General features: G+C 38.6%; 3 protein-coding genes and 1 long non-coding RNA gene across 6 annotated transcripts; 3 read left to right on the forward strand and 1 right to left on the reverse strand.

The window, feature by feature from the left end:
- The first annotated feature begins 18,812 nt into the window (after positions 1-18,812).
- LOC119779778 (ubiquitin-conjugating enzyme E2 E2) lies at positions 18,813-81,330 on the forward strand. The gene is made up of 6 exons (XM_038279556.1): positions 18,813-18,988; positions 21,882-22,065; positions 22,690-22,740; positions 64,470-64,602; positions 74,403-74,550; positions 80,505-81,330. Exons 2-6 carry the CDS (start codon positions 21,890-21,892, stop codon positions 80,600-80,602), a joined length of 606 nt encoding a protein of 201 aa, XP_038135484.1. The 5' UTR covers positions 18,813-18,988; positions 21,882-21,889; the 3' UTR covers positions 80,603-81,330.
- Positions 81,331-89,318: 7,988 nt separating this feature from the next.
- Positions 89,319-106,225, forward strand: LOC119779780 (ubiquitin-conjugating enzyme E2 E1). 2 transcript variants are annotated; one of them, XM_038279558.1, is made up of 7 exons: positions 89,397-89,469; positions 90,303-90,328; positions 90,556-90,739; positions 94,321-94,371; positions 96,691-96,823; positions 104,205-104,352; positions 105,919-106,225. In XM_038279558.1, exons 3-7 carry the CDS (start codon positions 90,585-90,587, stop codon positions 106,014-106,016), a joined length of 585 nt encoding a protein of 194 aa, XP_038135486.1. In that variant the 5' UTR covers positions 89,397-89,469; positions 90,303-90,328; positions 90,556-90,584; the 3' UTR covers positions 106,017-106,225. The 2 variants fall into 2 exon arrangements, with proteins under 2 accessions (XP_038135485.1, XP_038135486.1); XM_038279557.1 differs by lacking the exon at positions 90,303-90,328 and having other exon boundaries at positions 89,319-89,469.
- Positions 106,226-115,496: 9,271 nt separating this feature from the next.
- On the forward strand, positions 115,497-120,758 carry nr1d2a (nuclear receptor subfamily 1, group D, member 2a). 2 transcript variants are annotated; one of them, XM_038279560.1, is made up of 9 exons: positions 115,500-115,652; positions 115,750-115,782; positions 117,496-117,702; positions 117,784-117,872; positions 117,960-118,104; positions 118,262-118,917; positions 119,004-119,189; positions 119,323-119,533; positions 119,618-120,758. In XM_038279560.1, exons 2-9 carry the CDS (start codon positions 115,752-115,754, stop codon positions 119,815-119,817), a joined length of 1,725 nt encoding a protein of 574 aa, XP_038135488.1. In that variant the 5' UTR covers positions 115,500-115,652; positions 115,750-115,751; the 3' UTR covers positions 119,818-120,758. The 2 variants fall into 2 exon arrangements, with proteins under 2 accessions (XP_038135487.1, XP_038135488.1); XM_038279559.1 differs by having other exon boundaries at positions 115,497-115,782.
- An 18,679-nt stretch (positions 120,759-139,437) lies between these two features.
- On the reverse strand, positions 139,438-142,684 carry LOC119779776. The gene is made up of 3 exons (XR_005280285.1): positions 142,400-142,684; positions 140,450-140,513; positions 139,438-139,737 (listed from the first exon to the last, which is right to left on the reverse strand). It is a non-coding gene; the product is annotated as an uncharacterized LOC119779776 (long non-coding RNA).
- Between the last annotated feature and the right edge of the window lie 1,495 nt (positions 142,685-144,179).

Here is a 144,179-nt window from a genome sequence, read left to right on the forward strand (position 1 = left end):
GTAGTCCTGTAATTTATAGTCGTCAGAAGCATAGATAAAAATATGTTCTCAAATAGCCTGTTTGGTGATCTAAAAAAAGGCATCTGACACAATTGACCATAAAGCTTTATGGTGTATGGTGGGCGGGGGTGTTCTGGAGTGCATGAAAAGCTATTAAAGTAGCAAGCAATAATATAACATGGGTGATGGGAACAACACTATTTATTATCTACATAAATTACATGTAAAGTTTTAAATATTCAAGTTCTTTTTGTGTTGGCCGATGACACAAATTGTCACGGTCTTGGTTCTGTTATGTTTTCTTTTGAGTATTCAGTTTTACTTTGTTCCATGTTTTCTAGTTTTATTGGTTTGATTCCTATTTTGTTGTGTTTTCTGGATATATTTGAGTTCTTAGGTTTTTATTTGTTGCCCTCTGTTACCCTCTTGTGTTGGTCTCCTTTTCCCTAGCTCCTTTCTAGACTCCTCTCTTCACACCTGCTCCCAATCAGCTCGTTAGTCCTCTCTTTGTTCAGTCTCCCTCTCCTTGTGCAGTTCTTCAGTGCTGGTTCCTCATCTCTCCTTGCCTTTCCCTGGCTCCTCGTGCTTGGTTTCCCCTGATGTCTTCATGGTTCTGGTTTTCTTTAACATTTTAAGTTGGATTTTTGGATTCCTGCTACTGTTACCTTTGATCGCTACATTAACACAGCAAGAGCTCACTCCTGCCTCCCTGTCCCTGCATTTGGGTCCTCTAAAACCACAACCAAACCCTAACACAAATATTTGCTTTGTAGATGAGACCTTACAGCTGCTCCTGGATGAAATTACCCCTGAGATTAATAAACAAAAAAACTGGCTTGACACATATAAATTGTCCATAAACTGTTAATTGATTTTTCTATATCTAAACTAATGTGTAGAAGTCTGGCGTAACACATACAGGCCATCGCTAAAACTGCTATGCAAGCTGTGGAACAGGGGCATCTGGATAGTTATTTGCCTGCTTATTGGATTTTGGAGCCTATAATTAGATAAGTTTCACTTCTTTACACAGCTTTTCAGGTATAAGTTTAAAATTATGCATATAAATGCATATAAAAACAATATATGTCATTATAAATATATATTATATATATATATATATATATATATATATATATATATATATATATATATATATATATATATATATATATATATATATATATATATATATAGATATATATATAATTTTTTTTTTTTACTGGTTTACATGCATCATCTAATGTTGCTAGGATTTAAAACAAATAAGCAAGTATGCAGTTCATACACAGTAAACATGTCATGTGGTTTGTACATTTTGGTTCCAACTGCAACAGCAATCTACAAAAATAAAACAAATAAATATGCAAATCTTTGATAATTTAAAGCAATAAATCTGATTTTAACATTTCAAAACAGTAATTCATGCTTTTATTTCAACTCGCCTTGATAACTGCAATGCTCTTTACATAGACTTAGTCAGTGCTCTCTTAAGTGTCTGCTGTTGGTTATGGAAGCTGCTGCTCATCTTTTCAATGGAGTCGGGGAGAGAGAGCTCATCAATACTATCCTGATTCCCTCTACTGGGTCCTTGTGCATTTTAGAGTTCATTTTAAGGTTTCTTTATTTGTTGTTAAAAGTATACATGCTCCACCTTACCTCACTCAGCTCTGTCACCTTTAGTCTCCTCCTTGTTGCCTCGGGTCAACTGATCAGCTGCTCCTGAAGGTGCCGATATCTAAACTTAAGCTCAGAGGAGACAGAGCCCCGAGTTATGGAACAATTTGCTGTTGTAAACAATAAATGCTGTATTACTATCCACTTTTAAAACTTGCCTTAAGACATGTTTTTATGTCTGGCTTTTCACACGTTAGGACTCTCTTCTTATTCCCTTTTTTTTTTTTCTTATTGTAATCTTTTTTTCTTCAATATTTTGAATATTTACTCATTATTGTCTTGTACAGTGCTGTGTCACAGTTACTGTTGATTTTATAGTAGCCTACTTTATAAATAAAGTAGTAGACGGTTGTACAGAAACAGACACAATTGAATCAGATTAACAATAAAGTATCAAAAACGTACGAACAAGAATGAAGTCATGGCGTCTAACGCTCATTGAAAGTCAATGGGGATAAACACACCCAGCACTATTTTCTGCAAGAGGGCTTGCTTAGCTCTGACTGACATAGACCCCAGGTCTACTTTAGTCGGGCTATGCCGAAATTTAGTAGCAATTTCATGGGTCTGATAGGAATAGAGACATGTTTACAAAGTTAAACACATCCCCTTTGAGGGAAAATACAAAATAAAATAAGTCAATCATAAGGGATAACAGTCAGTTTTGGAGTAGCATAGCACATATAGAGCAGGCTGGTCAGACTGGGGCATAACATTCAATATAACATTTTAAAAAACGAATACTATACCCGTATTAGGAGTTCAGGAAGACAAAAAACTGATAATGCAGTTATCTTCTGAGAGGTGGCAAGAAAAAAAGAAAACTCGGATAACGCGGATATAGTAAAATACTGGTCCTTTTTGAGCTCCACAAATAAATAAAAAAACAATGAGGTGTTACAGAATATTGCAGAAGCTCACATGAAATTGTAAAAAAAAAAAAAAACTATAATACTAAAGTAGTACCCCACAGGCCGTATCTATACAGTTTATACTGTTTCTCTGCAAAGAAATACATTTTCTTTGGGTGAGTTAAACTTTTCTTCAAATTTAGGTCCCATTATATTTCTCATATAAGCCTAAATCCTCCATTTGTTCTTGTTTGAGGTGTTTGAACTGCACAGATTGGGATCTACTCTCCCTGGGTAGTCACAGCCTCTCAATATGCAATTAAAAAATCGTACGCAACCAGTGTGAGCAGGCCTTAAGCCTTGGGCTGACCCTAAGTGATACACCTAGAGACACACTCACAATTGTACATCAACTTTGGACAGCAACAGAATCAACACTGGTTTCCTTCAACACAAACATCTAACTTAAGGATGTCAAATGTGGTTGATCTAAAAGGAGAACAAAGCCAATGTAGGCTTTCACATAAAAGATGAGAACAACCAGAATGTTGTAGAAGAATGTGGGCAAAAAATGCAGAGGGCCTTCAAAGCAAACCTGTCATGATTGGTTCTCAAAATGTGACCCAATGATGCAGAACACCACCAGACGGAAACAGTTTCAAAGGTTTAACAGAGTTTATTGTTCACAAGCAAAATGAACGGGTTCTGGTTCTGGTCCTGGGAGACAGGTACACCGGAGTCTGTGTGGAGGACAGTTTAGTTAGCGGAGCACTTAGGAACTTGTCTTTAGTATTGTTTCTGGCTTGTACCTTGTGGGTCCTTGAATGAAGCTTGGAGAGGGAGGTTGTTGGAACTGGAGAAGGTTTGGTAGCAGAGTCCGCTAGCTGTTTCAGCGTCTTGCTTCTCAGGAGGTAGCCGACCTTGGTTAGTGTTTCCAGCTCTTGGTCCAGAGCTGCGTAGAAAACCAGAGGGAGTCTTCAGGTTTGGCTCAGAGGGCAGGCTCGGCAGGTTAAGCTCTTCCAGAGCTTCGCGGGAAAAAACTGGTTTCCTGGAAAGACAGAGATAACGTTAGAATCCAGCTTGGATTCAAAAGTCAACAAAAGGTTCTCAGAGGTTCTAGGCTTAGGTGCTAACCAACTGGATCAACACTGCGGCGTTGAGGCAAGGTCTGAAGACAGCTTAAGTAGTGGATCCTCTGATGATGGTAACGAGCAGCAGCTGTGCAGGAGGCTCTGCTCAGGAGGATCCACGGCGGACTCTGCTGGAGAAGGGTGGAACTTCTCCAGCCTCCAACAGTACCCCCCCCCTCAACGACCGCCCCTTGGCGGTCCGGAGGAAGTTGATGGGCAGGAATGCTCGTACTCCTCGATCAGGGAAGGATCGAGGATGTAAGAGCCAGGAACCCACTGACGATCTTCTGGTCCGTAGCCCTCCCAGTCGACGAGGTACTGCCAGCCGCGACCTCGCCGACGGGAGTCCACTATGCGACGGACGGTGAATGCAGGATGGCCATCGACTTCCAGGGCGGGTGGTGGGGAGTCGGATGGTGGGCACAGGGGGCTAGAAACCACGGGCTTAATCTGAGAAACGTGGAAGGTGGGGTGTATGCGTAGAGTAGGAGGTAACTGGAGACGAACTGCAGATGGGTTGATGACCTGGGAAACCTTAAACGGACCAATGAATCTTGGGGATAACTTTCGAGACATACCCTTGAGGGGGATGTCTCGGGTAGACAGCCATACCTCCTGTCCAATGGAGTACTCGGGAGCGGGACGTCTCCTGGAGTCAGCGAAGCGTTTTGTGGTTTCAGAGGATCTGTTGAGGGTGGTGATGGTTTCCTTCCAGATCTTCTGGCAGCGACGGATGTGCTGATTGATGGTTCTGACGGATATCTCCTTTTCATCTGCGGGAAAAAGTGGAGGTTGGTAACCATGACTGACCTGGAACGGGGACTGACCGGTGGATGCAGATCTCTGGGAGTTATGGGCGTATTCAATCCAAGGTAGATATTGGCACCAGTCGGAGGGGTTGTTGGAGGTTAGACAGCGGAGGGTGGATTCGAGATGCTGGTTCATACGTTCGGTTTGACCATTAGTTTGTGGGTGATAGCCAGAAGTCAGAGATGACCTGCAGCCCAGAGCCGCACAGAATGCTTTCCAGACTTGAGATATGAATTGAGGACCACGGTCAGACAGAATCTCCTGGGGAATTCCGTGTAACCGGAAGACGTGTTTCACAAGAAGCTGAGCCGTTTGGAATGCCGAGGGGAGCTTCCTGAGAGGAATGAGATGACATGACTTGGAAAAACGATCAACAATGGTGAATATAGTGGACATACCTCGAGAGACTGGGAGACCGGTGACAAAATCAATAGCAATGTGGGACCAAGGGCGAGAAGGGGTCGGAAGAGGCTGTAGCAGACCCGAGGGTGGCTGGTGCGAGGCCTTGTTTCTGGCACAAGTGGGACAGGCCAGCATGTATTCCTTTACGTCCCTGTGAAGCGAGGGCCACCAGAAACGTCTTGTAATGAGAGCGATGGTTCTACTGACTCCCGGATGGGCGGAAAATTTGGCAGCATGCATCCATTGTATCAATCGGGACCTGACGGAAGATGGAACATAGGTTCTGTTAGCCGGACCGTTACCTGGGTCGGGTTCCGAGGCCAGGGCGGAGTTAATGAGATCAGTGATCTCCCAGTTCACAACTCCAACAGTGCATGATGCCGGAAGGACAGGCTCAGGTGTCTCAGGTTGGTCGACGGAGTAAAGACGCGAGAGGGAGTCTGGTTTCACATTCTTAGATCCGGGTCTGTAGGAGATAATGAGATTAAATCTTGAGAAGAAAATGGACCACCTGGATTGACGAGGGTTGGCCTGTTTGGCTGACTGGATGCTAGCAAGGTTCTTGTGATCTGTCCAAACTAGAACCGGGTGCTCAGCTCCCTCTAGCCAGTGTCTCCACTCTTCCAATGCCAACTTAATGGCCAGTAACTCACGATCTCCGACGCCGTAGTTCTGTTCTGCTGAAGAGAGCCTACGAGAGAAAAAAGCACATGGATGGATCCTTTGGTCTGTGTCGAGTCTCTGGGACAGAACGGCTCCAACGCCAGAATCAGAAGCGTCAACCTCCAGGATGAACTGCTTAGAAGGGTCAGGCTGAATTAACACGGGTGCTCTGGAAAACAAGGATTTCAGCTTTTCAAAAGCAGTTTGAGCTTCGGGAGACCATTGGAAAGTTCTTTTAACAGACGTTAATGAGGTTAAGGGTAAAGCTGTTTGGCTATAGTTCCTGATGAACCGGCGGTAAAAATTGGCGAATCCCAAAAATCTCTGTAGCTGTTTGCGATTTTCAGGAACCGGCCACTCCAAAACCGCCTTTATCTTGTCTTCAGAAGGCTTAACCTGCCCGCCCTCGAGCACAAACCCCAAAAAGGTCACTGAAGGTTGATGGAACTCACATTTTTCAGCCTTGACAAACAACTTGTTCTCCAATAACCTCTGTAACACCAGGCGGACATGTCTCTTATGCTCAGATAGGTTTCTTGAATAAATGAGTATGTCGTCTATATAAACGAACACAAACACATTTAGAAAGTCTCTGAGGACGTCATTCACTAGAGCTTGGAAGCAGGCGGGGGCATTAGTTAATCCAAAGGGCATCACCAAATATTCGAACTGACCTAAGGGGGTTTTGAAGGCAGTCTTCCATTCGTCTCCCTCTCTGATTCTGAGGAGATGATATGCATTTCTCAAATCCAACTTGGTAAAGACTGTAGCCCCCTGGACAGGCTCAAAGGCAGAGGCTAGGAGAGGCAGAGGGTACTTGTTCTTACACTGTTAAAAAAGTAAATGGCAATTGTTGTTCTAACACACAATTGTATTGTAATCCGACTCAGAAATATAAATTTGACATCTAACAAATAAATACACGTTTGCCCAACTCAAATTCTCAGAAGTTGGTTTAACAAGGAGTTTTAAATCGCCTATACAAGATTTTTTGAGTTCCCTCAACTGTAAACTCATGGGCATGCGCACTGCTTATGTTCATGGACACGCCCACTACGGTACGGGGTTTCCTATCCCTTTCTTCAAGGGCACAGCCTTTTTCCCTCGTGTTTGAGAAGATTGGCGGACATTGTGATTTTATGCATCTGGAGAACCACGGAGGAACGACCCTGGGACCTTACCAGTTTTCCCGGTGAGTGCTGCAAAGTACAGACAGTTAGCGGTTAGCTCCGTGAGTTAGCATTCCCTTGTGGTGTATTGCCACCGAGTTGAAGCATGAGTTCACATGTTTTTCACGTTCTGATGAAAGGAAAAGCAGCGCACGTGCACGTGTATAATGCGCGTGTGCGCGTGCGTGTTTATGCCGCGCATGTGCGGGTGAGTGTTTATGCATAGAGAAAAGAGTGTGCCTGTTATTTTCATTGTACAAATGAAAAGAGACATTAAGTTGAGTGTAATAACTTATTAAATTTCTAAATTGTTTTATGTAGTGCAGTGTTGTTGCACTCAGGCACAGAATATTACAAGACTACATTATTTTACTTTCTTAATCCGATGTGGGTATTTACTGTTATTTACATTATTTACATGTGGATTTTTTGCTTTCATGATTTTATTTGCTTTACAAGAAAAACAGTGACATTAACATTTTATATGTTAACCCTGTAATGCAGCAGTTAATTCGTAATGAGTTAGAAAAGTTACATTACACACTGAAATTTATCATACAGGTGCTGGTCATAAAATTAGAATATCATGAAAAAGTAGATTGATTTCAGTAATTCCATTTAAAAAGTGAAACTTGTATATTATATTCATACATTACATAAAAACTCATATATTTCAGATGTTTATTTTGTTTAATTTTGATGATTACAAATTACAACAAATGAAAATCTCAAATTCATCATATCAGAAAATTAGAATATTACTGAAGACCAATAAAAACAAAGGATTTATAGAAATGTTGGCCAACTGAAAAGTATGAACATGAAAAGTATGAGCATGTACAGCACTCAGTATTTAGTTGGGCCTCCTTTGGCCTGTATTACTGCAGCAATGCGGCGTGGCATGGAGTCGATCAGTCTGTGGCACTCCTCAGGTGTTATGATAGCCCAGGTTGCTCTAATAGTGGCTTTTAGCTCTTCTGAATTGTTGGGTCTGGTGTATTGCATCTTCTTCTTCACAATACCCCATAGATTTTCTATGGGGTTAAGGTCAGGAGAGTTTGCTGGCCAATTAAGAACAGGGATACCATGGTCCTTCAACCAGGTACTGGTAGCTTTGGCACTGTGTGCAGGTGCCAAGTCCTGTTGGAAAATGAAATCTGCATCTCCAAAAAGTTGGTCAGCTGCAGGAAGCATGAAGTGCTCTAAAACTTCCTGGTATGTGGCTGCGTTGACCCTGGACCTCAGAAAACACAATGGACCAACACCAGCAGATGACATGGCACCCCAAACCATCACTGACTGTTGAAACTTTACACTGGACTTCAAGCAACGTGGATGAAGTGCCTCTCTTCTTTTCCTCCAGACTCTGGGACCTTGATTTCCAAAGGAAATGCAAAATTTACTTTCATCAGAGAACATGACTTTGGACCACTCACCAGCAGTCCAGTCCTGTTTCTCTTTAGCCCAGGCAAGACACTTCTGACGCTGTCTGTGGTTCAAGAGTGGCTTGACACAAGGAATGCGACAGCAGAAACCCATGTCTTTCATACGTCTGTGTGTGGTGGTTCTTGAAGCACTCACTCCAGCTGCAGTCCACTCTTTGTGAATCTCCCCCACATTTTTGAATGGGTTTTGTTTCACAATCCTCTCCAGGGTGCGGTTATCTCTCTTGCTTGTACACTTTTTTCGACCACATCTTTTCCTTCCCTTCGCCTCTCTATTAATGTGCTTGGACACTGAGCTCTGTGAACAGCCAGCCTGTTTAGCGATGACCTTTTGTGTCTTGCCCTCCTTGTGCAAGGTGTCGATGGTCGTCTTTTGGACAACTGTCAAGTCAGCAGTCTTCCCCATGATTGTGTAGCCTATAGAACTAGACTGAAAGACCATTTAAAGGCTTTTGCAGGTGGTTTGAGTTAATTAGCTGATTAGAGTGTGGCACCAGGGGCCATCAATTTTGAACCTTTTCACAATATTCTAATTTTCTGATATGATGAATTTGAGATTTTCATTTGTTGTCATTTGTAATCATCAAAATTAAACAAAATAAACATCTGAAATATATGAGTTTGTATGTAATGTATGAATATAATATACAAGTTTCACTTTTTAAATGGAATTACTGAAATCAATCTACTTTTTCATGATATTCTAATTTTATGACCAGCACCTGTACTTGGAGAGATATAAACTGTACAGTTAAGAACAAGAAGTGAATGGATTTAACTAAGCCCTGTTGTGCTATGCAGGCTGGGTTTTTTGGATACCCTGGATTCTGGATTCTCTCCTTAAATGGAGATGGCGAGCCAACCGTGTGAACATCTGGATTTGGATTGAAGAGAAGGATTTGGACTGAAGAGGACTTTCTTTTTTTGCATTCATCGTCCTGTCGGAGTGGTAGGACTAAAAAGAAAAACTCAGAGATAAAAAGGGAAAACCTTTTTCTTTTTCCGTTGGGAAACAAGACATTTTATTTCATTTTATTTTTTTTAAAAGGGTGCACCCAATTTAAAGAGACTACAATTGAAAAAAACAAACTGAAGGCCGTCCAAATTTGTAAAACTGTTATTTTTTCATATATGTTAATACACTTACTTCACAAAAAATTACCTGTGTGTTTTCCTCTTACTAAAATGGTGTCTTACTGTTTTTTCCCTCATCATCACTCTTACGAATCTAGAACATTCTGGTCCAGTGTCATGTTACTTTGATCTGTGCAGTTAAGATTATGTTGTTGAACATGGTTTTATACTGTATCTATGCAATGTTTGGCTTGAAGCAATAAAAATGTTGTATTAACATAATTTTTTGTGTGTTGAATGATTGGTAGTGAAGACGATTGGTAGGACTAAAAAAACTGAGTTGATAGAACTCAACTTGCAGATAACACTACAAAATCTGAGTTTGTAGAACTCAAAATCTATATGTCAAACTCATAAAACAAAGTTGATAGAACTCAGAACTTAAAGGTGAAACTCAAAAACCTAAGTTGGTAGAACTCAAAATTTCTATGTAACACTCCAAAAACCTAAGTTGGCAGAACTCAAAAATCTTTGTAAACTCAACCACAGTGAATTTAAGTAAGGAAAACTCAAAAAACCAAATGCATCACGTTGCCTAGAAAATGTAAGTTCTGTCAACCTCTATTTTTTTTTTCAGTGTAACTGTTATTTGGTTCAAACCTCTGTAATCAATGCAAGGTCTTAAAGAACCATCCTTCTTGCCAACAAAGAAGAACCCTGCACCCAGAGGAGAAGAAGATGGGCGAATAATTCCAGCAGCTAAAGACTCGTTAATATACTTCTCCATGGTTTCTCGTTCGGGCTTGGAGATGTTGTATAGACGGCTGCTGGGTAACGGTGCTCCAGGTAGTAATTCAATGGCACAGTCATATGGTCTGTGTGGTGGAAGGGACGTAGCACTGACCTTACTGAAGACCGGAGCCAAGTCATGGTACTCAGGGGGAACTGTAGAAAGGTCAGGAGAGTCCATCTCCCCCCCACCTCTAGGAGGCCCCACCATAGGGGCTGCCGCACGAAGGCATGTTTCATGACATAATGTAGACCAGGATTCCACGTGACGGTCGGACCAGTTAATACGTGGATTGTGCTTCTCCAACCATTCGAAGCCGAGCACCAGGGGCGAACATGCAGAGGGAAAAACAAAAAATGTGATGGTTTCACGATGGTTACCTGAGAGTAGTAGCTCGAGGGGTTGAGTTTGATGGGTAACCTGGTGGAGTTTTTTCCCATCAATTGCAGAGACACGAAGTGGTTGAGAAAGTGGAATAGTTTCAATTCCTAATTGTTGAACGAGGTTGGAATCAATGAGGTTCCGTTCACAGCCTGAATCAATAAATGCAGAGAAGGAGAGGTTCTGTCATCAAAAAACAAGGTGGCTGGGAGAAACAATCGAGGAGATTTCTTAGAATTAGTTCGGCCCGCCAAACTCCTCAGATCCTCTGGCGGGCCCAGGCTTTTAACTTAGCCGGACAGGAAGCGATGAAGTGTCCACTCTCACCACAATAAATGCAGAGTTTACCCAGAAAACGTCTTTGTCTTTCTTCAGGAGTGAGCCTAGTGTGTCCAACCTGCATAGGTACCTCTTCCATGTCACCAGAATGAGAAGACTGAACAGGCAGAGGGAGAGACTGGACCTTAGGTCTCAACTTAGGCAACTGTTCTGTGGGAGGAGAAATAACAGACACATTATTTGAAGCAGGAGCAGATGAATGAGATCCTAGATTTCCTGGCTTGGAACTCCTTCTAGCTCGGATTCGGTTGTCCAATCTTATTGTCAGCTTGATTAATTCTTCGAGGGAAGCTGGTTCGTCGAGAGTAGCAAGTTCGTCCTTAATATTTTCATTTAAGGCCATAAAATAAGCCCCCTTTAGAGCGATTTGGTTCCATCCGGAAGCGGCTGCCTTAACCCGGAAGTTGATTGAGAAATCAGCCACAGAAGAATTTCCCTGTTTTAAACTGAAAAGGGAACGAGAGTCAATTGTTTGGTCCGTCTCCTGGTTAAAAACCTGGGAAAATTCAGAAATAAAGTCAGCATATCGGCAGTTGAGACTTTGATCAGAGGGGAATCTGGCTTGAGCCCACTCCAAAGCTCTTCCTGTAAGTTGGGAAAGAATAAAGGTTACTCTTTTATAGTCCGTGGAAAAACTGTTGGGAGAATTTTGAAAAAGTAATCGGCACTGAAATAAAAAACCCTTGCAATCCTTCATATTACCGGAGAATCTCTCAGGGAGGCAAGGACGGAACTCAGGTGACGTCACGGCTGGTGACCTCGGAGGGGGAACCGGACCCGGAAATGGTTGCGCTGCTGGCGTGGCGTTAGCACTGTTTACATAGTTAGCATAGCCTTGGATTACCTGGTTTTGCATCTCAATGCGGGTGTTTAGTTCACGTAAGGCCAAGGCGTGTCCATTGAGTTGGGCCGCCTGTTCTTCCAGATGACGGGTGAGGTGAACCGCTGGGCCTTGTGTATGGCCGCAGTGTTCTGTCATGATTGGTTCTCAAAATGTGACCCAATGATGCAGAACACCACCAGACAGAAACAGTTTCAAAGGTTTAACAGAGTTTATTGTTCACAAGCAAAATGAACGGGTTCTGGTTCTGGTCCTGGGAGACAGGTACACCGGAGTCTGTGTGGAGGACAGTTTAGTTAGCGGAGCACTTAGGAACTTGTCTTTAGGATTGTTTCTGGCTTGTACCTTGTGGGTCCTTGAATAAGGCTTGGAGAGGGAGGATGTTGGAACTGGAGAAGGTTTGGTAGCAGAGTCCGCTGGCTGTTTCAGCGTCTTGCTTCTCAGGAGGTAGCCGACCTTGGTTAGTGTTTCCAGCTCTTGGTCCAGAGCTGCGTAGAAAACCAGAGGGAGTCTTCAGGTTTGGCTCAGAGGGCAGGCTCGGCAGGTTAAGCTCTTCCAGAGCTTCGCGGGAAAAAACTGGTTTCCTGGAAAGACAGAGATAACGTTAGAATCCAGCTTAGATTCAAAAGTCAACAAAAGGTTCTCAGAGGTTCTAGGCTTAGGTGCTAACCAACTGGATCAACACTGCGGCGTTGAGGCAAGGTCTGAAGACAGCTTAAGTAGTGGATCCTCTGATGATGGTAACGAGCAGCAGCTGTGCAGGAGGCTCTGCTCAGGAGGATCCACGGCGGACTCTGCTGGAGAAGGGTGGAACTTCTCCAGCCTCCAACAAAACCTTTGGAATGTTGTTGGCCTGCCAGAGTCCAGGTTCTGGAGCATTTAAACAAAGCAGCAACACTGTAAAAACAATCAAGATATACCAATGGAATTGGTATGTTTACTCTTAAAATAAGATAAGTAGATAAGATTAGATTTCATTTTTTGCAGTGAACAGAAGCTCAATGATATAACCTTTTCTTTTCTTTCTTATCAGAGTAATAGTGGAGCATGCGGCCAATGCATTATGTTGTTTGGCCCTTTCTAAAATGTTCTGTTTAAAGCGAACTGAACCAACTAAACGGGGGACATTTCTCACTGTCACCAATTCCTGGACCCCTGGACCGGCCCAACAGCGTGAATGCACCATTACAATTCTACCAGAGATGGTGGAATTGTAGATAGGATTTGCAATACCAATACCGATACCTGGCTGTGCAGTATTGGCAGATACATACCGATACAATCTGTTTGAAATTGATGTGTGTGTGTATATATATAAAGAACTGCATACTACTTGGATTTAAAATAATTGCCATCATGGCTTTGTCAAGCTGCTGCCTACCTTTGTAAAGCAGGAAAAAATCTAATACAAAGTGAATCCAGTAGAACTTTTTATTGCCTACCTGGAATGGGTGACAATAGTCGAATAAAGTTTTGGCTCTCAAAATGGTATTGGTGCCCTATTTGTTGGTACTCGCCGATACGGATATCACCTTTTTTTGCTGGATCAGGGCCCTGTCTGATGCTGGTATCGGTATCTGTGCAACACTAATTGTAGAGTTGGTCGTTTAAAGGATGCAGACTCTGAATTTATACACCTGAATTTCCACACGAAGGGAGACAAAAGATTTAAAACTTTATTTACCTTAATAAATCATACACCATTTTTGACTTCTCATCATCATCAATGAATCAAGCGTCTTTTATACTGATGGTCCAGAAATAAGCAGTTCAGGAAATGTTTCCCAAAATAGCATGTAAATGTACGTATGTATATTTTTTGTAGTGACAGCAAGACATGTACCTCTAAATAGGAGAATATGTTTTGCTTAACCCATGCCAGTTTTGTTTTTGTTGTTGTTGTTTTTTTAACAGAAGCAACCAACCAGCTGTATTTGCAGTCTCTCCATTCTACAGGCACTCAGCCACTGTTTATTGCTTGAGTGTATTAAATATTTTACAAAGCTGATATAGTAGCACATACATATTTGACCAAAGGAGAGACCATAAACACTGAGTTTTATTCATGCATTGACCTTTTTGCAGTTGAAACAACCCAAAGCAGATCCACTCTTTGTAGAGGAAGATATTAGACCTTTTTTGCTAAAAAGAAAAAAATTATTGATGAGAAAGGTCATTGAATAAAAAACAGAAATCAATCCTGGCCAAGAATAAAAAAGCAGACAGACAGCCAGCTATAAGTATTTGAATTTCATGTTGGTGAAAGTGTTATGTGAATGACACCCTGTGGCTGTCTGAGACTTCACACACCATCTATTTAATGGTACATTTTTTGCAGGAATTTCAGCCTTCTCATTACAGGAGAGGAGCTTGTAATTCTGTGAGAAAATTCAGTTATCCCTGCCTCATAAAAAGGTTCCAAAGAACCCTTTAGTGTTGTGCTGTGTCAGAACATCTTCAACGGACTTTTTTAAATCTACTGAATTGCACCTTGCTGTGGCCATCAATAGGCCACTGATTGATGTTGTCATATTTATTTGACTGCAGCGATGTTTTGTCTCTCTGCAGGCACATCATGTGCTGTGTACTGCTGACTGTGACTACAAGTTAGATACTCGCCCTAAATTTCAAGCATGAATGAATGGTTGATCTTGGTATTATGAAACAGTGCGTGTAAGAAGCTGAAATATCAACTTAATGGCTTTTCAGTTCTTACATTTCACAGTCCTCTTCACTAAATCATGTAGCTGAGAGCTCCACAGGAAAACCACTTAGCAGATGTGTGAGCTTTTGTTTGACTTCTTTACACTCTGAACTCAACTAGACTTTATTTGGCATTTTTTCTAACTGCTTTCAGAATAATCATTTTCTTCTGAAATAGGACTATTCATGGATGGGCTGTTATTGTATTTTCATCCTAAAAAGGCCTTATTGCCACTTACAGCTTGATATGAATACACTTGGGACGAATGTTTATTTAAAAATATAGTCTGTCTTTATTCTTATGATCATTTTATACTTGAAAGAGGAAAAATAAAACACATACAATATATATATATAAAACTATATCCGAAATCCCAGATATTAGCGTGCTGAAATAAACAATCCACTTCCTTCGTAACCTACAGATGAATAATAAATAGAACTTTTGCTCTCATACCCAAAATGAAGTAATGTCACTTGATCAAGTATATATATATATATATATATATATATATATATATATATATATATATATATATATATATATATATATATATATATATATATATATTTCTGTTTGCTGTTGTTTTGGTGTCATCAGGAAACAGTATTATCAGGTCTATTTTAACACTAAAATTAGCAAGTTATTTTTCTTTGTGTGCTTATGCAGCAATGATGTATGAAAACACCCTGAAGCCGTGCGCTGCAACAAGGTGAGGAAAGAAAATACCCATGAAGAGGGGATTTTTTTTCTGTGCTCATTCATCATAATTGCTCACTGTTTTTATTGTTTTAATGTTTTCTGTTAAGTTGGGTGTGACATTATTCTTGTATTGTACTTTGGATTACTTAACCCAGGTTTTCTGCAACCTATAAGGGATGAGGGATTGCCTTTGAGTCAATGAGTCGATGCAATCAACTGCTTTTCCTTAGATAGAAAACTTTGAACCAATCTGACTGTGTGATATCTTTTAATTGTTTCTGTAAAGTGTCTTGAGATTAAATGTATTGTGAATTGGAGCTATATAAATAAACTGAGTTGAATTAAATTTAAAATAAGAGCCCGGGATTGTTTCATCCTTAAAGAACCGACATGTTATTTCTATTTTTAAATTTACAATAAAAACAGATGAAAGTTTTGAAGACATTATGTTTTTTGTTTTTTCTTGTTTCTCATGCCAATTTAATATTTGAGAGAATTTCTAAGAAGCTATTACTGGTAGTGGTGTTAAAATGCAATGCAATTATTTTATGAGGAATCCAAAAAACTGTGAAAGTTCTTTTTTTATTATATCTACATTTTAAAATTCTCACTGGTTCTTTATAATTTTCAGTTATTAATATGTCATTGTATGCTTGTTGTTTTTATTTGTTGAATGTAGCATGGACTTAATATGAATTGTTATCTGCTAAGGGCACAGCAAATGCAAATTAGCCTTTGGCTAACTCTGGTATAATTAATCAAAAGGTAACATTTATGTTCTAATTGTACATGGTTTGCTTTTTAATAATTTAATATATATATAATAATAGCCTTTGTGGAATGTCCAAAGATCCGGTTGGAGCCAGGAGTTACTAACTCCTGCCCTAAGCTAATGCAATGCAAAATTGGGGCTGGTATGAATGAGAGATAACTGACTCCATGTAGAAACATAACCCCGCCCACACAGATACATTTTTAAAAATGCCACCGAAGTCGTTGGTGCCAAGAGACCTTAAGTTGCAGCCCTCTGCGGTTTTACTTATACCCAAAAACAGGGTTATGATGATGACAACAAATAGCAACATTTACAGCTGGAACCAAGAACAAAATACCATTTCAACTAATGGCCAGTGTTCAAAGTTAAGAGAGCAGCATCAATTAAAAAAAAAATATATATATTGTCATTACACTGTCACAAGTACAGAGCAACGAACTGAACTCTCTGTATTTAATCCAACCCCATGTGTTGTGTGGGGTCTTGCTCAGAGACCCAGAGTGGCAGTCTGTGAGAGTGGATCTCGATCAGAACCTCAGGATTCCAAGCTCTATGCCCTGACCGCTGGGCCGCCACTCCCCAGTTCTAGTGTTTCATTCATGTAAAGCACTTTGAAATATATTTGGCGTTTGAATATTATTTGGTTTTAAGAAATTGTAAAAATAATTGTAAAAAAAGGAGTATAATACCAAAGTAGTACCCCACAGGCTGAGTTTATACAGTTTATACTGTTTCACTGAAAAAAAATATTTATTTTTGGGAGAGTTAAACTCTAAATTGGTCTTAGACCTAGATTATCAGTTGCTTATTACCATTAGTAGACCTAGGGTTAGTCACAATTTACATAATCAATACTGCATAAAGTTTGTTTGTTTTAGCAGATGTTTACTGACAACTGTTTCAGTGTCACTGTGATTTCTACATACACTATATTGCCAAAAGTATTTGCTCACCTGCCTTGACTCACATATGAGCTTAAGTGACATCCCGTTCCTAATCCATAGGGTTCAATATGACGTCGGTCCACCCTTTGCAGCTAAAACAGCTTCAACTCTTCTGGGAAGGCTGTCCACAAGGTTTAGGAGTGTGTTTATGGGAATTTTTGACCATTCTTCCAGAAGCGCATTTGTGAGGTCGCACACTGATGTTGGACGAGAAGGCCTGGCTCTCAGTCTCCGCTCTAATTCATCCCAAAGGTGTTCTATCGGGTTGAGGTCAGGACTCTGTGCAGGCCAGTCAAGTTCATCCACACCAGACTCTGTCATCCATGTCTTTATGGACCTTGCTTTGTGCACTGGTGCACAGTCATGTTGGAAGAGGAAGGGGCCAGCTCCAAACTGTTCCCACAAAGTTGGGAGCATGGAATTGTCCAAAATGTCTTGGTATGCTGAAGCATTCAGAGTTCCTTTCACTGGAACTAAGGGGCCAAGCCCAGCTCCTGAAAAACAACCTCACACCATAATCCCCCCTCCACCAAACTTTACACTTGGCACAATGCAGTCAGACAAGTACCGTTCTCCTGGCAACCGCCAAACCCAGACCCGTCCATCAGATTGCCAGATGGAGAAGCGCGATTCGTCACTCCAGAGAACGCGTCTCCACTGCTCTAGAGTCCAGTGGCGGCGTGCTTTACACCACCGCATCCGACGCTTTGCATTGCACTTGGTGATGTATGGCTTGGATGCAGCTGCTCGACCATGGAAACCCATTCCATGAAGCTCTCTGCGCACTGTTCTTGAGCTAATCTGAAGGCCACATGAAGTTTGGAGGTCTGTAGTGATTGACTCTGCAGAAAGTTGGCGACCTCTTCGCACTATGCGCGTCAGCATCCGCTGACCCCGCTCCGTCAGTTTACGTGGCCTACCTCTTCGTGGCTGAGTTGCTGTCGTTCCCAAACACTTCCATTTTCTTATAATACAGCTGACAGTTGACTGTGGAATATTTAGGAGCGAGGAAATTTCACGACTGGATTTGTTGCACAGGTGGCATCCTATCACAGTTCCACACTGGAATTCACTGAGCTCCTGAGAGCGACCCATTCTTTCACAAATGTTTGTAAAAACAGTCTGCATGCCTAGGTGCTTGAATTTATACACCTGTGGCCATGGAAGTGATTGGAACACCTGATTCCAATAATTTGGATGGGTGAGCAAATACTTTTGGCAATATAGTGTATCTTATGAACCACAGACAGTCTGGGCAGATGGCTGCTCATCCTGATCCTGGTTCTGATCAAGGTTTGGTCTCATCAGAGCCCATATTTGCTGGTAATGAGAAAATGGATGATTTGAAAAAAAAAAAAAAAGATTTCATGCAACCTGAGGATTTTCTTAGAGCAGTTTAAGCTCGGGCTGCTCAGTGGTGCAGTGGGTAGCTGCCTTGCAGCAAGAAGGATTCCCGGCCCAGGGTCTTTCTGCATGGAGTTAGCATGTTCTCCCTGAGCATGCATGGGTTTTCTCCATGCACTCCAGCTTCCTCCCACAGTCCAAAAACATGACAGTTATGTTAATTGGCTCCTCTAAATTGTCCTTAGGTGTGAGTGTGTGCATGAATGGTTGTTTGTCCTGTTTGTCTCTGTGTTGCCCTGCAATGGATTGGCGACCTATCCAGGGTGGACCCTGGAGATACGCACCCCCTCATGACCCCACTTGGGATTAAGCCTTTTAGAAAATGGATGGATGGACAGTTTAAGCTGCATGCTATCTGAAAAGCCATTTTGTTCTTACTCCTAATAACAGGCATTTTTGAAAAACATTAAACCGTTTATACGAGATAAAAACAACTTCCCAATTGTGAAAGATTTATTTGCAGGAAGCATTTGCTACAACAAAGAACTGAAGACAAAGCTCCTTTATTTGTAAGTTTATTTCTAATTGATTTGATAGAAGTGAATAAACGGATTTGTATGAAAGGGGTAAAATGCGTTTTCATGAGGGCATCATTAGGGAGATAGATTTGTCCTATTTTGGAATAATTCATGAGGTCTTTATCATCTCACGCGGGCCACTTCTCTCACCATTGCAGCCCACGTGCGCACGGAGCACGCGCAGATCGGGAGCGCGCCTGGAGGCGGTCCGGGGCTGCCTCGCTTTGCTGTAATCGCTTTTCTGCCGCTGCTACCTCCAGTTAAATAGCAAGGACACGGGAGCGAGCAGACGGCCGTGTGAGGATATACTTTTCTCGGTACCTTGGGGATTAAGACGCCGAATTGCAGCATCGACGGCCAACAGCCGAGGTAAGGTCGACAGCCGCGTTTTTTGGTTTATCAAGGAGAAAGTCGGGTAGAAAATGTCCCGAGGAGGAGAAGTGTCGTTTTTTTCCAGTGAAGGAGGAGGAGGGAAAGAGGGAGGGAGAGAAGACGGGAGAGGTGGTGAGAAGAGTCTCCCTTTGTGCCGAGGCAGGGTCACCGCTCCTCAGTAAGGGCTCCCCCGGAGCTCCGCCGCCACTGACCGTCCTCCTGCCCCCTCCGACAGAAACGCCTCCATCTCTGCGTCGTTTTATCAATTAGTTATAAAACAAAGCAGGCCTGCTCATCATCTTCTCTCATTATTTACACAGCCCGCAGCAGCAGCCCTACTTTCCCCCCCGCCCCCCCGGCCTCGTTATGTTAGCTAGCTCCCAATAATGTTTACGGTCGCTTTTGTGGAGCCGTTGGGCTGCAGTCCCCCCCGGTAGACCCCCCATTGTGTGGGCTTCATCCCCATTAACGTTACGACGATGAAGTTAGCTTCCGATTAGAGACATTTCACTGCTTTTAGGAAATCTGGACCTCCTCTTTATCTGCCCTCACACGTTAACCAGCCAAACCAAACTAGATCATAGCACAGAAACGAGAGATCATTTAAATAAACCTTTTTATTCATAAAAGGATGTTTGTTCAAGCGGAGTAATTGATTTATAAATAACCACGTCTCAGAAAATGCATCTTCAAGTAAACATAAACACACAGTTTGTAAAAGATTGATTCATTTATTCAAATTTTTAACCAAAGGAAGTTATATTTTAGTTATTTTTAAGCCTTTTTTTAGATTCAAAACTACAGTATTTGTAAAGGATTGATTCATTTATTCAATTTTGAACCAAAGGAAGTCATTTATTTAATTTTTGAACCAAAGAAAATTATATTTTTGTTATTTTAAGCCTTTTTTTAGATTCAATACTACAGTATTTGTAAATAATTGTTTCATTTATTAAAGTTTTGAACTGAACAAAGTTATATTTGAGCTATTTTTAAGCCTTTTTTAGATTCAAAATTAAAGTATTTGTAAAAGATTGATTCCTTTATTAAATTTTTAAAGAGGAAGTTACATTTTAGTTTTTTTTTTAGCCTTTTTTAGATTCAACACTACAGTATTTGTAAAAGATTGATTCCTTTATTCAATTTTTAAAGAGGAAGTTACATTTTAGTTTTTTTTTAGCCTTTTTTAGATTCAACATTACAGTATTTGTAAAGGGTTGATTCATTTATTCAATTTTTGTACCAAAGGAAGTATTATTTTAGTTATTTTTAAGCCTTTAGATTCAAAACCACAGTGTTTATAGGTGACTCTACACTAAAGAAGGACAAATTCACTTTGTCCTTCTTTGTCCACTAGCTTTGATTTGGTTTGAAAATCAGTGTTTAGACTTGACCAAACCTGGTTTAAGTTATTCAACAATTCAGACCTATTTAAACACATTTTGTGAATTTAAAGCCACGTATCCTGTCATTTAGACCTGTTTCAAACTGGACTGGATTATTATACAGACAAAGGTTCTTTCTAAATGAGTTTGTGAGTTCTTTATACATGCTTTATTAAATTTGCAGAGACACAATATATATATATATATATATATATATGTGTGCCTTAATTGTGATTCTGCTTTAAAGTTATGATTCTAATCATGAAAAAACATGTTCTGTACTTTAACTTGAAATTTGTGAATTCTGATTCTCCTTCATACACTGTGTAGTAAATAAGCTATAATAAATGTACCATTTTAATAATGAATTTCAGTCTGTCCAGATTCCTTAAAAGCTGTGGAATAGCTCCACGTCGCCATCTAACATCAGTGCCATCAAAATGTCCACCTGTTCAGATTAACCAGAGCATTAAACTGGCTCCGATACTGCAGATTTATCCTGAATGTTGTGCAGAGCAGCTGGATCGTCCTTGTTCTGACTTCTGAAACCGTTATCGTAGCAGATACCTTTCCATGAATTGCTCTTCAGGGAACGGAAAAGGCAACCTGAAACCCCTCTGCAACGGATCGTTCTGCAGAACCTCTCTTCCATCTGAGACCGTCTTTTATTACGCTGCAAGTGCCACATGTTTATGTTCACCTCTTTTTGTTAAACGTGATTGAAGACATAAGGAGGCTTCTAAAAAAACTGAGGGCAGGGCTTTATTTCCCTAATTTTTTTGTTTTTGTTTTTGGGAAATCTTACTCTGGTCCACAAGTGAAGACATTGTGTTTATGTGAAAGATCTGAAGACAAATTGGACAGAGAGGCTTCAAGGACCTGAAGAGAATTCTCTGAAGCCATGGGTGCTCATGGAAACCTTTCTGCAAGAGTAGAAGGACACATTTACAGATGTTAGTGAGTCCTGGTGTGATGTTTGGTGCAACTAACTGGAAGACAGGAACTAACGCTGTAGGTGTCCAGATGAGAGGAAAAGCAGAGGCTGATTGGCTTCAAGACAAGGTTGGAGGTCTGGCTGAGATGGTTTGAATTAGTGCAGAGGAGGGATACTGGTTATGCTGGACAAAGGATGTGGAATAGGGAGCTGCTGGAGAGGAGGACTACAGTGGAAAATTCATAGATTAAATTTGCAGGGGCTGAAAGAGACATTTTATTTGCACATTTAAAGGTAACATTGAATAAGATCAATTTTACCACTTGGCCATTATCTGTAAGAAAACAAATTACTGCAGCTGTTAAAGCCAGGATATTAGATTCTTATTAATACAATCTCTGATTATAGAATAACTTGTTTATATTTACATGAAATCCAAGCCTTTGTGTCTGAAACACATTTCCTTTGAACCCAGATAAACACTTGTTTATATTTAAGCCTCCTTCAAATCTTTAACCCTTAATCAAAGCACCAGTTTATCACGGCGCTAATTTCTCTTTCCTTTTTTTAGGGCCCACAATGTCCAGCGAAGTGCAGAGACCGGACGACAGCCCCAGCACGAGCGGGGGCAGCTCGGATATCGAACAAAGGGAAACGGTACCGCCTGAGCAGGAGCGAGAGCAGGCACAGCCCAAAAAGAAGGAGACCAAGATCTCTAGTAAAACCGCTGCTAAACTTTCAACGAGTGCCAAGAGGTAAGCCGAGGAGACCTAAAAAAAAAGAACCCTGGCATCATCAAACACTCAGGAGCTGTTTGTTACACCAAAGCTCTGCCTCCTTGTGCCCCCGGGGGTGTGAGGTTGCATAAAAAGACTCAGGTCCCACAGGCGTTGTTGTTTCATATATCCAGCCTGACACCGCAGCTCTGAAGTGTCACTGCTGTCATCTGAGAGCGATATTCTCATCCCCGTCTGTTTGTTTTAATGGATACGCCTTATGCTCCAAAACACTTAACTCTAACTCTGCCAGTATGTGCAGGCATTCCCAAAAAGGGCCAGATGATGCCAGTTATGCAAGCAGCTGAGCGAGAAGTCTGCTGAGGACACACAGTCTTTTCTTATAGAAGTCACTGATGTTTTTCTGTGCATTTCCTGAAAGCTATGAGGGGGCCTAAGCACAAGAACCAAGAAAATGATATTGGATAAAACAAGCAGCATCTGATCTCAGTTCTTTTTTTTGTCTGCTGTAATGTATTTACAACACTGGGCTCATTGATACATATATTTCAGAACACCCTTTTTATGTTTTCTGTAAAAGATAAATAGGTGATTTTTCCATTTGAGGAACATAATATTAAAAAGGACATTTCTGCTTTCCAGGATCCAGAAAGAGCTGGCAGAAATAACATTAGACCCACCTCCAAACTGCAGGTAAGAATGATCTGCTGTTATTTGTTCAGAGCAGAGTAGTTGAACAGAGCAGCTGTAATGGGTGCAGGGTGCAGAAACATGCTCGTTTCATGGCTACGCTGTAATGCTCTTTTTTTGTCCATGTTCCTATTCTGCTGGTGTGTGTGGTTGAGAGGATAATCTCAGGTGAAAAAGTGCAATTGCAACCCATTCTTGCATTATTGTTGCTGGACAAAGCCAACACAGGAAAAAACAGGGTTCTTTTGTAATCTAGAATGTGTTTTCTAGGTCTGGAGTAGTATGGAAAATCATTTATATTCCCAGAATTTATTTCTTGTTTGTATTTTCTTTATTTTTTTGGCAGCTCTGTATTTAAACCTGGAGCACTATAGAAACATGCCACCAATTAAAAACAAACTTTAAAAAACAAAAGTCAGATAAAAATGCTCAGATTTGGAAATTCCAGCCTAGAAAGGGTTGTCTTCCTTTTAAGATGGAAAACAGGAACCCCGCAGCTACTGTGGGGAGGCTTTTTTTTTATTTTACACCAGTGCTTTGGATCAGCTGAAATGCTGGAAAACAAGTGGTAGTGTGACTTTAAAACCTTGTTTTGATTCTCGTGTGATTTCACCCCCCACCAACACCTCTCTTTGCGGGGGGATTTACCACAGACAATGGTTATTGTGTGAGAGCACTGCGGCTGTGAGCCCTTTGAGGAAGAGAGATGGTCGCAAGCGAGTGGCAGACCGCATGTGTGCATCACTCTGAAGGCGTATCTTTGGGCTGTTAGTCAGGAGCCGGCCCTTATTAACCTATATTACACAGAGTGACACACCGCCACTGATTGTAGCTCCGTTTAGCGCAGAACAATAACTCTGCGTCTGCGCTGTGCTGCAAATTAAGATGGAGAATTGAAGCTGATCTTTGTTAAGGGACACTTGTGGAAAATTAAGATTTTTTTTTTTTTGTTCCTGATCCATGTATTTCGTCTTGGGCACCTGCTTAAAATGATTAAGGAAAACGGTTTTGTATGACTCATCAGGCGGTTTGAAATGACTACACCCTAGACGGCGTTGTTTATTGCATGAATTAATCACCCCTGCCGGCTCTCGTCGGAACCCCGCCATCATTAACCATAAACATTGAGCTAACCTTTTCATTTGAGCTCACGGCCCAGTTTTGTTATTCTGCTGGAGGCTGGAGGAGATGTTGTTTTCCTCGAGGACTCTGTAATCTTTATCAGCCCCCCTCTTTCCACCTCCTTAAAGGAAAAAAAACCTAGGTAAGCTCACATGAAGGATTTAGCTGGAGGACATAAGTAAGTAATTTGAAAGTAAAATAATTGCCATCAGATATTTCACAGTCGTCGTCTTGGTGGGGGAGCTAGTTGCCTGGGAAACAATTAAGCTTCTCTGGGATTATCCTTTTTCTTTTCTTTTTTTTTTGCCAGCGTGTCCTCCTTTCTGCATCCTAAAATGATTCCAGGACCTAATGAGGTGTCTGCTGTGATGTTTCCTCAAATTGATTCATGATTACAGGTGTCCGGCGCATATAGAAATCACACAGACGTTTTCACAGCCCATTTTATATGCTCACATGAACGAGCGCAGACCGCAGAGGCCTGTACACCACATGTTCACAGTTAGGTTCGTCTGAAAGGTTATTCGTTTCATTTGCTGTGACAAGTGGAGACGCAGTATGTTTGCCCTGCACGCACATTTACCTGTAGTCAACAGATTTGAAGACTGAGATGCTTAGGGATGGAGATATTTACATAAAAATAGTGCTGTTTGACCTGTTTCCTGCCTTGTAGGTCTTAGCAAACACTAATGCTTCATAAAACCCATTTTATTTACTTAGATTAAATAAAGACCTCGTAGCTGCTTTCAGACATTTGCATTAACTGGTAATAGATCTTATAGATTACTGTGGAAGAATTTTGTTTTTTTTCTTGTCTGCAGATTTAAGCCCGGCATACACTGTACTATTTTTTTTATTTTTATTTTTTTCTAGTGATGCACAATATTGGGATTTTGGCCGATATCCGATATGCCGATATTTTAAAACTCATGTAGCCGATAACCGATATCGATACCGATGTTAAAGCTGGACAAAAATAAGTAGTCACTGAAAATAGCAGTTTTGTTATCCATTTCTGACACTTTGAAAAATAATATACTCAAATATATTTTCATATGCTGATATCAAATACACTATATTGCCAAAAGTATTTGCTCACCTGCCTTGACTCACATATGAGCTTAAGTGACATCCCGTTCCTAATCCATAGGGTTCAATATGACGTCGGTCCACCCTTTGCAGCTAGAACAGCTTCAACTCTTCTGGGAAGGCTGTCCACAAGGTTTAGGAGTGTGTTTATGGGAATTTTTGACCATTCTTCCAGAAGCGCATTTGTGAGGTCGCACACTGATGTTGGACGAGAAGGCCTGGCTCTCAGTCTCCGCTCTAATTCATCCCAAAGGTGTTCTATCGGGTTGAGGTCAGGACTCTGTGCAGGCCAGTCAAGTTCATCCACACCAGACTCTGTCATCCATGTCTTTATGGACCTTGCTTTGTGCACTGGTGCACAGTCATGTTGGAAGAGGAAGGGGCCAGCTCCAAACTGTTCCCACAAAGTTGGGAGCATGGAATTGTCCAAAATGTCTTGGTATGCTGAAGCATTCAGAGTTCCTTTCACTGGAACTAAGGGGCCAAGCCCAGCTCCTGAAAAACAACCCCACACCATAATCCCCCCTCCACCAAACTTTACACTTGGCACAATGCAGTCAGACAAGTACCGTTCTCCTGGCAACCGCCAAACCCAGACCCGTCCATCAGATTGCCAGATGGAGAAGCGCGATTCGTCACTCCAGAGAACGCGTCTCCACTGCTCTAGAGTCCAGTGGCGGCGTGCTTTACACCACCGCATCCGACGCTTTGCATTGCACTTGGTGATGTATGGCTTGGATGCAGCTGCTCGACCATGGAAACCCATTCCATGAAGCTCTCTGCGCACTGTTCTTGAGCTAATCTGAAGGCCACATGAAGTTTGGAGGTCTGTAGTGATTGACTCTGCAGAAAGTTGGCGACCTCTTCGCACTATGCGCGTCAGCATCCGCTGACCCCGCTCCGTCAGTTTACGTGGCCTACCACTTCGTGGCTGAGTTGCTGTCGTTCCCAAACACTTCCATTTTCTTATAATACAGCTGACAGTTGACTGTGGAATATTTAGGAGCGAGGAAATTTCACGACTGGATTTGTTGCACAGGTGGCATCCTATCACAGTTCCACGCTGGAATTCACTGAGCTCCTGAGAGCGACCCATTCTTTCACAAATGTTTGTAAAAACAGTCTGCATGCCTAGGTGCTTGAATTTATACACCTGCGGCCATGGAAGTGATTGGAACACCTGATTCCAATAATTTGGATGGGTGAGCAAATACTTTTGGCAATATAGTGTAGATTTTCAAAAACACGGTATCGATCTATTTTACTTTCAAAATCTCGTGAAATTTCATCGTTCTGTTACAAACTCTCGTGATATTTTGCAAATTCTTGTGAGATTTTGTTAGTAAAATAGATCGATACCACGTCAATATATCAACATATAAAAATATGGCAAAATTTCGTGAATTTTCGGGGGATTTCGTAGCATAACAATGACATATCGCAATATTTCATTAGTAAAAGAGATTGATATGGTGTTTTTAAATGGCAATATATCAGCATATGAAGATATTGTGATATTTTAATGTATTAATATTTTTTCCCTCGTCTTTAGAAGTTTTTAAGTCTGTAAAAAAGAAGTTTTTGAGGAAGAAGAAGAAGTAGTAGTTTTTTTTTTTTTTTAGACTTTAGAAACTCAGAAGCTGATCAAATATCGGGTTAAATATCGGTGGGGTGACCGATGTCCGATATTAAGTTTTAAGGCCGATACAGGCCGATACCGATAGGGGGCCGATTATATCGTGCATCTCTATTTTTTTTCCCCTTCCGGTGCAATTATCCATTCCTGCAATTAGGCCGACTCAGCCTGATCGTGCGTCGTGTAGTATACAGGAGGCAAGGAGGGGCGATCAGCCTCTCATGACCACCTCCCGATCAGGAGTCGTAAGGTCGGGAGGAAATCAAACTTTCTGAAATTCAGTCGACCGTGGCAAGCAAATCCTTCAGTGGGCGTGCGCAAACAAGGATTCTTCTTCTTCTTCCTCTCGGACGTACCCACGTTTGCTCAGCCATGTCTTAGTCCTTTTATTTTCAGGGATTTCAGCACACAAAACTACACAAATTGCCAAGGCAGCGCACTTCACTCTATTGAGCTTTTTATTTAACAGCAGGCATCAACACTTCTGGATAGAAGAGTGAGTAGTTCCATCTCACTGCGGAGCTGAGTCCGACGTGTGTTTTAGGCGTACAGTGTTAGCAGGTATATCGCATCAGAGCGTCCGGCCGCACAGTGTGAGAACATGCATCGTGAGCGGTGAACTTTTAAACCCTGTGGTTTTGTTGTAAAATCACACAGTGTATGTCTCATTGGGGTTAAGGAGGCACTATTTAGTTCCAGTATTAATGTCGGATTTTTTAATATTACTATAACGGTAATATTCAGGTCATGCCACATTTCAGTTCAGAAGTTAATTATATATATATATATATATATATATATATATATATATATATATATGATTGCCCTCCTGTCATTAAATGCGATTATTTTGGCATTTAAAATGCTTTATTTAGGAAAAGAAAGGTTTATATGTATATATAACAATTTATTAAGCAATATATATAAATACATATATATATTTGCAAATATGCAAATATTTTGTGATATATTTGCGCGGAACTGCTTCCAGTTGATTGTAAAGCCGTATGTTCGCAAAAGAAGCTAGAGGAGGAGGAAAAAGCTAGGAATGGGGAAATGCTAATTTCAACAAAAGCGGCTGGAAAACGAGGAATTGCAGCCTGCAGATGGTAAAGATGAAGAAGGAATTTGCTGTGTATATATGAGATTCATGGGTAATTGTTGATGTCATTAAGATTTTTTCTAAGAGCATTAAAAAGCATTAAATTACAGTTGCTGATTCCTGTATAAACCCCGATGTCATAAATAGTTGACCAGACATTCTGCTGTAGGGTTTGTCTTGTCTTTCTGAAATACTGTCAGTTTGACCTCTTTCTATAGTTCTGCTTTTCTCTCATTAGCCCACAGAATATTTTCCACATTGTTTTCGGTGTCTTTATTTCTGTTTCTGGCACATGTGAGATTAACGCAGTTTTTTTTTAGCTGTGGTTTTCACCCTGGAGTTATCTCATATTTTTCAGTCTTATCCTGAACTCTGACTCAAACAAGTGAAATGCATCGCTGTAGATCTATATTTATCCTAGATTGTAAATGAGTGCATCATATGGAGACATCGGTGTGCTTCTCTGGTGTCTGAATACCTTAAGAGCTGACTTAATTCATACGGTCCAATAGCTGGAACCCAATCCCTTTGTTACTTATCTGTTTCTGATTTATTTTGTTAATTGAGATCTTTTAGCCTGATTGATATATTCAGAAATGTTCTTTTTTTGTCATTTTTAATCTATTCTACTTGTCTAGCTCTAAAAATGTTTTAAATCACTGTTAATTCACAATTTATCTAGGGTGTAAGAAAACAAAGATTCACATTGAGTTATTCATGAAATTTTTTAAAAATCTTATTACATTTGTTCGAGATGAAAACATCACTTAAGTGGTTGTATTTAGGATGCGCCTATATTGTGAATTTCACAATGGACTTGAATCTAGAAAACAGTCTTTTGTAAAGTAAAGCAGTTTTTGATTTCAATGCCTGTAAGAGCTTTGATGTAAAATGGGCAAATCATACAGCTAATTTTTTTTCTTCTGGGTTAATGTGTGTAATTGATTGTCTTCGATGGGTATGTGATATGACAATATATCTAATGTAATTAGGAAAAGAATATTTTGGTTTTCAAGAGTATTAAAGATAATTTGATCAAAAGGATGTCAGTGGGACCAAAGAGCAAAGGGAAGGTGATCTGTAAGGGGCAAATACTTTTCCCCAGCATCATAGCGACCCAGGTCTTTCTCTTATCTGAACCGAGCTTCTCTGAATTCAACTTCCTCATACTGTTGTTAAAACCTGTAATGAATGGAGAGTCTTGTTGATGATCTAATTTAGAGAAACATCCCAGGCAGGAGCTGCCAGCTTGATAAGGGCAATAAAACACTAATGCCTTTTCATCAGGTCTGTGTTCTAAGTCACGGTGATAGCACTTAGCAGCTTTTAATGCATTATTTCCCCATTATATTTGTTTCCTGTTTGGATAAATCAAACACAATAATGCATTGTGTAATATTTCCAAGGATCTAATCCGTGTAACAAAGTGTGGTGTCACTTACCTTAAAATCACAAGCCCCCGTTCACACTTGACACCAGTTTTTTATCTCCCTCTCTCGGCTTTGCGACGGCTTGCTCATCACCTTGGCAGTTGTCGTGCATCAGAAGAGCAGAAACACGCCGAAGCCCTGGAGAATTTGACACAGCAATTATTCTCGCTGTCATACACTTCCAAGTGAATTGCAAAGGCAGCTTCATATGCTTCCACACCTGTCGAAGCATATGAACCAGCTTTTTAACGGCTTTTTCACAAGATGCACTAATATTTCTGCAAACCTGCTGCAAAGAATAAACTTTTATTTGAAGCAATAATGAATAAAACCTTGGAGGTTTATGTTTATTACTGGTGGTTGAAAGCTTTTAGAATTTATACATGGAAAAAAAATAGTTTCTCTTTCAAATTGTGTTTGACCCGTCTATGCATCCTCTTGTATTCCCATTAACTTAATTGAAGTTAACAGAACTCTGTTCTAAATACCTATTAGATATATTGATTAAAACAAATGAATGTGGACATTGTTGAATGTCGGCATCACAAACAGAAAGTGGAAGTAGATCCAGACGTTCCTTATTCCGTGGCGAGGTGATCTGTGACCACGTTGGTCAGGGTTCCTGCAGGTCCATTTCAGCGTAACAGGCCGTTATTCTGTCAGTTGCATTTTAAAAGGCGTAAAAACCAAACAAGCCGGCCTCCTTTCTGCGGCACTGTCTGCCGTCAGCTACAATTTGGGAGAGTTGCAGCGGAGCGTCTGTGGAGGGGGCGGGGACATCTGGAGCCGAGGTATTGCGTTGCACTCATTGCACTGATTTTGTGCAGTATTTTTTGATGCAAGGCCTTTCAGAATCTATAACGCTGGGGTATTATTATTTTTCAGTGAATGGGGTTTTAATAGGAATAGGTGGAGCGCAACTTTTCTACTTCTGTTATTTGCTGTTGTTTCTAAAAAAAAAATGCATAACGATATTATAGCTTTCATTGATTTATTTCAAATTTGAAACATTGTCTAGACTGTAAGGTGTAAAAAAAAAAAAGAAAAAAAAATGAGGGTGGGTCAGGAAATCGATATTGAATCGAGTCGCTATGATGGATGTGATTTACAAACCTACTCAGCACGGAAGTCAAACGGATAAAAATAAAAAAACACGAATCGATACTCTTGCGGACGTGTCGATGCATCGGGTCGTCGGCTACAAAACCATTATCATTTACACCCCTATATTGTATTGGGGCCAAAAAAATGGCATCGGCGCAACACTACAAGAAAATGTCAATATTGCGTCATCAACACTTAAATCTTATCTAGAGTAGACTCATGCATCATTGAAGCTGAGATTAAACCCAGGGGTGTGTTGATCCTCTCTTTAAACACATTATCTTCAGTTGTAAATGTTGATTATTAAAATATCTTAAAGATACACTCTAAGGGCTTCAGCCTCTTATAGGAGTACTGTTGTCCTTCACAACAAATCCCTCTACAGACCTTTACCTGACTACAAAATGTAATCTGCCTTCCTACATTTTCCTCCGTCACACAAATTTATATCTGTCCTCAATACATCAATGAATCCTCTCTAAAACCCTCCCCTGGCAAACTCTATATTCATCTCCTGCTGTCCAGCATATCTACTCCCATCCTGCTTATTTCCAAACCAATCGTTCTGTCAGAAACCAGCCTGGACGCTTGTCAGCTTGGACTCCACCTCACCGCCGCGCTCTTCCCATTGCTACGGATGATTGACCACAGGTGCTGAAACTCATCGCCCTCAGTTCCTCCGCCTATTGTCTTATTGTTGCAGTTGTTCTTGTCTTGTTTTCATTCCTCTCTCTCCAGAGTTTTGCAGCAGTGTTGCCAAGGGAAGAAAACTCTCCCATGCATGCCTACATTCTTCTTTTTGAGAAAATCTTCTTACTTTGAACTTTTTCCAGCTGCTACCCATTTCTCCTTTAGTGTTATTGTGCCATTTCTTATATTTTTTCCAGCTTCCTTTTCCATGCTTAGCAGAGCATCCCCATAGTGCACAGTGCTGCCATCACCACTGTTGTGAATGTAGGCCAAAAATATTTATGATCATAGAGGAGCACCGTTGTTTGTTATGTCCCGTGCAAACTGTAAAGGGGACTTGCAACAATTCAACGATCTCCTCTCACTTCCATAAGGTACAGATTTATGGAGTCTGTTTCGTTGTTGTCTGGTCGATTGTTTCTCTCACCTCAGTTTTGGTTCAAGCCAGATAGACTACACAAAAAAAAAAAGTTGGCAGAACCCAAAATGTTAAGGCAACAAACCTCAGCAAATGTATATGTTTGAGTCTTTTAACTTAATCATTTAACGTTTTGCTTTTAATTTTTCCAAAACTTTGAAGTCTATTTTATTGTAATGATAAGTTAGAACACCTAATGAAGTACAAATATTGAACTTCTGGCTTAAGAATAATACTTTTTTTATTCAGAGCTTATTTTTCATTAGTGGGTTTTAAGGTGTAATTTAAAAATTATTTTTCCTTAACTCTTTTTGTACATTAACAGTGTTTTGAACCTGTTTCTTAACCTGTTCTGTTGCTCAAAGAAGCTAATAATGTGCTCAGTAACCACTAGTCCCTAATTACTGGTAAAATAACTATAGGTTATATTTAAACTCATATAAGGGTTAAATAAAATTCTTATTGATATTTTACAGAACAGTGTTATCTCTTGAGCAGCACTTTTAAGCACATTTTAAACCAAAAATTGAAAGATAATTCAGCCTTTACCTTAAAAGCCAACTTCAAAAATTGGTTCTCCTACATTTTACAACAACTACAAAATAGGGACAGTAAACTGAACTCTCAGCTTTTGAAATGAACAACAACTTAAAGGAATAAGTACTGGCAACTCCCAGAGTAAAAGTTAAAAGATTAAAGCTACCTTAGTTTTCTGAACGGACTTGAATTATTGTCTCTATATTTAACATTTAGATTTTCAAGTTCACTCAACTGAAAATAGTTCTTCAGCTCACGAAAAAGGAAGTTGTTGAGTTTTTTTTTTCTTTTTTTTTTTTTTTTTACAGTGTTATATCGCTCCCTGACTTTTATTTATTTAGTAAACATTCTTTTTTTTTCATCTTTGTTATCGAAGCACTGCTGCTCCATTTGATGGGGGGTTTTTTGTTAACCTTTTACTATTTTAAGTGAATTTCTTGCTAATCAGTATGCAAACTTAAATAGCCTTATTTAGTTTTTCTTTTCTTTTTTTTTTCCCACAAGCTGCCTGGAATTTTGTCTTGATTATCCATCTCGATGAGAACTGTGGTAGTTGAATATTTTGGCTTCTTTTTATCTCACATCCTATCTCTTATATCCTCCTCTACTTGCTGATTTACTTGTGTGTTTTTATGTTATTTGCACATATTTTTAGAAGGGTGGAAGTTGCCATGAGAGCTTGGCATAGATTCATAAGAAGCTTAGTTGTTAGCATTTTTATGCTGTGTTCCAAACTTTAAAATAGTTTATGGAAGAAAATGCCTTTCTGATTTTAACTGTTTCACATTTCCTCACAGATGGTTAACGTAAAACTGTTATATCTGCATAGATAGATATAGGAAGACTTAGAACAATGGCAGCAGAAAAGATTTGATGGTAAATGATCCAGATTGAAAAGGTTATTATTTTTTTATTTAAGCTGCCATTGCTCAGTGATACTCGACAGTGACTTTGGTTTAATCCGTTTCTCCAGAGATGGAGATAAAATGTTTTCCTCCTACAACAATTTTGAAAGATTAAATGCTCTGCGGTTGCAATCTGCGGTGCACTTTGGTAACAAGAACAGCCCCTTGTTTTTGTCAGCTCTTCTGTATGGGTGTTGAAAGTAGAGGAAACCAGTAGCTGAAGTGAAAGTAGATAAGCCTGGGGAAACGTTTATACTGCTAAAGTAATTTATGAACCTTTATCAAAGAAAAGTTCTGATACTGATTTGAGTGTAAATTTGTTTCACTCTACAAATGTTTATGTGTTTGCTTCTTTATTTCTATAGTTAACGTAATAAGCAGAGAAGATAATTTGCTGTTTGATTTTTTTTATTTATTTTTTTGCTTTTAGCTGCAGTTTCAATGTGTTAGAAAGGTTATTAAGGAAGGTTTGAAGTGGTTTTATCTCCTTTGAATCACTGGCCCTCTGCAATGTCTGATTAGCTCTGTACTGCTTGGTTTTTCATGCTGTGACCTGCAACCAAGTTAAGAAGTTGAAGGTTTCTAAAAGTGTTGCGCTCACTACTTCTTCATCTAAACATTGATGGTGAATGGGATAAATTACACAGGAACACAGAAGCAATGGAGGCAGAAGGAAAAACAAATATCTTCTGACATTAATAACAAATCGATTTAATTCAGTTTTTTTCTTAACTCACATGTAGACAGTTGGCATAAACTTTGCCTCTGTTTCATTCATAATAAATTACACATTTCGATGAAAGCCTCAGCAGCAAAAAAGCCTTTTACAGAGTTTCCCTCATCTGTCCCATTTTAACTCAGGTTTGATGTTTTAATATAGATTCTGGTGCAACATACTGGTGCTGTGGAGGTATTTAGCCTTTTTGTTAGATTTGTATATGTTCTGTAGAAGAAGGTTTGATCACAGAGAGAGGGAGGACCATCTAGCAGGGACCTAAAACTGTTGTGTTCTCTGTTTTGCTTGTCTCCATGTGTTGTGCTGTGTTATTTCAGTTAAATCTTTTGTTTTTGTTTGTGGTGCCATTTTGTGGTGCAGCTTTCTGAACTGGGATTAACACCAGTCATCTGTTTTAAACGGCTCTGCTGTTGATTGGTTTATTCATAGATTTGAGTCTTATTACAGTGTTTTTGCACAATACTTTAATGCCGTTTAAGTATAATTGCTTAATACTAAGGAATTAGGAAAAATAAACTTATAATTATTTTCAGATTAATAGTTTATTTGGTTAAAATTGGTTTCATCATCTAAGGTCTGCTTAGAAGGAATTTCTTTCATTGTTTAGGGGTTACCGCCGTTCAGCCTGGGCAGAAACATGAACTGATCCAGAGTTTGCTGCGGGATTATTTACACTATTTAATGGTAACTTTATTTGTTCAACTCTTTAAGTTATTACCTAAATAGCGCCCATTTAGCCATGCTGCATGGCAGAGCAGCACAACTTCTCTGCTGTGCTCTGAGGTTGAGCATGTTATGGTATAAAAGTAGAGGGAAAACATTTGTAACATGATAGAGATAACATGCTGGCAATAAGCAGCATAGACGGAGAAGGTTTTTGTGTGTCAATGCACACAATGTAGCCAAGTTTAGGAATTCCTCGGAGAGCAACCAGAATCACAGTTTAAAAGCACTGCTAACAGAGAAAATTCTCCCCCAGCACTGAATGCTGGATTACTCTAAAAACGGAGAGCTACATCACAGTTAGCTTTTACCTAATTGAAACGAACTGGCAAAACAACTTACAGTGTGTCAGAGCGACAAACCATGTCTTTAGACAATAGGTTTGCTTCTATGTACATTGGAAAGCATAAGTATTTTACATGTTTTACTGATCTTTGTTTAATTGTTTACCTTATAGGTACCTAATGTATTATTATATATTCAGTCAATATTTAATACAGGGGTAAAATACATTTTTAAAAATAATGTAATATTTTATTCCAGACTTTTTAAAATAAAATATTTAAGAAAATACTATACTATTTAAAGTAGGGCTGAAACAATTAATCAGATTAATCGTTATTGATCGATAATTGAAATAATCGTCAACTAATTCAGTAATTGATTAATGTTTCAACTGGAATATTGAGATTCAAAAATATTCCTTTAGCCAACAGAGCAACAGTAATTATACCAAAATTGTAAAAAAAAAAAAAGAAAAAATATTTTATTTTTTAGGATAAAAAAAAACAACTTTTCCTTTTGTCAATATGTTCAATCCACCAACTCTGTGAGTGGACAAGTTTTTTTTCCCACCTGGTTTGATTTAGTAAAAAATCTGCTTTAAGGAAGCTTTGGGGATCCGATTACTAATTGATTAATTGAAAAACTAATTGACAAATTAATCGATTTGCAAAATAATCATTAGTTGCAGCCCTGATTTAAAGTAGATTTTCCATCATGTTATTAAGTCTGTGGGAAAGTTGCACACTTGCTATTTCCAACAACTGTACATGTTTTTTTTTTCTTAACTTGTAACGTTGCCCTTACTCTACAGCCTTTGTTTGGAAGCCTTTTTTGCTTTTTGCATTTCTCCCTTGTGGGCGTCTGTATGCTGTAATTTCTGTTTCACTTTGCTGCTGAATTTCTCAACTGGGGGATTGTTAAGGATATTTCTAGTGTGTTCTCGAGACTCAACGAGATCTTCCAGCTCCTCATCCAGTTTGCTCTCTAAAGCCCGACTGTTGCTGTGTTGTGTTTTTTTTTTAGCTGCTGTTCCTGGTGAGTCACATTTTTGGAGCAGCATGACTAATTTCATTATGCACCCTTGTTTAATAAGAATTGATGGGGTTGGTTTTGTATTAGTTAATTTGCCCCTTATGCTTCGACAAGTATGATAAGTATCTCATTCAGTTTGTGTTTAAGGTTTTGGATTTTATCTGGAACTGTTTGTATTAGGAGAGAATTCATTTTCAAAACCGTTGACATTTGATCCCATGAAGCCTCTTAAATGTGAGGATTTTCTCTTTGACTGTAAACTAAATAATCCTTGAGCCTTTTCACTTTTGTCTGACATTTTGTAGATTGCAAGATTAACCAGAAAAGGAAATGCCCATCAATTGTGAAAATAATCCCATTTTGCAGCCCGACCTGGTGCATTGTTTTCAGGGGGATTGAAGCCCCAGCTGACTTCTTTGTTTGGAGTTTCTTCTTTTGTTTGGGTGTGAAATGTAAAGGTGTTGCCAGGTTTCTCAGACAGCCAGGAAAAGAAGAAAATTTGATTATGGTGTTTTTCAGGTGAAAATTTAAATTGTTTTGTTAAATTTTGTCCCTAGCATGTTTGAATATTAAGTTATTTCCTTTATCAGTCCATTTCTAATCTGGTCGCCATCTATGAATTGATTTGTTGGTGATCTTTTGAATTTAAACTATAAAATATGCTGGAAAGTACAGACCGTAAAGGTTTGTAATGTTATATCATAGTTAGGAACCCTTTCTTTGAAGACAAACTCATCCCCTGGAAAGGGTCCGAACACAGCTTCCTTGGTTTAGTAGCATTGTCACAATGCTATATGTAAACACAATGCAGATATTCAGAAAGATAGGCTATAATATTTTTAGTGCCGCTGCAATTTTGTTCAAGGTTTTTTCTGGTTAAGAGCAAAGAAATATATTTACATGACAAAAACGTCAGTTTTCATAAGTAGGACAAAACTAATAAGGATTGACAATCCTCTAGAGGATTTGAAACTGACAGAAATAATAAAACGGCTAATAATTCACTTCAAGGTTGTCTGTAGGTATTTAAAAATGCTTATATTAATTTGTTGGATATAAATAGTAAGAAAAAAAATGATGATTAATCAAATAAAATGTAAAGTAAAAACAGAATTTTATACAAAGACATAAAGTTATAAAATCTGATTATGTGTCAAATTGTATCAATGTTGATAATATTAAATATCTTTGAATATTTTTTTTTTTATTGATTGCATTTAAGTATTGATAATTTTGGTAATCCTATTGCTTAGCCATGTCCTGCAGACATCAAATGGTTGCTGATTCTTAGCTGAGGCATGAATATGCCTCTCTGATCTCCATCATCATCAGGACTCAGGGAAATGAGGCTCTCCTTTGTTGTAGAGTCTGACCTTCAGTTTTGATGGGATCATCTTTGTGTCTGTCGTGGTTGCTTATTAGTTTTGTGCATGGCCCTAGGGGATTACATGTGACTGACACAGCCGGCATCATTTTTCACAGCGTTACCATTAAGCACAGCAGGGGGTTGGGCTATCAATATTCATGAAGGGGGAGCAGGGGTGGGGTCCATAGGACAGGGAGGATACCTCTTGGTTTTTAAAGCTGATCACTATATTGTAAGTGGAGGGAGAAAATTGTAGTTTTAGTTTAAAGTAAAGAAAATGCAAGATAATATAAGGTTAAACCTTCTGTGAAATATTTAGTTTCAATGAGAAGAATTTAAACGCCTCAGACCAAATTGTTTTACAGATAGAGATGCATGTATAGAAAATATATCAGGATTTAACTGTGGGTTATCCAGTGGATAACTGATCATTTGCATTTGAAAATTTTGTTTTTCTTTGCCCCTTAACCTGTTTCACTTTAGAGCTGTGGTTTTCAACCCAAGGCATACTGCCCGGCATTTTTAAGATGTTTCTTTGGTTCGGCACAGCCAGTTTCAATTGACAGCCGATAAACAGGCTTTTACTGGACTGCAGTCATCTGAATCAAGTGTGTTCAATTCAGTTTATTTATATAGCGCAAATTTACAATGCATGTCATCTCAAGGCACTTTACAAAGACAATTCAATCCGATCATAGAGTCAGATTGGTACAAAGTTTTCCATCTAAGGAAACCCGGTTGACTGCATCGAATCATTGACTTGAAGGCAATCCCAAACAACAAGCATGCTTGTAGCAACAGTGGAGAGGAAAAACTCCCTTTAACAGAAAGAAACTTCCGGCAGAACCAGGCTCAGTGTGAGCGGCCATCTGCCGAGGCCGACTGGGGTTCAAGGAGACAGAAGCAGAGATGGAGAATGAAGCAGAGATACAAAAGGCAACTGTCAACCAGCTCCACAGGCGGCCATGTCCAGAAAACACGCAGCCAGGCAGACGAGCTCCGAGCCAGCTCCCAGGTCAGAGGATGAAGAAAGCACATCCAGCCAGTCACAGTCAGAGAAACAGGACTACACTGGAAAAAACAGGCCAAGCTTCAACATCTATAAACAAGGGTGTTGATGGCAGCAGCACAGCTGATATTTCTCTCCAAGAAGATGTCACAGCCAACAGGAACAGACTAGATGAAGCTCCTATGAGAAAAAGCAGAGAGAGCATAGCTTTAGGAATTGTTAGTGACACTTGCACCATGTCTTTAAACTGCTTTTGCTTTTCTCCTACACTGTTTACATTTTGATCACTGCTGCACTTTATAAATGGAAAATGTTAATTTCACTGCTAAGTTGCTCATTCATTGTTGGAAAATTGTATGCCTCGACATAAAGTTATTTCGACAAATAAAATCTAAGCCTAAGGGTCAATGCAGGAAATCATCTGGAAAATACTGGCCTTGAGGAGCAGGATTGATAAATGCTGCTTTAAGGATGTGTTTAGATGTGAGCCATAACGGCTGTTTTATGCAGATTAGGCAGGTAGTTTATTTATTTATTTTTTCTTATCAGGTCATTGACTATTTTTCAATTTTGCTAGATTTTGGACATAATCTGATAGGAAACTGCTTAATATTAGTAGTATAGTAGTAGTATGTGTTCTTCTTTACAGGGTATGAATAAAGTTAAGCTAAAATGATGCCACTTTAGCGTTGGTGGACAGAATATCTTTACAAAGAAAGCCTTGAGTAGGTTCTTTCACCAAATATCATGTTTCATAGTCTGTCTATTTTGGTAAACAAACATTATATTAGTAATATAGTAGACATTTATTATAGATTGACCTATATAGATTTATGATTTTAGGCTGATGCTTGATGTTGATTATTGTGATGTTGGTCTAAAGTAGGGGTGGGTATTGCCAAAGAAGTCACGATTCGATTCGAATCACGATTCACAGGCCACGATGCGATTCTATCACGATGCATCACGATACTTGAATTATTGCGATGCATTGCAATATTTTCTCCTCCATGTTTTGTTTTTGAATGACTCGGCACAGTATCCCACGGCCGGCAATGCTTGTGACACAAGGCAGCGTGCGTCAACACATTTGCAGCGACATCTACTGGACTGGAAGTGGTATTGCACTTGTTTTTGGCTGATGTTCGCCAACCATTCATGCAATTTTATTTATTCATTTTTTAAAATTAATAATCGATTCTTGGCATCAAGAATCGATGCAGTAGATCACGAAAATTAGAATCACGATGCATCATCATCACGATTATTTTGCACACCCCTAGTCTAAAGCAGTGGTCTCCAACCCTGGTCCTCAAGATCTACTGTCCTACAGATTTTAGATGCATCCCTGCTTCAACATAGCTTAATTAAATGAATGGCTTGAAAAGGTAATCAATCATTTGATTCAACTGTGTTGAAGCAGGGATACATCTAAAATCTGTAGGACAGTAGATCTTCATGACCAGGGTTGGAGACCACTGGTCTAAAGGATCACTGATATGTGCTGCTAGTTTTTGGGGGCCAGATTTTGAAGCGGATATTCCTGTTTCTACCCCCATTTACATTATAGAAATAAAACACTGTCTGGATTTAAACAAAAACGTATTAATAAATGATTAAAAATGGATCGTAAATGGAAGAAGCGGAAATCGCGTATTAATAAATCACGAACAAATGCAACATATCAGCCCAAAGTACTGGCCGACTCATCTACCTATAAATAAAATAATTGATTCACCTCATCAGCTGATTTAGCCTTTAGTTTTACAAAGAATGTAGATCTAATTCATCTTCCTTATTTTTACATTGGATCAGTAAAGTTTCCATTACTGATGTTCATTATTCACTGCTTTAAACTGAGATTGCCTTAATAATATTGAATTGATCTGGTGCCAAACTAGTCACTACGCTGACAAATAGTGGCTATCATGCTAACAGCAAAAGAAGCACCGGTGACAGATTTATTTCAATCTATTATTTGCTGGGTTATAAAAAAAAATCAAACCAACCTATATTAATCTGAATGAAATCTTGAGTTCATTCCTTGAAGTTCTATTTTCCCTCCTGTTGTTCAGTGCAGGTTTAATTCCATCTGACATAAAGAAGCAATGGTCCAATTTTGGAAACTGATTTGTACCTCTTTTGTTCTCTTACATTGAACAAATGCCTTTTCCAATAAGCCAAATCATTTTTTTTCCTCACACACTCAACAAAATGGAAGAAATAAATACATTTACTCCTGCAGAACGAAGGCAGCACATGCCGTCCTGCCATCATGATCCCGTGTTTGATTGATCCGCAATGATTTCCATTGTGGCACTTGTGTGACAGGGCGTGCTGCCTGCCTTGATTCATGTGTGTCATTGAATTCTCTGCGTTCTCGTTTTAGAGGTAGTTCTCTGGTGAACATTTGTCCAAAGTGTTATGAATGAGTTAGTGAGGATGGTGAGCGTTAGGCACGGGGACGCTTTAAGCTTAAATGAATGATAACCTAAAGGCAGTCATTGGAATAAATAGACAATTCTTTTGGCAAATGAGGAAATATGAAAATTCTCAAGTAAAGAATCACTGAGATCTTAAAACCTACAGGATTCAAACCTTATGAAAGAGACGTTTTAAAATGTCTTAGATACCTGTTTGGCATGAGGGAATTGAGACATTAATGCTCTTAATTTGCTGTTTTTAGTAATTTGATCAAAAATAAGCTGCAAAGAAAATCCCAAATGACCAGCTGTTTTCTTTGTGGTGGCTTAAAAACCTGCAAACCTTCAGGCTAATGCACCATCAAGGGGAAACACAGAGCCCCACAGCAGATCTGGCAGCTCAGCTTGTTCTGATCACTGACCTTTTTGTTAATAAGTCCATTCCCTCGGTCACAGCACCAAATGGCTGCACAGATTGCTCCTGTAGAAGTACCAATGAGGCTGAGAAGGCTGTTTGTAATTATGGTGGGGTTGACTTAAGTGGAAGCCTGTAAAATTAAAAAATATTAACATCCTGCTTGTTGCTGATTTAGCTCATAAACCGTAAGACACAGCAGTTTTTTCTCTAAGGCATTCTGTTTTTGTTTTTTTGTTTTGTTTTTGTTTTTTTTACCTGAAGACTCCTGATCTGTAAACCATTTAACAGGCCTGCACAAATACTAACTTGTTTTACTGTAGAAAGGGAAATGCATATAATTACTCACTGACAGAAGAAGGTTTTTATTGCTTTCATCTCTCTGCACAAATAAGTCAAATATACAGTGCTCATTAATCATGGTTTATATCTGTTGGGCTGCATAAACTATCTGCCTCTTTACATCTTTCTTCTATTTTTACCCTTTTGTTGCACTTTAAATATTTCAAATGAACAAACAAAGGTTAATGTCAAAGACAAATCATGTACCTACTAAAAACAACTTTTAAATAACTTGTTTTAAAAGAAAAAAAGGCTAACAGGACTGAGCTAGTCTTACCTTAAAAAATCAATTGTCCTTTATGTTAAATGATTACTATGAATAACTTTCTTTTATTATAAATTTTAAGTTTTCAAGGTTCAGTAAACAAACAGAACAGTCAGAATCCAGATGCAGAAATCATAAATGTAGGTTAAAACCACTTTTTTAAGTCTAGAGATGTCCCGATCCAGGTTTTTGCACTTCCGATCTGATACCGATATTGTTTTTGGACTTCCGAACTGATACCGATACTGGCCGATACCAGCCTATCCGAGCATGTATTTAAGTTAAAGTATTTAGCCTTAGTTGTAAGACTCATGTTGAAAAGGGTTTTAGTACTCTTGATAACATCTAGCCAGCTAAATGGGCTCTATGCACAGCTCCACTACTTCTTGAATTTAAAGCAGCTCCTTTGTTTCCTGTCTTTCATTACTGGACGAACTGATTAATCCAGGTGTGTCTGGCCAGTTACTTAGGTCATACACACCTGGATTAATCATTGCATCCAATCATGAAAGACAGGAAACAAAGGAACTGCTTTAAATTCAGGAAGTAGTGGAGCTGTGCATAGAGCCCATTAGGTGAGATTGAATAAAACACAATGATTGGTAACAACAAACTTACCTGTTTATTAAGAGATAAACACAAACTGGACAAAATTATGAATAGCAATCTGAAATTGCACAGTGAACAGTAAAACCGTAAACACTTAAAGGTGCAAGTATTACTGTAAGTTTTAATAAAAATGCAAAACAGACAAGAGTGGAAAATATTCTGTTAACTTAGAATCAGGACTCTACTCTTGAAAAAAGACACTGCTTAAAAAAAAATCTGTGCAAATAATAGTGAACTTTTACATAAAAATGTCTTATACTCCCCAATCTCCTCCACACCTAGGATAAAATAATCCCACACGGCTGACATTTTCCCCGCTATCTTCCAATTCACCTGTTTTAATGGTTAGGCCGGGAGACAGACCCAAAAAGACCTGTGGGTGTGTTGAAGGTGTTCTGGAAAATGCGGACCGGATTCGGGGAACACTGGCGCAAAATAGTGGAATGGATCGTTTCAATCGGTGAAACTGGAAAATACGGACCGGATTTTTTTTTTTAAAACTGGATCGGCGGTCTGGATCGGCATTTTTACATGGTTTGCCGATACGCATTTTTTTGCCAATATCGGCGTCCGATCCGATACGTGGATCGGATCGGGACAAGCCTATTTAAGTCCATTTACCGTATTTTCACGACTATAAGGCGCACTTAAACGTCTTTTTTTTCCCTCAAAATGTGCGGTGCGCCCTATGGTGCGGTGCGCCCTATGTGTGTTGTAACTGCGACTTTTGAGACCACCTCATTGAGGAGATGATGAAAGAGTGGCTGAATGTAAGGAGACCAGGTGTTTTTTTTTCCACTCATCACCATCGCTGTTAATATGTAACTCCATGCGTGCCCATCTCACAGCTGATGTGAAAAACATGGGGAAACAAATTAACGCTGTGCTCGCTGTTCAACCGCTCGACATCGGTGTGAACCGGACCCAGCAGGTGCAGCAGAAGCAGCGAGTTTACATGCAAAGTCAATGGTTGACGCGCGTATAGGTGCAGCAAAAGGTCATGCACCGCGTTTTGGTGCAGCACGTCGGGAGCGTTTAAGCATCTGACGCACCGCCAACGCGCTGCTGCTGCTCGACATGGAAAAATTGAAGTTTTGCTGCTGGACGCGCCGCATCAACCAATCAGAGAAGCTGATCTGGGAGCTGACAGCGAGACAGACAGCGCTCTGATGACATATGATATTAACGCAAATGAAAAGGCTCGGTGGATGCGTGGCTGAGACAGGTGTATGTGAGAAGACTTGGTGGTTTTTTCCACGCATCACCATCGCTGCGTGCCCATCTCACAGCCGATGTGAAAAAAGATGAATCAAATGAACGCTGTGCTCGCCGTTATCCCGGGGGTCTGACAAAGGAACTTCCACCGCTCGACATCGGTGTGAAGCGGCCGTTCACAGTAAGGCTGCGAGCAGCGTGGGAGCGATGGATGACAGACGGAGACCACAGTTTCATGATAAATGGAAGGCAGCGCCGGGCAAGTTACGCCACCGTTTGCGGATGGATTGTAGATGGACTGTGTCTGCTGGCTCTGTTGTTCAAGCTTTTGCAAAAGCCGGCATTATTTCTGAGGAGCTGCGCTGCACGGAAAGTGACTCTGACAGCGAAGAATGGGAAACTGGCATGTCTGATTTAGCGCAGCTGTTTTATTCAGAGGAATGCTGAGGATAACAGAGGATGATGACTTTGATGGGTTTGATTAATACTTTGTAATAAATACATGAATAAAGCACAATCATACTCAGGTTTGCTTCCGCTCTATTTTTCTACCTGAAAACTTAATTCAACAGCAGCCTGTGGGCGCGTCTCCTCCTCTTCAGCGCGGTGGCTGGCAGGTGTTTTTTCATCTAAATAATCTAAATCTTGCAGCTATTTGCTGTGATCAGTGGGAATAAAGTAGTTTTAATATGTTTTTAAGTGAGAAAGTCCACCTGAAAACTTAATAATTGCAGTCAGTTCATCCAGATTATCTATTTCTGTCGGAGGCGCTCAGACCCCCACATACCAGCGGTGCGCCGACAGGAGAAATCCTTTCGTTCACCGCGGCTGCTGGCAGGTGTTTTTCATCTAAATAATTTTAGCTGCAGGCACCAGGATACCGGTAATAAAAGCGAACATATTCTGTCGGCAGGTTTCAGGATTTTAAGTTAATTTAGGAGTGATCACAGCGCTGTGTCATCTGCGATGTGTCTGTCTCACGGCCAGCTGCCAGGTTTGATTAATACTTTGTAATAAATACATGAATAAAGCACAGTCATACTCAGTTTTGCCCCCGCTGTATTTTTAAATACGCAGTAGAGGTATTTAAAGGTAGTAGAGGACATGCACCTGTATATAAAAAATGCGCCCTATAGTCCGGTGCGCCTTATGTGTGTGTTAAATACAGAAATGGGACACATAACTGAGAGTGCGCCTTTTAGTCCGGTGCGCCTTATGGTCGTGAAAATACGGTAATGTAATTCATTAGCTTGAAATGCAGCTTCAATAAGGGTCAGGCAGGAAGTAGGCTAAAAGATTTTTAACTACAAAAGATCATGGCTCCGATTAAAAGGAACTTATTCAGTACAATTCACTCTTTGCCTGTGTTATGATCTGTAATGCTTTCAGAAACAGTTCACTTGATGGAAATATTGGCAATTAATAGATGTTCTGCTGCTGGAAAACAAGCCGTTATAAAAACCACCTATCAGTGGCCATTTCCTTTCACCTATCAACCTCAGCAGAGCTCAGCCCCTTTGTCAATCAGCCTGAGAAAAGCTCCGCCCAAGCTGTTTGGTCAACTGGCACAATGCTGCAAGCTCATACTGAGTGAGTCTGACTTGATAACGGATCACATTTTCATAGCGCTTTTCTCACATATATGTGCAAATAAGGAAGTGTTTAAACACACATTTTCATCAGCTGTAGCGCTTATTAAAATTCAATGTATATCGGCCTAATTTCCTTTTAACAACTTTCATTGTATCCAGTGGCTGTGCTAAAATGCTTTGGACAGAACACCAGGGGAGGTGGCCCAGGTGTCAGTCAAAGCGCTAATGTGTTAATTAAAAATGAGCATATCTGCCTCATTTCAGCATAGCTGTGACAGAATATGCTGGAGAAAATCCTGTGTAGCCACTGGCTTTCCTATTCAACTATAAAGATTTTATTTCAGATTCTAGATTCTGAAAGTCATACTGGAAGGTGATTGACCACAACAATACGCTTAAAGAGGAGAAATAAAAAAATATATTCAACTTATTAATAGCAAAACCAGAAATACAGTTTCTGCATCTTCAACTGTATTCAGAATTGTTTTCAGTTTACTAAATTTCTGTTCCAGTTCAGCTTAATCACATATCTTCAAAAAGTCCATGACAGATTTACTGCAGTACTGTTCCTACCATGACAGGATGAATTAGACATTAAACATCCATTTAGGTGTACAACACTTCAAAATGAAGTTACCAAAAACAAATGTTGTTTTTTTTTTCTTTTACGTATACCTTTAATTCTGTTTTCCATGAAAACAGAACAGTAAATGGCTGGAAACAACAATTTCTTTCCATCTAAACAATATAAACTACACTAAATTATTAGCGTGAACAAACCTTGGTTTACATGGAGAGTTGATTTGGCCCAAAGCTTGCTTTTTTCTTTCGTTTTAGGCTCTATTGGCCATGATTACTAGTTTTGAAAGTGGGCAGGCAGGAAATGAGATTAGAGAGGGGGAGAAGACATGCAGCAAAGGTCAACAGGCTGGGATTCGAACCTGCTACAGCCGCGTCAAAGAACAAATCCTTTGAACATGTGTTGCATGCTTCACCACCACAGCACTGCTTTTTTCTTTTGAGGGGTCTCTGGTATTGGTGGGAGCACAGAGCTTAACAGTTAGCTGTTTAAATAGCAACCAAAAGGGAAGACGTTTGGAAATCTAATTTATCAAATTGCTTAAATGGTCAAATTATTTCTCATAATCTTTTTTTAGATACTACCAAGTTGGGTTTCTGATATTGATTACATGCGATTTTGGATGGAGTGCAGGTAAACTTGAATTACGGTACCATTGTGGAAAGCAAACATTGTAGGAATTTAGAAAGCGTTTCAAGATGGATATAAATGACTATTTAAGAAATGTGTTAGATGTGACCCATATCTCATGAAGATGAGTAAGTTTTCAACAGAACCTCATGATTTGTTGACAATTGAACCCATAGATTTCACAAACTGTCATTCTTTAAACATTCTATTCAATGTTAGACTTACAGTAGGTCATTACTAATTAAATAAGTGTTTAACAACAAAGGGAGCCAAACAAAGAAACATCCCATTACCAGACACAGCTTCTACTACTGCAGATTTCAAACCCACTTTTTTACTGCGGTTTTGTTCTGTGAACTATACATTTTTTAACTATAGATAAAACAATATATAGAGAGAATTGCAGCAACCATAAAATGAACAGAACATGAGCTTACATGGCAGATCTGCTCTTTGTCTATTTGATGTTACATGAAAGCAACCTACTAGTATAAACTTTCTAAATCTGTATGAAGGTTCCTCCAACAGCTGTGAAACAGTTTTGTATTAGCTGACAGGATGTAGGAAACAGGAAGTCACATGACTTGTTACGATTTCATATAGCGTACAAGAGGGAAGAGAGGGCTATTTAGTAACCAGGTACAGGTGCTGAGCACTGGTTTACACACCACCTTCTGTCAAATCTCAGTTTGTTTCTAGAAAAATCCTTGCTGGTTATGCTGGAGTTTTCACTTTTTTCTGATTTTGGGTCTGACTGAAGGTCAAAGAGGTATGGTTGCATCATTGTGCAACTTTTTCTATAAAAGTGACATCCTTTTAGGTGTGTCCACATTGATTGCAAATAACACAAATATTTATATGTTATCCCTCTGTAAATGAGCAAAGAGATGTGAAGGACACATTTCCAGCGATGCGATTAAAGTGAAGAGAAGCCCAAGGTGGAAGCGCAGTTAGTTTAAAAATCATAACTTTTTTGTCAATTTGCGTTGCATCAGCCAATTTTTTGTTGGAATGTAGGAGCACAGTGTTGACTACTTTAAAATAGAAAAAAAAATATTAATGCTGCCATAGGGTTAAGTAAGGAATGCTCTTTAGCGCTTTGTGGGTGATTTAAAAAAAAGCTGGTTTAATTTAGCCATTACTGACTGTTAAATCATTCTTCATCTGCTTGTAGTTCCAGAGCTGTTTCCAGTCCCTGCATCTTCCCAGCCTTTTTGCTCTGCACCCCTCTTGCTCCCGTCTGAGCTCCAGAATGCCTCCTCATCTTACCTCTGTTGTCAGGGTGATCCGTCACTAGAAGAATAACAGTTTCAGGTCTGGGTCAGACGGAAGCACCACAGATGGCTGTGATCCAGCCATAGCTCCTGAACTCACCAAATTGGGAGGATCTGGTGAACCTAGGGACACCGGCACTGTTGTTAGGCTTCCTACATTAAATACAGCAGCATAGCTTGCTCAGTAAAATTTCATGTCCATCAGTTGAGCAGACAACAGGAAAGCTAATACAGATTCCTCCTATCTGATGTGGTAAAAGAAGGGAAGCTTTTTCCCCATTGGCCATTTGAATTATGTGCAAATGTCAAGGGAGCAACAGCACGTAAATGACGTGGAAAATATGCTGGAATAAGTTTGCACTGAATGCACTGCAAATGGTTCATTCTGAAAAAATCACAAAACTAGAGTCAATAGAGCAACTGAGTCTTAACTTGTTTTATAGGAAGTACAATAGGCTTTTAAAGAATCCATTCATGATCAGCTTTGAATCAACCTTCTTGACATCTGTTAATCTGGACATTTCTAAACCTTTGGAAAACCTTCAAACCACAGTAAGAGTCCTTCTCCAGCGATACACGAAACGACCAGGAGCAGCAAGCCTACAAAAATTATTCCAAGAACACACAGATCGCCCATCCAGAAGGTCACAATGGCAACATCTAAAGCACTAATGCCCCACTTGTCTCAGTGAAGTTCAGATTGTATGATTCACCAGACCTGGCTCATTTGGACTGGACCAATGAGATCAATGTGTAACTTGTTGGAACTTTTATGTTCAGTTACTTTTGGATTAAGGTTAACTTTATAAAAACAACATAATAATTAATGTCAAGCCTGGTAATAGTAGTCTGATCTCAGGCGTCTTCATTGTTTCAGCACCCAGACAGCTCGACTTTTAGGCTGATAAACCAGACCAAATGTGAGATTAAATGTGTAGTTTAGTCTGGCCCTGATGAATGAGACATTGGAAGATTGTTGATGAGAACAACCCGTTGTCTTTCAAACCATGTTTGTGATTATGGGCCAAAGCTGGGACCAATGAGCGCAACTGACTGCGATGTAGGAAGCATGACAGAAAGCTGGTGGGGGAGTGTAAACAAACAGCCTGCCGTTAAAACGGTGAATATGTCCTTCTTAAAAATTAATGAGCGTAGAGCCTCTTCCTGCTCACGTTTCAACGAAAACCCTTAAGTCTAATCCTTCCAAAACGGATTCCAAAGCTGAGTCAAATGAAAACTGTTCAATAGTTGTTGCCATCTTCCTTGCTGTGCTTTCTCCAGCGTTGCGCAGCTTTGTCGTCACGCCCTCAAAACCCCGCCTGCTTTGCATCCAGAAATTCAAAACATAGGTCTGCAGTGTGATTGGCCCGCCAGTTCTAGGGCCTGACCAGGCAAAAACAATTTTGGCCATTGGCGAGTGGGGCTAGTTTACTAGGCTACTTGACCTTATGACCCATAAGCTAAAGCTCATGAAAGGAAAGTCAGAGCAGGCTTTGAAATGGTCTAGTCAAAGTTTGGACTCAAACAGGTTGCTTCTTCACAGTACTGATTGGCAGTTAACTCAAAGGTTGATGACAGCTGTGGCCTTAAGGGGTAACACTCCCAGTTATTAGGTTTGGAGTGATAAAATGTGTTAATTGATTAGAATAGGGTTTAAGGGAAGGGAGAAGCACATGAAGATATCTTAACATATTACAAACCTTTAAGTCATTTGTTGTAGTCCAAATGTTAGTTTTGGTTATGTTCCTTTGCTGGATAGGAGCAGCTGTTAGGACTCATGGATTTTTGCTTTCTTCATACTAACCATGTTTTTTATGGTAATGATGTATATTTCAATGATTAAATCCCTTGCTGGAGGCGATTCTTTGCAATGCATCAGAGCCTGGAAGCATTCAGCTGCACACTTGCTGCAGAGGAAAATGCTTACCTCAGTAAAATCTGCTGTAACTCACAAGCATTTTGAAGAACTGCCAAGGAAAGCTGAAAATAACAGACAGGTCCTCTGCTCTGTTTACAGCTCGACTCCAAACCTCACTGAATACAAACTTCCTCAATAAAAGACGGCTTCTTTAAACTCTCTATTACAACATATTCTTCCTCACTTCAATACACCCTGCTCTGTAGATCAACTGAGCCCAGCGTGCACGATTGTCCCCCCAGTGGGAATAAAATTGTGTTATTCCCTTTGGCTCAGAAAGCATGAATCCACCTACTCAACCATTTCTCTCAAAGCTGGATAAACTTTCCGGGCTGTAATTGCGGTATTCATTGTGCTGTTTAACAGTGAAAGGCCTGATTATAAAACAAACCATGTCATTTTGGAGCATAAGACAAGAGCACAGAGGAAGGAGGTGTCACCTCAGCTGTTGGGCTGTGCAGTAATTGGTCTTGGGGCTCTTTCACGGTTGGGAGAAAAGAAGATTGCTTCATTAAAGTTCCTCTTCTGATAACCGCAGCAGCCACACTGATCTGAGCTGAGTGACTGTGCTCTTAGGAAGAAAGAAGCCTGCATGGAGAAAACTGGAATTGCAAATAATGCAGATAATGGCTTTATTTCTGCTTTGTGGTATTCACAAGCTGCAAAACATACTGATTTGCTGTATGTTTTATTTATCAGGCCCTGGGTGCAGTGTTTGCTCTGGCAGCTATTTACCCACCATAAACAGCTAGCTGTGTGACATGCGGCTTTAGGAGAGCACCGGCTGTATGCTTTTAGTTTTGCTTACATTTCAAAAGCGTGTCTGATTAAATAAATGTAACACTACCTTTTCCGTAGCAGACGGCAGTGTTTGACTGGGGGGACTGGTCGTTTTGTGATGTCTCACTTTAATAGCAGTGCTTCCATTACTGTTTTGATCTGTGAATAAGAGAACCTGAGTGTAAATTGCCAAGATTGATGCACATTAAGGGGAATGAAGCGACTGTGGTGAATCTAATCTGAACTGGCGATGATCTGAATGAGTCATCAGCTGTTTTTGATCCAGTCTGGTGCCACAGTGGACTGAAATGATTGACTGGCAGTTCCTAAGATATGATATAATGCTGCTAATATCCTCAAAGAAAAAGTAATTCATAAGGAATAGCTCTCTTGTTGTTGTCCCTTGTGAATTTTTGCTCTGGTTGTATTTGTTTGTTTTTGAAGCGCTGCACCTCTAGTTTTCTTTTGGGGCTGATTTTTGCACAGCTTTACTGTATTTTAGCCAATTCAGCGTACTCGTTAAAGGCTATTAGTAACCGTGTTTAAATTATTTTTTTCACCCCCTCCTTATTAATTTTTATGTCGAAATAGGGATGGATGGTATTGGGAAAGCAGGAAATGTTGGATATACTGGTGAATCAAGCGATATTAAAATTACTTGCAATTAAGGACCAAATTCAGACATCAGACAAAAATGATGTCTAATAACGTTATGTTTAATGGTAATTGCATTCTGCTTAAGGTTCATAGTGAACAGAAATCCTGGAAAATGTATATTTCCGTCCAACTACTGGAGGAAAAAATTGTATTTTTGTTTCCAACTGGACTGGGTTTTATTTTAAAAGTTATTCCTGCCTTCTGTCTGCTGCTTTGGCATTCAGAGAGTGTCACTGTAGTGCCTAATGACTGCCATCTATTGACCCTGTAAAGCTTTTCATGCTTAAAAAAAGAAAAACTAGTGTTGCTAATTATTTTACTGGCACAATGAGCATGAATGATGTCCAGGCAATTCTTCATGATATATCAGTATCAGTACTTGTACACTGTAAGCTATTTTTAGCAGGTAGTATTTAGCATTAGTAAAACGTGTTCTGTTTTCACTGAATAGAATAAAATGGCCTTTTTTCATCTCACACTGGGAAATGTTTCTCATCACAGCAGGACTTTTATTTTTAATTATATAAATCTTATTAAGTGTAAATATATATAAATAAGTTTTTCGCCTTTTTTGTGCCTAAAGAAATAGAGAAGCAATACTTCGAAGAGAAAGGAATTTACTAGAATTTATAAGCCTTAAAATGCACATGCCTTTGTCCAGATTAAACACACATATTCCAGTGGTGTATCATGAATACATTCAGTGGACAGTATATTGCACATTTACATTGATATTGCAATGACCTGAAAAGGCTTGTATAATTTATTGCACATGTTGCAAAGAGTCTGATGGCAGCAGGAGCTCAGGAAGCATACAGTCCTGCTGCTAAAGAAGCTGCTCAGAGCTCCCACGGTGTCATGGAGGGAATGAGAAATGCTGTCCACAGAGGATGTCGGCTTTGCCAACTCCCCCCACTCACCCACTCCTGTCAGTGAGGTCATGAGGCTGGTCCTGGACAGAGCCGGCTCTCATAAGCAGCTGGTTCAGTCCCTTCTTACTTGATGCTACACCCCCAGCAAACAGCATAGTTCAAAAACATGGATGCCACATCAGTGCCATTAGAAGTTTTAAGCAATGTCCTGCACACTCCAAAGGACTTCTGTTGCCTCTGTAGATAGATGTGGCTTTGACCCTTTAAAAGCTCAGGATATAGCAGATCAAGGTGGTAATATCGCCCTCCTGGTATCTGCTGAAGTCCATATCAAAGTTAACCAATTAAAAAAAAAAAAGACCCCAAAGAAGAGCACAATTGTTTAACAAATGGCACAATTCCTCGCCTTAAAAGTCAAGCACCAAGAAAGCAAACCTGCAAAGGCAGGAAATGATGAACAAGCAAAAATACCCAGCATCAACATGACACTGAACAAATTTGGTGCTTTTTGTAACTTTTGTGCTTAATTTGACTTCATTTTAAAGACAACACGAAGAGTTTAATTGTTAGTGGAAACTTGTGATGGTGTTAGAGGAAACAAAGCAAGGAGTTACCTTAACCACCCATCTTGCCTCAATTCTCAGGTAGTTAGTTTAATTGGTCTGATGGTAATTGCAATCTGCCTACATAGAAAAATAAGCCAAAAGAAAGATTGTTTTAGCAGCGAAGTAGTAAATCAAAACATTATCTAAGGCATTTAATCTGGTATTTTTCCTGATCACCAAACATTACGGTACATATAACAAGCAAAGTTTTCTTCTTGATAAAGCCATTTAAGGTATCAATGTTGAGCCCACACTTTCTACAGACAGATGAGGAATAAGAGACACAATCAGGCAGGCTGAAGCATTTTTATCACCTATATATAATCTGTTTGAGTATTTGTAGCCCATACAAGCCCATGGGCTTAGAGGACATTTTATTGCTTTTACTTACCTTTCCAAGATAAATGTAAGCAAACAGCGTAAATTTGGAAAGTAAATACAGGTTTGATTGTTATCTCTATACAGATAGAAAACTAGTAGCTGCTGTGAGCAGCTGGACATGACAGCTGGCCTGTCCATCTTACATGTTTCTGAAGACTCCTTTGCTGTTTTGGGAATACAGTTAACCATGATTGACTCTCTAAATACTGCAGGGTAACGTTCCCCACTGACAATGTTTGGCTTTATATTATATTTCGTTCTGAAATTCCCAAAATTCCCAAGTCCAGTATGCCTCCCTAATGCAAAACCATGGTAATGTTTGAGAGGGAGAGAGAATCTGTTGCACATACTGAGAAGGGTCAAACTTTGAGATAAATTGTCATCACTGGTTCGTCAGTTGCTGAGGAGCTTCCAGTATTGATAGGTGGGATCACGTTAATTCTAGCATTAAACAACTAATTCCATTTAATAAAAGCAAACAGCTGTAATCCCTGTATCCCAAACTGCCACCTTCTGGTTACATTGCCTATTTAAACCACTTTAAACCAGTTTATATAAAAGAAATGGCAGGTCTGCTCTAACGGTAAATAAATCCTTGTTAAACATTTTTTTTTATTCCCCTAAAAAGTTTTAAATTGATTTCATTGTAGGCACAAATTATAAACAGCAACTGACTGTGATTAATAGTGATATAATTCAGGGGGTTTAATTCATTATATTACAATGGCATGGGTTACAACATAGAACTGTACATTACAATGTCACCAGGTGACAATGAACACATGGAAGGCCTGGGTAAATGCATGGTTTCTTTAACTGAATTAAGACAAAACAGAAGTATCTTTTCTGGACCAAAAGAAGAAAGTTCAAAAGTTAGCTTAGAGTTTCAGTTAATGCAGTTAAAAAAAACACCAATCCGGGTGTAGTGATGGACTCAGACCTGAACCTTTTGGAGGCACATAAAGACAGAAACAAAGTCGTCCTTCTATCACATAAAGAACATTTAAATGACTAATTTCTCAGCAGGATCTTGAAAAACCAGTTCATGTGTTCATCTTGAGTAAAATTGATTAGTGCAACAGTGTCTTCACAGGCCTTAAAGGAATAGTACACCCAAAACATGATTAGCCTTCATTTTCTACTCACCCCCATGCTGAACAACACTCTGGAGTACTTTTTTGATATCTCAAATGCATCTGGAGATCTGGGAGGCTTCTTGCTGTCTGCTGACATTCAAATAATGGAGGTCTATGGCGCCCGAGACAGAAAGGTCCATAAAAATCCACAAAAACGTGTCAATATTCCTCCATACTGCTCGTCCAATGTAATCCAAGTGTCCTGAGTGGGTAGCATCCAGAATTTACTCGAAACGAAGTCATTTAGAACGTTTTAGAGCCTAAACAGTAGTGTATAGGATTTCCTAATAGCGCCCCCATGCGCGCTCACGATTCTACGGAAGCCGGCAGACCAAACCAGCGCATTCAGCTCGACAAAGAACTCATGCTCTTCCTCAACACTGAAGTCCTCAGACATTTTTCTTTCGTTGTTTCTTTCTTTGCACAGGTAAACGGCACATTTCTTCTTCTACGCTTGCATTATCGGCAGAGCAGACGCTGAATGCGCACTTTCTTCCGGTTTGGTCTGCCGGCTTCCGTAGAATCGTGAGCGCGCATGGGGGCGCTATTAGGAAATCCTATACACTACTGTTTAGGCTCTAAAACGTTCTAAATGACTTCGTTTCGAGTAAATTCTGGATGCTACCCACTCAGGACACTTGGATTACATTGGACGAGCAGTATGGAGGAATGTTGACACGTTTTTGTGGACTTTTATGGACCTTTCTGTCTCGGTCACCATAGACCTCCATTATTTGAATGTCAGCAGACAGCAAGAAGCCTCCCAGATCTCCAGATGCATTTGAGATTTCAAAAAAGTACTCCAGAGTTTTGTTCAGCATGGGGGTGAGTAGAAAATGAAGGCTAATCATGTTTTGGGTGTACTATTCCTTTAAGTCAGTCAGACAGCTGCAGCTGATCCTGAATGCTGCTGCCCACGTCTTCACTAAAACTAAGAAAGCTGAGCTCATCTGGCTCCTCGTTTATCTGAGAATGGACTTTAAAATACTTCTGATGGTGTCTAAATCACTGAATGGCTGAGCTCCAAAACACATTACAGACTGGACGTCAGTGGATCCACCCCCCAGACCTCTCAGGGCTTCCGGCTAAAATCTGCACCACATACCTAGAACCAGAGAGAAGCAGCGTTTGGTTATGTCTAATCTCTTAAACCCTCAGTTTGCGTTAAATCCAAGTTAACATTGCATTTGTTCAGAGCGGCCTTTGACTAGCTACGTTTACATGCGCAAAATTTCCCCGATCCGATCCAAACCTTGGTTGAACGGAAATTCAAAATCTCCGTTTACATGGACACTAAATGAAATGATCCGATCATGACGTGTGTATGCATGTACCAAGCGTTGGATCAGATTAAATCTTTTAAGCATGCGCAGAACTTCCTGCCAAACTTGGCAGTTCCGTCTGCGTCTGGTTTTTGGGAGGCCTGACAAACGATGCGCTCGGAGCGAGCGGAAAGAAAAACGGAGAGAGGAGGAAAAAAGCGCTTGGCAGCGAAATGTCCGAGAGAAAATGTAGAGAATGAGCGATTGAACCGGCGTGGGAGAGCAAGTGGGCTGTGGAGAGAGAAAAGAGGATAAATTCCTGCTTCCTGCAGCTTTAAATGAACTTGCATGTATAAGTCGGCGTTCCTAGACTCCTCCCGCCATGTTGTTAACAACAAGAGCGAGAGCGACCGGTGGTTTCCTGTTGTTGACAAGGCGGAAAAACGTCACGCTGAAGTCGCACACATGCGCAGTGAAGATTATTTTACTCTTAAGATCCGAATGGGTGTTTACATGGACGCCAATCAGAATGGCGATCGGCAAAAACCACCTCTCTCTTTCGGAATTAAACTTATTTCCGATCGGACCGAATTGGATTACAATCTTCAGTCTGACATGTTTACATGAAACATTTTTGATCTGATCAGGCCTTCAATCCGATTAGTTGTGTCCATGTAAACGTAGCTAGTGTGTTATCTAAACGTAATTAGGTTTAGTTTGTATTCTTTCTTTCTGTTTTCATAATCATTTATCTTGTAAAATGTATCTTCTTATTTTAATGTATTTTCTTTAACCTGTTTCCGCTATGCCACTGCAATGTGCTTTTTCTTTCTTCTCCTCATGAAAAGCACTATCAGTTGTCTTGCCACTGAATTCTGCTGTTGAAAAAAACTTACCTTGCCTAATTAGCTTACCATCTTGTCTTCCTGTTTGGATGCTTATAAATGATGAGGAGGCACTGGGACTCTTTTCAAACTGACTTAAATAAGTTTGCAAACATCTGGTTTCAATGTATTTTTGAGATTGTTGAAACTGCTTCCAAATTGTAGAGAAAAACCTCAGCTGGTGTTAGAAACTATAACTGACCCTCCCAGAAAACCACCCAGAAGCATCACTCTGGCACCATTTATCCCCACTGAAGGCTGGGATATTGTCAAAAAAAAACAAGAGACAAAAACACATTTGTTTCTGCTGTTTGCTGCAGCTTTCTTATCCCTGTAAGATTTGCTTGCTTGCAGCGTCGTTTCCTTTGTCATTATGACTTTGCGTAACAGCATCCTTCAATTAAATTATCCTTTTCCCTTTAAGGCATTAAATTCAGTCTTTTTTTTTCTTTGCAAATTTGATCTCAGAGAATGAATTTATCCAACCTCATGAATGTGAGAGAGACATGACTACATCTCTTTCATCGATTTAACCTGATCCTTGTTGTCTGTGGGAATTGGCTCAGGGTGACGGTAACGCTGAGATGTGTCGCCGATGTAGCGGAGATTAGATAAAGGTTATCTTCTGGTACCAATCCAGAGATTGGGCTGAAAATGAAATAAGACGGTGTGGATGATTAAACAAGCCAAGGACCTTTCAGTCTAGCATACAGTACAGTTTCTTGGAAAGGAAAGGTCATTTTAATATATATGGAAATGATTACTGCTGTCTGTGAACATGGAGCACGACACAGATCATTTCAGGACTTAGGGTTTTAAAAATGACAATTTAAGCCTGTAGAGCAACGTTGGTGTGACATAAAATTACCTCTCAAACACATTATAGTAAAGCAGCCCCCCATAAATGATGCTTCTCCTGCACGTGGTTAAAAATCTGCCCTGTTCTCTCTGTATTAAATGAACATATGAAATGTCAGAGGAAGGAACTGAGCTCAGAGAAAGGGGAGCAGTCTGTGTTTGTGGTTAAACTCTATTTTTGGTGCTCTGTTGTGGAGGAGCCAGCCCAGCTGTCGAAGTGGTTTCCTGCATGAGTGTAATCTCAGAGGACAGGGCCGTGGTGAGATTCTCACAGACACCCGCGCGCTAATGCATCCCCGACCCCTGAAACAAATGACCCAAATACTGACTGAAATGAGGCATTTGGCTAACAGCGGGCTGCAGATGTAACTCTGTTTACACAGAGGTTATTGTTTTTCATTTTCAGCCCTTAATAAAAGTCTTTAAGACGCACTGATCCAGCTGTTTGTGTCATGCATTTGTGTGGAAAAAGATCTGTTGGGAAGTTGATGGATGATAATCATACGTCTTTGTCTCCTTAAGGGATTGGAGCCGGTAGATAATTGTTGTTTATTCATACTAGGACCCTTTGTTAAGTTTGTATTGATCTTTACTTTGTACAAACCAGCAAAGGAATTACATTGTGGAGTCATGATGTATGGTAGTAAAACTCTTTGGTTTTTATGTCAACTTATAAACTTTAATGTTTTCTGGTGATGTTGTGTCATAGACAAATCCACAGTAACCCAAAATTATGAAGCAGAAGAAATTCAATTAATAATTTTTTAATTCTATCCAAATCTTTAAATAGTAACGCCAATTTGTTTGCAACCCCCTTGTCATTCTTGCCCTTAATATAGATCCAGTTAAAAAGTTGCCTTTACAGTGTACACAAAGCTGTTCTGCAGACATCAGAGAAGACAACATGAAGAGCAAACAAAATCCACAACACATCAGAGACAAAGTTGTACAGAAGTTTAACACTGAGTTAGCTTATAAAACAGAATGCTTAAAGCGTCTCACAGAGCACTTTCTGTGACATCGTCTGCAGAAGCCATAAAAAGCTCAGTTAGCAGTTGTCATAAGCCACATGGAAGATCCTCGAGCCCATGGCTATAAACGTGTTTCTGTGCATGCAACAACTGTAAATTAACTGAAACATGGCAGTGGCAGGATCATGCTGTGAGGCAGAGAAGAAAACCTGAAGTAAAAGGCTATAAAATTCATAGGCGTTGGTGGTTGGGTTACGTTCCTTTACCAACAGCTTCTCATTGTGTCCAATTTTAAGAGGAGGGAATACTTTATAGATGGACGTTTAGAATTTAAATGTAGGGAATTCATATTTAAATGTCAAATAATTCTGGCTTAAATATGTATATAAATGTACTCTTTATCTGACGATATTGTCCCAAAATATAGAAAATTTCTGTTTTTAAAAAAATGTCTTAAAATCTGTGTTTTTATTTCGTTATGTTATGCAGGCCAGTTAGTTATACGTCAGCTTGTACACCTACGTTCGGCCAATCATATATTAACGGTCATCTGTCAATTACAATTTTTTCGGTCATAGCATCTTGATTCATATGTCGCAGCTAATATACGCAACGGTTGAAATAAGAATAATTATTTACTTTACCATTAGGTTACGTCCCAGTGTTCACGGGGATGAACTTCTGCGTCTTCGGCAGGCGTAGAGCTAACAGAACTGGCAGCGTTGCGAGGTAAGGGCTCAAACATGTACGGCTGTAAGCCTTCTACACCAAACCAAGCTTCTGCTGTCCTGGCGTCGTCTTCCACAACATCTTCGTCCCCACTTTCCTCCTCTAAAGAAAAAATAGATGATGGAGGAGAATCGACCACGACCTCCGACCAAAAACTCTCCTTCTCTTGCATGTTTCCTCTGTCCATAGCGTTCCTTGACAGTGTTGTTTCTAAGTCACCAATTTAGTGCTACTTGGTCCCAATGAAATTTCCCATTGGGAACCTACTAGCACTAAGTTGCTAACTAGTTAGCAAGATGCTTGCAAGACACCAGCCACAACTAAACTTGCTTGTGAACCTTCAGCCACAACAATCTCGCCCCCTTGATAAACGACCAATCACATTCACTTTATTCACTCGTGTAAAGTCGTGCACCACTCAGGAGAATTTGGAAAATGCAACAGTTGGAACATGTGCTTCCCTACGACTTTAAAGGAAACAGAGTTTCTAAGAAAAGAAGGCGTCTATCTGGGAGTTGTAGCTTAATCTTTAGGAATTATAACCTTAAGCTGCAGTTTTTCCCACATCACTCACTGCCTGCTGCTTAAATCTCCTGCAAATACAGATGAGCTGACATTTGCTTTATTTGACACCATATTTTCAACTCTCCCCAAACTGAGTCTAGTGGGAGGCTGTCGGTGCACTAATGAACCCTAAACCAGCTGCAACAAAGCAACACAAGAATGGCCCGGTCACGTCTCTGAGCAACAGCCAGCGATGGCATGAGCGTCCCTTATTGACTTGGCCTTTATGCATAATCCTGGCGTAGCTGTCAGATATCCTACAGCGGTGAGGTCGTCTGCTGTTCCCATTCACCTTTATCCTGTCATTGTGTGCAAGGTTAAATTCTGTGCACATTTTCCATCCTCGAAATTGATTTTTATTCCTAACTGGAATGATCAAAACTTTTTAATACCATAGTCAGGGTGATTTTCTGTTGTTTACTGTTACTTAAAGTATTAACTTCAGTTTCTGTGTTGTTTTGGAGTGTTTCAGGGCTGCAAAGCTAAGTCAATATTTGACACGGTCTGTGTTGTTGATAAAAGCAGGAAATGTTTCAGCAAAGTCATTTAGAGCCAGAGAGGTGATAAGGTCAGTCTTTAACCACTTTAAAAAAAACGTTCACACCATTTATTGATCAGTTAGTCAAACTGTCCAATTACAAGTAAATATTGACTTGTGACGGATGTGGAGGGTTTACAGCGAAAGTCTGCTTGGTAGTTTGAAACAATGGCATGTTACCCTGATGAATATTTCCCCTCATTACAGATGTCTGTTTGCTTTACCTCATACACTAAAATATTACTAATGACCACTTTTTTAATGTTAGACAAAAATAATTTTGGTGGATACAAAAAATCTGAAACATATTAGTGTGAAACGGTGGAAAGCAGAAGTAATATTTTACCACTTTCCTGTTTGTTAGTTTCAGTGTATTGCTGGATACTGTCACCTCTTGCTGAATGTCTGTAAAAAAAAAAAAAAGAGAAAACCACACTGGGGAACATAAGTTATTGTAAATAACATTGATTGCAGTTTATTAAAACCTATAAATAAAGTTACTTTAAGAATAAATGTATGAATTAATTAGGGCTACCACTAACGATTATTTTCATTATTATCGATTAATCTGTCAATTTATTTTTTCAATTAATAATCGGATAGTAAAAGGTTCCTTAAAGAAGACGTTTTACAAATTTAAACTTGAGTTCTGGATGGAGCAAACTGACAGATGAAAAATATTTTTTTTATCTTCAATGCTAAAAGTTTACATATTTTATTTTTTATTACAGTTATCCATATCCATCACTTTTACCAACAAACTCAATAAGTTGTCACACTGATGCTGATTTTTGCACAGTTTCATTCTTAGTCAGTTAAATAACATGCTTTTTTTTTTCTTTGCACATCTCTGGTGTTGCTATTTTTCACATATGGTTTTTTTATTCTCCAGATACAAATATTATATTGTAAAAACACTGTACAGTACAATACTCTATTTGTTTTTTTTTTCCTATCCATTATTTTTTTACACTTTATTAAGGTGCACATTGTGTGACCACTTCTACTATAACAATTGCTGCTTGTCCCCACAGTGGGACAAGAAAGGGATTTTTCTATTCTATAAGTGCAGCTCTAGGTGGATTTTTATATCAGCTAAAGGCATTTTTTATGGTCTCTATGTTCCAGTTAACGATTAATCCGTTACTAAATGAGTTGAGGATTATTTCAATAATCAATTAATCCGATTAATTGTTTCAGTGCTAGAATCAAACTTAAATTAGCATACTCTAATTGGCTATAGTGGTGGGGTTTCAAATCTCTTTAGATCTCGGCCCAAACTAAAAGCATCATAGAGCCTCTCTGAGGAAGGTCTGTTTCAGTTTAACCCATTTAAGCGCCTTTCTGCCTTGCCAGCCACTGTAAGCAGAAGCTGTGGTTTTATTTCAAAGTTTGGTTGCTTTCTGTTATCTTTATGCATGGCAGCATGCCACAAGGTTCACTTTGTTTGTATCCTTCCTGCTCTTGAACTTCTCAGATTATGTAATGTGGCATGCAGGGAGTGGCTGGCGCTGTTAGAAAAGGGCTGACGTAGCTGCGCAAGTTTGTGAGCAGGTTTCTGTGCTGCAGAGTGTGAATGTCCTGTTAGAGGAGAAACGTTGAAAAAAGATTGCTGCAATGAGGAATCAGCCATGATGGCTACTAGAGTTGCCTTTTGTAAAGAGCTTCCTCTACATTTACTACTCATAAAGCGTTATACTTTCTGCATTTAACTGGTTCTAATATGGTCATGTCGTAAATGACCTAAATCAATGCATTTCATTAGGTCAAACTCACAGACGTGCATAATGGGAAAGCTAAAGGAAGTTTTATATTTTATAAAGTAAAAAAAGAAAGTCTAAGAGGCTATTGCATTTAATCCCTTTAGTTAAAGGACAAAAGACCCCCTAAATCATTGTTTGCTAATCAACGTTACACAATGTATGTCTTATAGTGCCATCTACATGCTGTGGATGTATTTTGACAATTTGCTGCACATTTGTTGCTCCTGTTTAAGTCTACTGCGTTTTAATTTCGAATCGCCATTGTTCTTGGCTCAAAAGATGTGGTGACCTCGCACAAGAGAGGTGACATCAGTAGCTTTGCTGCTTTAGGGTATAATGGCGGCTCAATTTCATACATGCCTCCATGGTGAGTTGGAATAGTGAGCTATGCAATGATTATATAAGCTTAGCCTTCAGCTAGTTTTAGTGTTTTTAGCATTTATTTACTCTACAATACAACATGCATCCCTCACACCCCGCACATTCCCTAATCCTTCAGGCATGGCCTCCTTCAGGTACATTTTTCAAATATTAGGTGTGGGAGGGGTTAGGTGCTGGTATAGAGGTTGGTCGATCTTTGAAACAATTAAGTGCCTTCAGAAATTACCTAACTACTAACTAGGTTTCATTAAAATAAACAAATCATTTCTGTAAGCACTTCAGAAAACCATAAACAAACTATTCTATGTTTGAAACAAGATAGTGGCAGCATCATGCTGTGGGAATGCTTTTCTATTAGCAGGGACAAAAGAGTAATAAATGGAGCTGAATGCAGATCAATCCTGGAAGAAAATTAGTTGTGATGTAAGATCAGTGGCACAAACAAATTTGCAAGATACTTTGAGTAAAATGTTGTTTTGATCATGGAGCACGTGTGTTTAATGCAAAGCCTGTGAAATGTTTGAATAGAAGGTTAAAAGCAGGTACCTGACCAGAGAATTCATGTTCAGCCTCCTGCATTATCTTTTGTCTAAACCCGGTAGAAATGCCTAACAGGGACAAGCTCCTGCTGCGTGCTGCATACGTGAAATGGCAACTGCTGATAGCACCCTAAGCTCAGTCTCTATGTACTGTCCATCAGCCATGTGTGAATATGTCTTTAGAGAGCTTTCAGAGTCAATAACAGCTTCTTTGGTCTGGGCTTGATGTTTCAGATCAGATGTTTATCTCAGATGTGTAAATAGATTGGAAATGAACAAAAAAGACTAGTTAAGCAACAATTCCCTTTTAGGGAGTTTATTTACTATAGTGAAGGATATCAATAACAACAAGTAATCTTTATTCATTTGAAGCAGACATTTCAAGGTCCTGACAGTTTTTTTCTTCTCACATCATAGTTGGATTCCCATAAAATACAAGGGTCATATTCCTGCACATGAGCTTCTCCAAAGATGCTGCAATGTCCAAAAATATTTAGATTTGTGACTTCTTTTATAAAAAGAGGACCAAAACAAAACCATAACATCTATTTACTTCATCTCTGCTCTTGAGGAAAACATTACCACCCCTGCTCTGAACTAACCTCTTAAAAAGCATCATGTAGGGACATGAGTAGTTGTTCATGATGTGGTTTCTCTTTGCTTTATGATGTTATGACAGGCCCAAACTGCTGCCTATCAGATGTCAACACGTGCCTCTGTGCGCCCACAGATCCTTTTATTCGGAGGTCATTTCCTTCTCTCGGTTCAGACTTTTCTCTCTGTTCAGGACGAAATACAGCAGCGACTGTATTGAGGAAAAACAAAACATGTAATTATGGAGTTATTTGGTGACTGCTCAAACAACAGTGTTTTGGACTGCCAAAACAAATTAAATCTGTGATGTAAAGATCCAATTATCTGAATAAACTGTCAAAGCTTTGCATGCTTTCTGTCTTCTTAGCACAAATGACTCTCCACTGGCTTATGTTCACACGCACATTTAGAGTAAAAAAAGTGCCCCTAATGCAAATACTTTCAACGTCAGTATATTGTTTTAATGCATTGCTTTAGGACATTTTATGTGAGGCAAATTTACAATTTGCTAATTCTAGCTCATTGATTTCTAACTAAAAAAAAATAAACATAATAGCCCAGTTGTGTGATCATTCTGATGTCATCAAAGGTTGTAGTACAGACTTCAACAGAATCCCCCATGTTAATACAGTTTTAACTAAACTAAGGGTAAAGTGATGAAGCTTTGTGCAAAAAGCTAAGTAGAACAGGTACAATGTGTGCTCCAGTGATTTCACGAGTTCTGCTTCATTCAGATGCAGCCTCGCGTTAGGATGACGGATGTCATCGTTCTGCAGGGATATTGCCAGGTTTATAGAAAACAACTGTCACTACTCTGAGGGTCTTTCTGTTGTTGTATACAGACAGCTGAATGCACCAGAGGAGCAAACGGGGAAAACTCCTGCTTTATGGCACCTCCTTTTCTTCCTTCATTCTAACTCTGTGGTGTACTTGGACACAGTGAGGTCTGCTGCATGAGTGTGGATAGATCTTAAATAATGTTATAACTTTGTAAACATCAGATAATTTTCTGTTCTTTACAACCAGTAAAGTATATTGACTTTAATAGATGTGTTGGGACTAAATAAACAAAAAGATGTCTAATTCTAGTTCACAGAGGGGGATCTGAGTTGTAGCAGTGGTTTTAAGGCAGTCAGACATTCTCATTCATGCAATTTCTTAACCATGTTATGTGGTTTGAATAAAGCGTGCAGTGATCTGAGCACCTCGAGTGAAAGCAGCCCAGTGTGTCCGCACATCTGCCACCAGCCCATGGTCTGACTTGATCGCCATCCGTACTAATTACATGAAATCGGAGGGACTGTTTATTGTCCCCAGCTTGGTGATCTGGAGATTTTCCCGGGCTTTTTTTGGCTTGATGCCAGATCAAGGTCTCACTATAAACAGGATGTGGGGGGGAGGGGGAGCCCTGATATGAAAATGGCATTAATTACTCCTCCTCTGTAGCAGATGTGACCTTAAGGCTTCACAAAGCATAAATGATCAAACTAGGAACAAATATGCTGTGGTCTGAATCCCCTGTTTTACCACCTTTGTTATCTTACCTCTTAATCTAAGTCTTCATCGCTGATCATCCTTTGCTAAAAACTACCCTCAAACTAAAATCCTTCCCACTGCTGTGATTTTACAAATCTTTTCATTAACTCAACAGAAGATGGCATTTTCTGGCCCCAGCTGATCCTTTTTCTCCCCCACATCTGTCAGCAGGATGTCGTCTCCGATGCTGTTTGCTGATTAACATACTAACCAGTCTTTTGTTTTGGTTTCACAGCGCCGGGCCCAAAGGGGACAACATCTATGAGTGGAGGTCGACCATCCTGGGCCCTCCAGGGTCCGTGTATGAGGGAGGCGTCTTCTTCCTTGACATCGCATTCACACCAGACTACCCATTTAAACCCCCCAAGGTCAGTGGATTTATGACATGGGTTATTTATGTCAGTTTGCTTTTAACCATACAGTCTGGAGAGTAGAAGTGGTTTAAAAAAAATGGGGAATCTGAAACGAAAGATGTCGGCAAGACTGATCTTCTTTGTGATCTTTTCCATTTTAAAAATAATACATTTATGAGAACTTCTTGCAAAAACTTTAAAACTCCTTGACTCCCAGTCAGTTGCTGCAAATGGCTGCACACACTAAGCTGGGGTCTGTTTAAGATCCTTAATTATTTCCACTGTCACAAAATGTACACTCAGTATGAGGGATTGCTGCACAATTACATTTATTCAGTAAACGGTCCACTGTTGCCATACACTGATGGAGGCTGAGGGATTGCTGCAGTCTTAGTTACTGTTAGCTGACTGTTCATTTAAAAGCTTTTTTAACAATTGGTTGATAAACTGAAATTATTGCACTGTGTTTAACCCTGTAATACTAAAAATATCCATTCAATGATTTAGTGGTTTGAAACATTCCAGTGTGTAATAACTGGATTAGGGCTGCAACTAACGATTATTTTAAAAATCGATGAATCGGACGATTATTTTTTCGATTAATCGATGAATCGGACAAAAAATATTTTTTATATTAACCTCTTTATTCCAAAATAAACATTTTAGACAGAACAAACAAGCACACAAGTACAGGTTGCTCATTAACTGTACTGGTGCAATATGAAAAATACATTTTTGTGTTAAAACTACGCAAACTTACATGAGAAATGTAGCTGTACATCCACAAAATATAGGCTACTTTGTTTCATAAAGCGCAAAAAAAGACATTTTTGTTTTTAAAAGCCTCTAAGGGGTTCAAACAATAGGCCCCCCCATTTCAACAAATAAGTTTTTTTTAGACTAGAAGAGTTCTGCCTTTTAAGACAGGAAAGTATAGCAGTTAAAGTTGCTACTTGAGAAAATACTGAACCATAGAGATAAAAATAGCCCTGTGATTCAAATTATAAATTGTATTTGGAATAAAAATGAGAGAACTAGGGGTGGTAAAAAACACATCCTCCAAAGACAGATATTTACATGGGAATGTGGCATATAATTAATTGACATATTACTGATCTTGCTGGATTTTATTCTGCTTTACTTCCATAAATTGCAGGATCTTCTTTACTTTATCTTTGCCAGAAGATTTAAACTTTAAAAGCCTTGCCCTCATAATTTGCAAATTAATTTATTTATAAAGTAAATGTAAACGCTGCTTAAGCTAATTCAAATGAAATTAAAAGTAAAATAAGTAGCCAACCTTATCACTGTCTGTAACCTACTAACACGGTAAGGAAAGCATCAGATGAGCTACCTGAGAAACTAACGTTACGTTTCCCCACTTTAAAACCAAACAAACATGGTGGTTCCGTGCCATGTTAATTTCTTTTGAAAAAAGTTGCATGTTATCACTTTTTTCGCTTTACAAAGCGCAGGCTATTTTAATTATTGTGATCAATTTGCGCCGTCAATCCCGGTGCATGCGCGCTTCATTTGCAGTCTGGACGCTGAGGCTCTGAATGCAGCTGAGAGGGACTCCTGCGGGAGCGGGGGGAGGCGCCCCACGGCAGAGTAGGAACGATACATGCTTTCACGTAAGAGTCTCCAAAAGCCGCCAGTGAAACCGAAAAAAGTCGCCAGATTTGTCGCTAGTCGCTTTTTTGAAAAATAGTCGCTGGAGGGGTCTGAAAAGTCGCTGAGTTGGCAACACTGCTCCTGCGGCGCTGACTCGCTCTGCCATATTTTTTTTTCTTCCTCTTTCAGTCAAGAGGCAGTGATGACGGCGCGGCGGATGACGCAATAATCGCGCGACACAACTAATCGATGATGAAATTCGTTGCCAACGCTTTTAAAAGTCGATTTTTATCGATTTTATCGATTCGTTGTTGCAGCCCTAAACTGGATGGAATTAACTGATGTAAATGTTAACATATCATCTATATGTAAGTGATTTATTATCACCTATGAACTGGAAGTCTCAATCTTTATGTTTGCCTTATGTTAGAAATAGCTGTTTATAACTACATAGGGGTTGGCTCGCATTTGTGAAGCAGACATTTTTTGTGCTACAGCAGTGCAGAGCTGAAAAACTCATGACTATAGAGATCGCCATTATGCTCAAATGGGACTGCAGCAAGTTATAGATATTTATACAGTCCTACACAGACTAATACAATACTATTACTAAAATTATCTATGTACACCAGTCTCGGTTTTCATTATGACCACCAATTTGGGCTCACTCCTGCAGTCTGACCCATTAGATGTCGCTGAAAATCACAAATTGTACCTTTAAATTTAGATGCAATAAAGTGCAACTTGGATAGTTGCATGTCTTACTTCCACAAGCTACGGAGTAAACCACTTAGACCAGGGATCTATGGAATATATTTTCATATTCAACAACCCTAATTGTGTTAATCTGCATACTAAATTCCTACATTTTATCTATTATATGCACTGGATTTTGATTTATAGTCTCTTCCTTATTTTGCTTTTCCTTTACAGCAAAACTTTAAAAAATGTTTATAATAGTAAATGCATGCAGGCAGTAAGAAAGAAATGCTGGATTTATTTTTAAAATATTGGTTCTAAACTGATGAGATCATGCTCCGTTTTCATTTTCCAAAGTTCTGGCAGAAAGAAAGTGAGGCGTGTGTGTTTTCTTTTACATTTCCAGGATCCAAAAGAAATGAACAAGTGATGCATCAAGAAATCGACCAATGACCAGAGTCGGATGACTTTACATTTGACCCGTTCTGAGGTCTCCTTTATAAAGCTTGCATGTGCACAAAGCAGAGCCTGAAACTTGCTAACGTCCTCACAGATGTTGTGATCTATAAAGAACAAAGTTAGAGTGAAAAAATGTGGTCCCTCACACCCACTCTGACCCATCTGTGTAAGATATGCAGTTTTGGAGACAGGAAAGATTGGCAGTTGACAGATGGTGGCTATGATGGGGAACTGAAGCCAAATTGCATCATAATTCCTCTCAGACTTTATTTTCACTTTATATGAAAGTTTAACCTTTAATCGACTTCATCAAATCTGTAACTGCAGTGTGATATATGCTGGGTCTGAGCTGTCCTGTCCCATTTAGAAGGAAAAAAAACAGTCTGTACGCAGCTTTTATCTAAAATATTGACGTCCAGACTGAAGTGTACGACAGATCAATGTAAATGTAACAAAGTGTGAGGAATTTACACTAATTGCTGTAAACATTTAAATAACATTAAAATGCTGTTATGTGTGCAGTGGATGCTTTAGGTATGCTGGACGCTTTGAGGTAAATATGAGTAAACACATTTTAAGGGACCACTCTGATGTAGGAAAAAGCAAGGGTAGCTGGGTAAACCGTTCTAAAGTGACACAATGAAATATACAAACTCAGGTATTTACAATATATTCATGAGTTGGAGGTAGAAAAAAAATTTTCCTTTAATACATCAAGGCAGGTAACCAGTCTGTGGTTCTTTGCAAACAGCTCTTACCAGCATAATTTCCCCCACTGGATGTTAAACATAATCAAAAATGAATACACTCTCTGCCTGAAACAACTTTTAGGAACAAGATAATTCTGTGAATTCATCCATCAATCAGAGAGGAACAGCCAGATAATGTAGTGGTCATTTGATCAGGCCAAACATCCAACTCTGAAAGTGTTGTTAATAATACAAACCTATTTATTCAACTGTCCACCTCACTCACCAAGACACCTCTATTTCTTCCTCAGTTAGACTACATTTTTTGCTTTCCTCGCTGCAGTTGGCCACTAACTGAAATTGATCATCTGGCTTTTAACAGAAAATTACATTGATGTGGTGATTTTCATTAACCATTTCTTGTTGAATGTTGGCGTAAAGAGATGGAGCTTTGTGCACCAGACTATGAGATACAGCTTTGGTCTATGGAGGAAATGTGTTGGATTTTCTGTATGATTATGGTATAAAATTAGTAATTGATTTTAGCCGTTTGGTTTACACCTTCAGTATGGATCCAGGGTAATGTTTTAGAAATGAGACCTGATCTGGGATCAGTTTCTCTTTGTTCATCCGAGGACCATGCTGAAGCTTAGAGATGTTTCACCCTGACTTTAAAATAAGTCTACTTTAAATGTCACACAGGCAAATCTGCATCCAGTTTTTTAAGTCAGGTTTTCATTATTGCCAGTTTTTTACTCCTATGCACTTATCTCATATTAGCTCATATTTAATCCAAAACCATATTTGTGATTTTGAACGGTTTTGAAGGAAACAATCTTATGTTGCTGTCAATATTTTTGATGTATTTGAACTTTTTTTGTTATTTATCTAGTGAGAAGAAGAAAGTATTTTTTCTATTATCTAAATATGCAAAAATTATTAAAAAGTTTGAGCTTTTTAAAAATGCTTTTTTAGAAATTAGTTAGCCTCAGATCAGTACATCTCTGATGAAGTGTTGTTTTCATCAGCACCGACGAGATTATTTCGTTTACGCTCCTTTTCTTCATGACTATAATGAAAACTGACGAGCTAACATGGATCTTTGATGACGAAAACATGATGAGTTATAGGTGTGACCTTTTTTATTGACGAGCAGATACTAAAAAAAATGTTAGCGGGTGGTCGGTCAGATGTTTAAAATACATTATTGTGCTGTAATCTGTTAGACAAGCTAAGGAGTATCAGTCGTGCCCACCTGGCGTGCAGCGGTGAAAATTCTGCATGATCACAGATGGATCATGGCAGAAGCAGCAGGGGAGAAAATAACCCAGAATCATCCGGTACTAAACTCTGACAAACTCTGCTCTTCCATCTGTGTTTGTGCAGAAATCTGTGGTGAGTCTGCGCTTCTCGCACCACAGCGATGGTTCGCTCTCAGCAGTATGGCTCTTCCTGATCTCGCTACTTAATAAACTATATGTGGCTGATCATCCTCTGCAAACATAAAAAATCCCTTTGTCTAACTATCAAGATTTTATTTCTTCCAGCTTACAAGATGTCATACTAAATGTTCTTTAATTTCTACCAAAATTATATCCAAAGAAAATATTTCATTACATATTGTTATTTTTGGATAAAGAGCCAGGTGAAAGGTAGATGGATCTTTCTATCTATTATATTAAAATATATCATATCATATTAAAATATGATGCAAATGCATTATATTTTCATTAAATTTAGGTCTGGATTGCCATGGCATTACAAGGCAATTATGTAGGTTCTATCTGTATTTCTTAATATCAAAATCCTTAGAATTTAAATCTACTTTGACCCCTGAGCATTGGTAACAAAGGGGAAATTTAAAGACATAAAGCCAAAATTGCTAAAGTAGAAAGAAGAATGTTTTTGTTCTTTGCTTTTTTGGAGTAATGAAGATTTTATTGATCTGTGTGTAATGCATAATTCATAGTAGATCAGGGAGTGTTTGCTCTTGAATGGAAATCTTATATTTCTAAAACCATTCCTTTATTGTACATTTTGTTAGCTTGTCTGTCTGCTATATTCTCCAATATGTTGAAATAGATCTGCAATTTTCACGTTTTTATAAAGTAGGGCATTCATTCATAGATAAGTATATTTGAATTATATGCATCAAATCTTTCTGCCCAACAGCAATGATTTACTGCATGGCAGGATTCTGTAAAAAGCAATTGTATCTAGGCATGAGCTGTCAGTCTGGTACAGAATCTAGTTGTTATTCGAAATTGTAAAGGTTAACTTTTTTTTTGCAACATAAAACTGACTAAAACTAGACTAAAACCTTTTAAAGTTTTGGTTGACTAAAACCGAGTAAAACTATCACATATCGTAATGGCTAAAATGTGAAAACTAATAATAATTTCATCCTGAAGATTAAGAGTAAATATGAGATGGCTGTCAAAAACAAAACTGATCTGATGTTTTTTTTTTTTGCTGTTGTTTTTTTTTCCAGAAATCTAAGGTTTAAGGACACAAAATCGTGATAACCACAAAACCATAATTCTTCAGAGTATATTAATAATAAAGGTCTGCTTTGAGCTTTACATGATCAGTTGTGGAGCTTTTTGACACACATGGCTTTGATTTGGAAATCCAACTTGTGATAATTCTGCTCTGTGTTTATGCAAAAAAGGCCTCTTCTTCTTGCTTTGTGTGATGTTGTTTGCAGGGCACTGATTGGATGTGGCTGCTGAACACATTCGCTGTCAGGGAAAATCTCGTAGATATTTTCAACTCGACAAAAAGGAAAAAGAAAACCTTTCATGAGCCCCCCCACCCAAATCACACTCATACATACACACAGCAGCTCTCCTTTTTTCGCTCTTTGTGCTCTGCAACCAGCAGCTCTGTGTTTGACAGAAGACTCAAACAAATCCACAGGCTCCGGCCCAGCTTTCTGTGGCCAGAGGGATCGAGTGTTTCCGTCCCCTTCAATACCTCTTACCCAATCCAGCACACTGTGATCTGCAGCCAAAACTCCCCGCTCAGACACATACACTCACAAAGCATTTGCCCTCGTACTGCCACACTCATTCTCACTGCAGAAATGCACCATTATTGGATGTGCACTGATGTGAGTGTTGGTTAAAAAATGATGAATCTATTGTCCTCTTTCTCAGCGTGATGGTGTCAGGTGGAGTTATTTGTCCTTCTGGAAAAGAGCCAGCAAAGGAGCCAGCTTTTTGTCTGCAGAGCTGATGGGAGGGGGGGGCAGTTATTTATAAGGCTCTGCCTTGTGTGGTTTTTGGGGAAGTGAAGCTCGTTCTTCCGGATGATCAGGGTCAGGGGGCAGGTGTTGGCGATTGGAGCAGCAGATCAGACCTCATCAGCTCTGCTGCTGTGGGAGGATATTAGCTGGTTGAGATCTCAGAGAGACGTGTTATCCTAGATGCTATGACTCACTGCTAGAGACTGTACGGCTGGAGGAGGCTGTTTACTTTTACAAGTGGACCTACTAATTGACAGTTGGGTGCTGGAGTCCAATTTTTCTTGACAACAGAATGCATATTGTTGTGCGATCATGCAACACGCTGCCCTCTGTTGGTCAGTTCTGAAAAAGAACTTGCATCAGTAGGCCTTTTTAGTTTGAAATTCCACAGCTAATGTCTGATAAAATCCAGCCCTTTTAAAAATCTGTACATTTGTGTCTGGGTGCTCTTTGAGCTGCTGAGTTGACAAATGGTGCAAACGGCCCCCAGTGGAGCACTAGGTCAGACCCATTACACCAGCACTGGTGCTGGAAGATCAGTGGTAATTTGAAGAAGCTGAGAAAAGATGTGAAAACCCTCTGCAGCTTTAAGACGTCCCTGTTGTCTCACTTATTACTGCTTCCAATGCGAGCATGAATGTTAAAGTGAAAAACTACATAGAAGATCTCAGAAAACGTGTTTATTTCTTGTCCCCTTTCTGCATCTTCTGTGTTCTCTCTTGAGACATGTATGGTTAGATTTTATTGATAAATATAATTTTCATTCTAAATTCTCTTCCCTCTAACATTTCAAAAGACAAGTTATTAACTATAATATAGGCAATTATTGATGAATGAATTAATCTAAAGCTGATTTTCATTGATCAACGGATGATTAATTGTCTGCTATTTTAAATCAGCCAGTTCCGTCTTGGATACTTTTTACATGTACACTTAAATTGAACCATTGTAACAACATCATATCTGTCTAGGGTTAATAAAGTATTCAGCATGCAGGCACATCTAGATGGACAAGTTTATAAAGGTTCAAACTCAGTTTATATTTTTGTTTTTTCTTTTCCCTTATGTTTAAGCAAAGTCTTCAAAGAAATGGGTCTTTATTTATAACTATTTACCTGTTTTTATAATAAGAACTGTCTTGTACCTCTTCCCTAAGTAAATAATATTTATTTGCAACACAGAGAACCAGTCTGAAACTACAAATTATATGCTTTACTCAGTCACTGACTGACAAGAAAAATAAAAAAAACAGCTAATATTCATTTGTAAACAGAATTTATACTCAAATCTTTCATCCTAATAGTGTTTACTTAGTCGTTTTTGAGGAGTCTAAAAACAGATTTTGACCCGGATGCGATCAGCGACATCAACATGGTTCAAAGCTATCATCATTATCACCAAATAGGAAACTAGAACAATGCTGAATATCAGACCCATTTCATACCCTTTACATTTTTCTCTCACTATAACTAAGAGCCTGTTAACAGTGTTTCTATCGCTTGCATCTGTATTAATAAAGATATTTGTCATATAGCCATCAACTATGAAGTAAAATTTAAATGCTTTGGCATTCAATGAACACCAAAGTTTATATTGTATTCCGAGTGCTGTACAGGTAGTGTGACAGCCTGAGAACACTTAATTGGATAATGTTAACGCACAAACTTACCGCCACGCCGCCAACTCCTCTTTAAGTTACGTCCAGTAACATGGGAGTGAGCTGATTGTTTCTGGTGAGAACCCCCCTCTGACAGTTGGTAGTACACGCCAGTGAAGAGAAACAGCTGATGGCTCCTCTGCTTTGTACAGAAACATCTTTTTCATGCATCCAGGTGGAGCCGCAGTGTGTTACCCTGGTACCAGGAGTCCTGTTGCCTTTTTGCATCTAAAGTCTTTTGTTGCTTTGGGCTAAAACTTTGTGTGCTGCTGAGTACAAGTTGGATGCTGTGCTGTTTGTTTTGTTTCCTTCCTGAGGATTGGTGGAAAAACATGGCCTGGAGTTTGTCGTCCTATTGTTTTTTTTTTGGCTCAAGCTGCCTGGAATGGACTGATCTGTACTAATACATGGACTGGATTTATTTGATAGTTCCTTTTTTTTTTAATTTTGAACTGAACTGAATGCAAGGGAGATTAATTATTTAAGTTAATTATTGTGATTCTAATATTGTTTAATTGCTATTTCCTTTCTTGTTCATTGAAGTCTTTTGAAAGAAACATTACTTAGGGTTTTTTTACATTAATGTTTAGGGTGATAAGTACTATTGTGTTTACATCCTTTGTGTGGTTTCTGTATTGAAAAAGTGAAACATTACAACAAATATGTCAGGAGAGAGACCTGACTGGCACCCCAGTCTTTAACAATAGGAAACTGTCACAGTATTATCCCTTTTGGCTCTATGTATTTATTTTGCACCTTTTCACACTTGATCTTGGTCTGTTTTTGTGCCACTGCTAGGAGTTGCGGACTTGTTTGGCTCCATTAAATCCATTTCATACCTAAAATCATGTGGTTATAGTAAATACAAAAGGTGCTTGGGTTTACCAACATGTAGGGCAAAAACAAAACATAAAACAGACACATAAAATACAATAGGCTAAAGGAAAACCATAATTAATTGGAAATATTTTCTTTGTAACCAGATTGAGCTTTTGACATATTAATTTGTAAAATCATAGTATGTCACTGGGCCGCTTTTAAAATTCTGAAAAACAACTCAAAACTTCATCAGAATTTCGAGCACTCGCTCAAAAATGACGCTAAGGACAGGAAGCATCTTTTTCTAATGAAAGATATTTTACACATCATGGTTTTCTGCCTTTGTGCCTGGTGGATCTGATCTGACACACAGTTATCTTTAATGAATACATTTTAGCATGGTTGATATGACTTGGTTGAATGTTTGCCTATTAAAATTGTTTAGTGGGATTCCAGATATAATCATCTGCAAAGAAAACTTCATTTAATGTAGCTTTTCTTTTTTTCATCGTAAAATGTAGTGGGAAAAAAGTTTGAGTTCTGTTTGGAGTGCTGCTCATAGATAGACCATACAGTTTTTGTAAGCAGAAAAACTTTACTGTTTTGACCAGCAGTTGTTTTCTATCTGCAGGTAACGTTCCGTACGAGGATCTATCACTGCAATATTAACAGTCAGGGGGTGATCTGCCTGGACATCCTGAAGGACAACTGGAGCCCCGCCCTCACCATCTCCAAGGTGCTGCTGTCCATCTGCTCCCTGCTCACAGACTGTAACCCAGGTAAGACCACAGTCTGCTTTCATGTTTGATTTTAATCTGTGTTTGAAATAATGTAAGGTTTCAGACTAGGACCATTGTTCAGTTCCTAGAGTTTAGCATTTCCTCAAGGTCATCAGAAACCATTCTGTTACAGGGAATAGAAATGTGCATAATACTAATTTTCTTTAAAATGTCTGCAGCACATGAAGAACATTTCTGATTTTACTTCCATATATCAGTTTCCAAACTGAATTTTTAAACCTCCAAGTCATATTTGTATAAATCATTCTACTGCAGTTTGGAGCTTCTGCTGCTCTTAGGAATCTGAAAGCAGGTGGATGTTTTTGTTCATAATAGTTTTGCTGTGTATACATCCTAATGAGGTCAGGAGGGTCAAATGCAAAGTTTTGGTCCAACCACCTATAAAACAAATATCTGTCCTAATTATTATTGTAATATTACACTGTTAAACCTTCCCTTCAGTTTTTAAGAATAGTTTCAGAAATATTTTTTTCTTTTTGTTTTTCTTGTTTACAGCAGCGTTTTATTACTTGGGTAGTAAAATAAAATAGGGCTGGGATCTGTTTGTTTGAAAAATTAAACAGGCTTTTGAAAAGTTTTTCTCATAGGTTTTAGTTCACTTTTAGCTGTGAAATACATAAAACTAAGCAAAGGAATAACCTGGAATCAGCTGTGTTTCAAACTGACCTATAGGAGCTCAGCAAAGCAGCTCAGGTTTTTTGATGAAAACAAAGTAAATCCAATTTAATCATTCTCGTTATAATTTTTGATCTGTATTTTGTTTCCAATTCATCTAGTTTAAATGTGATTATAAGGGAATTACTCAGAGGAGCTCCAGTTTTATAAATACAGGTTTAATATGATTTTATTTTGTATTTATTTGAATTCCTTCCAGGCAACATATTTATTGTTTTTTTTTTTTTTTTTTTAAGATGGAAAGATTAAAATAATAACAATTAAATGTTCAAATTAATAGATTAAGTAAAATAGTAATTATTTCAGTTATTGTATGTTCCACTTTTGGACAATCATCAATACTTTTGACTGAGAGGGGTAAATAAGTCAAAAAAGGTTGGGAAACTCAGGCTTGTGATATTTGTTTTATTTCCTTTTCCAAAAATCGATAAATATGTAAAGATGATTAAAGAAAATTCCAGAAAAAAGGCAGGAAGGAACAAGGCTGAAAGTTGATGAAGTGAAGGGTTATGTTAAGTCTGAATACTGAATTCTGTGAGTTCGCATCAGACAAAAGTGGAAGTCGCAAAGGCTTCAGCTCGAATCTGAGGTCATTTAGTTAGTTTCTTGGTAATTAATTCAGTTAGAAGGAGAAACCAGAGGAAATTTTACTCAACAGCAGTTTTTGGGAGACCCAACAAAGTGACGTATTTTGGGCAGATTTAAGTGTCTAGGGATTACCTGCTGCGACAAATTCACCAACCTAATATATCTGACAGCATTCAGACGGCCCTGAGTTCTGCTTCCTTTCTGACCTACCCTGTTACTCCCAACAGGCTTGTGTCACCGCATTCCTCCGTCAAATATCTGCTAAATATTATGTATTGGAAAATGTTCAAGCCTTACTTTTCTCCACATATTCTCTTTTACTAACGAGATTTAAATTAAATTAAAATAAAATTCAAAAATACGTTATTAGTCCTAAAGGGAGATTGAATTAAATTAAGAACACTGTAGTAATATAGCTGCACTACTTAACCTCTACAGAAAATGCCAGAAGCCCATCTGCAGTTTTTTTCTCACAGAAAAAAAAATCCCTTCTGGTTAACACCCATGTAGTTGATGGAAGAGAAAGTTATGATACACAATCGAACTGCAGCTGCATTTAAACACTCCATCATTTGGTTCACAGATTTGGAAAGAAAAGCAGTAGCAGCTGAAGCTGATTATTGTACTAAACAGATTGGAGAAGCAGTAAATGTTTTTTACTACAGATACACCAATACATCTGCTGTTCCTTGTTTTAGGGATTTTTTTTCCTAATATCTGTATCAGCAGCTATGCTCATGTTTTCACCAATTCATTAGTGCATTCAGCAGCCATTACTCAAGTTTGCATGAAGCAGGTTGCGGCTTCGTCCATTTTCCCTCCATTGTTAATGTTTTTGTTTGCATCATTATGCCATTTTTTTCATGTCAATGTAGAAAGTAAAATCGATATTGGCTTCAAAATTGAACCTTAAATTAATCGGCAGCACATCTAGAATCGGTTAGACTGATTTAACTGTATCGACTTTTAAAAAATATCTGATTATTTTGACTTAATGATGCAGAAGAGCTTTGCTGGCGATATGTCAGGCAAGCGACAGCAGCCTAAAGTGGTGTTATGTTGCAGGGACATGTATTGTGTGTTAAGGCACCATTACAACACATTCACCATTGCTTCGTGGTTTAAGCGGTATAGGCCTCTCTTTAAACATTGTTTTTCTTGTCAAAAACAGGGTTTTAAAATTACTTTTTTGCTTCTAAATTAATGCCTGATTATATTTTATATTTTCATTTTTCTTTGCATTAAAGTATATTATTTCCTATTTAGCTAATCCTTTAAATTGGGCCTGATATATGGATCAGGATGTATTGAGTGCTTGTCTATTTTTAAAGTTATTTTATAGCAGAAATCTCCTAGAGTTACTTTGTTGAAAAGAAGCACCCCAGCTTGAATAAATAATCACTACAGAACTCACAAACAAGCTGGCAACTCTTGCTGTGATTAAAGGAATACTCCGTGCTCCAGTGAGCTGCTGCTGCTGCTGCAAAAGGAGTTTTCTGTTTTTCCCTCCAATTATTTCCATCTGACAAATCAGAGCAGAACTGTGGTATTTTCCTTTCCCTTCTCATTGGAAACATCTGAAGAGAGTATATTGTGTAAAGGCAAGTCATATTAGAGGTGTATGTCATTCATAAAGAAAAATTAACAAATTAAAAGCATTGTCAGTCCATCTTATTAAACACAGAAAAGGCGAAAAACAAGTAGTGTTTGAGTAGACTGACAATTTAAAGGAAAAGAACATCTATACATGGAATGAGGGATGAAGTATTTAGTGTTTACATAAATACAGCTTGTGCTGAAGCAGTCTATGAAATGGGGCAATGTTCCCTCTAATTTCTCATGTGTCTGGGCATAAACAAAAGCCCTGAGTTCACAGAGAACCACTGTGAGCAACGTCAGATGTGCACACTGACGCCACACACCAATATTGAACTTGTTATAAACCAGGGATCAAAGAGAGTTACATTGTTTATTAAAAGAATAAGAGATTACAGAAGCATTTTCTATTAGTTTACTTTTAATTTAAGTGATTTAGCATACCTAAAATGAAGAAAAGTACGCTATGTGAAAGAGTCCTGCTATGGCCGCTTTGACCGTCCTGCTCTTTAGGAAATGAGACGTTGCACCTTTCAGACATAAGTTTATTTCCACATTAAAGCGCTCACATTTTGCACAATAAAATGTTTGCTGAAGTGTGTGATGCAGTATAAATTCCTGTAAAATATACATTGTTTAAACTATTTAATTACACAGTTGTTTAGAGTTTCTACTAACATAAATTATATAATAATATAAGCACTGAATAACCATAAATACAAAAAATTGATGAATGTCACTAGAATATCAACTAATATGACTTTATGCTTTATTGCTTCTCTAATGGCTCTCCAAATACGCTACTTCAAGACAATTATGCTGTTTGGATATGATCATTAAACCAAATCTTTCACAATCACCACTGGATGCTTGAAAGTATGGAGGACCAACTCTGCCATATTTAAAAATAAATACAGAAATAGATAAATGCTTATATTTTTAAGTATATTAACTAGGGTAACAAATGAAGAATAAAACAGACAAAAATATTATAACATGCACATAAATAAATACTTAAAAATATAAGTAATTAAAAAATAAAGTTGAAGATTATAAAGGACAAAAAAATAAATTACAAAGGCAAATAAGTAAAGAAGCTAATTAAGAGTTATATACATTTATGTCTCACTGTATAGTGTAATTTCTACTTACATTTATTTGTTTATTGTATTTTTGGTGGCAATTAATTGTATGTTTATTTATTTATTGAGCATTTATTTGTGTATTTATTTTTAAATATGGCAGAGTTGGTCCTCCATAGAAATGAAGCATAAATATCCCCATCTGTGAAATCTCCTTTATCTCCTTACATCTAAGTGCTGAATCCAGCATATCTGAGAATATGCTGATTGACCCATGTTTATATTTTTGCCTCATCATATCCTTGAATTTAGCAAAAAAGAAAAAGAAAATAACATGGAGCATCGTACTGTGCTGTGAACAGCTTCATGTGTGCATATGATGGATGGCAGGGCTGTTAGAAACTAGTGAGTCATTGGTCTGGAAGCCTGGACTGATAATCTGGGCCGTTATATATTCTACTGCCTGTTGGATTATTTATTTATCCATCTGTAGGTGTTTGATGCGCTGAATAAGACATTTGCTGAACTTCTTTTTTTTTTTTTTAAAGGAAACTAACATTTTATTAAACATATTCATCCAAACAGAACTCTTAAAAGTATTGTTTTTTATTATAAAACTGATTAGACTGTAATGTATTTAACTGGTACTGAGAAGGTAAATTTTGCGTCAAAGCAGCTGATTTTCCGTAAAGTCCGCTGGCGTCCAGCAGGCTGAGTTAGTTAGTGATCACTCTCATTAAGACCAGATGCTGTAAGAACCCAAAACTGAATAAAAATAAGATTGTTATTGTTTTGTTTTTTTTGCTGTTGTTGATATTTAATTTAGTAGATGTAAGGCTAGCAAAAAAATTATTGTTGTCCATTTCTCATATTATGTAACAAGATTTGGAGAAGAAAAAACTTTAGGAAAGGAAAGGTTTCTTGGTCACTTTGATTTTTGATTCACAATTTTTTCCAGAATCTCTCTTAAGCTAAAACTTTTGGTGCTCACATTTGGTTTTTGCACATGAAACCATGCGTAAAAAACATAAAAATAAATAAATAAATGAATCAGAAAAATATTTTCAAACCAAGCGTTAATGGAAAGAAGTAGAAATACTGATGAAAGGTTTTGGACTTTAGCTGACTGAAATGGCATTTTCACTTTTCACGGTTTAAACACAAAACTCTAATTTCGTTTTTTGGTTTTCCCCAGATTTTCAATCATAATGCACAAGTTTAACTCCAAAAACATAGTAATTTTTGTATGTTTTGATGTAGTGTATGTTTTACAGCCAAACTTTGCTGCCCCTTATATTTCCGTGTGTTTCTGAATTTCATTGCAAAAGTTGAATTAAAGCCTTGCATGCAATATAATTCAGCTAAAAAAAGGATCTTCTGTTTATGTTTGCCCTTTCTGATGACATATTATTCAAAATGTTCCCAATACTTCAGAAAATAAAAAATAGAAGTATTTATTATCCAACCCAAATATAGAGGTTTTCTAATATGACAGCTCAGTCCCCATCCCACTGTGACATGTCTGCAGAAAACGTTTCAGGACTGATTCAGTCGCTTTCTCAACTACCAGATGAAACTAATACTACAATACAATTATAAAAGAAAAGCAAACTATGTTTAAGTCTTCATAGACAGACACAAACCACAGGGTTCTTCCTCCACTTTGAGGTGTAGAAAACATGAAAGAGAAATAAAAATAAGGTGCTTTGTGGTATAAATCCACCATGGACATGTTTTATTTCTTTTGTTTGTTTTTTCTCCAGATGTTTAGAACCGTTAGCTGGCGTTTCTACTGTAAAGTCGACTCAGGGGGACTGAATAGAAATGCACAGCACACTGTTTGAGAAAACTATTGTGTTGGTCATATAAACTCATCATAAAATATGAGAAGCTCAAGTTCTCTTATTGATGTTGCTGTAACTGTTGGTTATTTCAGCTGCGATAAATGAAAGGGAGTAAATTTAGTGATTTCTGTGTTTCTCTGTCTTTCAGCCGACCCTCTGGTGGGAAGCATCGCCACACAGTACCTGACCAACAGAACAGAGCATGACAGAATAGCGAAACAATGGACCAAGAGATACGCTACATAGACCCCCTGCTGTAGCCCCCCCACCGACCACCCGGTCCCTCCCTTCCTCCCTCCCCCCCTCAGAACCTCTCTCTACCTCTCACCCTTTGTATGTTAAAGCACACTCACTAAGTGCAACGGTGAACCTGCCCTCCTGTTATCACCCTTCTCCTCCTCCTCTCTCCCATTTTATCAACCTTTTCTGTGCAAAAACAAAAAAAAATTAAAACAAAAAAAATAATGTTCTTTGTTCCTTGTTGACTTGAAAGCTTCTTTTTTATACAAAGAGTAGATTGGGATTTTTATTTTCCAATATCTGAATGTTGGAAGTATTGTATTGGAGAAAAAAAAAAACAATATTATTATCACTTGCATCGTCCTCTGGCTATACATTATGTATTCTAATTTTCTTAGTGGCACCTGGAACAAAACTGCAGAGTATGCTTTTTTTTTTTTTCTTTTTTTTTTCGTAATTGTCATCAGTGATGTTAATTGCATGGAGGAAGTTTTGGTTCAAGTGGATTCTTCTTGCTTTTAACCTCTTCTGATTTTGTTTGTACTGTATGTATTTTTTCAAAGGCTTTTGAGGCAGACCACTAAAGTATGGGTCTGCCTGTGAAAGAGGCAGGACTTGTATATTTACTGGCTACCCGCCACATCTGCGATTGCAGAGTGGTTTGTTGTGCACTTGTATATCTGAAGCACCCAATAAAACACTCCGTGGTTGGCTCGTGAGAAAAAAAAGAAAAAGCTCTGAGTTTTTTTGTTCGAATGCAGCCTTAAAATGTTTAAATATTTACACTTTTTTTTCAGATCAGTCACACACAAACACACCTGGCTGATTATAAAACATGGAGTTGCACGCAGTTCCACAGCTTTTACAACCAACATCAAGGAGGTGGGGATGTTTTTATCTGTCAGAATATCTCAGAAACTCATGAATGGATCTCTATAAAACTCTGAGAATAAATGGACCTTTGTGTTTTGGCAGGAGTCCATATCTAACAAGGTTTTTATAGTTATGAGGATATATTAAAAAGACTTAAAAGATAAACTGAATGATAGAAATGTTTTTTAGGGCAGGAATACATCAGGTAGTTTACTGCAGTGTTTCTACGACTAGTCTTATTTTAGTGAAATAAACGACAGATTTAGGCCAAGAGATGCTCAGCACTATTCTGTGGCTATACAGCCAGTTCTATCAGCAGGCATTACTAGTTTCAATTATTTTATTGCACAGTGCTGTGAAGCACCAAAAAGAAAGTCAAACTAAAAACACATTTAATATGTTTGCCAATATTTGTTGGTTTAGGCTGGTATCAAGCCCGAGAAAAATCCACGTTGGTAAAATTGAAGAATTCCCCCGGATTCAAAAATCCGCTGTATGATGCAGATCAGATAAAACCAGTTCTACTTGCCTTTAATATGAAAAGAAATCCTGCTTGTTTTTATGTGCTGCCACATGGATACACCTCATCATTGCACAGCATAGATATCAAAATGTACTTTTCTGAATATGCCGTCTCAGTTTCAGAAATGGTATCTGCTTGCACCAAATGCAACTTGAATGAGTTTGAAACGTTGGCAGACCTTAGTAGAAGCAGAAAGTTGACTCTTCGGATTAATCTGATGACTGAAACCACGCTCGCAGGAGGATGATGCATGCTTTGCCTTTTTTTCCTCTGTGAGCTTATAATTAAACCACATGAGTAATTCTTAGACCAGCTTGAAAACATGTGGTCAGCTTTAAGGTTGTTCTTTGTTTTTGTTTTTATAAGGCTGCGGTTGATGAAATAAAAATGTAGTCATAACTAGAGTTCTTATGGATAATTCTATTATTGTTTAAGCCTTTCACTAATTAGAATATCCACTTATAGTTGCATATAGATTTTCACTATGCAGACAATGTGAAAGGTTTTAAAATCTGCAGGTTGTTTTGTGTTGTACATGTTTTCTAACTCTCCTCTGGTCTACAGGTTCCAATAAGAAGTTTATAGCATGTTTAGAAAACTATATAATTTAAAGTATTAACATAAAAAAAACATGCGGAAATCATAAACTGCTTAAAGCTAAACGCTTTTGTTTTTCCAACCTTAATAAGGCTGTTTTTAGGAAGAGGAGGCAATGGAAATTAGAGGGAAAGAAGGGAGGCTTGTTGGTCCGTCCCAGTGGTGTCAAAAGTTCACACATTTGTTACTTAAGTAGAAGTGAAGATACTGCAGTTTAAAAACACTCTGCTAAAAGTTGAAGTATCAGCTTGACCTCTTTACTCAAGTAAAAGTGAAAAAGTATGTGCACCAAAAACTATAAAGTATAAAAATATAAAGTAACCTTTAAAAAAAAAAAGCCAGATGCCACTATATGAATTGAAAGCTCAATTTTTTGACTATTTGGGAAAATTCTTTGAGATAGGGCCAAGGATGAAGGGGGTCTTGTTGGTCTCCATGTTCCGATACGCTCTCGCCTGTGTCCGACCTTTCAGACATTTCAACATATTTTTCTAGATCTGACATTGTAGCATGGCATAGACAATTCATTTTTGCAGTTTGAGAAACACCTGCTTGCTTCTGTTGATTCCCTTTAGCTAACTAATGAGTGTTTGCGTTATATGATTCATCCAATTACACTAGTTTTCACTAGATGTGGATGGCGCCAATGATGTGCATTGGATTGCATGACGTTAAATAAATATTTAGAAACATTAAACCGAAGCCAAGAGTAACGAGTAACGTTTGTTTTAAAAATGTAAGGAACAGAAAGTAAAGGTTCTTTTGTGAAAATATGATGAGTAGAAGTCAGAAGTAGGAAGAAAAATAAGTAAAGGAGTAAAGTATAGATACCTAAAAAGTGTACTTAAGTACAGTAATGAAGTATTTGTACTTCGTTACTTGACACCTCTGATCCAGACCAACATGAGAACACACCAACAGAGCAATCTGGGATTTCTAATATCAGCTGCTGTCTACCTACAGGCCACTTCTGATTTGGACTCATAGGGCCTGATCTATCAAAGGTTTGCGTGTATAAAAACGTGAGCTATTTCACTGCGCACGCTAAAAAATGTACAAACTGATCTATCAACAGCGTGCTAAAAGGATTTGGTCTTTAAAACGCGCTAAATAGCGCCTCTTATCCATTTAGTACTTTTTCTGCTATGAATATGCAATATGGGGCGTTTACACGCAAAAGTGCGTCTTGTGGGAGGAGAACATGTAAATATCTTAATTTAGCACTCGCAAAGTGATTTATTAAACTTGAAAGCAATTTTGCTAACGGTATCTGACTCTATATTTAACACGTTTCAAAAGAAGGTGCAAATGGTCTGTATGCGTAATTGCGCACACATGGCAGCTGTTATTGTCGCAAGAAGGAGACATCGAAATGAAGCAAGGAGACGCAGAGAACGCATTTTTTCACTCCGTGTGAATATTTTTGGAATGAACGAGGAAACGATCATCAAAACATATCGTTTATCCAGCATTGCTATTTTGGAGCTGCAATTCCAGTGATTTACTTCTCACAGAGCGTCAGCTGTACTTGTTCCTCAATGCTGGTCAGAGGCATCTCATCTACTGTGCCTCCTCCTGTTTTGTTCGCAGATGTTTTGTTATATGCCAGTTTTTCTTTGGTTCGCCTTCTAATATCCTGGTATCTTCTTTTTACTTCATCCACTGTTCGCAAGGTTTCACCAACAGCGTTTACTTTATTACAGATTTGTTCACATGTAGCGTTCCTCTGTGTGACAGTCACACTTCTTTGCTGTAGCTCACTTAAATGTTTGTTGGCTTCATATACCAGTACCTCCATTTCCATGGGGTCGAATTTCCTTTTGCGCTTTCTGCTGTCCAAACTCGCCATGCCGCAAACCACAAAACGCGAAAACCATCATTTAAATAGGGCGTCTCCAACAGTTTTGCACCTGCCACCAGTTACGCAATCGCTCTTGTTAAATCACCCGCAAACCATGGTTCAGCCCCTCGCGCAAAATTCCAGTTTGCGAGCGCAAATTACTGCACGCAAAATTGGATCTTGATAAATCCGGCCCATAGAGTTTAACACATAAGCTTTACATGATGTATCAACACCACAGCAAGCAAAAAAAAACTCCATCAGCATGATGCTGCCACCACCATACTTTTAAGTGAAATTAAATCATCACTAAGGCCAAAGAGCTCAGCGCTTGTCTCATGTAACAAATATAACTTAGAAAACGATTAGATTGTCCAAGTGGGAAACTTTAAAACTCAGCTGAGGTATACGGTTAATTTTTGAGCATAGACACATGAACAATGATGCTGGTATTCCTCCAGTTTCAGTAAATGGACCATCTACTTCCACCCGTTCCCTAACATTTAACCAAAACATTTAACCAACTATTATTGAAAATAGATTATATGAATTAAAGTTGTCTAGTCTGGCAGAGAGGCTATTATAAACTGCTTTTGATAAGTAGAAATCAGTTTTGTTAAAAGTAGAGTCTAACAGGAGATTTTCTTAATTTCTAATATAAAGAAGTGCTAAGTGTAAAATGATCCAGTTGAGCTGTGAACCATCTGATTATTTTCAATTTCTAACTTAAGATGTCAAATGCTGTTTAGACCCATACAAAACTTATAATAGATTTGAAATTATAATAGATTAGATTTGACAGATAACAAATAGAGTAATAATCAAAAATCATATACTCTATTTGTTATCTGTCACCAAAAGCGGAAAAATAAAACTTATTTTCTTTAGGTAGTTATGCTGCTTTCCATTTGGTCTGATGGAGGTCTGAATTTCCGACCCCTAAGTTGGAAGTTTCACCTGGAAGGTCCAAGAAAATTTAAATTAAGAGTTGGAAATTCTGACCAACATCTCTATGTTCAAGATGACTGCTTCTCGCCTTAACACAAGTAAAAACAATGTTACTTTGCAAGTCTTTATTATTTGTGTAACATTTAGTCATTTTTACATGTGCTAATTCCTGGTGTAAGACGAAATAGTCAAAAGCTGTTTGTGAACAAAAAGAACCTAAATAATCTCTATAAGAGCAATAAAGAATCCATGTTTTTTGGGGGATTTTTAGACAAGTAAGAAACTGGAGTTTTATTATCTTGGAGATTAAGCCACTAGTTAGTTCCCCAGTTTGACTTTTATCACTGAATGCAGAATTAATATGTGTATACCATAGTGAGCATCAAATCATATTAACTCATTGTGTAAAAGCAATGCTAGACACCCTATGGGCACGGTAGGCAGGTAACCATGCATCGCCCTGTAGCACCCTCTAAGGCCATACCACCCATACAAAAAATTGTTCCTAAACCTCCAAAATAATTACCTTTAAAGTCATAGGGAAATCATATTTAAATGTCAAATCATTCTCGCTTAAACATGTATATAAACTTACTCTTTATCTGAGGATATTGTCCTAAAATTTAGAAAATGTCTGTTTAAAAAAAAAAAACCTGTACACCTAAATTCGGCCAATCATAGAAGTAGCATCACCTTATGGCATATCTGAACTACCTTCAAGCTACATGCTTGAATTGAAGTTCTAGGAATTAATTGTTGTTCAGAAATATTTACATCTCTGGCTTGACTGAGGTGCTCAGATCTTCCTATTCTTAAATAGTTACTTTATCCATTATAGACCGTCAAGTTAATTGCATGAGGACATTGCAACCACACATGCGTTTCTGTCCACCTCAGAGATGTTTTCTTAATGCTTTGATAAAGACCTTCTCACAAAAAGACCTCATTCAGTCTGGGTTGGACTGAACACCTCTGATGTCATCAGTCTAAGCACACGCTCCTCTCAGCGCTGCGTCCTGAGCCCCCTCTTGTTCACCCTGATGACACATGACTGCGTCCACAGGTTCACCACCAATCACATCATGAAGTTTGCAGACGACACCACGGTGGTGGGCCTCATCAGAGACGACAACGACCAGGACTACAGAGAGGAGGTGGAGCAGCTGGTGGACTGGTGCAAAAGATAACAGCCTGATCCTGAACGTGGAAAAGATGAAGGTGATCATCTTGGACTTCAGGAAGAACCGTCCTAACCACGCTCCATTGCTCATCAACAACTCAGCTGTAGAGGTGGTCAACAGCACCAGATTCCTGGGGGTGCACATCACAGACACCCTCACCTGGACTGTAAAAACACCACCTCACTGGTAAAGAGGGCACAAAAGCCCATGTACTGCCTTAGGAAGATGAGAAGAGCCCACCTGTCCCCACCCATCCTCACCACCTTCTACATAAGCACCATAGAGAGCGTTCTGACCAGCTGTCTCACTGTGGTGTGTGGAGGCTGCAGCGCCTCAGACTGGAAGAAGGTGAGAAGAGTGGTGAGAAGATCATCAGAACTCCTCTTCCCTCCATTAAAGACATTTCATCCCAGCGCTGCGTGTCCCGAGCCCGTAACATCATAAATGACCCCTCACCCCCACCATGGACTTTTCTCCCTGCTGGGGAGAAGCATCCGATGCAGGTCCAGCAGATTTCTTCCCCACTGCCATTAGACACCTGAACTATTGAGAAAACTCTAAAGCAGAGGTCTTCAACAGGGGGTCCGTGACCCCTAGGGTGTACGCAGAGGTACTGCATGGGGGTCGCGAAAGTTTTGGTTGATTAAACTTTTTTTTTTTTATATTACCCCCTGGAATTTTTTCTACTTATTGAATTGTCTTTAATACACATTAACATGAATTTGACATACTGAGGTAAACAAATAAATAGAGGCAGAAGTTGTCTTTCAGTCATCTATGCACACATTCAGCGACACACAGGAGCTCTTTCAAGCTGGGCACCATTTCATTCACTACACCTGTCCCATCAACAAGGAATCAGAATCAGCAATACTTTAATAATCCCAGGGAGAAATTACTTTTGTTACATTACTCAATCTGTAATAGACTGACTATAGGACAAGTTTGATATAACACAATTTAATGCAATATATATAATTAGGCGTCCCCGCTAAGTTTGGGGGTCCTTGATCTTGAAAACGTTGAAGACCTCTTCTCTAAATCATGTCACCATTGCATGAATAAAACCAAAATACTGCATATTTGCATCATACATATTTAACGCTATCAATGCGCTTTTTCTTATTTGCACCATGTTTTTTTTTCTCCCACACTGTTTACATTTGATGACTGCTGCACTTTAGGGAATGGAAATGTTAATTTATTGTCTGAAAAGCTGTACCAAAACAAAATTTTAAGTCTAAAATCTTTTTCTCTAACCTCCTTCATAAAAACTGAGTTATCTGATTCCTATAAATAATTCAAACCAATGGGAGGCTGGCTAGTTATTTTGGTTTGAGGGTCATAATCGCTCATGTTTCATAAGGGGTTCTAAAATGGGAGTCAGAACCAAAATAATCGAAAATGTGGTGAAATAGAAAGTCATAATGGTTACAACAGAAAACTGACCAAGGATTCAGATACCAAAGTAAGTAGCAATGTGGGCTTCCTGGACGCCTCCAAGCACCTTTTAAATATTGAGTCTTCAGTAGATATATTAACATGCAGCTCCTTGTGCATGGATTTTTTTATACAAAGAAACTGGAAGTTGACTGAGTTTTTATCTTTAAATGCTTTTGAGTTGAAAGTTAAAGAATTTGAAGCAGCCTCAATGATATGTAATAGTTTTACTTGATATGTTTTATGTACCTGTCATTTAATTGAACCTTTCTCTGTTTTTAATGTAACTGAGCTGCCTCTTGGCCAGGACTAACTTCAAAAAGAGGTTGTTAATCTAAATAGGATTTTTCCCCCCTGATTAAATAAAGGTTAAATACAAAAAAAAGAAAAATATGGCAATGACATGCATCATTAATGGGACTTGGCTTGGAGCTCGTCTGCCTGGCGGTGTGTTTCCTGAAGCCTTTACAGTTGCTTCAAAATTGAGCATAAATCAAAAATGTTTGCGTCAAGTTCACTGCGACACACTGCTCCTGGAGCATAACCAGCCCTTAAGCCTAGTTCTGCTGGGGGTTTCTTCCTGTTAAAAGGGAGTTTTTCCTCTCCACTGTCGCTACAAGCATGCTTAAGGCTGATTTATACTTCGAAACTAGGTCGTCTGCGTAGGTGTTGCGGTGAACGCAGACACATCCCCTCCCCCTCCGCAGACACTCTGCTGCACCTCTCCTAAATTGTAGGCGGCTGCAGACAGGAGGCCGGCTTGTTTTGTTTTTATGACCTCAATTGCGGAAACTCGTAAAGTTGGACCAGCAAGAAGAGCGAGGTGCACGAGAACGCTGGGTCCCTTTTTCCAGCTGGATCCCCGCTCTTTTTTTCCTCTCCACTGTCGCTACAAGCATGCTTAATGTGAGGGATTGCATTAAAGTCATTGAGCCGATGCAATGAATTGGTTTTCCTTAGATAGAAAACTTTGAATCAATTTGACTGGATGATCTGCTGAACTTTAAAATGCCTTGAGATGACATGTGTTGTGAATTGGTGCTATATAAATAAACTAAATTGAATTAAATAACTGCACATTTTGATTATAGTATAAATATGTGTGCTCTCTGTCTTTGCAGTAAATTGTGAGCATCAGACAATCCAAAGTCAAATTCCTCCATTGTGGCTCACCTTGGAAATAAAAAGCTTATTCTGAATAAACTCATTTATACCCGAATGTAAACATGACTTCCTTTTAATCCCAAATGCATTGGGTTATCATATTATAATAAAATGTTATAGGAAGATAAATGGAAATAAAATAGAAATGTTCAATGTGAATGTTGTAGTGTGGTAGGCTGGGCTGTTTCCACAGTAGGACCGGTGCAGCTCTGCCTACTGCAGCCGCGGGAGGTTACTTCCGTTCCGCAGAGGGCGACAGGCAACAGCCAGCCTCGACTGTGGCGGAGGTCCAGACACAATAGACGGGGTAAGTTTTTTTTTCCCACCACACTGACGATTTGTTCGGAGCTCGCATTCAGACATTCTATATTTGTAGTTTCGGGTGGTCTTTTGCCTGATTTTGTTTTCGGTTGATGTCACGGTCAGCTGCGCAAACAAGCCAAAAATAAGACAAACAAAACGAGCCTGTCTCACGGGGGGGGAAGGGCTACGGCTATGTGCTGGAGAGTGGAGCTGCAACCGTGTATTTCCTGGAGTCAATATTGTCTGCTTTAATCTTTTTAGCGTTTGTGTTAGTATTCTTTGAACTAGGTGACAAAAATTGGTATGCTTGATATTTATATTTAATAAGCTTCACAACAGAAGCCGTATTTTAAGTCTTGGCTATCAGTTTGAGTAGAGTAGGCTGTTTTTAAAGGGGTGTTAGCATTATTAACAGCTAGTGGAGAAGGATTGTGTGAAGCGAACATTTATTTCGATTTCTTACGACGTTAACCCCGAATATGTACTTCGGGAATAAAGTTGTGTAATTAATAAGTTTAATAAATGTGGCATCGAGCGGGTCGGCTAACCATAGTTCGTTAACCGTAATCGACAACGTTACCTAACGTTTAAAAAACCGCAGAGGCTAATTTTGTTGACAAATCTCGCGAGAGATGGAAACCACTGCATTTAAGAAGTTTAAACGCGAGGTGTGAAGTCTTCTGAATTCTTGTTTTTGCGTTCTTTTAAGAAGATTCGTTGAGTCTAATGTAGTCAAACCCCTGTAGTCCTTTCATTTAGGTAACTTAATTGATATTTGTACCGAACGCAAGTCAAATTGTAATTAAATTTTAAGAGAACCTGTAGTTTTTCTTCCAGATTCCTAATCTGGAGCAGATGGAAAGGTATGGGATTTGGTTTAAATATTTTCTAGGTCTGGATATATAGGATAAAAGGACATTAATCATGCAAAAAACTCTTTACATCTTCTAAAAGCATATTTTAAACAATCTTAAGAACTACCTTCAACTGCCTCTTTAGGTTGAGGAAGAATATTCCCTTTTAGGATGTGTATTAGGTCTAGGTGTAATCAGCACTGAAACTATTAAATAGTCTCTTTTTGTTTTCTTAGGTTGCGGTTCTTCTTCAATCCAAACCGGAATGTCGGATGAGGATTCCCGTGCCAGCACCAGCTCTTCCTCATCACCACCTTCCTCCAGCCAAAGCAGACATCGGGACACGCAGGGCAAGAAGAAACGGGAGACTAAAGCCAGCATGAGCAAGACCTCCAAGCTGCTTTCCACCAGCGCCAAAAGGTTCAAATGACATCCTGTTACATCATAAAGTTTAACTTTTTAAAAGGATACTCCCGATCCACTTAAATCACATTTTTTGTATTAATCTGATTCAATATTTATATTTTGAATAGCAGAAAAATGAGATCTGAATTATTGCCAGTAGATTAAAGAGTAAGGGGATTGTTTTGTACTACCACCCTACAGCTGTGAGAGGTGAGCTAAGTCTATTTGTATAGCACGTTTCATCACCCAGACAGTTGAAAGGGTTTATATGATGAAAACATTAGAAACAAAGTACAGTTGGGGAAAAAAGCATAACAAAGGGAAGTAAAGAGAAGTGGAACTAAAGACTGAATTATTGATGTTTCTGTGTAGTTGTGTGATAGTAAAGGAATATATGATAGATGAGCAGTTTTTTTGCATCAACAGTAGGGCTGCAACAACGAATCGATAAAATCGATAAAAATCGACTTTTAAAAGCGTTGGCAACGAATTTCATCATCGATTAGTTGTGTCGCGCGATTATTGCGTCATCCGCCGCGCCGTCATCACTGCCTCTTGACAGAAAGAGGAAGAAAAAAAAATATGGCAGAGCGAGTCAGCGACGCAGGAGCAGTGTTGCCAACTCAGCGACTTTTCAGACCCCTCCAGCGACTATTTTTCAAAAAAGCGACTAGTGACAAATCTGGCGACTTTTTTCGGTTTCACTGGCGGCTTTTGGAGACTCTTACGTGAAAGCATGTATCGTTCCTACTCTGCCGTGGGGCGCCTCCCCCCGCTCCCGCAGGAGTCCCTCTCAGCTGCAGTCAGAGCCTCAGCGTCCAGACTGCAAATGAAGCGCGCATGCACCGGGATTGACGGCGCAAATTGATCACAATAATTAAAATAGCCTGCGCTTTGTAAAGCGAAAAAAGTGATAACATGCAACTTTTTTCAAAAGAAATTAACATGGCACGGAACCACCATGTTTGTTTGGTTTTAAAGTGGGGAAACGTAACGTTAGTTTCTCAGGTAGCTCATCCGATGCTTTGGTTGGCTACTTATTTTACTTTTAATTTCATTTCAATTAGCTTAAGCAGCGTTTACATTTACTTTATAAATAAATTAACTTGCAAATTATGAGGGCAAGGCTTTTAAAGTTTAAATCTTCTGGCGAAGATAAAGTAAAGAAGATCCTGGAATTTATGGAAGTAAAGCAGAATAAAATCCAGCAAGATCAGTAATATGTCAATTAATTATATGCCACATTCCCATGTAAATTGGAGTCTTTGGAGGATGTGTTTTTTAGCACCCCTAGTTCTCTCATTTTTATTCCAAATACAATTTATAATTTGAATCACAGGGCTATTTTTATCTCTATGGTTAAGTATTTTCTCAAGTAGCAACTTTAACTGCTATACTTTCCTGTCTTAAAAGGCAGAACTCTTCTAGTCTAAAAAAAACTCATTTGTTGAAATGGGGGGCCTATTGTTTGAACCCCTTAGGGGCTTTTAAAAACAAAAATGTCTTTTTTTGCGCTTTATGAAACAAAGTACCCTATATTTTGTGGATGTACAGCTACATTTCTCATGTAAGTTTGCGTAGTTTTAACACAAACATTTATTTTTCATATTGCACCAGTACAGTTAATGAGCAACCTGTACTTGTGTGCTTGTTTGTTCTGTCTAAAATGTTTATTTTGGAATAAAGAGGTTAATATAAAAAATATTTTTTGTCCGATTCATCGATTAATCGAAAAAATAATCGTCCGATTCATCGATTTTTAAAATAATCGTTATTTGCAGCCCTAATCAACAGTATGATCAATAGACCCAAGTCAGTCACAAGTTCTGTGGTGTTTCTAAGGGAAATCACAAGCTTCCTTTTTAGAAAGAAAAAGTAAAACTACTGCATACGGTTTGATCATAGCTTGTTTCTCCATTGTATGGAGGCTCTTTGTACAAAGACCTCTGCACCAAGTTTCATTTAGTTTCTGACCACTTAAGTTTGGTCTTAACACAGGGCACATTTTTCACGGTGACAAATGATTTTTCTTTCTTTGTGAACAAAGTATGTACATTTTTTTTTTTTATCCATGGTTTGTGTAATTCGTTCTGATGGGGACCCAGTCTTATTTGGACTTATCCATTTGTCGGCTTTTATTTCTGCTGTAACCTTTGACAACAGAACCCTGTTTGTTTCAACTTTTAATTTCATGTGAAGTCATGACTAAATACAGGGTTTCCACGGGTCATTAGAAATCATTATTATTGTTTTTTTTTTTTATTTAAGGCCTTACTTAGCATTAAAATTCATTAAATGTGATCATTGTGGCATTTAAAATGCTTTATATAAATAGGGAAAAAAAGTTTATAAAAACAATTTAGACAGATATATCGCAATATGTTTGCGCAGAACTGCTTCTGGTTAATCGTAAAGCCGCATGTTCGGAGAAGAAGAGAATGGGGGAAATGCTAATTTCAACAAAAGTGGCTGGAAACAATAGGGACATTGCTGCAGCCAGTTGACGGTAAAGATGACAAAGGATTTTGCCTTTTTTTCTATGTGTGTGTGTGAGTCATGGGTACTTTTTGATGGCATTAAAATTATTCCTAAGAGCATTAAAAAGCATTAAATTACAGTTACTCATTCCTGTATAAACCCTGAAATAGTTTCTGGGTTTCTCTCAAAAATATTTTACGTGCAACACTGTGATTACACTCTTTATTGCTGGCAGTGTTTGTGGATAGAAGGGGAGGGAATCAACCACAAACATGGATTATATCTTGATGCCTCACTGTTGTTATGCTCCCCCTTTAATTCCATGCAAATAGTATTCAGCTTATTCGGGAGGAGGATCCATTAGGTAAATAACTTGACACAGGTCCTCTGCTGTTCATCGTAGTACCTGCTGCAGAGTTTCACTTAATCCTGCTGTTTTTTTCTTTTTTTTCTTTGACCAGTTCATGAAATTCCTGCCCCTCGATTTGCAAGGCTATTGTCCAAATGTATTTGCAACACCGACGTCCATATATCTCCACAATCACTTGCTGTCTGTCATCTGTAAGCTCTGACCCGGTGGGAAGATAAGTCTTTCCTCTGTAGGAGACCTTCAGGAAACCTGTTTGTTTCTCTGGACCATTTTTGTGTTCTTCACTGCAGGACAATTTCTCATCTAGAAAAAATCTTTAATTAACCTCAAGCTTCTCTTTTGGCTGCAGCATTCTTAGCAGCAGCTTCCTTCCATCTTCCTGTTAATGGCTTGACACTTTTCTTTTAAGGTGACGATTGCCAACACAAGAAGACATGATTTCAATATTATGTTATCTTGGTTTATAGCTTTCATTAGCTCATTTCACGAGGCTGTCTGTGCAAAGGATTTAACAAAAACAAACTCAGTTGATGATTTTGCACAAAAGTAGTTTTTTTTCGTAGGTTCATGTTGTAAAAGTTTTCCGCTAATAAAGTTCTTTGGAATAATTGAATCTGATTCATCTTCACAATAGTGGAAAACGAGTGCAGATCTTTGCAGCAGTTTTAACAGAGACCATTTTTTTGACATTGCAAAAAAAATTCTGGAAGTATTGCAGTGATTTTATTTGTATTTCTTCTGTTTGTAGGATTCAGAAAGAGCTGGCGGATATTACACTGGACCCTCCACCAAACTGCAGGTAGGGTTTCCACTTTTATACCCAGGCTTTCCACCTGCATTGAAACAGTTTAAACTTATCACACAAATCTCATAGAAAAGTGATCTAATTCTGCAAAAAATAAATTTATGCCAACTTAGAAAAACACAGAATGATAAAGTAAAATTTTCTCTATTGTTGTTTTAATGAGGTTCTTTTGTTTATGTGTTACTTCTTTAGTTAGCCTTCCTTTTAGTGTATTTGTGATAAAAATCAAAACTATTATTCCTGCGCAAAAAAAAAGACATGAAATGATATTGGTGGTTTTAAACCTTGTGAAATTACATGGTCCTAATATCGGTCTAGCTCCAGGCCGCCTGATGGTTCTGTTTTTATCTTTTATTACTCTTTACCAAGAGGAATCTCTTTTATTACTGAGAGCCATGTTTCTGAAACAGAACCCAAGCAGCACCCTGGCCATTCTCTCCTAATGAGCCTCTTGACTCCCTTCACTATCCTCTTGCGTGGCCATGTAGATTTCTATATTGCAGCTGGAGTTCCACGCTAAAGTTCTTTGTAATGTGACGTCTTAATGCAAACAAGCCAATGATGGTCAGAGGTGGGTGTAGCTGTAGATTTACAAAATTTTCCGTTTCATCAGTCAATAAGGAAAAACAAGTGTTGTCGATTTGACCAAAAAAATGAAATCAATTGTTACTGTAATGCCCCCACCACAGCTGCAATGCAAACTACATGATACTCTGAAGGGAAAAATCAATACAGATTGCAGATCATAAAAACCCCATAACAGATGATTTACTTTGAACTTTGGCATCAATGAATAAGCACATCCACATCTTGTTCATTTGGAGGACAAATACATAAAAATTGAACCACAAAGTAGAATAATCACAGTCTCCTCATCACATTTGATCTTTGATCAGTCATTCGGGAGATCGTAGATTAAAGGTGAAATGTTAACTCATTCCTTTTTGTACACAGTCGGTAAAAGTAGCTCTCACTGCTGCGGAGCCATGGTGCTAAACATCACTTTAGATTAAATTGATGTTAGAATCAAAAATCTTTCTTTTTTCTTTTTTAATAAGGGGGATTACATTTCTTTTTTCCAGAACAAATTAGTGATTTTATGATGTATTGTAATCCCATCAAATTGTAGTTTATCTAAATTACTTTCAAATTTTGATTTGTAAGATAATTAGTCTAAGTGGGATTTAAGGATAGGTGCTTTTTTCAATCAAATTAAATCAAAGCTCTTAAACTCTCAGTTACTATATAGAGCAAAATTGCAAAAAGCTTTAATATTAGTGCAAAACAAGCCTGTTTACATTAAAAAGTGTTTTTCCATATATTGCTTCAGCCGTTCACCTATTTAGAAGTGATTTTGATGACCTACAATTTTAGCTGTCGCTGACTAAAATAATCTCTCTCAATTATACGTCAGAAGGATATTTCTAAATATTGATAACTGAAGTTAAAAAAGCTGATTAATAAACCACTGGTAGTATGAAAAACTATAATCGTTTTAAACAAAGCGACCTTTAACTCTAACCCCTCCTCTCCAATTTTCCATATGTGTACATTTGGGGAAACATTAATTATTGCTAATAGAAATGTAATCAGGCTCAGAATTTACAAATAAAATAAAATTAGTTTGTAACTTAAAAATGAACATAGTTTTATAAGATTTGGTCCAAATGGACTGAGTACGTGAAACCAATTAGATCCGACTTCATTTGATTGTTATTCTGAAACATGTCTTGCCCTCTAATGTCTTTGTGGTTTTTATTATTCGAGGTGGTGCAATTCCCGTTACTGTTTAATTCTGTTCATTTTTTGTTATCTTTACAACTAAGTTAGTGATATTCTGTTAAAAATACCAGAAAGGCAACATGGACAAAATCACTTGGACTTTCTGCCTATATCTTCAGTTATAATCTTGAATGGATGAAGCTGTGATTACTGATGTAATTGAAATCTGTCTTTCTAAAAAATAAAAAAAATGAACATAATATTTAGGAATTTTTCAATATAATTTCTGAAGTGATACTGGTATTATCAATAACCATACAAACTTTTAAAACTTCTCTTGTAATGAGGAATGTTAGAAAAGAATTTACTAAAACCAAGAACCACTGACCCTAGTGTTATTAGTACACAACGGGTTACAGAAACTTTAGACGGAAGCAAACTGTTTTTATCAGCAAGCCAATATCAGATTTGAGGTGTTGGCTCCGATTAGTCTAGGTCCGATTTTAGTTTTTGACCGATAACTGAGCGATATCATCACAAGGCTGCAGTTCACCTGAGCTGTTCTAATCAAGTTCGTTCTGTTCATTTCAGTGCTGGTCCAAAAGGAGACAACATCTACGAGTGGCGATCAACCATCCTGGGACCACCAGGCTCTGTGTATGAGGGAGGGGTCTTCTTTCTGGACATCGCCTTCACACCGGACTACCCATTCAAACCCCCAAAGGTACCAATCAAATCAGGTGGTTTACCACAGCAGCACAGCCCGTTTAGAACCATGCAGGGAGAAATATTACAAGACCAACAAAATTTAGCTGCTGTGTGAATCATCTGTTTATCAATCAGAGGCACATTTTAAGGAATTATAAATGAAGTTAACTCTGCATCAAAAGAGAGCACGTTTGGAACAGGGTCTCTAAAAATAGGAGAGGTGTCACTTGAACTACCATCTTTAAATACTCTTCTGCAAATTTGTTGCAGTCTTTTTTGCAGATAAGGTGAAACTGTGGTTATGTTTGTGTTTCAAAGGTGCACTTCCTGCATGACTCATTTTGTGTTGCCATTCCTGTTTTGTAGCACATTATTTTCCATTTCACACACTGCATGGCCTTTAAAGTGTTCAAAATTGAAATACCTTCTATATTTATTTTAATGGCATTTATGTGAATATTTAATTCAACTCCTTATGCATGTAACAAGACTTAGACTTTTAATATGTTGCTAAAATTGCAGCCGTGGTTTTGAAGTTTACCTCATTGTGTAAGAAGGTACCTTAATGGAGTAAAAGCATTGCAATCACATTCACACAATAATCATTTCACAATGATGCTAAAGGCACACCGCAGACTTTGTGACCTAAAGAGTTTATGCATAAGATTTATTTTAAATAATTCCTCAGGCATGACACTATCGGTGCTCTTGAAATACAGACTATAGCCCCATTTAAACTACCCTCTGAAAACCGATCCATGCCGAGCTTGGATCAGTTAACCGTGCCGGCTCTGTTCTTTAAGACCGTTTACACACCACGCACGGTTCCTCGCCTCCTAGTGACGATCTACGGTACTACAAGCAAATCATGGCGGCGCCCGTAACATTCAGAAGGTTTGCGGAGGTTCAGACAAAGAAGGCAGCCTATGGTGATTTTACTTGACAGAGGTGGCTTTTGGGAAGTTGATACGGCAAACAATAATCTTATTAGAGCTTATAGATGCAGGAAACAACAACAGGAGTTGAGGTTCGTCACATTGGTAAGCAGAATCATCGCTGGAAATCTTGTGGCACGGTAGGGAAGCTTGTATTTTTATGAGTGTCTGAACGTTCATGATTACGGAGGCTGAGTGTAAGGAGATGATGCGGTTAGCTCATGCGCTCTTTGTTAACTGAGAAATGAGCCACAACTGAACCACGCTGAGACCTACTGATGCTCTTATATCGTCATGGAGCTAAGGCTTTTGCTCTACAATTTTTCCGCCTGCTGGACTACTGATCATGGCTGAGGCAAGGAAAATTTTAAATCCTCTGAGGAGGCTAAAAAGAGAAAACGTAAAAGGGATCATGCCTGAGGAAAAACAACAGTCGACCATGGAAAGGAGTTTGTTCGTTGGCGCAGGTTGAAAGAACAATCCGGATGTGAAACCGATTCTCTTTTCTCAACTTTATTATTAGACTGGTACGTTAACACTTTGCTCATAGTATGCAGGCATATATGTCTGTTATTATTTTCGATGTTTAGTAGAAGCAAACTGCGGGCAGAGGAAGCTAGCAGGCTACAAACAAAAGCTAACCGAGACGCCTGAGCATTCATGAATATTCATCTCATCTAAGCAAAAATTAACAAGTTGTTTTGAATTTTGCTGTTTACACCAGACTGTTCTAAACTTTTCTCAAAATGCAGTCAAATGCAGCCAAAGGGTTGGTTGCCTGGTAAACCCCAGTCGGCCTCAGCAGATGGGCGCTCACACTGAGCCTGGTTCTGCTGGAGGTCTCTTCCTGTTAAAAGGGAGTTTTTCCTCTCCACTGTCGCTACAAGCATGCTTATTGTGAGGGATTGCATTTGAGTCAATGAGTCGATGCAATCAACTGGTTTTCCTTAGATAGAAAACTTTGAATCAATTAGACTGGATGATCTGGTGAACTGTAAAGTGCCTTGAGATGACATGTTGGGAATTGGCGCTATTTAAATAAACTGAATTAAATTGAATTGTTTTCAAGCTCCAGCTTTCGATGTCATTGTGTCTTACGGCAAGACACCTCACCCACATTGCCTAGTGATGGTGGTTAGAGGGCACAGTGGCGTCTTTGTACAGGAGCCTTGCTTCTGTCAGGGAGCCTCAGGGCGGCTGTGGCTACCGCATAGCTTGCCACCATCAGTGTGTGAATGCAAAGGGCTGAATCTGAATGTAGGGCAAAGCGCTTCGGTCAAGTCTCCTGACTAGAAAAATTGCTATATTTACCTTTACCTTTTATAATATATAGTCCAAAATAAATGCATTTATTATAATACAGGTTACAGGTGAAACATAGCCTTAAAATGTTGTCTTTGCCTGGCCGCCTTCTCCTACCAACAATGAGTCACATCAGATTTTTAAGCCTTTTTGATAATTGCATGTATATGCTAGTCTACTATTGAAAAATACACATGCATTAAAATGTATTTATACATTTGTTGAATTACTCTTTATCAAAACACCAATGATTGACAAAAAATGACAGGTTTTTGAATCTAAACCTTTTATATTTGTGTGTTTTGTGCAGATTGAGCTCCTGTAGGGCTGTTTATTGCTAGCTGTGTTGTTCTGGCCCTGCTAGGTCTCCATAATACTACCTGTAATATTCCCTTTATTCAGCAAACTTAAATCTGACCCCCATACGTCTGATATTATGTGAAACAATTTAAGATTTAAAAAACATTTTACCTTGTATTTATGCACAAACTTCAGCAAGCTTTTCTTTCTATGTCACATATTTTGTTTTTGTGCAATGCCAGCAGGTTTTTAAAAAATGTGTTTACAACTCAGTAAGCGCTACGTTGACAGCCTAAAACCTAGATTAGATGTTTCACCATGCAGTCAGTAATCGTTTGTGGACTTCTCCCTCCCCACTAGCAGCTCCTTTCATTATTACTGATTAAGATGGGACTGTCGAGCATCATTGTTCTGTTTGTCAAGCACTGAGGTGGAGTTAACGGGTCTAAGCTGATAAAGCTTTGAGCCAAATTGTGACACGTGCGAGAGCAAATTCTGACTGTCTGACAACGCACCCATTTAAAAAAACAGCGGCCTGAATTGCCTGTCAGGTTAAGACAAGCATTTATTTTCACTTAATCTGGTCTGTGTAGGAAAGGGCTCTGATAAAAAACATTCCTAGCATCGTACAGCACAGTCTGGTGTCAGTTTATTCCTGTTATACAGAATTTATTTAAAAAGCCATTTGTGGGAAAACTCCTTACTTTGATCATCCAAATTTAAGGCCTTGAAAAGTCTTAAGTTAACTGAATTATTGTGTTAAAGTATTTTTGATTACGGTAGTTCCTCTTCTGACATCCATGTTAATGCTGTCTCAAATACTGTACTCAGTAAAATGCTCCCATGACAGCATTGTCCTTGATTGTATATAAGCGCTAAAAAAGCTCATCGGCAGCCAATCAGCCTTTTTTTTATTGTTAACTCAAAATGACTTGACTGTCTGCGAGTAGAAACTGAAGTGCTGCTGTTGTGGGTAAATGGCATCAAGGGAACCAGTTTATAGTCCTAGAGAAATCATATTTAAATGTCAAATCATTCCGGCTAAAACATGTATATAAATGTGCTCTTTATCTATGTTCTCTTTTTTTAAAAATAGTTATCGTATTTTCCCGACTATAGAGCGCATCTCTATATAAGCCGCACCCGCTAAGTTTAAAAAAAAAACTAGAGAAGTACATATAAAAGCCGCATCGGGGTAAAAGCCGCTGATAACAACTGAAATGGTTACCGGTACCTCGTTTAACAGAACACAACTGAACAGATTAGTTTCGGAATGGTTTCTGTAGCACAAAAGTAAAAGTGCTGATCAAACAAAACAGAAAAGTTATTGATTGATTTATTCATCGTCCTCCTGCGCACTGAAACCACTGAAGTCATCTTCTTCAGTGTCGGACTTGAACAGCATCAGAAGAGCTTCATCACATACCTTTTCTGTGTGGATATCAGAGTTGTTCTCTGTGTCGCTGTCATCCCGGGGTGAAGCTGGCTCTGAAGCTGCGGTGCCCTCTTCACGCAGCAGTCCGGCCTTTTGGAACTCGTTGGTGATCGTAGATTCCTTCACGCTGCTCCACGCTGTTAGGATCCACTGACAGACATCAGAAAATGATGCTCTTCGCATGCGGCCAGTTTTTGTGAAGGATTTTTCGCCGCTTGTCATCCAAGCCTCCCATTTCCCGATTCACGCTGATGTCCAGAGGTTGCAAAAACTTTGTTGTGCCTCCAGGAATCACAGCAGGAATTGAATTGGTTCTCTTGATGACAGCTTTCACTGAATCGGTGATGTGGGCCCTCATACTGTCCAAAACAAGAAGCGCCTTTTTCCGGTGAAAAAATCCTCCTGGGCGCTTTCCGTAGCATTCCGTTAACCAGTCCTTCATAAGACTTTCTACCATCCATCCTTTCTGGTTGACTTTAACCACTATGTCCTTCGGGAGCTGGTCTTTCGGCATAGTTTTGCGCTTAAAAATAACCATCGGGGGAAGCTTCTTTCCAGAGGCGGTGCAGCCCAGGACGCAGGTGAAATGAGTTCTCTCATGTCCGGTGATTTTCACCATAATGGATGATGCACCTGTCTTGTTTACGGTCCTGGTCAGAGGCAGATCAAATGTTAAGGGCACTTCATCCATATTTACAATCTCGTCTGGTCCTATAGCGTTCTCCGCAATCTTTGTTTCAACAAATTGTCGGAAATTTGCAACTTTTTCCTGGTAGTCTGGGGGGAGTTGCTGACAGAGAGTTGTCCGCACCCTGATGGACAGGTTCTTTCTTCTCATGAATCGGAAACACCAAGACGGTCCTCCGTTGAAATCCTCAATATTCATTTCGCGGGCGACTGATTTGGCTTTCAGCCGGATTTGCACGGTGGATACACCTCGGCCACCTGCTCCCTGAGTGTTAACCCAGTCCTCAAGAACATTTTCAAGTTCAGGCCACCTGCTTTTATGTCCTCTGAAAGCCTTTCTAGTTTTTTTACATTGGATGAGTTCTTCCCGCTGCCGTCTCCAGCGCCGAACCATGGATTCATTCACGTCAAGTTTACGTGCAGCAGCTCTATTTCCTTCCTGTACTGCCAGATCAATGGCCTTCAACTTAAAAGCGGCATCATACGAACTTCTTCGTGTGGTTTCCATGATGAGTGGGTATGGCTTTGAACAAAATTCTCCGTCGTGTCTGCTGCTAACAAGTGCTAAATAAAAATTAGCGCTATCTTATTCTTTGATTTTCAACTTTGACTTCCCTACCGTCTCGTTTTTTTTACTTTCTGCTAAAGCGCCCCCTGGCGGGTTGTGAAAAATCCACAGAAAAGCCGCACCACATTATAAACCGCATGGTTCCAAGTATGGGGAAAAAGTAGCGGCTTATAGTCGGGAAAATACGGTATACGTCAGCTTGTACACCTAAATTCGGCCAATCATATTTTTTTTTTTCTGTATATATGTCGCAGCTAATATACGCAACAGTTGAAATAAGAAATAAGGATAATTTCCCTTCCCATTAAGTTCCATCCCAGCGTTCACGGGGATGGACGTCTGTGTCTTCCGCAGGCGTAGATCTAACAGAAGTGGCAGCGTTGCGAGGCAAGGGCTCAAACATGTACGGCTGGAAGCCTTCTACAACAAACCAAGCTTCTGCCGCCCTGGCGTCCTCTTCCATAACAACTTCATCCCCGCTTTCCTCCTCTAAATAAAAAATGTATGACGGAGGAGACTCATCCATGACCTCTGACACTAAACTCTCCTCCTCTTGCATGTTTCCGCTGTCCATAGCGTTCCTTGACAGTGTCGTTTCAAAGTCGCCAGTTTAGTGCTACTTGGTCCCAATGTCATTTCCCATTGTGAACCTACTAGTACTAAGTTGCTAACTGGTTAGCAAGATGCTTCCGAGACACCGGCCAAAACCAAACATGCTTGTGAACCTTCCGCCACAACAGTCCCGCCCCCTTTGATAAACGACCAACTTACTACTGCGTGTACAGATAGATGACGACTCTCAGCCAGTTCTGCTATTCTGGCCCAACACTAGCAATGCTACTTCTTCACTGTCTCTGTGAGGCGGCACCTCTGAGGCTCCCTTTAACAACGTCTGTGTTGTCGTTGGATCAGAACCTCCTTTAAGAATGAAGGAGCAATCCACATACCTGGATCGTTGTTCAGGGGGAATGCAGCAGCCAGCGACTCACTGAAGCACCCTAAATGGAGTAAATGGTGCATTTTGAACTAGAATTTTACAAAAAAAATTATTATATATATTTTAATTTGAAGACTAAAATGAGTTATACACAAAAACATAATCCAAATTTAAAATAGTTTTTACATCCAACATATGAAACCTTAAAGTAGATAATGTAGTTTTAGAATAGAGGTCTGTCTGTCTTTGTTGAACTATGCACATCAGACACTGTAGACCCTGTTGATAGTTATTTTTATGTGTGTGTGTGTATTTCCTTCTTTGTTGTTTTCATTTAAAACTATAGAAAGGCTAAATATATACAGATAGAAATTTGGAGTAGCTTTCTACACCCTGATTGTGTTTTTATCTCTAACAGCTATTGTTAATTCATGGAGCGGGGACTTATTGTTTAACTCTTCAGGCCGAACAGCTTTTTAGGCAAACATTGTATCATCGTATATTGTATCCCTACAATGACTGTGATAATGATAATAAAAATAGACATCATTGTTGTCATGGAAACTAGTTGATTTCTCCTAAATATTTAAATAGAGCAGTAATTGTCTTAAATTGATTTATAGTAATTCAGGTGACTACATGACTCAGCTGTAGTAATATAATGCTAGAGGGCCTGCTACAGTTTTGTTATTCTGTTGTCATGGTAATAGAAATTTGCATGAATTAATAATTACACATTATCTTTAAACAAAATTGCAATTGGAAAGATATGTTACTGTTGTTGCTGAATGAAAGAAACTCCTTCCTTTTAGTCTACAAAAAGTAAAGCTGATATATTCAGCATTACATTAACGTGTGAATTGATTGAAAGTGAAGACGTCACAACGTTGATGCTTTTTGAATTGTAAACAAATGTTAACTTTAGATAAAGAAGGTCTGAGGTGTCTCATGCTTTATCTATAGTAATGAAATCGGTCTTTCTGAGTGGGGAAGAAGAAACTCTCCTTTTAGAAAATGACTGCATATATTTAAAGTCGGTCTTTTGCCACTAGAGGGCTCTCTAGAGCTGGGTAAAAAACCTAGAGTCTCAGGTGTTTCCCTGCTTTCTACTACTGATTACATTTTAATGTTTTCTGTATCACAAAAGCATCATGTCAGTAACAGACACCAATAAAACAGTTAGACTCATTGGTAACCGACCGTCTACTTACTGAATGTTCTGCGTGTCTTTAGGTCACGTTCCGTACGAGGATCTATCACTGCAACATCAACAGCCAGGGGGTGATCTGCCTGGACATCCTGAAGGACAACTGGAGCCCCGCCCTCACCATCTCCAAGGTGCTGCTGTCCATCTGCTCCCTGCTCACAGACTGTAACCCAGGTAAGACCAACTCCTTACTTAGAGCTACTGAGAGAAGGTTACATGTTCCTACAGAGTAAACAAACTACTTCCCTTCTTAAAACCATTTTATCTGCTAAACTTCATCCACAGCTGTTGGAGCAGGATGCTGCTTCTAATCCCCCCAAAAAACAGAATTTTAAATCATTTTGGAGGTCATGGAAGGATACTTTTATTTTATTTATAGAACACAAGCAATAGTGGTTCTGCTTGAAAATAGATCGTTTTTTTCTTTTTTATACAAAGTTTCTATTCAGTCCCTAAAAGTATTTCTTTCATTTATGGTTTGTGACAGGAATGGAATAAAAGGAAAAGCTTTTAGATTATTTTCATTTTAATCCCATTTCTTAAGAATAACAAAATTTAAATGTCTATATTTGTAATGTTTAAGATATTATCAGATCATAAATTCTCAACAGATCATAATAGGAACTATATACCTACATTGTGGTTACACTTTTTCTCACAGCAGCAAATCAACAGTCATAAAAGTCATCACTGTTTTATTTAAATAGATCGTTGAATAAAAGGGGAATTTTAACAATAACACCAGTGTAGAATTCAGTCAAGGTTGGTCCATATCTAAGAACGAAGTCTTAGTCCTGGGATCTTTAGCCTATAGAAAACCAGTGACGGGGCGTGGCAGAGGCGCTGGGGCAGAGCATGTGACCCATATACGCGCAGTCCTCCTTCAAAATGTCAACCCTGAAACCTTCGCTGCATTCCTCTCTACCCCCTTTCCTGCCTGACTGCTATCAAATAAAGACCTACGTTTCACAAATCTAAAAAAAACAACAAAACACCAAGGTCAGGCACGTCGTTCCTATCCTCCCTCTGTTCCTGGTGGGCGTGGCCGGTCATGCAGCTCCCCATTAATGGTGACTCAGCAGGAGTGGCGCTCCCAGAACAGGACTAGCAGTGAGGTAGATTCTGGAAGGTTGCTTATTTTCCTGCTTTAAAAGAGGAAAAGAATAATGTAATAAATGTTTGATATATAGAAACAAAAATAAAGTCACACTTATGAGGCTTAAATCTGAAGCAGGAGTTGTTTTAGGGATGCATGTCATCTTTAATCATCTTCCGCTACCAGTTGTTGAATAAAAGCAGATTTTATTTGCTGCGCCGTCTGCTTTAACTAAGAACTTCAACTGCAGCTCAAATGAAGGTAGAACCCCGGACCTAAACACAGTGGAGACATTTGGAGTCGCCAGATATATAGGAAACATATTTGCTCTAACACAATTCAATATTCCTCAATAATATCTCAGAACTGTGGACCTTAATACTGCTTTGGTTCAAGGTTTTGCTCCCTGCTAGCAATTTTAATGAATGGGCTTTAATGCCTAAGATACGCTCCAATCAAACTAAAGGCGGATTAAACTTCCAAGCTCTCCAAAGAGGCAGCCGAGTCCTACATTTATGAAATGTTGGTCTTAGAAGTCAAGGCACCAATACTTAACTCTTTATGATTTATTTCAGGTTGTTCTAAACAATACTTATACTGGACTTTCAGAGAAACCAGAACAAAAACCTGTTTTTTTTTTTCAGCTGATCCTCTGGTGGGAAGCATCGCCACTCAGTACACGACTAACAGAGCCGAACATGACCGAACAGCCAAACAGTGGACAAAACGATACGCCACATAAACCCACAGGACACCAGTGGGAGGAAGAGGACGAAGAAGAAGAAGAGGAGGAGGAGGAAGAGGAGGCTCGGGGTGGGGGGTGATCTGTGTTGTTTGTGACAGGGGTTATTTTTATCTCATATTTTTAGTACTTTGTCGGCTATAATTTTTGTTTCCTGGTTAAGTTATCTCTGTGAACATGCTAATAAAGGAAAACGATGTACCAACTCATCCAGTTATTTCTCTGTGATTTAAACTAATAAAAATAAAATATTAAATTTACAGGCTACAGAAATAAAAACATGTTGGTTTAAATAAAATGACAGCAGGTTTAATTTATGCTCTGCTTTAAGGATGCGGTCTAATAGTTATTCTAGTCAACAAAATAAAGTTTTTTTTATAGTAGAAGCACTTTTTCAAATATCAAATTATCACAGAAATGCTTTTTAGCTTACTATTTAATATTTAAGATTTTTTTTTAACCAAAGTCAAACGCTGAAGCTTTCTGTAGTAGAGCTGTATCCTATGCACAGCCAAAGCTGGAAAGAGTCCAGCTAAACATCTCTAATTAGACTTATTTCTATACTAGAGGATCAGATTAGCTTCAAATCACAAAAAAGGGTTTCTGCCATCAATATATTACTTCTCGCAAAGAAAACCAGTAAAAATAATGCTGCTAATAGTTTTCCAAGAAACAGATTAAGAAGTTCAGTTGCTGAAAATAAACATTTCAGGAAGTCAAGAAGCTCCATAAGAGCAATAAAATTTGAAGTCTCCACCAGAACAGAGCTTGCCCAAGCTTTGCAGCAGACGGGTGCTTTCACAGCATAAAAAACTTGTATAAAGAAAGACTGCCAAAAACAAATGACTAATGAACAAATGTCTGCACTGCTCGACATGCGAGGATGGACACCAGAGGACTGGTGGAAAGTTGACTTCCCTTATGATTCCAGTTCTGGAAATCCAGAAAATCTTCTGGTCAGATGGGAAAAGAGTTCAGCCCACTGGGGTGCGGATGGTGAAGAATCCTGATCCGATGCATGTGGGTAGTTACTTCAGATCATTCACACACCTTTACAATCTCTTATTAGTAGCATTTCTACTAAAAGTAATGGAATAATATAGTATATTTAGTGTGAAAATGTCGTGGTTTCTACTTTTTATTTTGATAGAAAAATAAATTAACTTGTACAAAAACAGACATAATCAAACCGAATAAACAATAGAATATCAAACTATGTTTGTTCTCCAAAGATAAGTTTGTTCCAGAGAAGTTTATGCTGCTCTTTCCTTGTCTGTGTGTCAGTCTGGCCCCCCAAATTTTTTTTTGTCATAAGTAATGATTTCCACATGCTTAAAAATATTTCTGTATCATAAAATTATGTGTTTTATTAATATATATATATATATATATATATATATATATATATTAGAACATTTTTAATCGCATCATATCAACAGTTAACTCGAGATTAATTGCATATTTTATCTTTTTATTTACGAAAGTGTTAAAGCCTATTTGGGTATTTTTAAAAATGCAATTGAGCAACCGATGACATGTAAAAAACTCATGCTTATACAAAAAGATTTTTTTATTATTTGTTTTCAAGCACTTTAAAGAAACTAGAATAATAATATCCTTGTTCAAATTATGGTCAATAATTATTAAAAAATTGTAAAAAAAAAAAAACAAAATTAGGTGTTATGCTTCCATCAAAACTTTACAAAACTACTGAACAGTAAACAGTACTCAAAGTACTCTGTAAATTTACATTTTTTTCTCAAACATAAAAAATAAAGATGTACTGTTAAAATAAAGTGCACATTGCGTTATGAAATACAGACTTCATTCAAATAAAATGAAGTAACTCACAAAATAACACATAAATCAAACGAAATTACAATAACTGGCTTTTACAGTCATCTCAACAATATAACATTTTACATGTAGAACATTTTCAGTGTGCTCTGAACAGGAACTGCAGCAGCAGTGCAGTCCACATGACTTACGGTAGTTCATTACTTTGTCTTGTTCTTTAAAAAGAAACTTATCATTCAGGATCCCTTGTCTGCTGGCCATTTTTGCCCATTCAAAGCACGGGTCTGTTATGCTGCGGACTCTCCCACACACTTAGCATTTCTGGAACTACGGAAAGCGCCGAGGGTAAAACAAAAAGTACAGAGATGTGTGATTAACGTGTGTGAAAAAAATGTTGGCGTTATAGTCTAAAACAGTTAACGCTTTAAAACTGACAGCCCAAATATAAATTATTCATGCAAAATAAATACTCCTGTTAATTGTTGTGCTGGGGCCCCGAAGCAGTTGCTTAGTTCACTTATACCTTGGGCCGGCCCTGATCACCGTTCTACGCCAAGAACACCACCACAGATAAAAAGTAGAATCAAAGCACCCTCTTAACATCTTCCAACATAGCAGGAACTATTCTGATGATTTTTATGCATGTGACTAAAAACAAAATGCCTGATAAAATGGCTTAAAGGTCAAACAGTACAATTTGGGAAAATTTAGGAAACTTCTCAGAAATTAAAGCCACAGAGAACTTGAGAGAAGGCATAAGCCCAACATTTGTAGAACAGATTAAAATAACTTACTAACCAAATAATTTAAACATGAAATATTTTGTTTTACATAGAAGCCTTAAAAGCAGATGGCCTTCTAAGCTTTTACGTCACGCAGCTTCACCTCGGTTCCATTCACCTTTACACTATTTGTTCGGTCCAGTTGGGATTCAGTCCAAATGCTTTAAGTGCTTCTAGCAATAACTCCATATTTTTTTTCCTACAGTTGTAGTTTTAAGCATATGAATGATTGTCCTTATCTGTGTTCTTTGCCCTACCATTGAGTTTAAAAGTGTTTACAGCTTTGTTGACCAGATTCTTAGTCATCTGTAAGAGATAACAGGCAGAGTTAACGGGGATAGTTGCCAAATATAACCTCTCAGATGTCGGGTGAACAGATATGTTATGTGTAGGATCAGAGAGGTCATCTGTTCTCAGATTTCAAATGCAGGTCACTGCTGAAGCTGCAGAGAGAGGAAACCTGCACCAAAGGAAAGCTGGATCACCATCATGATGAATAAAACCACTGGTTTAATGAATACACTTTTTAATTTTAGTTTGTGCCCACAGAGGGAGCCCAGACATGAAAACATTTCTTTTGAAAATTCCACTATAGTCAAAATAAGTATTATTTCCTGCAGTAGTTTTTTTTTTTTTAATCCTTCTCTGACAGTTTTTTTTAATTGATCCAGTCAATCCAGAAATATGTTCAGCTCTCAAAGGCCCTTAGGTGCAGGACGTGATGTGCGGATGATGTTTTGTCCTGCCAGGCGTGAATCACTCCTCTGAGGTTTGAACTGCAGCCAGGGAGCTAAATCTGGGAATTAAATACTTTCCATTTGTGCCGTGTGTTCTCAGCAGAAACGGAATCAAAGCAGTCTCTGTTGTGCTTTCTTGGAGGGGAGCCATTTCTGGAAATACAAATGATCTGGTTGGATATATGAGAGCTGATAAAGTTAACAGATAACTTGTTCTATAACCTCAATTTTTTTTGTCAACACAAACATCAGATTCCAAACAACATAAAAAGAAACTCCCAAGTGTCGGTGAGAGTAAACGTTAACGATTAACGTCTAGTTTGGGCTGTGAGGTTCTACTGGTCAGATGTTATTACATGTGACTGTAACTGCTTAAACTCATCCACCTATCAGCATCTGTCAGTAATGCAGAGTAAAACCCGATGAGTTTGATAAGACATGTCGCCTGATCAGAACTTTGATTCCCTGAAAGTAAACACAGGCTGGATGCAGCAGGAGCGCCTTGAGAGTCACGTTCACATTACATCCAAAACTTTCTGCTGCTCAAGCAAATCCTGCTCATCATGCTGGTGCTTAATGTAGACCTAAATCTGTGGATATTAAGCTTTGCACAGACAGTGCATTTGTGTTCCAGATATAAAGAAGTTTAAACGGAGAAGTCCTGAAACAGGCGATTTTCACAGAGAGCCATGTCTTAAGCTTTCAGAGAATATCATGAAAAGGAGGAAATACACAGACTGTGGATTTAAATGCCTTGCTGAAGTCAGGGGAGAGTGGGAAGACTGATTCAACATGGTGAAAGGTATCAATAGCATCAAAAATAAAACTGGTTAAAACCAGAGTATTCAAAATACTCAAAACAGATAAGCTACAGCAGCAGACAGGCTCGGACTGGTAATCTGTGATACCGGGTATTTGCCCAGTGGGCCGGTCCTAATTTCATATCGGCCCCAAAACTTTACTCTCCGGCTGAAGCACCTACCTGTGACAGTAAATAACTCAACAAGCTCAAGAAATAATACAATGTTAACTACCTAAATGATGCATGCAGTATATATGGCCATTCCTTGTAATGCACATCCTTGTGACGATTGGCATGTGATGTAATTTTCTATTTCTTCAGCAACAATCTAAATTATAATAAAACTAAAATGCTTTCTTTAAACCAAACTACGATGTTCCTCTTATATTTGGCGAATTTATGTTTGAATATTTAGCAAAAATATGTTGTGGTGCATGATGGGGTTTTGCATCTAAAGGCTAAAGTATCCCGTCCTACGTGCATTGTTGCCAGGTTGGGATGTTTCCCAATCTGGCAGTTTAGTATGGCCGTCTATGGGTAAAAAATGTTTTTCTTTAGATTTATGGCCTGAGAGATCAATAGACTTTGGTTCAAATTGGGCGAAATTTCATATATCCAGGTGGTTTATGAAAATGTTTTGGGCTGGAAAACGTGAATCAGTGACATCTGGCAACCCTGTTGATGTGGTGATTGTGAACGTAACGCAGCAGCAGTCACTGTCCCATCCGTGATAATAAACTGCATTATAGAAGTCTTGGTGATGGTTGTCGTGTGATGCTTGAAGATAGATCGGTTAATCCACAATTGGACTGTGCTTCTATATTTTTTTTCGGGGAGGGGGGATCCATAAGTGGGCTGGTGTAGATGAAAAAATGCCAGGGCCAAAAATCCTTCCAAGTCTGAGCCTGGCAGCAGAGGACCGATTAGGGTTCTTGCAGTTAAGAGCATGAAATTCAGCAACAACAGGTTTACCAAAACCTTACAATAACAGATTGAAAAATGTTGCCCAGCCCATCAAGTCTTAATTCGAACCGCAACAGATCGATAGGAGTGTTATAAACTAACATAAACTATTTGCAAGCATCTATCCATCCTGATTTGTCTTAATAATTCAGGTTTCATGGTAGTATAATGGATGTGGGGATTATTTTCTTGGCCCTACAATGTACCAGACTGTTACTGCTGAACAAACCAGTCTGCTGCCGGCTGCTTCCAGGAGGATAGTGAACCATGGCAGAAAGCTCTGAACATTTCCTAAACCTGACAATGAGTTCGCTGTACTGCACTGTCATCGGATCTTAATCCAAAGGAGAAGATTTGGAAAGTGATACAAATCATGGATGTAAAGCTGAGAAATCTGCACCAGATGATATTATGTTTATATGGACCAAAGAGCAAAAATTCAAAAATTTTGTTGAGAGAAATGTTATAATATATTTCAAAAAAACAAATTCTTTTCATCATATTTTTTGCATTTTGTATTGTTTGTTTCATTGATAAATTATATGAAAATGCAGAGGAGTATAGAAACTAAATCAGTGAACGTTGGCAAAGAGGTTAAAAGCATGTGAAGCATTTGATAATTCGTGTGATGAAATAGTGATAATAGCTATTAAGGTATTATTTTTAGTTTCCCCATCATCTTTGACACTGAATGAAAGCTGAAGCTCTCAAAGGTCTAACGTGGCTTTAGGTAATTGTTTGACCCCATTTTAAACAGGTTGTGTCTGATTAATGTGGGAGTTTGGGGATTTCCAGAACAGCAACCAAAGTGACAAATAACAGTTTCACTTCATCTCTTAGAAGTCTGACTAAAACGAAAGTGTATAGAGATTAACAAAAATATCTGTTCTATTATTTTTCTCCCCAAATGTGTCTAAAGGTTATCAGTCCTCATCAAACCCTTAAATTGTTGACAAAACATGTGCTAACGTTCCCTCCCTGAACAAATGTGTGCTAAATTGTGGTCTTGGACGCCAAATGTGTGTTAAAGTGCTCACTATTACTGTGGTGAGGATGCAGTCAATGACCCCCCTCTTTTTTTTTTTTTGCACCTTCCCATTAAAAAAGTCTGTGCATGCAACTGTTTGTAGCCCTTGATGAGGTTCTAGCTTTATCCTGCCTGTTTTTTTTAACCCTCTTCTCTAAAACAGTAGAAATGCTTAAAGTGCTCTGATTTCTGGCACAGAGCAAACTTTTACGAGTAGTCCAAATGTTTTCTCTAGTCTGTGTGATTTGGTTATACCTTAACTAATCCCAAACCAAACGTGTATCTTCAATCTAAACACCAGCTATTAAACTGTCCCTCTCAGAAATAAAATTGCTTGCAGTTTAAAAATTAAAGTCACCATCCACAGAGTGGCAGGTTTTTCCATCACCATGAGGATGCTAACCTAGAGCCTCTTTCCTCTTTGGCTCCCTTGCAACTGCCAAATAAAGCTGGATCTAACCCCTCGCTGGCAGCTGCGTGTCTGTTGACACCATCAGGAAAGTAAACAATGGAGAGTAACATGTAGGGAAGCAATTGCATAGTAAGTGAGCTTTATTGTTTCGCTCTTTTATCTTTCCAAATTCCTCTTACCTGTGCATGTTTATTGAATGTAAACAGAGTTATTTTGGCTTGTTAGATCAGAAACGATGTCCTTACATGGTGTTCAATTATCAGGGTTCCTGTGTGTGTGTTTGTGTGAGAGTTATGCATCCCTTAAAGAGAGGATCTTTGTGGAGTGCCTGGGTAGTCCATACAGGTGAAGCTCATCAGTCTCATCAGACTGATTGGCTTTAAAGAGAAGCAGAGCCATTGTTCAGTGCTGGTTTCTTCTGTCAGGTGGTGTGGAGAACAGATTAGGAGGCAGAGATGAGTTTGCAGATTTAATACGTTTCAATAGGCGACTGAGGCAAAAAATCCACCCGTCCGTCCATCCATCCATCTATTTTCTTCCACTTTATCCAGGGCTGGGTAATGGTGGCAGCAGTCTAAGCAGAGATGCCCAGACTTACCGTTCAACACAAACCTCCTCCTGCTGCTGTAGAGGGACCAAAAGTGACACCAGGCAAACTCAGAGACATAGTCCCTCCAGCATGTGCTGCGCCTTCCACGATCCAAAAATCAAAATACTGAAAACCAAAATCTAGGAGACATCAGGGGAAAACACACGAGTAGCCAGGAAACGACAGAGCAACAAAACAAGAAACCAACACTGAATGGAGGCTCTGCCGCTCTTTACAAACCAGCACTCTCGTGGGACTGATGAGCTCTACCTGTGTAGACTACCCAGGATCTCCACAAAGATCCTCTTTTGGAGAGATGCATAACTCACACAAACACACGGGAACCCAAACATCAATAGTGTCACGTAACTTAGTGGTTCAACCCGGCTGTGGTACTCCCACACCATGCACATTCAGAGCTGAGGCGATTTTAACGTGGGTCGCTTGCCAAGTTGTTTCACCCAGCCGATTGTTCCCAGCATTAAAGGGTTTTTCGGCAGTGGGAATGGGGTACTTGAGACATGCCGCTAATCTAGAGTTAAACTCTTAACTGGACTAAAACTAAGAAATGGATGAATGAGGGTTACTCTTTTTAATCTAAGAAAAGTTTTAAGCATGGTGGTGGCAGCATCATGATGATGCCATGTTTCACAATTGATTGGACAACATGAAAAAAGGAAGACCATCTCTTGTTATTGTACTTCACCTTAAATCAACAGCTAGATGTTTACAATCTGGATAGTTTGGTATTCAGTGGAACAACAATAAAAAAAATGACCCTTAAACCAGTTTTGGAGGGGAAAGGTCTAATAGGAGGCTAATGTAAATGACCACCTGATGAATGTGTGCACTAAGACCTGGGTTTGAGCAAAGAAAAGAGACCCTGACTTTCAAGGAGACTGGTCAAATGTACCGATAGAACATAGACGCCAGGAATATAGATCCATCACACCAGGCCTGAAAGAACTGTGTTGGCTCCCTTTTTTAGTGGTCTACGAGTCTCATAATCTTATGTCTAAATACATTTTAATACCATATGTCAGAGAAAAACCACCTACACCCCTCAGGTCAACTGAGACCTGTTCATTCAGATATATTAAGGGGATAGCCTTGTCCCCTTGAAAGGAAAGAGGACAGAAGAAAATTTGAATAAATAAAATATATATATATATATACCATAAGGCAGAGGTCTTCGACGTTTTCAAAGCCAAGGACCCACAAACAGATGGTCAGATGGAGCGGGGACGATGAAATTGTGTTATATCAAATTGGTCCTATAGTCACTGTATTACAGATGGACTAATGTAACGAAAGTAATTTCACCCTGGGATTATCAAAGTATTTCTGATTATGATTCCTGGTTGATGGGACAGGTGTTGTGAATGAAACGGTGCCCAGCTTGAAAGAGCTCCTGTGTGTCGCTGAATGTGTGCATTGATGGCTACATTTATCTCCTTACTACAGTGTGTTGAATCCATGTTAATGTGTATTTAAAGACATCTTAATTAGTGGAAAAAAATTGCCAGGGGGAATATAAAAAAAAAAAAAAAAATCTAATCAAGCAAAACTTTTGCGACCCCCATGCATGACCTCCGTGGACCCCCTAGGGGTTGCAGACCCCCTGTTGCAGACCTCCGCTATAGAGTGTTTGTAAACAGGTTATGTTTAAATGTGACCCATTGTCATAAGATTTGACCCAGGGCATCCAAACCTTGTTCTAAATGTCAGAGTAGATTGTTATATAACGGTGCAATGAAAACAACTCATTTCTTACACCAATAAACCTCTGATATAGCAGAGATTTTTTTTTGTTTCAACTGTTAAATATGCCTCATGTTGTAATGTACACCTTAATTTAGATGTGTATGTGTGTGGGGAGTGGAGATAACTATTTACAGTGCTCTAAACACGTGTCTTTGTTTTTGTGCATCTGAAAGGGCATGTGACAAAACTCATTAGGTAATAAACACCTGCAGTTTTCAGTGAGTTAGCTCAAATAAAAATGGACATTTTATAACTTTAAAAAAAGTATAACACCTAGCTGTAATGGGTTAGTACATGGGAAGCTTTTAATATGTTCTTTGTGAGAAAACAGAGTCTGAGCGGCGTTTGAAGGATTTACCCAAAGTATTGTAGCTGATAATGTCATCAATATGTTAAATATTCAATCAATCACCAGCAGCCTCACGGTGCCTGTCGGAGCTTCAAGTTGTGCTCTGCAACGTGACCTCGGCGTTTCCAGCCACGTGTTACGTCGCCGGAGCCGCGTGGCTCCGCCCCTCAGGTGTCCTGAAAGTGTGTCACTGGGTTAAAGCGACTCCAGCGGCCGCTCGGAGAGGGCGGGGCTCCACTATTGAGAACATTTAGTTCTCTCCACTAACCCGCAGTCACACAAGCAGAGTGGGAGTTCCTACAGCACAGCGCTCAACACTGTTTCTCAGTCAGGACACAGAAAACCCTGAAACAATCGCTCTTTACTAACCTACCTGCTCAGACCTGCGGGTTTATTGCAGAAGAAGGAAACCAGGTGCGCGGTTAAGATCCACCTCTCAGCTCAGTTGATCGTCCCTGTCATTCTGTGACAGTTTGGATTTAGTTTATGACATCTTTATTTCCTCCAGCAGCGATGCAAGAGGACAACGGGGCAGCTAAACCAGGTAAGGCGGTGATATTTCTTTATTTATATGGAAAAATAATGTTTTTATGTGTGTGCATTGTGCAGTCTTGCTGCAGTGTTGTGTGATTATTCTTCAAAATTAAAATATCACTATTATACTTTACATTAAATACTTTACGTGTAGCTTATAATCAAATAAAATGTATTATTCTATTGAAATGTATCATAAATCATTGCAGAATATGAATCTATTAACGGTTTTTTAAATCATTGTCACTATAAATAAACGTTTAAAATTTGACTTTAAATACTGGAGCGTGTGTTTAGAGGGTGATTTAAGTTTATTTTTTTGTCAGTTTGTCGGTATTTTAAAACGGGGTTAGGAGTGTCAGTGCGGCGCTGCTACATTTCCATTTGACACAACAACAGTGTTCCACTTCCCGATCCCGCTCACATGGCCAGCGTAGCCAGGCCATGTGCCCGTGTATACACGCTTTTAAAAGCCCAGCTCTGATTGGTCGGGGGGTATTCCTCTCCGCTGCAGAGTCCTCTTCCCATTGGCTGAAACGGCCTTCGTGACGTGGGGCATTGCGTAATGTATCCGCGCGCCTCTGCAGCCATGTACACGTGAGACAGTGGAGCGACAACACGCGGCTGACCCAGATTTTTTTTACGTTTTTTTTTTTCTCATGCGCCCTGCTCTCTCTGAGCTTCGGCTGAAATTCATGACAGGCCCACGTGTGGGTGGGCCGTGACAGAGAATAGCCATGGCTGAGGTTAGGTAATCAGCCTGCTGTGGCCTCCAAAATGAAACTCCTTTTATTCTGGGGGAAGAAAAACATCCTTTTAAAGTAGTTTTCCAGTTAAGAACTCACTGATTCACCCTCTTAATTATATAAAAAAGTTAAACTAATTAATTTCCTGCTTAATAGTTTTAAATATACCTTTAACCTAATTTAAGCATCTTAAATTACAGAGGACCATTAAAATATCACTTGTCTTACTATTTTGTCATATTCTAACTTCTTATTTGTCATTATGTCCATTTGCCTGGAGACAAGTTCTAAATTGCCATCAACCCTAATTTAAAACTGAGAACATCTTTATTAATTTACTATAAGATTGCAAATCTTAGGCTTAAAAAAAAAGAGAGAAAAAGACAACATTTCTGATTAGGCCTATTTAATAAGTTTCTCTTTCTTAAGTCCACCATCAACTCTCTGCACAGAGTAAAGTATAAGTCTAATTAAAGTTTGATGATAAAGTCAAACTTTTTTTTTTTTTTTTTTTGAAGTAGTCAATACAGGAGTGCTGATATAAACCAACCAAAACATGACATTGCATAACAGGGAAAGGAAGCTCTCACTGGTTTCCACGAGTGTTGCCCTGGTGCTTCAGTGACCCTGTCTGGTGGAGCACGCTCCCGTAGCACACATACCCGGCTGTGTTATGTAACCATGTTATCCAACCAGGGCTGGAGATGATAAAGCAGGTCAAAAGCAGCGCTGAATAAACCAACCAGCAAACGGCAACACATGTCCAAAAACACGCCCTAGTCTTTGTGTTGCAGGCGCAGCTACTTTCTATGAACTGTTTGTTTATACCGAGTACTGAGTCATTTATTACCTAAAGTTATGCTTTAACTTCTTTCTCCTGCTCTGAACGAACTGGAAAGACCTTCTGTGATTGACAAAAACAAAACTGTATTTAGAAACAAAAACATTTTTTAATTTGCTTTTCTTTTTTTCTAAAGGTGGAGTTATTGCTTACATTTCATCCGGCTCTACGGCTGACTCTTGTATGAGCAGCAGCCCCATGTCGACGTCTCCGCCTGCCTCCCGGCCCTCGTTGCCGAGCCGAGCCGTTGGCATGGTGGTGGACATCGCTCCTCCAGCCAAACGGGGTCCGGGCGCGGAGAAAACCGGCCGCTCCGCCGCCGCTGCAAAAGGCAACATAACGAGTAAGAGTCTGAACACTCGCTAGTTACAAGCAAACTGTACAATGTCAACATTTTATTCACTGGTCATCTTCTTGTTTGTAGAAATCAACGGCATGGTCCTATTGTGCAAGGTCTGTGGAGACGTGGCCTCGGGCTTCCACTACGGCGTCCACGCCTGCGAAGGTTGCAAGGTGGGTGATGAACAAACCGTGTGTGAGATGAACTCTTATCCACTGTGGGTTCACACACTCACTGTCGCTGCTCCTCTGGTCCTTCAGGGATTCTTCAGGAGAAGCATTCAGCAGAACATCCAATATAAGAAGTGTCTGAAGATGGAGAACTGCACCATCATGAGGATCAACAGGAACCGCTGTCAGCAGTGTCGCTTCAAGAAGTGTTTGGCTGTCGGCATGTCCAAAGATGGTGAGCCTATGGATCTGAAAGTTTACTTTTTCATTTAAAATGCGTCTAGTTTTTAAATGGAGATGGTCAGTTCTTTGGAACCGGGCCCCAGATATCACTAGCACTGTTTTAGTACTGAACCAGTTTAAACCAACCTCTGACTTTTTTCTGTTCTCAGCTGTTCGATTTGGTCGCATCCCTAAAAGAGAGAAGCAGAGGATGCTGCTGGAGATGCAGAACGCCATGAACAACATGATGAACAAGAGCGGGCAGCTGCACAGCATGTTGCATGACGACCAAAGCCCCCCGCTGCCCATAGAGGCAATCAACAGCGACGCTAGCTCCTCTTCGACCTCTTCTTCCTCGTCTACTTCCGACTCTTCATCGTGCTCCAACCCGTCCTCCCCGCAGTACCCACAGGACTCGGAGTCTGTGGTTTCCATGGATACCAACTCCAGCTCTGCATCGTCTTGCGGGTCAGACACCAGTGAGGATGAGGGAGCGATCAATGGTAACGGGCAGCACCAAGACGCCTTCACGTTTCCCCAGCAAAGGTCGGCTTCACAGAACAACGCCTCTCCGTCCGCTGGTACGGGCTGCAGCGGACGCCTGGAGGAGCAGCAGGAGAGCCTGAACTCCTGGAACAATAATCCTGCTGTGGGAGGATACCAGCACTGTCCGTACTCCAACTCTGCCTACAGGGAGGAGAGGGTAGCAGCATACCAGCAGCAGCTTGGCTGCGATCCATCTGGGGACGGGCAGAAAGAACATTACACACAAAATGCCTTTAGCTACAGAGGACCAAACGGCTGCATGAAAAGTCGAGCATACCTGGTGAGTGACTTCCCAAAGCTCTTCCACCTCAGCATCTCCTCAAGCGTTAAAGCATTTGGATCACACCGTGTTTTTGCTTTGCAAAGGTTTGCCCGATGAGCACCTCGCCGTACGTAGACCCTAACAAGCCCAGCCAGGAGATCTGGGAGGAGTTCTCAATGAGCTTCACCCCCGCAGTACGGGAGGTGGTGGAGTTTGCCAAGAAGATCCCAGGTTTCCGGGACCTCCCTGAACACGACCAAGTGAGCCTGCTGAAAGCTGGAACCTTTGAGGTGAGAAGCCAAACCAGCTCATAATTGTTGCTTGCTTTGAAGTCTGATGCCTTACGGCGCTGCATTCTCCATTGTGTTTGCAATGCAAGACAATCTGATTTAGAATATTTCTCTGCTATGAAATCATTTCCAGGTGCTGATGGTACGCTTTGCCTCCCTGTTCAACATGGCCGAGCGGACGGTCACCTTTCTGAGCGGCAAACGCTACAGCCTCGACACGCTGAGGTCGCTGGGTGCCGGTGAGCTGCTCAACTCCATGTGCGAGTTCAGTGAGAAGCTGGCAGCTCTGCGGCTTAGTGAGGAAGAGATGAGCCTCTTCACCGCCGTGGTGCTGGTCTCAGCCGGTAAGATTCCTGCAATCCCCCTCCTTTTCTTCCCCGACTAATAAAGAGCCTTTCCTCACCTTTTCCTTTGGTGTTTTGGTGTAGATCGATCAGGGATCCAGGACTTGAACTCTGTGGAGGCCCTGCAGGACAAACTGATCTGGGCCCTGAGGAACCTGGTGATGCAAAACCACGGCGTTGAGTCCGCCACAACCTTCACCAAAATCCTACTCAAGCTTCCTGAGCTGCGCTCTCTCAACAACATGCACTCTGAGGAACTGCTCTCATTCAAAGTGCATCCATGAAGGCTTCCTAGAAGTGGATGCTCTAAACCACTTGGACCTGCGCCCCGGCCCCCCCTGTACCTGGCCAACCTAGTTGCGCGTTTGTCCAGAATAAATGAAGTACTTTCTTATTCTGGGGGGTCTGAGGAGAGAATATAAAGTTTACTGTATTTATGGAAGAGATTTGCACGTTGCACACAGACACACAAATGCACGTGTGTGTTAGAGAGTTCTAGTTGGATGTATTTTTATTTTTAAAAGAAAGTACGTTTAAAATATATAATAATGCAATGCAGATTTTTTTTACATCGTTTTCCTCCGAAAGCCATTAATTCCAAAGTGTATTTCTGATATAGAGTGAATGTTTGAGACATTATATACTGTACCTTACATGTATGTTTGGCCCGATAGTTTCATCTGTGTGGTGAAAAGCTGGAGCTAAGGTGTCGCTGAAAGTGTGCTCATTGCTAAATGCATGGCTGCTTAGTGCTAACTATTAATCTGGCTCTGCTCCTCTCGTGTCGGACGGCATCAGCTCATTGTTTTGGTGTACATAGTGTTGTATCTTTTCCGTTTTGTCTTATTTAATGTTTACGTGTTCATTTGGGCACTGTCTGGTCATTTCTGCAGGAAAAGCAAAAACACTACATTTGCACAAGTTTTGGAGTAAAAGATGAAGTGTGCTACATCATGTAAATGTTTTGCAATTTCCAACTTATTTTCTCTCTTTTTTTTTTATTTTATTTTTTTTTAATCAAACTGTTTTTCAGTATAGCACTGAATTTTGACCAGTTTTTCCTCATTCACTATGTTGAACTATCTGCTACTGGCAACACTGCCATATGTAAATAGCTATAAATATATATATAAAACATATATGTGGAATATATATATATATATAAATATCTTATGAACATAGATTATAAATATATAATATAGTATGAATAAAAAAGTGAAGAACAGTCTGTGTTCAGTTTTTTTTGTATTTTCTGGTTGGAATGAAATGTTTACCAGCAGGTGGCGCTAGCTACCCACAGGATTTGTTCGAAAACAAGCTTTTTAAATTTACAGGCCAAATTCTTTAAATAGTCTTTGATATGTTTAGAGTTTCAATGATACATTTTTATGTATTTTTTTAAATGTTTGGTAAAGTTTCAGAAAAGTGCAAATTCTTAACTGAAATTGCCTGTATTTATCAAAACGAGGCTCCGCAGATAAAATAACCCGTCAGCTCTAGAGTAGGTGCACATTTGTTTAATTTTTGGTTTTCTACTCTAATATAAATTCAAATATAATTATTTTTTTCAAATCTTTGCATAAGCCACTGAGTTCATGGGTGACCTGTTCAAGAAAGGTAACCACATCATTGAGGGCAAGAGTGATAAAACTAAAAATGAAAAAGCAGTTATAAAAGATTTAGTAAATGATTTAAAACATGGACATTGTTTAGATTTCTGATAGGAACGCTTTCAGGAAAACAAGTTCTGACAGTTTAAGTTCAGATTAGAGAACATGCAAAGCAAAGGTGTGTTAAATTCAGTTCACAGTGGTGGGTGAGGTGGCTCAGAGCTGGTTGAAAGACATGTGAATAAATAATTAATCCTCCGTTCTTGTAACTGGTAACCAGCTTGAGTTTTAACTATTTATTAAGCTGATCATCTACCCTTAAAATGATCAATGAATCTGCTGTTTAAAAAAAGAAATTAACAAATAAACATACAAAGATTTATTTAGGAAAGTTAGTCTCTTTGAATTGTCCAACGACTTCTTTTCCAGCTCATTGACTATTTTTGTTTTTGATTTACAAGCACATTCATTGAAAAAAAGAAAACAGTTTTAACAACAAACAAGTCAACTAAATGGTTTTGCGTTTGTTCTGTTTAAGATGCACCAATCATCTAAAACAACTTAATCCATCTCTAAATCATCTCTGATCCTGACCAGCAGCTCAAGTACTTTCAAATACAGGAGTAAATTCTGTAATTTCTTTTTAAATGTTTGATTCAAAACTATAAAGGAAAAGCAGTACAGTCTTTCTGTTTGAGTTGGACAAATCAATCTGAGGTCAAAGGTCGGAATCGGTTCTATTTCATTACCTTCCTCCAGAGGGACTGCTTCAAGCACTTAATGACTATTTTTGCATAAGCACAGTTCAAGTATGTTATGCCAGCATGGTCGCGTGTGACCCCTCATTAATAGCAGCGGGTCTATATAGTAATGTAACACTGGAAGCTCAGTTTTCATCTTCCACCATGCAGGTTTGCTGAGCGCAGATGGTGGGGGTGCTTGGTTAATTTTGCTTGACATGAATAGACTCAAGAGTTCGGTCAGAGTTGAGGGTCATCTGGTGACAGCAGGAGGTCAGACCCTTAATCTTCTCGGAAACATCCCGATTCTAAAGCATTCTGTTGGTCATCAGTAACTCATAGAATGATAGTTACAGCCAAATCTATGGTTCTGTTTTATTCCTACCGAGTGCGAGAGACAGTACTAAAAGCAGAGAAGGATGATTATCCACATCATCCAGAGGATTCACACTCTAAGGGGAAAAACAAGAAAAAAATGCCCACCTTACAGAGACTAAGACAAGAGATGCAACAAGATTCCTTCCAATGGATGGGACACAGCCAAAGTTTCTTTATTTGGTTATTTATTAGCTTAAACAATGACATTTACAAACTAAGCATAACCTAAAAGAAGCTGGCTAAAGCTGTAGCTTTATGGGGTGCTGTTTTTAATGTTGCCTTGTCAGATATTTGCAACTATATTTTGGGTTATTTAGGTTTAAATAAGAGGGGAAAAAATGGTGGTAAACTCCTTTAGACCTAATCTCTATATTATTCATACAGTTCTAAATATCACATTTCCAAACTAAATATCTATTTAACAAGTAAATTATTTAATTAACAAAATGAATATTTAACTTGTTAATCAAATATTTATATAACAAGCTACACATTTAGTACTTAACTAAATATTAATTTTTTTATTGAATATTTAGCTGACAAAGAAAATATTTAGCTCCAATCTATATGTTTCAGTCCAGCCTAAACATTATTTTGCAATTTAAGTAATTGTTTTTCAAATGAGATAAAAAAGTATTCAGGCCCAATCCCAATGTTTGCCCTTTATAAAACCACTAGCATTTACTTAATACCAGTAGCCGTCATCCACTTATGCCGTCCTTGCATAAGAGAGGACAAAGCTTTTCTTAAATCAAAATGGGAGATAGAGAAAATAATGTTGACAAAGAATGTGGGGAATACTCTTAAGAGTTTTGTAGGTGGCTTAAAAAACCAAGACAAAAAACTGTTTAATTTAGCCTTAGAAAGACTGTTTGGTCGTCCTACCTCAAGCTAAGACATACCAGCCGACCCCCGTCGTCTCTCCTCAGCTGTAGCCTGGTGGGCTTCACTAATCAACAGCTGAACTCCTTCCATCTCCTGCCCATAGAGACTAGCCCCAGCCAGCCAACTCTTTTCCCTGCTCTGTCTCCATTGCAGGCCTCTCTGATGTATCACCGTCATTCTCTCAGCTAGCCACAGCTTCTCACTCGGATTCAGCTCTCTGTCTGCCGGTTATCCCTGGATCCTACAATAACTTGAATTATATTTTGATTTCAAAAGATTAAAATGTTAAGATCTGGTTATTGGGACACATTTTTCAGTGCAGCCCCTTCTGTCTGTGCAGATTATCATAAAAAATTATCCAAAATGAGCCAAAACTGATCCAAAGAGATTCATAAAATTAGCAAAAATAAAAATTGCCCTTGAACAGAGCAAGTAAATGTATCTGCCAAAGGAATTAGTATTTTTCCTTTAGAATATTATCATTACTTATTATCCAACTGAAATAAGATCATGGAGTTATTTCTTTCTCAAAGTGAAGCTTCCAGGTTGGTGAAAAATGGTTAAATCAGAAAACCCATCTCCGCCAGGTGAACACATTTTTAAAAAGCTAGGGTTTGGTTATGTTTAATGCATTAGGTTTTACAAATAATGGCAAATTAAAATGAACAAATATGACAAAATATCCTGCTTTCACAAATGCTTCATCCATTTAGCAGGAACCAGAAGTAGTCTGATTTTTACAAGGTGAAGGAAATCTGGAAGAAAAAAATAAATAAAGATTATGCACAAAAAACTGCGATTGCCCTGAATAATTATCGACCTGGGTTAATGCCAATATCATCACCGCCTTTAACAAAAATCTGAAACGGGTTATTTGTGCCATATAATAATCACATTTTTTTTTTTTTTTAGGAAAACCTGATCCTGAAGGACCCATAAGAAGGTTTAAACCAAGCCATCTTCATATGGTAAAGCATTGATATATATGATATATTTATACATGATATAGCATTTATTGTGCATGTGCTGTGAATGTTTGGACATTTACCTGTGTGTGGGGCGTAGAAAAATCAGCTTTTGCTTTGTAGGTTTTACTTCCTCTAAATTTAAGGGTATAACAATGCATATGTGAGGATGGAGCATACCACAGAGCAATATACTGAATCAAGTTATATAGTCCTGCTCATTGCCTGTTTTAGGCCTTATAAGTGCTCACCATTTTTTTCATCTGAATTTATTAATGTTACTGTGGAAATAGCCTTATTTTATACACTTGAGGTCAGAGATTAATAATTTTAGGATCTAAGTAACTGAAAAAAGAATCTGTAAAACTGAAACAGGTTAAGGTTTTGTTGCTTTAAAACCAAAATCAACTGGTTAGTCAGTCTAAGTTGGAGCAAAGCTATTTAATATATATTATATTGCTTTTAAAGCTACGGTGTGTAACTTTTAGCGACATCTAGCGGTCAGACTGCAGCAACATGAACATCTCCCCCCCACCGCTTCTCCCCCCCCAACAGTACGGCGAGCGTTACGGGACAAAATGTCTTTCACGACGTCCGCATCACCTACCTTCTCAAGTGATGAGGTTTGTTTACATAGATAATTTTACAGATAGTATTTCATTAGTCTGTGTAGGGTATAGATTTCATGTAGACTTAAGATGATAAATATACCCGTTATTTTTTCTACATCGTTGTGACGTTTTGGCGATCTCGCAATCGCTAGTTTGTTGGCTCTGCGCTGCCGTGGCGCAAAGATGTCTGCCTCCATGGCTGCGAGACCCGCTCCTATGTAATTATAAATAACGAATTCTAAGGCAACGCAAATATTAAGGTTAAGAGGCTGAGCTCGTAGATGATAATAAATAACATAGTTATGTATAATATATTACATTTCTGACTGTGTATCCCTGTAATTATTACACACTGTAGCTTTAAAATGCCATTTGAATAACTGCAGCACTGGCATGTCACTAGACAGGTTTAGGCGACGCCAACAGAATATGACCTGTTTGAGTGTTTAAAAATGCACCAACAAATCTATCAGATGGAAAAAACATAAAAAAATATTCAAAAAACATTTTTTAAGCCATTTGTGTCATTTAGTGTTCTAAAAATGATCATTAGCAGTTTGTTACACCATTACTACTTCATAAAATATTACGAAAAGACAGAAGGTGAAAAAAGGGCAGAGGTGGAGTTTCTTTTCAACTAGGGTACAGATGTCTTAAAAAAACTTTTACAAATTTCCAATGCAGGGCATTAAAAGTACAGTGAAGGATGATAATATCAGTAAAACAACCTGGATCAACACAAAGAAACAAGTCAAGGTTGATTTGTTCATTAAGTACAACCGAGTAAAGCTGCCAATAGACACTTTGTTGTGCAATAAAAAGAAATATCTAACTGACTGGAAATGTAATTGAATTTGTAATCCCCAAGAAGATGAAAGAGAAGTCGCACCATTGAGCAGCAGCAATATGACACCTCAGGCCTTTTAATCTAAGCAATAAAATGGTACCCAAACAAATGATTAGCAAACACCATTCAATCTGCACAGACAGACGTTTCTAAATTTGGAGCCAAGTTGTTTTCTTTGCATGCTTTTCCATTCATATGTCAAAAGCCAACTGCAGTTTGCTTGAGGTACAAATACTTGTCAATCGAGCGGCACCATCTTGTGAACAAGAGAAAAGCAGCAGGAGGATCATTTACAGAAGAGGAATATACAACATTTGAGGTTTGATAGGGAGGAGAGAAGAATGCTGAATATCCTCAGTTCATGACCATCTTTCTGTTTGAAGCCTGTGATCTTCTCCATCCCTGACCACACAGCTCTTATTTTGTTCCACTTGAGTTTTCACTTCAACTTCTTCATGGAGGCTTCTTTGGCCACCCTCAATAGTTCATGTTGTCCCTGTTTATCCCTTAAAAACTGTCCGTCCCTAAATGATACTTTTTCCAGTTTTTTACTTGTTTAGAATTTCCTTTGGATCACTGCTTATCAAGGGTTTATCGCTGGGGAAACATCTCACTGTTCTGGTAGGCACTGTGTTCTTTACACAGAGGATTAGTCAGCCATGCTCTCCCTCATTGCATCTTCTCCATGTGGCATGCACAATGGTTTCCACTCAGTAGCCTCAATAACAGCATTGCTTGCACTCTTCACTTTCCCCTGATTATCTTTTTATAGCTCTTTATTGCAGGATTCCTCTAACAAAGGAGCTTTTACTCGGAGCAGAGAAAAACAAAGATTTTGATCTGGTTTCAAAAGACGAGGTTTTGCTTTAGAGATCCATGTGTCCTTGATATTTGCTTAAAAAAAACTGAGGCTCAGATAAATCCAGGCTGTGGAGTTTCAGGACCTTCTTTGAAAGTCGATGACCGTGAAAGATGTCAAGAAAAACACCTGCAAGTTGGTAAGCACATTACATATGTGTCCAATCATACATAATGTCTGTCATACATATTGTCTGTACCCACTACCTGTTACTGGTGTTTACAATTCTTATTGCGAAGCTCACCGCATGTAGCTGAAGGACAGGAGACTGATCTTAGTGGATGTTCTTGCCCCTTTCAAACATTTGGCGATGGTGTCTCTAAATCAGCCTTAATGCCACATTTCAGACTCTAGAGCTGAATTTACTGAAATCAGACAAAGATGGGCTGCTGATGATCGGTGAGCAGGGATCTAGGTCTATGCTTTCTACATACCGTTACTCGACTGACCTGATGTCACCTACAAAAATACCACACTTACTACACATACCATTATCACTAAAGCAGGGATCATGTAATCCCCCCACCTTATTGATCACTGTGGTCTTTAGACTTTTTTCTTTTCAATGATACATCCTTATCTAAGGATAATTTTGAACTAGTTGTAAATTCCTTTGATGATCACAGCCTTCTCAATCAGGTTGCCACATTAAAAACTGATCGTGCTTCTATTACTTTTTTCTCCCTGATTAAAGATTCAGCAGAGTGAGGTCACTTCTCTGCTGAAGAATCGCAGCCTCAATGGCAGTAAATTATGGAAAACATTTCTGGAAAATGAATTTGAATGTGAGAGGGGTCAGACATAGAATATATTTTGGGGTCTGTCAAAACAAAGCTTATAGATAAAAGAGACACTAGATGGCAGCAACCACTCAGTAGTTTATCAAGTAAATGATCAATACATTATGGACAGACAAACTTAAGTTGTACCAACTCTGTTGGTGTAAACTCCTATACCTTTATTAAATTGTATAAATCAAATAACAAAACTAAAAAGAGGAGAAATAGCTGCAGTGCAATTGCAATTAAAAAAGCAAAATGAACAGTAGAAATTACACGGTATATACATTTTCATAAGGCATTTATTACCTGAGGTATCATAATATAGTTAAACTGCCTTATTTCAGACATGACAGTAGCACTGTCATAGTTTTGGTTCTGTTTAAGTTTTCTTTTTGACTTTTCATTGGTTTTATTTCCATTTTGTCTCATTCTAGTTGTTTTTAGTTGTATTTGATTTTTTATGTATTTCTTATTTACCCTCTGTTGCCCTCTTGTGTCAGTCTCCTTCTCACAGCTTCCTTCTTGATCCTTCTGTCCACACCTGCTGCCAATCTGCTAACTAGCCGCTCTTTGTTCAGTCTAGCACTTATACTCCTCTTCAGTTACTGTTTGCTGGCTCCTAATCTTTTCTTGATCCTTGTGTGTGTTTTTCTGAAGTCTTCTTATTCTTGGTTTTGTGTATTTTGTTACTTTTGGATTTTTGCAAGAAACCACTTCTGCTTCCGCCTCTGCATTTGGGTCCTCAAAAAAACTCAGTGTGTTAAATATGAGAAAATAAGCATACTTTAACCATGTCATACAAAAGATATATATATATATATATATATATATATATATATATATATATATATATATATATATATATATATATATATATATATATATATATATATATATATATATATATATATATATATATATATATATATATATAATAAATCAATAAATAAAATAATGAACTCACAACTTCTCTATATTTTTGTGAGTCTTTTCAACCTGGCAGGCACATAGCTGCTCTCTCCAAGAGTTCTTATCTTTTTAACAACATCCTTACATATTTGAAGCAAACAATCAACTGTCTATTATTTTTAGACACTGATCTTATAGGACTGTTTATCATTTGCAAAATCACATAACCCTAAAAAGACGAGTTGGTGAAGTGTATGCGCCCAGAGAAGTTGGTTTTATATGCGCCTCTTAACTTCAAACATCAAATATGATGCATTTGATTTTATGGAATTAAAGGTTGATAATTAACTTTTACTGACTAGATACCATTGACCAACATTTTGCTAAATAGGTTGAGAGTTTTAGCTGTTATCTATCGGAATGGTCATCAAATCTCTTTTGGAGTCTTAACATATTATCCCTATATTTGCTATTATTTTACATTTCATTCGTGATCTAAAGTTGCCGAAAGTAGAAGACAATCATTGTCAGTCTTGAAAGAAAGTACCGTGCTCTAAGACGGAGCTCTGCCATTTAACATCTCAGCTCTCCCCCTTTATATCACAGTCTAACAGTTACTTTATTCACCATAAACAGATTTTTTTTTCAGTTTTGTTATCGATCAGGTAAAACTATCAATTATTAGTTTTCCTTCTTTTTATTTAATATGACGTTTTCGGTTTTAGCAAACAAGTTCTTTCCACTTTTGATGAAGATTCAAATTGTATGTCTTTTTCACCTTCATCAGCTGGAAAAGCTGTCCACCCCTGCCCTCTGTTTATTTACTAAAGGAAATTGGCTTTCCAGTAATCATCCATCTTCTGTAGCTTATCCATCAGGGTCATGGGAACCTGAAATATGAAGCAGTAAACAAGCAGGCCCCAGATTATTTATGTAATCGTCTTACAAAATATACTACAGCTAGCTATCTTTGCTGGGATGCTCAGAATCAGCTGTTGTTCAACCTACCCACGTTCAAGACAAAAAGGCTTCGGAAAAGTCTACGTTTAGTTGACCTTTAGACTCATTTGAAAGGCAGTTATGAACGTTTTTATTTAAACAGGCCTTTTATTGAATGTTTATTTCTTTTGTTTACTGTGTTATTTGTGTCATTATATCTCATTTTGTTTATAAGAATTTGGATCGTTGTTTGATTAGTTTTTTGTACATTGCTTTTGTCTCTGAAAGGTGCGTCATGAATTCACTTTACTCATAAACATGGACTTCAAATTTTGGAAACAGATTATTTCTTGCTCTCCGGTATGTTTGTTCCTGGTTGGTTTACATAGGTCTGAATGGGACTGAATAATATATGAATGTGTTTAATGGAAATCTTTCCATTGGGACTTCCGTTCTGTAATTAGTGTCATACTTGTTGGTGACTCTATGTGACATTCATGTGTTTTGGCAGTCTTTAACAGGTTTCCCTCTTGCATTTAACCAGATGTTTCCCTTTACTTTGCTCTATTAATCTATTAATCAGATTCAACCAGCTTTTTTGTCTCATCTGAAGAAAATACTCATGTTTCATCTTGGGCATGGTATGTTCTTCTTCACAAATAGAATCTTGCATATGGGGCAGAAACTTCATATATATGGGAAATAGCGACTTGCAACTTTCTCAGAACACACGTTCCCTGTCCTGATCTCTATGCCACCACTTTACAATATTAATTTCACATTAATGACCACTTCCAGTTAATTTCCAAGGGTGGAAAATCCAGATACAGAAAGTAAAAGCCTGACTAATTCTTCTTCATCCTCTTTACTTAACCAGGGCCCTATTTTACAAAAGCTGAATTCAGAAATTGCAGGATAATAGATAAAGCCAGACTCGACCTGGTGTTAAGAGCATTGGCCCTATTTTACTAAAAAAGTTGAGGTACAAAGGCAGATTTTTTTTGTCATCATTTATAATGATGCATTATTCAAAAACGTGAGGAACAGCCTGTGTTAATTTTTATTTTTTGTAATTTTGGTTGTGTTCTGTCTGGAGATGTTGACCAGCAGGTGGAGCCAGCTAACCACAGGACCTATTAAAGAAAGAAGCCTCTTAACATGTTCAATCTGTCTTTTTTTTTCTTCTTTCTTCCTTCTTTTTACAAGGCATAAATAGATTTTAACGTGCTTTTGGCTTGATTAATATAATTTTAAATGGTTTGGTTAAAAGACCTGCACAAAATGAAATGCTGAAAAATATATTTTTATATATAAATATGAAATATTTATTCAGAAAAGTCATTTGCATTCAGACTGAACGTGGTATCCGTGCATAATCAGTGCTTATGTCTTAACAGGGTATAAAGAACTGACTTTATTGATTCATACTTATTTAATCATAACCCTTCAACGTCCTATAGCCTTTAACACCAGCAATCTCCCCGATTCCCACTTCACTTATCAGTCTGTGCTACTTTAAATGTCCATTAACTGAGCTAAAGAAAAGTTTATGCACATATAAACATTCATATACACATTCACATGTACTTCAGACATCATGGAGGTTTCTTTCTGTAAAAAGTTTTTTTTTTCTCTCCACCGACGCTGGATGCATGGCTGGTTTGATGCACTGCTGTGGAGTCAACGACATAATATAAGCAAATTTCTACTGTCACCACATGTTAATCCAGGAGGAGCATATTCTGCAAAGTCAATGACTCCTCTCAATCAGATGGTTTTTATTAAATAGGAAACTTTTAACCAAACTTATTTCATCTATTTGAATTGCCTCAGTAAAGTGCCTTGAGATGATTTATTATGATCTTTTACTATACAAATATACTGAATGGAGCTGAAACTGACTAGATTCTTCATTCATATAGTTATAACCGATATCTTATATAGTTACAACCACTACAAAAATAAATACACCAATCTACACATGCTGAGTGTACAATTAATGTTCACCACCCTTCTTTCATCTTATATCTTTTTAAGAAAATCTGTTTGAGCCTTTCCCAAACAGTCTAATGTGCAGACATTGCCATAATGGAACAATAAATTAGTCATTTATTGAAATGCATATTCTATTCATGTTTGTTGGAACACATAAGATTTTGGAATCTAAAGGGTATAACTATACCTTCCCTCTTTCTTGGCAGAAAGCCTTTATATGTTGTCTGGTAGCTTAGTTTTAGCTGTTGTGCAATTTTACCAGCTCAGATTCTGAATATACTAATAACTATAGCTGTCAGGTCTTAGCACCTAAAACATTATACATACATACAGGGAAAGAAAGAAGGCACAGAGACAATTAATTTAGTTTTACTCGCGAGGTGATTAGGAAGAGACTGCGGAGTTTACAATTTTCCAACCCACTCTGCCGGTCTTCAGCTTTCTCCTCGCTCTTTATTGAAGTCAGGGGATGTCCCTAATTAAACAAGCTGAGGTCTAACTAAGGGAAAAGGAAACAAAATGATCTTACTTTAAACCTCAGCACATATGTTAAAACAAAGCATGTGGTTGTTTTACAATTGAATTGTTCCAAGAACACATGTTTAGAAGAAACATGTGATAGAGGATATTCAGGCCTCTTTCACAACCCGTCCGTTGCATGACCTTTTTTTGAAACGATCTTAAGCAAGAGTTAATAAACGATGAATCACACATTATACATCATAATAGTTCATTAGTACACAACCCATGAAACACAAACGGAGTATAAACAAAATATTTCTAACAATAGCTCACAATAACATAGCTTTATGCGTTAATTGCGAGGTTTGAAATTCTACCAGATCAGAGAAAATTAAGCAAGCAGGAATTAATGAATAATGTAATCTAAATCCAAACAGTAAGTAAGCAATTTGTGTTTATCAATGTTATTTTTCAGTCTGTTGATAAAAAGTTTTTCTAAAATCTTGGAAAACTGTGGAAACTCTGTGTTCTCACTGCAGTTCTTCCTCATTCTCCCTCTCAGCCCACGTAGTTGGGACTCCCAATATGGCGGCCGGTGGCTGTGAGAAGACTTTTTACAGTTAATTTCACAGTCAGTGGATGTACTGATCAAGAAAATGCATACATATCACTCCACCCTGTACTACCAATGGGATACCAAGAGAAACATAAATAAGTTCGGGAGATAGTTTAAATATTATGTGGCTTGGCCAGTAAACAGTCTTGTGCTTGTGCAAATTAAGTTTGTCATAAACATTTAAACAATTAATAGATGCATGTTTACCACAATTTTATGAAAAAATGTTTTACATCAGTTTTTACAACAAGGTATACCACCTTTTTCTTAAAAAAAAGTGTATTTGTATTTAAAAACAAATCATGTTGCATCTGACACAAAAAAAATGTTATTTAATTTTTGTAGTCACATTTTAATAGACATTTTGCTTTTTGCAAACTTTAAAGCTTTATTTTTGTTGTTGTTAGATGTTTAAAGTTAAGTGATTTTTAAGTCACACCTAGAGGCTTCCATTCAGAAATACACGAAGAATCTGTTAACAAGACTTCTATTAGAATAACCTGCATAATTTTCTGTGCAATCACCCCAAATTTAAATATTTGTATTTTGGAGCCATTATTTCTGCCTTGTGCTGCAAAACAAATATTGTTTTTAGAAAAAAAAAAAATGCAACATGACAAATAACTTGTGATTTTGTTCAGCTTTTTTTTTTGGTGATCCATTTTCCAAATAGAGCAAATAGTATTAAGGAGGCTTCACCAGGCCTTTTTGACATGGTTCCTTTTCTGCATTCCAAAAAATATGTTAAAAACAAACCACTTGACTTTGTTTTCCTTTTCTGCATATCTTGACACTAAACCAGAATGCTATAATGGTATAGCCTCATAGCCTCAGCCTGTACATACAACTGAACAACTTTCCTCAACCTTTTGCATAAGTCATTGAAAGGTTCAGTCGAGGGCAATCTCCAGAAAATCCCTTAACAATTAAACTATCTTGGCAGCCTTTTCCTTTAAGGTCAGAAAGAGCAACACAGGATTTAACTCATTTAATTGTAGTTCATCGGATAAATTTAATAGCAACCTAGTAAGGACCAATTCAAATTCCCATCACAAGAAATAAAGCTAAAACGTTCTTAAAAACGTTTTGTTTTGTTTTTTGTCAGCCTTACTCAAAACTTCTTATTTGTATTATATGAATACATGCTTTGTTGTATGGCTGTGTTGAGGTGAAATAACAATGGTTCTTTTTCTGTTGCTACATCAACTCCCCTATGATTCTTTGATTGACAGGGAGAAAAAAAACACATTTAAACAGGAGTCAGAGATCATTTATTTATTAATGGATATAACCAGAGAGACCACATAGGAGTCGTCTGAAGACCCTTCAGTTACCTCAGCTGTTTTAGAGATACACTGTCCACACTCTTCAATCTTCCTTTGCAAGGCACACCTTAACAAAAGCCAGAATCTTGCCTTGGACCAAAGCCTCTTTATCTATCATAAGCCTGTGAATAGGGTGACCATACGTCCTCTTTTTCCCGGACACGTCCTACTTTTCAAATCGTCCGGGATTTTGCTCCTCTACAGTGCAGCAGAACTGGGCCGTGATCTCCAGGGCTGGGGACAGAGCTAGCTAACCTGACCTGGTGAGTGTAGCCTGGCCACCGGTGGCCTCGTGCTTCCCTCCGCCTGCGTTACCGGGCAGGCGGAGGGAAGCACATTAACACCCTTTCTACCCACTGGCATCCAAGAACGAGGATATGACCTATGGAAATAACTCAAACTTAACTATTTATAAATTTAACTTTTTATTTTACTCCCATTCAGCTTTGTTTTGTAGTTTTATAGCTGAACAGGCAATATTCCCTACTTTCTTTGAGTGTGCCACACATTTTATATGATGATTTATATTTTAAACCATCTTAGAAAAGAGAAAATAAAGATATATATGAATTAACCTCGTTTACTTTATTATTTATTTTACTTTTGATTGTTTTTTTTATTAGTTGCAAGGTTGCAAGTACCCGGTCTGATCTGGGTTCCTGAGCAAAACCCTTAACCCCTGTTTGCTCCCCGGGTACCACACAATGGCAGCCCACTGGGTGATGGGTCAAAATGCATTTTTATTTATTTATTTTGACCTTAACTTCAAGCTGCTCCTCATATTTTATAAAACAGTTTGTCTCTGTCAGAGAAATGCACAGCAGATGTTTCTGTTATTTACATAACCCCCACATCACCGTCTTCCATACACATGCTTTTATTCATTACTCAGGTAACTCATCCAAAGCAGTGAGATCAGCTGACATTTTAAATGGAATTTTATTCAAAGCGCTACGGTGAAAAAGCAAATACAAAATCTTTTACTTTCTGGTAGAAATGCAAATACTGCTACCAGTAACTCTCGAAGATATCCAAACCCTCTGATATTTTTAGCAATCCAATACATACACTCACCGGCCACTTTATTAGGTACACCTGTCCAACTGCTCGTTAACACTTAATTTCTAAGCAGCCAATCACATGGCGGCAACTCAGTGCATTTAGGCATGTAGACATGGTCAAGATAATCTCCTGCAGTACAAAGCGAGCATCAGTATGGGGAAGAAAGGTGATTTGAGTGACTTTGAACGTGGCATGATTGTTGGTGCCAGAAGGGCTGGTCTGAATATTTCAGAAACTGCTGATCTACTGGGATTTTCACGCACAATCATCTCTAGGGTTTACAGAGAATGGTCCGAAAAAGAAAAAACATCAAGTGAGCGGCAGTTCTGTGGGCGGAAATGCCTTTTTTGATGCCAGAGGTCAGAGGAGAATGGCCAGACTGGTTCGAGCTGATAGAAGGGCAACAGTGACTCAAATAACCACCCGTTACAACCAAGGTGGGCAGAAGAGCATCTCTGAACGCACAGTACGTCGAACTTTGAGGCAGATGGGCTACAGCAGCAGAAGACCACACCGGGTGCCACTTCTTTCAGCTAAGAACAGGAAACTGAGGCTACAATTTGCACAAGCTCATTGAAATTGGACAATAGAAGATTGGAAAAACGTTGCCTGGTCTGATGAGTCTCGATTTCTGCTGCGACATTCGGATGGTAGGGTCAGAATTTGGCGTCTACAACATGAAAGCATGGATCCATCCTGCCTTGTATCAACGGTTCAGGCTGGTGGTGGTGGTGTCATGGTGTGGGGAATATTTTCTTGGCACTCTTTGGGCCCCTTGGTACCAATTGAGCATCGTTGCAACGCCACAGCCAACCTGAGTATTGTTCCTGACCATGTCCATCCCTTTATAACCACAATGTACCCAACTTCTGATGGCTACTTTCAGCAGGATAATGCGCCATGTCATAAAGCTGGAATCCTCTCAGACTGGTTTCTTGAACATGACAATGAGTTCACTGTACTCAAATGGCCTCCACAGTCACCAGATCTCAATCCAATAGAGCATCTTTGGGATGTGGTGGAACGGGAGATTCGCATCATGGATGTGCAGCCGACAAATCTGAGGCAACTGTGTGATGCCATCATGTCAATATGGACCAAACTCCCTGAGGAATGCTTCCAGCACCTTGTTGAATCTGTGCCATGAAGAATTGAGGCAGTTCTGAAGGCAAAAGGGGGTCCAACCCGTTACTAGCATGGGGTATCTAATAAAGTGGCCGGTGAGTGTATATTATTTATAGACCAATGATATGAAACCATGCTTTAATTTTTGGTTATTACTTGTTTAAAAAAAACAAAACAAGTTTTTTTTTTTTCTACTCTGAAAAGTACAGAGTGCTTTTGTGTTTTGCATGCATAAACTTATTTTATAATTTAAACTGGATGCTAAAGAAAGGACTTTTGTTTTCCTATAGTTTTGACTTGAAACCTTGACTTCCTAAAACCAATCAATCAAACGCGTCTTTTTAAATCTTGAATTTTAAAAGAGCATTGCCAAGGTTTAAGGTTTAAATATGACTTTCTCACATGCCATTAATTTTAAAAGAGTTTTCTTCTTTTTACCACAGCTGCCTCTATATAGTCTTCCATAGTCATTAGTCAGATCATGAGATGGCGATTCTGGTCATTTTCTCTGGGCCTGCACATGGGTGTGACATGCTGCATGCTCTAATTCACCTGGCTACTTTGTTGAGTCTCTGCTGCCATTTATGCTTTAGCAAGAGAACACAGAAAACTCAGTATGTTTGTGTAGTCATGTTATCAGAACCTTTAAAATCTTTTTTGAATGACTCCCTTTTAATTTAAACTTTTTTTTTTTTTATTTTCAAATTAAAAACAGAAAACAAAACAGATTTTACTTCCCTGTTCCCATTATTTAGAAGTACAAAACCAAGCAAAAATCTTAACAAAAAATAACGACCAGTTTTGGATTTGTGAAATCCTTTTGGCATTTTGTTTTGCACAGTTAAAAGACATAGACAGGTTCATAGAAGGTTCAGAAGTGCAGGTAAAATTTCGAAAATAAAAGCCAAGATAAACCTTTATCATAATGCAAAATAGTTACAGAAGCATAGAGCAGTCCAATGAATAAAAAGGGGACCTTTTCAAGTTACGACATGACTGTTTATTGTAAAAACGTGAGCTTTATTAGGTTATGTGTTTATTCATGGAGCATGAAACACCAAAGGTTGTATGCAGATGCTGTAAAATAGAAGTATTACGGCAATTGTTCTCATTAAGCAAAGCTTTTAAGTTTTATTAAGTAGTTAATAATTTCACTCTATTGTTGGACACAGGAATACATTTAAGGAACAGAGTAGGCCTATTTAACCCACTTGTGCAGAGACAGGATGTGTGATTAATGTGTATGTGTGTGTTGCTTTTAGTGAGCAGCAGTGTTCACCCCAATGGTCTCTGCCTTCTCACAACTAAACTTGAAATGACAGACTTTATGCATTGCTGGGATAATTAAGGGTCACGGGTATGCAGAGCTATTGCTGAAATTGGCATATATGCCTGCCCAATGTAAATACTTAGGTTGATAAAACAATAAAGCATAATGTTATAAAGCTCACATTTTTACAATGAAATATTATGTCATAACATGAAAAGGTCCCTTTTTCTATTCAGAGGACATCTATTCATCCATTCATCCATTATCTGACACACTTGTCCCAATTGGGGTTGCAAGGGGTGCTGGTGCCTATCTCCAGCAGTCAATGGGCGAGAGGCGGGGTACAGGTGGACATCTCTGTTCAGTACCTATTTATCTCTTGGCTTGCATTATGTTATCTTGTACATAGCACATAAAAAGATATTAGTAAATATGCAGTTCTCTTTGGTGGTGCTGTGGTACTGCCACACAATCATACCCAAATCACAGGCAAAATATGGAGCATGTGCAGACAGCTCATTGCAGTGAGGAGACACAGAAGTTAGAGGCAGGTTGAGCCACAGCATCATGGTTTAAATAAAAGATACAGCTCGCATGTACACACTGAAACATGAAACAGGCCTTTTCTGATTTCCCACTCTCTGACCCAGTTTCAAAACATCCTTTATGCTTTTACAAAATGCTGGCTACTTGCGGATACATAACTTGAGCAACAAATTGTTTTTACACCTAAACCTTTTCCCGTGTGGATAGGTTCTACAAAGTACCATATTGTGAATACCCTCAGTTTTTTCATTTTGTATTATGATACATGCCTGAGACCAGAATTTGACTCTGAAACAAGTGTTGCTAATTCTGCAATTATAACTTGTAACTTTGGCCGATTTCAGATGGCCACTGAATCAGACATCTACATTTAAAAAAACATGCAAAGAAAATAGATAGGATAAAACTTCTGTCTGTGAGGTTTAAATGCCATTTGTTAATTCATCTTAAGTTATGTTTGAATCGGTCTCCGTCAGTCACGTGACATTTGTTGCTAAGACGCCATTTTAGGTGGAAAAGGCGTAGTGTAAACAACCGCAGCATAGCTAAACGAAGGACTAAAGGCCCGTTTACATAGCAGCCTGTCCAAGATAAGTCATTACAGTTAACATAAGCCTGAAAACAGGGGCGGATTTAGGAAAATCGGTCTCCGCCAGTCACGTGACATTTGTTGCTAAGACGCCATTTTAGATGGAAAAGGCGTAGTGTACCGCGCCCGAGGTAAACAATTGACGTCACTTGGCGGAGACCGATACCCAATTATTGTTAGAACAAAAGGGCTTGTGGGGGGACAATGGCATAGGATGCAAACTTTCATTCTGCAACCAGAGGGATCTGTAAATGGTAAATGGACTGTAATGATTATAGCACATTTTTAAATCAGAAGACTTGATCAACACACTTTACACAACATGCATTCATTCATGCATTCACGCACACAAAGACTGATAGTTTATGTAATGGGTTCATTGCAACAGGATTTATAGACAGGTATATGTCCTGAGCTATCTCTGTAGTTATGCTGCTATAGGCGTAGACCTCTGGAGGACATAGGGACCCTCATTTCATCATTCTATCTCTATTCTTCCACTCTGCAGAATCTGTTAGCCTCTCTAACGTTATGCTCTCTCTGCTTGTTCTCATAGAAGCTTTGCCTCATCTGTTCCTGTCTGGCTGTGACACCATCCTGGAGAGAAATATCAGCTGTGCTGCTGCCATTAACACCTTTGTTTATAGATGTTGGAGATCGGCCTGTTTTCCAGTGTAGTCCTGTTTCTCTTGACTGTGACTGGATGGATGTGCTCTCTTCAATCTCTGACATGGGTGTCGGCTCCAAGCTCGTCTGCCTGGCTGTGTAAAACAGTTTCTATTGTATGCCAAACTGTCTGTTGGTAGCTTTTGCTATTTGTATTTTCAACATCCATTAAGTTGTTAGAAGTTTTTTTTATGTATTGTGACCAGTGATATAAACACTAAAATCATTGTGACAGGCGGTGGAAGAACATCAACTTTCATCTTACCAGACCTTCAAACAGGGAAGTCCCTAAGAATAAAAGAGATAAGGCTTCAAATATATTTTATTTGGTTCACAATTTACAGAAAATGTCCTTGACAAAAAACTTTGACACAAGGTAACTATAGAGGAAATTTTAAATAGAGACAAGATCAAGACATATTAAAATAAAGACAGGGAACTAAGTTTGTCCATAGAAAGTTTGCAGGAACATTCCAATGGAAACTCAATAACACTTAACCCTTGAAAACAAAACAACAACAACAAAAGTCCACTGGGTTTTACTAGCCTATTTATTTTGGCATTCATACAAAAAACTTGCAATCTTCCGGTGTCACTATTTTAAAAATCAGAGCTTACTGAAGATAATCTTTTAATCTCTACTAGCTTTTACAAATATTACATCTAACATGAAGTGTATATAACAGAAAGTTTTTTTTTCGCACTAAAATTGTTTATTAAATCAATATTAAGTAAAAGATTGCATACAACAAAAAACTCTTTGTTATGCTCAATCCATTCATTTTAGGTATTACATCCTTAAACTGAAACTAAGTAAACCCCCTAAAGTGAATAGAATGGATTTCTACAAAGCACACAAAGGAGGATGTCTAAATATTTATAGTATATTCAGATGTTATGTGTTTTAATTGTTACCTAAACAAAAAGTGATTCATTAGTATATTAAAGATGATTCCTATAAGACATTTAAAGATGACTTTGCTGCAGCTTTCTTGGTAGTCCTCTTCTAGGTTGAAGGTTTTTCTAAACAAAAAAAAAAAACACATTTCATTAGAATTAAAGATGTTTAAACATCTTCTTGTGTTTTTATTCTTTTAATTTTCTAAAATTTTCTAAAAATGAATAAATAAAAATAACAGGTTGCCAAGGTAAAAAGGAGGGGATGATCAAAATCAAGAACAAATGTAAGGGATAAACATTTTTTGTTGTGCATCATTTTCTTAAATGTTCTTTTTAGGGTAAAAACATACAAAAGAGGATTAGGGCCACTGAAAAAAAAAAAGTTAACTGATTTTAAAATTTTATTTCAGTTTAGCATGGGAATTTTGACTTTAATCTCAGAATTCTGACTTTTTTTACTGTCAGAATTCAGTCAGAATTTTGAGTTTAAAGTCAGAATTCTGCCATACTAAACAGAAATAAAATTAAAAAATCAGTTAACTTTTTTTTTTTTTTTTTTCCCAGTGGCCCTAATCCTCTTCCGTAAAAACAAGACTACAGCATTTTATTTAGTTTGGGGATCCTATTTACAGCTCATTACATGACACATTTGCTGACATGTGAGAAGTAGGATATTTTGTATTTTTTTAGTATACAAAATAATGCATATACATTTTTCTTTGAAAAAATGTTGTTCTCCCAAAAGCCTTTCTTAATAGATCTGCATAAACACAGCATATGAGATAAGAATGGAAAAGGCTGGAATGTGTGTTCAGATTCAACCTTTTTAACCTACCTGGCTTCTTTTTCCAGGTCAGTTTGAAGTCAGTCACACCTTGGTTTACAAGCAGTGCATGCAACTGAAACAGGAGGACAGGAAGAAATCTTAAATAAAAAAATAAAAAAAAATTCTTAAATAGATTCCTTAATATGTCTCTCTGTAATTAGTGTACTAGAATAAAATCCAGAATTGAATAGAGTAATTACTGTAGTTTGTTTAACAAGAGTGGTTCAATTGTGATGCCGATTCAAAAAAGCATTGAAATGTGATATCTAACGGTGTAACTTTTCTCAGCCAGTAAGTAGTTGACAGCTAACATTTGATCTCAGAGGGTGGTATTAAATTACGAGGTAGGAGGTTAATGATTGGCCGAAATATATAAAGGTTTTACATATTAAAGTGACAAATCAAATTTGTGTTAGTAGCTTGTGAGCAACAAGCACCCCTGATCTAGAGTAATATAACCCTGTTTTGAAAAGTCTAAGTATTGTAAATTTTAGAGTATATTAATGACCTATGATGTGAAGTTAAATGGTAAAATAGACCTTTAGCTGTTTCCCAACTTGAAAGCTGCAATCGGAAGCCAGCTTCAGATATTATATTAAAGTCTGTTGTAGTGGATAACCAACCAAGGCATGTTGGTCAGTAGTCTCTCTAAGCATGCCAGTCAAAAAGGAGGGACAACTGGGTCAGATGTCCAGGGCCCAGGGTCGAGGTGGGGCCCTGAACCAGCCTCTTACATCTATGGCCAAAGGAAATGTTTTTCTTTTTCAAAACAATGTTTGCAAAGAAATACCGCTTTATTCTTAAGTTACATACAAACTTTTTCTATAATTACTTTATTCCAAATGTCCACTGCAGTACTGAGAGAGGGCCACCACCTACCAGACCTTCTCAACGGCTATGCCGCTGATGCAGCTTCTTTAAAGTTTATCAAGTTGTGATACATGAGACTCACTGTTCTGCGGGTACAGACAAGAAAATACAGATCGTAGATTTTCATCCAGATATTCTATGTGCAGGTGGTCAGTATCCTGGCCAGCCAGACTGAGTTACTCTCCATGTAATTCAGTCTGTTAAACAGCCATTGACTCAGGCCAAATTTGGCCAGACCAATCACAGCGCAGGAGGCGGAACGATTCAAGACTCCACAGTTTCTCACAATGCAGAAGACATAGTTTCATTTTCTTCGACGGCTTGACATGTTTCACGTTTGGAGTTTATGCGACACACCTGTGGTTATTGGATTGTTACTAACCCGATGACGAAATTTCACCCGAATATTGAACTATGTTAGTCCTGCCTCTGAAATCGAACTCTACCAGTTCTTTATCAGACTGATCCGCCATCTGGCTGGCCAGGCTGGGTGGTCACAGCCTTTAACCCCTTTGATGGCGCAAAAAGCTTAGCTGTCAAGGATTTATTTTCCACTGAAAAAAAATTAGAGCGCTATTTACTTAGAAAAAGCTAGATACATTTTTCCACATAGAAATTCTTTGTAAATTTCACTAAATAAAATCTAAGTTAAATTGAACTTATTAAGAAAGATTGATTTAACAAACAAACTCAAGTGAAGTTTACTACAGAATTTCTCTTATCAAAGAATAGGTACTTTTATTTTGCAAGTAAATTTTACAAAGAGAGGCACAGAGACATACAACCATGCACACACAAGAATTTAAGGTTTTGGATTGTGGGAGGAAGCGGGGGAATGTGGAGAGAACCCACGTATGCATGGGGAGAACACGCAAACTGGAACTGGGATTGAACTGAGAACATTCTTGGTGCAAGGCAAGTGCTACAAACTGCACCACTTAGCAGCCAAAATGTGCCAATATTTTCCAGTGTGTGCGTAATAATCTTAATTATGATGCACATACAGTACTTTAAGGTAAATGTATCCAAAAATGAACTGAGGTTTAATGTTCCCACAATATATAATGCAAAAGCACATCTATTCTTTACCTGCTGCTCAAGTTCAGCACTGACTCTTGGGTCCCCCAAGTTTGCAGTGGTCTGGATTTTCAGCTTCACCACGGTTTTCTTTGATTCCTTTACCTCTGGAGCTTAAAAGAAACAGTAAAACGTAGCTACCGGTAGTTACTTAAGCAAACATCTAAACAAAAGTGAATAACAAAGGATATCCTTTCATTGTGCTTAATATAAACAGTGTTTTTGGAATACTTTATCTGTGTCACCAAGCCACACATTTTTACTTTTGTGGGATTTTATGAAACAGATCAATAAATATGCAATGAATTAAAAATGATATAAAGTGGTTTTTACAAATGTACCTCGACATTAAATCTAGATCAACTTATTGCTTTAAATTTCCCCAAATAAAAAAATATTGTAGGGTTCGCTTGTGTGCAAATCAGCCTTATCATTAATACAGCTATTCTGTAAAGCCCTCAGGCATATTTAAGTGAAGCATAAGTGGAAAAAAAAACACAATAACATCAAGTAACAAACTCTTAACAGATTAAGACAAAACTCGTGGAGGGATTTACATCTTGGATGGATTATAAAGAGAGCTATTTTTTTAAGAGGACTTTAAAGGAGAGTCATTTTAGATATCTGGTAGTAAAAGCCCAATAGACTTGAATTATTTTCAAGATGTCTTACTTTTCATTTAAGGAGGTAAGAATGTCATTTTTATTGTCTGAAATGTTAATTTTGACTAGAAAGAAAACATGGTTAAATGTTGAGGATTTCTTAGTATCTAAAAAATCTTTCCTATCGGTATACTGTTATTTTTTTGACATTCTGAAATTCAGTTTCAGCTGCCGGTAGCTAAAATGTGGTTTAGAAAATCTCTTACTACAGTTCTGACTAGTAGGGATTTATATTTTGACCAGAAGCACTCCAAATTTAGCGATCTACAAATGGAACAGCAAGGTTTTAATAAATGTTAATAGGCCTGCCATAGAAGACTATGTAAAAACCTAAGCATTAACTTGAACAGCAATCTTTTTCTACACCATCTCCTTCTCCTTTGTAGCACTAGCACTGTTGCTCTCTAAAAAACAAACAAACAAAATAAACCCTATCCTTCTGGTCACTGTATACCTTTACAAAAAGTTCTAGCCTCCGTTGTCATGGTAAATCACCCATTGATCCAAGTAGCCAAGGCGGATTATCCATCGGAGTCATAGTGACAGAACTGCACACTATCAAATCTCTTCCCCTCTTTCCCGAAGCACATGCTTATGCTCTAAACAGGCTTACAGACCTTTGGGCCATTTACCAGCATAGCACATGGATGTGTGCAAGTGAAAATCATGTGCACTGACCAATCAGCCACTTGGTCAAGTTGACAAAGCACATGATCAGTCAGAGGAATAGTGACAAGACCACAATGTCACACACCTATAATAAGGATAATTTAAAGATCTATTCTGGATTAAACAGGGAGCCAATAAAGGGATGCTAAAATAAGAAATATATAATCTTTTTTTTTTCTTTTATCAGAACTCTGACTGTAGCATTTTTGGTCAGCTAAAGGCCTTTAACTGCATTTTATGAAATTCCTCATATTTAAGGATTACAAAAGTCGAAGCTTAAAAGAGAAAACTACATGGACTAGTTTTTTTCATCACCTGGAATGGATTGTTCTAATTTTAGCAATATTGCAGAAATCAAAGAAAGAAGCGCTGGGAACCTGTTTTAATAGAGGATTTAACTATTGCACCAAAGCTTTGCCGTTTTTTTAATCGTTGGCCAAAATAATGGCATCCCGATCATA

This window comes from Cyprinodon tularosa, unplaced genomic scaffold, assembly GCF_016077235.1.
Source record: "Cyprinodon tularosa strain WSP-4 unplaced genomic scaffold, ASM1607723v1 ctg151, whole genome shotgun sequence".
Lineage (NCBI taxonomy): Eukaryota > Metazoa > Chordata > Actinopteri > Cyprinodontiformes > Cyprinodontidae > Cyprinodon > Cyprinodon tularosa.

Coding starts and splice junctions, on each gene's coding strand:
- LOC119779780 (XM_038279557.1), top strand. CDS start 90,585: ATGTCGGATGAGGATTCCCGTGCCAGCACCAGCTCTTCCTCATCACCA. Junction 94,372..96,690: donor GACCCTCCACCAAACTGCAG/GTAGGGTTTCCA, acceptor TGTTCATTTCAG/TGCTGGTCCAAAAGGAGACA. Junction 104,353..105,918: donor GCTCACAGACTGTAACCCAG/GTAAGACCAACT, acceptor TTTTTTTTTCAG/CTGATCCTCTGGTGGGAAGC.
- nr1d2a (XM_038279559.1), top strand. CDS start 115,725: ATGACATCTTTATTTCCTCCAGCAGCGATGCAAGAGGACAACGGGGCA. Junction 115,783..117,495: donor CAACGGGGCAGCTAAACCAG/GTAAGGCGGTGA, acceptor TTTTTTCTAAAG/GTGGAGTTATTGCTTACATT. Junction 118,918..119,003: donor TGAAAAGTCGAGCATACCTG/GTGAGTGACTTC, acceptor TGCTTTGCAAAG/GTTTGCCCGATGAGCACCTC.
- LOC119779778 (XM_038279556.1), top strand. CDS start 21,890: ATGTCCAGCGAAGTGCAGAGACCGGACGACAGCCCCAGCACGAGCGGG. Junction 64,603..74,402: donor ACCCATTTAAACCCCCCAAG/GTCAGTGGATTT, acceptor TTCTATCTGCAG/GTAACGTTCCGTACGAGGAT. Junction 74,551..80,504: donor GCTCACAGACTGTAACCCAG/GTAAGACCACAG, acceptor TCTGTCTTTCAG/CCGACCCTCTGGTGGGAAGC.